At 36.1% G+C, this 115339-nt stretch overlaps 5 protein-coding genes across 9 annotated transcripts; 1 reads left to right on the top strand and 4 right to left on the bottom strand.

The window, feature by feature from the left end:
* Positions 1–5302: 5302 nt before the first annotated feature.
* Positions 5303–7047, bottom strand: LOC135075841 (ubiquitin-like FUBI-ribosomal protein eS30 fusion protein). Of its 2 annotated transcripts, none has more exons than XM_063970303.1 (5): positions 6981–7047; positions 6692–6776; positions 6409–6574; positions 5789–5882; positions 5303–5409 (listed from the first exon to the last, which is right to left on the bottom strand). In XM_063970303.1, the coding sequence occupies exons 1-5, from the start codon at positions 6983–6985 to the stop codon at positions 5352–5354; spliced, it is 408 nt and encodes a 135-aa protein (XP_063826373.1). In that variant the 5' UTR covers positions 6986–7047; the 3' UTR covers positions 5303–5351. The 2 variants fall into 2 exon arrangements, with proteins under 2 accessions (XP_063826373.1, XP_063826374.1); XM_063970304.1 differs by having other exon boundaries at positions 6928–7010.
* A 1981-nt stretch (positions 7048–9028) lies between these two features.
* LOC135076086 (arginine/serine-rich protein PNISR) lies at positions 9029–23285 on the bottom strand. Of its 2 annotated transcripts, XM_063970540.1 has the most exons (12): positions 22802–23285; positions 22294–22402; positions 21870–22031; positions 21273–21394; positions 18945–19111; positions 17576–17704; positions 16523–16628; positions 16214–16279; positions 15357–15433; positions 12754–12889; positions 10019–10844; positions 9029–9129 (listed from the first exon to the last, which is right to left on the bottom strand). In XM_063970540.1, exons 1-11 carry the CDS (start codon positions 23109–23111, stop codon positions 10042–10044), a joined length of 2187 nt encoding a protein of 728 aa, XP_063826610.1. In that variant the 5' UTR covers positions 23112–23285; the 3' UTR covers positions 9029–9129; positions 10019–10041. The 2 variants fall into 2 exon arrangements, with proteins under 2 accessions (XP_063826610.1, XP_063826609.1); XM_063970539.1 differs by having other exon boundaries at positions 9029–10844.
* A 677-nt stretch (positions 23286–23962) lies between these two features.
* LOC135076117 (uncharacterized) lies at positions 23963–25831 on the top strand. The gene is made up of 3 exons (XM_063970581.1): positions 23963–24343; positions 24558–24763; positions 24891–25831. Exons 1-3 carry the CDS (start codon positions 24012–24014, stop codon positions 25793–25795), a joined length of 1443 nt encoding a protein of 480 aa, XP_063826651.1. The 5' UTR covers positions 23963–24011; the 3' UTR covers positions 25796–25831.
* A 4142-nt stretch (positions 25832–29973) lies between these two features.
* On the bottom strand, positions 29974–84116 carry LOC135076132 (uncharacterized). The gene is made up of 2 exons (XM_063970601.1): positions 83893–84116; positions 29974–31086 (listed from the first exon to the last, which is right to left on the bottom strand). The coding sequence occupies exons 1-2, from the start codon at positions 83984–83986 to the stop codon at positions 30218–30220; spliced, it is 963 nt and encodes a 320-aa protein (XP_063826671.1). The 5' UTR covers positions 83987–84116; the 3' UTR covers positions 29974–30217.
* A 3530-nt stretch (positions 84117–87646) lies between these two features.
* Positions 87647–101152, bottom strand: LOC135075840 (uncharacterized). 3 transcript variants are annotated; one of them, XM_063970299.1, is made up of 3 exons: positions 100905–101152; positions 93421–93875; positions 87647–88902 (listed from the first exon to the last, which is right to left on the bottom strand). In XM_063970299.1, the coding sequence occupies exons 1-3, from the start codon at positions 100972–100974 to the stop codon at positions 88423–88425; spliced, it is 1005 nt and encodes a 334-aa protein (XP_063826369.1). In that variant the 5' UTR covers positions 100975–101152; the 3' UTR covers positions 87647–88422. The 3 variants fall into 3 exon arrangements, with proteins under 3 accessions (XP_063826369.1, XP_063826371.1, XP_063826372.1); XM_063970301.1 differs by lacking the exon at positions 100905–101152 and adding an exon at positions 96635–96929; XM_063970302.1 differs by lacking the exon at positions 100905–101152 and adding an exon at positions 96732–96929.
* Between the last annotated feature and the right edge of the window lie 14187 nt (positions 101153–115339).

Genomic DNA, 115339 nt, shown 5'->3' with positions numbered 1-115339 from the left:
TGTAAAATATTTGCAAAAAACAGTGCTCATAACCTATTAAATTATACTATAATTACATTCCACATTGTTATTTACCATTTACTCGAACGCCAAATGGAGGGAAGCACAGCAAAGAGCGAGGTTAAGCGCTGTCATCAACCTTATCACACAGACAAGGTTGAGCAACGGTTTCTGCGACATGAAATTGATGGTGTTACATAGTCATCGTTACATAGTATAAAACAAAGTCGCTTTCCGCTGTCTATCCCTATGTATGCTTATATCTTCAAAACTACGCATCGGATCTTGATGCGGTTTTTTTTATTAGTTATTAGATAAAGATATTCAAGAGGAAGGTTTTTATGTAAGTAAGTATAACATATTGCACTTGTGCGAAACACGGGCGGATCGTTAGTTAATTATTAAGACATTAATAAACAGAGGAAAGAATACCTTTTTACGGTATTTCGTTATTGATAATTTGAATTTTTATTTGTTTTTTGAAGTGTTCCTTACTTCCAATGAAAGGGTCTGCTGCACAAAATATTTTATTGTAAAGATTGAGAATCCTGTTCACTATAGAGTGATTTGCGTACGTAGTAGAAAAAATAGATGTATGAAAGAGACTGGTGTGTCTTGTGCGTCGGATTGGGGTACAGAACAACACCTCCCCCAACAATGGCGGGCAGTCCAGACGTCCGCAGACTACATCGTACAGTAGACCCATATCTAATATCTGTCGACGCTCTTCCAAGGTAAACATGCCGTAGGTCCGACAAAGATCTCTATAGGCCACCTTATGATCCGCTTTTTTACATTTGTAATTTAGGTGTTTTATGAACTTTCTTTGTATGCGTTCAATGTTGTTGATATGCACCTTAAAATATGGAGACCAGACAGGACTGGCGTACTCTAAGATACTGCGGACAAAAGCAGAATAAACGACCTTTAGAGGATCGGCACTTTTAAAGGGTTGGCATGTACGAAGCACGAAGCCGAGACCGCGATAGGCCTTATTGACTATCGTGTTGATATGATGATTCATGGACATTTTGCTGTCAAAAAATATTCCTAAATCTCTAACCGTGTCATTTCGCTCGATCACAACCCCATTAAAATTATATGGGAATAGTATAGGTTTCTTTTTTCGTGTGAAACTTATGCTAACGCATTTGCCGATGCTTACCGCAATGTCATTGAGGGAGTAGTAACTGTACAGATTATTTAGGTCCTCCTGAAGACGACGGCAGTCGTCAATGCTCCTAATTCGTGTATAAACTTTTTTATCGTCAGCGTAAAGAATGTAGTTAGAGTTTTTTATATGTGAATGTATATCGTAAATGTAAACGTTAAATAATAGAGGGCCTAAGTGCGAACCCTGGGGTACGCCCGAGGGTATTGAGATGTAGTTTGACTTGTAACCTCCTAAAACAACTGCCTGGGAACGATTATTAAGGTAAGACTCAACCCATCGAAGTAGATCTCCGTGAATGCCGATGGACTCAAGCTTCAGGAGGAGGATGCGATGGTCCACGCGATCAAAACATTTCTCAAAATCTGTGTAAACAACGTCCACCTGCCCACCCCTGTCCATTTCTGTAAGAATATAGTTAGAGAAGATAGCAAGATTAGATGTTGTTGAACGACCCTTAACAAATCCGTGTTGATTGTGAGGTATGGCATTGCTTACAAGAGGGTAGATATGATTGTACACTAGCTTTTCAAATACCTTACTTATTGTGTTTAGAATGGAAATTGGGCGGTAGTTTTGAATAGCTGTCTTAGGACCTTTCTTGTGCACCGGTATAATGTGGGCCCGTTTCCATAATAAAGGGAAAATGCATTCATCAAGAGATTTTTGAAAGAGTATGGAAACAGGTATGGACATACCATCAGCACAAGAAGCGTAAAATATTGGTGGAATGCCATCAGCGCCAGCCCCTTTGTTTTTATCCAGTGACCGCAGCAAAGTTTTAACATATATTGGACCAACAGATATACGTGAGGTATTATCGCATGATGTGAAAGGATTAAGTAGCTGTCGAGAAAAATTAAGGTTACGATCTTTTTTGAAGACACTTTCAAAATAATTATTGAAAGCTGAACAGATGTCATTTCCATCAGTAAATGTAGTATTATTTAAAATGAAAGATTTAGGATAACAAGAAGAACCTCTTTTATTTTTTACGTATGTCCAAAAGTATTTGGGTGCATGTTTAATGATTTCTTCGGCGTTTTTAGTAAAATCTAAGAAACATTTAGACTGTATTCGCTTCTGCCTAGATCTAAGTAAAGAAAATTCATCGTAGTCTCTAGGGTTATTTGTTTTTTTCCATCTCTTATGAACTTTCTTTTTCTCGTGTATAATTTTTATAAGTGCTGTGCTGTACCAATTAGGAAAAGTTGTTTGGTTGACTGAGCGTGTAGACAAAGGGACAAACTGATTAAAACATTCATTTAATTTTTCATAGAAAATATCCACGGCGTCGTCAACCGACTTATCAGACAAGAGATCCACCCAGTGTATGGACTTTAAATAGCTATTAATTTTGGTAAAGTCACATTTCCTAAAGTTTAAGCGGGGTACACGTTTTTCAATTAAAGGTTCAATGTACAAGTCCACTAAAGACACTTCTAAACAAGGATGATAACAATCTTCTTTTACCATTGGGTTTTGGCAATGAGTAACTGATGAAATTATATTGTTACTAAAGCACAAATCTAAAATATTATTCTTATTATTGCTTATAAGGTTATATTGAATTAAATTAAGAAAGCTCATTTCGTCCAAAAAGTTAACCGCAGCTTCATTTAAATTGTGGGGGCATGAGCTTAGTATTTTATAACCATCATATTTTAAACTCCACGTAACGCCTGGTAAGTTAAAGTCACCAATTAAAATAAAATTGTCTAAAGGGAATTTATCAACTAAGTAAACCATATTAGTCTTTATTTGCATTAACCGTGAGCATATTTCAGTCTGATCCGGAGGAACATACGCGACGGCGATGTGTAAATAAGACGTGTGTGAGTTAGACGATGAAGTATCGTGAGTAGGTATAGATATACAGATAGATTCAAGCATGTCCGTGCGCTGCCACTCGTGATTAAGTTCGGCTTGTAGTTTGCGTTTAACCAAAATCATTACACCACCGCCAGTCTTTTTATTGGTTGCATTGAGGTTGCGGTCGCAGCGAAATATGTCATACCGACTGTCGCACAGTTCCGAGTCAAGAATGTCGCTCTGCAACCAAGTCTCAGTAAATAATAGAACATCGTAATCGGTATTTAAAACGTTATTGTGGAATGATGTGCATTTCGTGCGTAAGCCGCGTACATTCTGATAAAATATGTTAAGTTTACTACCAATATATGAAACTCTGTTAGCCATCTTTAGGTAAACTAGACATTTTCAACGTTACAAACACACACCAGTACGTTAATTTACTACTCTTAATTATTGTGTAATCATTACTATTGTATGAATAAAAATGGATGTTGTGCAACAAACCCCCGTAATACAATAAAGGATTATAGCATCGGTTTGATACATAATATATTAATTTTATGTAGGTTTCTTCCTCAGATAAATAAAAGACTAAATAGAAATTAAATATATAAGAGAATATGATAACTATGCATTGTGCATCGACGTTCGAGCATTTTATAGTAGGCTGAACACTATCATTATAATAGGTATAGCTATGAACACAATATAAACAAAGGATACAAGTACATGGAGGTCTCCTCAATACATTTGGTTTCACTTCAGTTTTTCCAAATCTTTTTGGGTTTTTATGAAAAACGAGGGCGATGTGTCGTTCCGGCGAACGTAGATTTTGCAGTTACGAATCCAAACAAACTGGAACGAAGATTTGGACGCCAGCTCACGGGTCTTCCTGTATAGTGCTTTATAATATGGTGTGAGGTGTTCATTCACGTAGATGCGACGGTCCTCTCCTCCCATCCCTATTTCCTTTGTAGTGAGTGCCTTTTTCTTGCGTATAGCAGATATTATCGAATCCTTTATCAGTTGTGATTTAAACTTGACTATGATAAGCTTCGGATTATTTGATACTCGGGTAGGTACTCTGTGAATGTGAATTATGTCGTCAGCGCACAGTACTAGGCCAAGAACTTGACATATTTGATGCAAATGTTGAGAGAGATTTTCATTGTGTGATTCTGGGATGCCCGAGATTTCCAAATTATTCAGTCGTTCACGTTGCTGTTGAATTTGATACTCCTCAGTTAACTCGCCAAGTTGTTTTTTACATTCAGCCAATTCGTTTTCAGTTGTTTTTAATAAAGTCAAATCCTCTTTCATTAAGTCAACGCAGGATTTAAGATCATTCTGCTCCTTTGACTGGTATTCAATAGAATCCACAATACTGCTTAATTCTTTTTTGAAGTTGGAGTGTTCTTCCTTCATTTTATGCATATCTGTTCTCAATGAGCAGATATCATTTTTTATTTCATTAAGATCAGAGCGCATATCTTTCACATCCTGGTCATGAGCCGTCCGGAAATCTTTTAGGAAAGACATACTTTCCGTCCTAAATTCGGTCATCTCATTTCTCAGATCGTCATCTAATGCATGTTGTTTACGTTTACGCTGCGTGACTTGCGCATCCGAGGATCCCTTCTTGTTCGGCGAATGTACCAAACTCATCCTTATGTTCTGATTCGGACGGGTCAGTATGGGTGAGAACAGTCCACGATGCGTAGTTGAGTGAGATGGAGTTATCTGTACCGCTCGCACAATTTCACAACAGGAGCGCAACGATTTAACAGCCACTGGTAGTGAGTACAACTTAGGACCGTATGTGTACCGCAACAAGCCACAATTCACTTTGCACACAAATTAATATTTTTGACAGAATTTAGAGCGATGATGCACACGTCCGCTACAAGCGAGCCGTCGCGGCGTTATGTACTAATTTTAAACAATAGGTTTTCAAAGAGGCCTCCAGCAGACATCACATTCCGTCTACGTATATGTAAAATGTTGGCAAGCCACATTCTCGCTGTTCTTATTGACAACACTTATTAGTCTAAAAATTATGTTCTAATTTATAGACTTAGATAGTTTAAGTAGTACATGAAGATTGTGTGCGTCATGTGCATTTTCGAAGAATACTAACTTTCCAAAAACATTACATTGTGTACAAAAATATTGACAAACATCTTGCCACAATCTGTGATAGGCACTATACTAGAATAGTATTTTTTCTTTTGGATAAATTTGGATAGATTTGGATAAATGATAATTTAAGTAGTATTGAAAAAAAAAACTGGTAATAATTAAAAATGAAATAGCAGGTTTGGGCAAATAAGATGTTATATTTGCATATTATTTACAAATAATAAACCTACGAGTTGGAGTTGGGTCCACGGCGACGGCCGAAGGTCTGCACAACATTGACGAATCTGAAAATAATAACGAAAACATAAGTAAGCTCTCATGTGATTAATTTATGCTGAGGATGTTGGGCTGATAAAAATTGGAAGTATACAGTCATTATATTCAAAAACGATAAAGTGCGAACTTCCTATAAAATAAATAACCAACAGATCACAAAGGTTTCCTATGCCCTGCCAATTATGATTCTTCCAATAAATTAGGTATGAAATATTTGATTATTTACAGCAAATTTTTTGAAGAAAGATAAGAGGTAGTCCAAATTGTGTCCTAAATGGCAAAGCAACATCTGAATAATGATTTACAATTACATCATTACAGTGTTAGTCTGTATCATTGGTGTACCCTTTGACACAAAATCAATTAATTTATGTAAAAAACAATTACCTTCTGTTGTACTGGATCCTACGCTTGGCACGGCCAGTCTTCTTCTTCTTCTTTTGCTGTTTCTCCACTTTGGGGGTCTGACCTTTGACCTTACCTGAAAAAAGTATTATTTATTTATAACACATAATTTTTTAGTACAATGAAACCAAAATATCAGCCAACAATGTGTCACCAAATGTGTTTGTAAGGCCCAAATATGAGAATGGCTGGAGCCCAAACCACCCAGAAAAGAAACAGATCATCCCATCACTATGTGATTTTTTAATACCACAATATGGGATTTTTAACACCACTCTTGTGGTGGAGTTTTGGGCTGACTCTGTGTAGGTTTATTGTCGACACGACAAGAACAAGAATACCACAATGACATGTCTATCTACCTAAAGTTATCAGTGTAGTCAAAAAGTTATAAGCCATTCACATTGTTTGTAGGTAACTCCATAAATGCCCAAGTTTCCAATTTACTCTCAGGTACAGCCATATCAAATATGGAAACATGAACAGTAATGATACGTTGTTGATTGGCATAGTACCACGCACAGACATAGAGTATCTATAAAATAAAACTAACAATTTGGCAATTGCGCCAAAACACAAATATAGATATAACAGAAACTTACCGGCACGAGCCAAGGAACCGTGCACTTTACCACCAAGCAGTGGAACGGTCAGGTCCAATTCTGAGGACGAAAGTTCTGATACCAAGCACGAGTCCTCAAGGGGAGCACCGCAGAGGGAGAGGGTCAGGTCCTCATCCTCAACTCCGGCGAGAGCACGGAGACGGTCCTACAACACAATCAAACAGGTTAAATACACCACGAAGGGACATAAAAAGAGATTTTGAAGTCGTGGTCTTTTATAACCTTTCGCGACCAATGTTTTATAGTAATTATTTAACTCTACCTTGATCTGAGCAATGGACTCTTCTCCATTGACGTCCAAGACGTGCGTCGACTGTCCTCTGATGTGCAACTGCATTTTGGGATTTCTGAAAATAAAACACGCAATATTGCAGCGGCGTGGTCTCAAGAGGGGAAGTCACTGTAATCTATTTCAAAAGACAATGCAACAAATCTGCACGGTAACTGTAAACTGATGCCACACACGTTATTTTTTGGATAGAATCAAACTGTTCTTACATTTGGAATGGCTCAAAATACAGTAAAATGTGGTATTTTACGAAACTACTAACCTCATCAACCAAATTTGACAAGTAAAAGAAACAAAGATGGCCGCAGCTCTAGACAGGAAATGGCATGTACGACATCACAGATAAAAAAAAAAAATAATGCAATGGTTATAGTTACGACATGGTTGAGCTCATTTTGAATTGGCAAAAGACAGAAATCCGAGGAAAAAAGCTGTCAATTACAATAAAAAAAAGTTTTTTTTTGTTGGCAAGGTGGCAAAATTGATTTCTACCCTTGAGCTCGTGATTGGTTGGCCGGAAAAAGCGGCTGACTTGGGCTGACTCGCCGACGATCCGTGTGATTAATTTCTTGTTTAAAATGCTAAATAAACACAGTTTTCGTCGTTTATAACGCGACTTATTTTATCTTCGAATATGCTGTCGCGACTGCTTCGGCAGTTTTTATTTACTCTTACGCATTGGGTTGTAAATGTACTTGTTGCTGTTCAAAATGTTTATTGCCGATTTTGGACAAAAAAGGGCGACTTTCCCAGTGATCAAGGGACAGAGAAGGATATCAAGGTGATATTGAAGCATTTGCCAGACATAAAGAAAAAGCCAAAGCATTTAGTAGTTCTAGCAGACACAAGTGAACATTCATTGCAAAGCCTCGCTCTGGTGGTGATTTGGAGTCTCGTGGCTGGAGTTCCTTACGTCAGTTTTCATGACATCACAGGTAAATATTTATTTTACTAGTTTTAATAATGAAATTACCTATCTATGAACATCTAACGACATGCCTGATAGAGGGAAATTCAATCTTTCATAAACTTATAAAAAAAAAAAATCATTGGAATGTTTGGTTTAAAAAGGGATTAGGTGGCTTAAATTAATGATACATTCAACTTACATGAGCCTTTTTTTATAATAATTACTGATATGAACAAGAAACTTACCTCATTTGTATTCTAACATTAGAAAAGCAATGAGACACACTTCTTCTCGTGCCTATTTCTTAGAATAATTTTAACACAAGTCCTATGCATTCTATCCTGTAAATCTTATTTTTAGAGTAATCATTAAGGAAACGTTAATTTCTTTTCAGGTGAACTCAAAAGCAATGAGGAGAAACTATTTTTGGAAGTAGAAAAATGTAAGAAAGGGATACCTGGTTGCATTAAGTGGTCCAAATTGCCAAATCTAAATGGTTACACTAATGGAACGCAAGCACACACTGTAACAGTCAATATTTTTACTAGTAGTGATGGTAGACCAAAAATTGCACAATGTATAAGTGATATTGCTAATAATAAAGTTGTTTGTAGACGCGAGTCGGAGGAATATACAGCACAAGAGTTAGGGGAAGCTCTCGCTGTAATGTACCCTGCCATTCCTGATCCAGAATTAATTCTTTATTCTGGATCGTTATGTAGTTCCCATGGGTTTTTACCATGGCAAGTAAGACTCACAGAGTTTGTGCAAGTGTCTATAGACCATTGTATAAACGTTAACAGCTATTTAGGGGCTTTGTATAAATATAATAAATGTGATCAAAGGTTTGGTAAATAAATGTTAAATGTTGAGTAGCAAATGGTAGGCCTAAGTGAAAAGAAATGAGAGTTATTTATTTTATGCTGTCCTTGTTTTAATGGTGTTTACCTGATTGTGCAGAGATCGAAATTTTATATAACTTCTGTTTCCTAGTTTTACATTAAGTAAGGACTATTTGTAATTGATCAAATTATTATTTCCTATGGCAAACTTTACATGAAGTGCAGAATGTAAAGTTAACTGTAAGCTAAAATGGGGTATTGAAACTATCTTCCATAAATATAGATTCAATACGTAGAGTATTGAATTAAGAATACTAGTTAAAATTGTTTCCTTAACATCAAACTGGAATGGTGCTTGTACACAATTTAAAAAATGCAATAAATAGTAAACAACTACTTCATTTTGAAAATATTATAGGTAGTTACATACTAGCTGTATATAGTAAGTACAATAATAAATTCTTACAAATGAAACTTGTGTCTTTTTAAAAATGTTTTGTACCTACCTATCTATTAAAATTTCCATAATTACAAGGTTGAAAAAATAAAAGACAAGAATCTTATTAGTATTATTATTGGAATAATTCATGAATGCTGAAGCACACTAAAATACTATACACAAACGATAGAATATGTACACCTGAAGCGAATGCCCCAACCTGCAAGAGAAAAAATAAAACAATATATCACAGACTTTGACTTACGCATGAGGTCATCCTCTTGATAATAAAACCTTGGTTATATACAATATCGATAAGTACAATTCAAGATAAGAAAGATAAAGGTTTTATGTAAACTCTTATAAACTCTAAGTTTATAAATAACTAACAAAAAAGTAAAATTTCATCCCATTGAAAATAACATTGAATATCTATCTGGGTAAAGTTCAGGTTGATATGTAAATTTTCGATGTAAATATAAGAATCACTGTCAGTAACATTAAACAATTTTTACTCAATATTTTAACAGAGAATACAGAACCCGCAAATAAACTATAGGCCATTTATTATTTCCCTAACTCACTAACCATGTGAAATATCACAGCTAATAACCCTTGATTGGGTTTAGAGTAAAAAATAACACTACTTCAACAATATCTACAGCTCAAGTTCATAAGAAATTTGTATCATGATGGCTGAACCATGAATGGATTGTTGGATCTTATTTGCCTGGCCTGGCGAACATTGAAATATTCGTATTTAAATTACCTGTAAATTAAGATTTTAGTTTGCATTATAATTGAAAAAAGTAGGTAGTTCGAGTTGACAAAATAGTGACGTCACTATACAAGCAGTATTGCCATACAAAATCTATGGGAGAGTCGTTTTGACAGTTTTAAAAAGTACGTCAACATTATGAACTAAATCTGCCGTCCCTTATTTGCTGCCCTAGGCTTCAGCCTACTCAGCCTGCTGGTAAATCCGCCACTGGTACGCAAACTATTCTAAATCATTCATGGTCCAACCATACTGACACAGAAATTCGTTCGGAACTGACAACGATTGGACAAAATTTTGGGGGCAAATTAGTAATGAATTAAAATACAACCTTTTGCATTTGTAACCTGGTGTTCACCGGCGGTGGCGCGCGTGGCTGCCGCTGCGAGAGCGCCTCCGGTCGTGCTCCCTAGACCGCTCATACCTATCATACTTGTCGTAGTCGCGGCCCGACCTCTCGTGGGAGCGGTCGCGCTTGGAGCTGTCCCTATCGTAAGAGCGCCTGTCCCTCCGGCGCGAGCGCGACGAGTCCCGCGACGCGCGCCGGCGTCCCGACCGAGACTCGTAACTCGTCGACCGCGAACGCTTTGAACGCTTCCTCGGACGATCATCGTCCGAGTCATCCCTATATTTGTCTTTGACTGACTTGTCGTAATCTTTACTCCTGGATGACTTATGCCTGTCGGAATCGTCCTTTTTCCTCGATCTTGATTTTTCCGATTTCTCGTAACTGTCGTATTTCGATTTTGAGTATTTGTCTTCTGATTTACGAGACTTCTCCTTTTTTAGTTTCTTTGATTTCTTTTGGGATTCACTAGAACTTGAGCTTCGTCGTTTGCGTTTTTTGGCTTGTTTCGATTCGACTTTTTGTTCAATTTCACTCTCCGAGGAGGTGCCATCTGTGCCGGAGGATGAGTCTTGTTCCGAGTCGCTTGAAGTTGAACTTCCTTTGTTTGTTTTGTTACTCTTCTGTGGACTAGGAGTGTGTTCCTTTTTGCTGGATTTCTTTGGTTTCTCCTCGGGGATGACTTCTAGTTTTCTGACGCCGTCTACACGGTCGCTCGACTTGTGGTTGCTCTTTTTGTCTCTGGACGGACGACGTTCCGGCAGTTTCTCTGGCGTCTCGCTATCCGGTGGAGGGGGTGTTGCTGAATTTGCTGTAACAAAAAGAACAAATATTATACATAGATGTTAAAAAGTATTTTCAGTTTTTAAACATTTAGGATTCTATTTTATGCAGAATTCCAAATTTTTTGTAACGTCATAGCCTAACATGAAAAATAAATTAATATTCAGCACAAGGTTACACAAAGGTGACAATGACAATAGAGTAAGTAACACTTAACGAAAGTCTTAATATGTAATGACTAATGAAACAAAAATAATAAATTGAACCAATGGGGGCATTCTCTATGGCCATTTTGATCAGTGAAGGTATCGGTCTTGAGTAAATTTTTGCCAAATCATGAATGCGAGAGCAACACGAGTAAACCATTACCCGTTAACTTACGTAATACCAATACTTCATGTCACGTTTGTCGTACCGTACGCGATTATGTAGGTCTCTATTGTATACGACTATTGATATTTGTCGTTCACCTTGGACCTAGGACAGGGTTGTGGCGTCACACTGGGTGTTAGTTAACCTTAAGGGATCTTTCAAATTAAAGCTTTAGACGTACATCAGTCAGACAGTGCGTTTGCAAGACCGCAGACTCTATTGGTAACTGGTTGTCATTTTTATTTCTACGCGCGCAGTTGTCATACAATTTATCGTGTGCAAACGGACGACAATCGTCCGACTCAAACCGTTTAATTTCAAAGAGCTCTAAAATTCATTCAGAGGGTTTAATGTGAGTTTACACCAAACGTAATCACTAGCGAGCGCGTTAAAAAAATATATGAAGATTTTAGTTCTTGAAAGTTTCCGCTAGGGGCGCTGTACAATCCGTCATACATTTAATGACACTTTTTACGCAGTCGACATCGTTGCGAATGTCAATGCGTTTGACGTAAACTCACACTACGCCCCCTGTACTTACGTTACCTGGGCCGCTCCGGCATGGCGTCGTCGCCGCCTTCCTTCGTCCGCTCGAACTCCTGCCGCTTGCGCTTGGTTGTGTCCTGAGATGATGATGATGATACTCACGCTGCCTGGGCCGCTCCGGTGTGGTTGCCCGAGGTGTGGAGTCTCCGCCGCCTTCCTTCGTCCGCTCGAACTCCTGCCGCTTGCGCTTGGTTATGTCCTGAGATGATGATGATGATGATACTCACGCTGCCTGGGCCGCTCCGGCGTGGTTGCCCGAGGTGTGGAGTCTCCGCCGCCTTCCTTCGTCCGCTCGAACTCCTGCCGCTTGCGCTTGGTTATGTCCTGGGATGATGATACTCACGCTGCCTGGGCCGCTCCGGCGTGGTTGCCCGAGGTGTGGAGTCTTCGCCGCCTTCCTTCGTCCGCTCGAACTCCTGCCGCTTGCGCTTGGTTATGTCCTGAGATGATGATGATGATACTCACGCTGCCTGGGCCGCTCCGGTGTGGTTGCCCGAGGTGTGGAGTCTCCGCCGCCTTCCTTCGTCCGCTCGAACTCCTGCCGCTTGCGCTGGTTATGTCCTGAGATGATGATACTCACGCTGCCTGGGCCGCTCCGGTGTGGTTGCCCGAGGTGTGGTCTCCGCCGCCTTCCTTCGTCCGCTCGAACTCCTGCCGCTTGCGCTTGGTTGTGTCCTGAGATGATGATACTCACGCTGCCTGGGCCGCTCCGGCGTGGTTGCCCGAGGTGTGGTCTTCGCCGCCTTCCTTCGTCCGCTCGAACTCCTGCCGCTTGCGCTTGGTTGTGTCCTGAGATGATGATTCTCACGCTGCCTGGGCCGCTCCGGTGTGGAGTCTACGTCGCCTTCCTTCGTCCGCTCGAACTCCTACCGCTTGCGCTTGGTTATGTCCTGAGATGATGATGATGATGATACTCACGCTGCCTGGGCCGCTCCGGCGTGGCGTCGTCGCCGCCTTCCTTTGTCCGCTCGAACTCCTGCCGCTTGCGCTTGGTTATGTCCTGAGACGATGATACTCACGCTGCCTGGGCCGCTCCGGTGTGGTAGCCCGAGGTGTGGAGTCTCCGCCGCCTTCCTTTAGCTCCGCGCGGCGCACCTCCGCTTCTATCTCGCGCGACGTCCGCTCGAACTCCTGCCGCTTGCGCTTGATTATGTCCTGGGAAGATGATGTTGGTATTATAGGTGGCCAAAACAGCAGTAAGGTTGAAATTGTTAAAAATACGTTACATGTAAATCCTACAGTGTGAGTCACGTTAAAGTGTACATATGAAAATAGATGAAACTAAAAACTAAAAAATCAAATAAATTTTGACCTCTTTTTTGTCGATAAAAATAGGTCTATTTTTATCGACAAAAAAGAGGCCAAATTTTTTTTGATTTTTTTTAAATTTTTTATCGATTTTTTTTGTTTCAATTACTTATTGTAAAGAAAACGTAATAACTTTTAAACTAAGCGGTATATCCTGATAAAATAAAAACAGTAATAATGCTAAATAATAGGCGATACTAAAAAAATACATAAAATACACAAAAAAGGCCAACAAATAATAAAAAAATATACTTTTTGAAAAAAATCTGCTTAAAAATTCGTGTTTTTTTGGTTATTTGATAAATTTCTCCAAAAAATGCCCTTATAACCGGGGGTTTTTATTACTTTGTATTATTCTCTTTCGTATTATCTTCGTAAAACCAAAAATCGCATGTCTCTATCCCTATCACAACGTTTGCAATGATCGTTTGAACTAAGCCTCTCCGGGCGCGCCATTCAACGCTTCGTTAACAACGAAACTGAAAACGGCTCTAGATTTGTAATTTTGATAAAGACAAGTTAGATTTCAAATAAAAACAAAAGATTTCGAAGTAAAATAAGCATTTTATAGCCTGACCAGGAACATAAAAACCCTGGCATAGAGGCGCGTCAATTGCATTTGATAGTGCAACACTGAGTACAGTCGTACATGTGTTAAATTAATAGGCTAACTTTATGTATCAGGATTCAGGATTACGGGCTAATTTGATATTTTCATGAATTAACGATAAAATATTATTATAGGTATCCTGGTTTAAATAAATTAAATGAAAACATCAATCGAGCTAGTAGGATTTATTTTATTATTCATCAATAATCAAATTCAGAACTTGAATATTCAACTGCAATGTCTGCTCATGAACGCTTTAAACTCGGTACTTCTTTCCCAATTCCATAAAATTCAACACTTAGAAAGTGACAAAAAACTTTAAAATAGGTAGTTGAAACAAACCACAGCTAATTTTCATAGTGGACTGTACTATACGATAAACATGTCAGTCAATTTGACACCCTTGTCGGAAAAATTATTCAATGAAAATATTGTCCGAACCCTTAGTATTTCTCTTCGACAAATACTTTAACACATTGTGAACCACTTTTCTTTCACGACTATAAAAAGATTTCAGCAATTTAATTCACAAAATCAATTGCGCACATTTAAAATAAAGTTTGTTTACACTTTGACAGCAATAGACTGACATGCAAGGTGACATGTCAATGAAGTTTTCAGTTACTGTTGCCATTAAAAGAAATTAGTACCATTAGTTTTCCGCAACATGGCGAGGGTTTTTATGTTCCTGGTCAGGCTATAGTTACAATTAAAATTGTCTCTACCTGTAGCGGAGAATAATGTTGTGGCACGCCTTTGTTCAAACGATCATAGCAAATGTTGTGATAGGGATAGAGACATGCGATTTTTGGTTTTAAAAAGATAATACGATAGAGAATAATACAAAGTAATAAAAACCACCTGTTATAGGGACATTTTTTTGAGAAATTTATCAAATAACCAAAAAAATACGAATTTTTAAGCAGATTTTTTTCAAAAAGTATCATTTTTTATTATTTGTTGGCATTTTCTGGGTATTTTATGTATTTTTTCAGTATCGTCTTTTATTTAGCATTATTACTGTTTTTATTTTATCAGGATATACAGCTTAGTTTAAAAGTTATTACGTTTTTTTTACAATAAGTAATTGGAAGAAAAAAATTTCTATAAAAAATTAAAAAAAAATCTCAAAAATTTTTTGGCCTCTTTTTTGTCGATAAAAATAGGTCTAATTTCATCTATTTTCATATGTACACTTTAACGTGTCTCACACTGTATTACAAGATAAATAGTAATAGTCTATTGACAAGCGCTATTGCAAAAAAAAGGAACAAGACAGATGTCTTTCTGCCGTATTGATGACGAATACTAAGCCGAGTATTCTTTAAAAAGCTTTAGTAAAGTAGCTTCACTAATGGAAATGCGGTTCTATAAACATAGTGGTATGAAAATATACTCCTTTTTGATGGACCATCATACTCAAGAAGGTAGCTGGCAGGCAGAATATGGGATGGTGTTCATTAGCGCTCCTTGGAGAGTTTCCCATCTAACAGTAGGCTGCGATTGGCTGATATTATTCGGTTCAAAAAGTTATTCACCATTCAGTGTAGAAATGAAAAGACGAAAATGTAAGGAGCAAGTTGAAATAAAAATTGATGTACAGACGGTCTTATGAACAAAGTGCCACCAGTGATCAAAATTGAATATTATTGATTTTGAAGAATTGAAGTTTGATGTAGGACACAAATAATATGCCATACTGACCTGCAGCTGCTGGTCAGACACGTCGGGCTGGTCTTCGTCGCCGCTGTCGTCGCTGCTGCTCTCGTACGCGCCCAGCCCTGCGCACGCGCACACGTCACACAACGCTCGCACATAAGTCAGCGCACGCACTAATGCACCTTTCTCACGAACATTTGAATCTTATTCGTTTGTGTTAAGGTCCAAAAACAATTAATTTAAACGTACTATGCCCGTTATAAGACTTGCATTGATGTTGTTGTGAAATGTAAACGGAGATGTGAGATGTTCCCGAATGTTCGTGAAAAGGATATACGATTTAACACGTTTTATCACCCTGCTGAAGATCAGCGCCCTGATCCATTGTCACGAGTAATATTGAGCTTTTTGCCACACTGAACAAAACAATAAAGATGTTTCGAGATTTTTTTATCTGAACTTTTAGAAAACGTGTTAAATCGAATGCACAATAAGAAAAATAATTGAGACACAAAAATGCCAAAATTATAGGACATCTATAGAAAATTCTGTATATTTTCTTACCAATTATTCCCAATAAACATTGCGGATAAACTGAGTATCACCAATGTCAATACTTTTTTATTTTAACTCAAATTTAGTCGCACCACCGCTGAAATGAAAGGGTTTCAGGTACACATAGATGGTGGTTTAGATATTGACCAATATTATTTTTTTCTCTTAAAAGAAAACCACCATTTACGTGAACAGGAACTATCTCGCAAAACAGTTTTATGTTTCAACTTTCACGCAACAAATTATCAATAGAAACATTGAGGATGATAAATATAATATTTAGAGTATTGATATAGGTAACATTTGCGAGTTATTTCCACAAGCAGATCTTTAGGAAGTGAACTCACCGAGCCCGGTGGCGATAGCGGCGAGTGCCTTGGACTTGCTCGCCTTCATAGCGTTGAGTCGCGACGCTTTTACCATATAAATAAAACCAACATTAATCACACACCACATGTATTAATTTCTCAACAGGCAACATCTGAAATAAGACTTTATTAGCGATAAATAAAACACATTTCACAACACGTTTCTTGTTTGAGGTGGATTTTATCACAGTGTAGTATCACAGTTTTAGAGTCAGTACGCGAGTGTTTCTCGTGGTATAGAGTAAGGTCTTCGGGCCGTTTTGGCTAAGCCTATATGAGCGGAAATACCTTGTGCGGCGGTATATCGGGCCAACTCTTCCTGGCTCACCATTTGGATCTCCTGATCGGTCACCTCTAGGAGGATCTCGGTCAACGAGCGGCGGACCGCTAACATCTGTTGAAAGTAAAGATAATTTAGTGATCCAGTTAAATTGTGTGAATCAATATTGAACTCTTAGGCCCAGAACAGACGGTGAAACGCAACTGCAACTTTGTGATGATTCTGATGAATGAAACTGAAACTAACGGACGCTATGGCAGAAACTTAGATGCAACTCAAAAGTAACTAGCAGTTGCAGTTTCGTTGCAGTTACGTTTCACCGTCTGTTCGTCTTAAATATAGATTTTACTGCAAGTAATAAATCTAATTTTAGTATGCAATGCAATGCTACTTAAAGCCAGTTAATAAATAAAATAACAATTCTAGGCGGCCCTTATTGCATAAATAAATGAAATTCATTGTTGAAACCAAATTTAAAAACTGAAACTGAATCTATGAAGAAGGCCTACACTTCTTCATAGATTTATTTCCACGACCGGATCTGCGTTGCCCGCATCCCGGACCTTCGTTGATTATAAGTTATAACATATTATCCATGGTTTTGGTATCAGAGGAAACATAACACAGTTAGCGTCAAATAGTTCGTGACACCCAAAGTTGACAATACGAGTAACACGAGTTAGCGCACCAGTTAGCGCCACTGTAGAGTAAGGTCCTGTCACTTGCTAGTAGCGAAGACAGTGGCGCCAACTTGTGAGCGCTAAAGTGGTAGGAGGACTATCGCATTTGCACTCATCAAGATGGCGCTACTGTAGAGTAAGGTCCTGTCACTTGCTAGTAGCGAAGACAGTGGCGCCAACTTGTGAGCGCTAAAGTGGTAGGAGGACTATCGCATTTGCACTCATCAAGATGGCGCCACTGTAGAGTAAGGTCCTGTCAATCGCCAGGGGTGCCAACTGTTAAGTATAAAAACGATAGCCCTCATTGTAACAAAGGCGTGTTGCGAACTTTCTGGCTACTTTGAGTGTCTCGAACAATTTGACTGCACTTTCAAGACTGACCACTTCTTGCATGATCTCCTCCTTCGTCCGGCGCACGAGCGGCGGCGGCGGCGGCGGCGGCGCGGGCGCGGCGGGCTCCGGCGCCGCCTCTTCCTTCTCAGACTCCTCCTCGCCTTCCGACTCCGACTCCTGGGGGATAAGCATCAAGTTTAGGAGACGACTAAAGCCTGGTCCGTGAGCACGTAGAATCCCGTCCAATGACCCCAAGCTACCCATCCTTATCGCTCGCGCGTAATTATATTGCTGTCGCGACTGTGCGACGCGCGCCCGCAGTGAGTGTGCGAGCGCGACAGCAACATAATTACGTGCGAGCGACAAGGATGGGCAGCTTGGGGTCATTGGACGGGATTCTACGTGCTCACGGACCAGGCTTTAGGTCCAGCGCTTTAATCAGTGCCGGAGGTATGGGAGCGGCATGGGAGGGTGTTTAATTTATGGGATGTCAAACGTCAGCAAGACTTAAATGTGCTTCAGATTTGTAGTCACCCCTCCTGTGCCGTTTCCATACCTCACTAGTCAAGCCCTATCGCATCGGTACAGTACCGATCACTGACGTATGAAGTACTATGTAAGATTTTCTTCGCAAAGGTATTTAAAAAAATGTATGCTCAATGTCGTTAAGAATATGGTGTAATTTAGCTTGTCTCAAGAGTCGAGCACCATTTTGTTGACAAACGTTAGTGATAGGTACTGCGCCGAAGCCATAGGGCTGACTTCGGTAAAATGATGTGTGACGGTGAAGTGCCAAACTGCGGAAAATTGCGGAGGAAATACATGAATAAGCATGAATTACTTATATTTTGTGTTTCTATTATATTATTCAGGCAGTTAAAAATACTGCACAGTATTAATTACACCACCGTTTTTACATATAGTTTATTGTCTTTACAATGCAAATGGGTAAAGAATACACGTGGTAGTGCGTGTGTCAATACTCGCTCGTGATTGTCCTGTCGATTAGGTATCTCAGGAGGGGTAGTCGCGCGTGTTTTGTTTTCGATGCAAGCTCGCTGAGATGAACAGGCCTGGTAGTACTTAATATTATTCTGTCTGTGATCATATATAGTTCCAGGGCTACTATAAAGTCGATGATTATTTAAAAGATAAAAATGTTTGGGATGCGTAACTGCCTAGCTCGCATAAATATTTATAACTATGTATTTTGAAAACCTGTAAACCTTTGAAAAAGAGGCTGACAATAGTGTCTGAGTTTCTTGCGCTGCTTCTTCTCAGCACTGGCCCATTTATTGTCCTGAAGTAGTGGTAGGGTTAATACTGGGACGTGTAAAAGTGCTTTTTTAAAGCCTACTTACAGAAATAAATGAGTTTTACTGAGTTTTTTACTGAGTTTACATTGTGCTAGACTTACGAATTTGCTCTTGGGAGGCGGCACGGGCTCGCCGCCCGCCTCGGCCTTCATGCGCGCCATCTCTTCCTCTTCTAATTTCTTCTTTTCCTTCTCCGCTTCCTCCCGCGCCTTCAGCTCTTGCTCACGTTCTATAGCCCGCTGTTTCTCGCGCTCCATTTTTTCCAGACCTTAAGAATAAATGAGAGAGTATTACGCTAGTATTCACAAACGATGCTTGCTTAAATGAAGCAGTAAATCGAACGCACAATGATGAATAGAGCTCTGCGATTGGTTCGTGTGTCACCCTGTGTAATGTTTGTGAATACGGAAGATAGAGTAGCAACTACGTAAGTAAGTCATGATAAATTTATATTGAGTGAGACACAGTGAAATTACGCAAGTTTTTCAGACTCTCAGATAACTTTATGCACAGATTTGATGGCAAGATTGACTGTAAATGGAGTCGCTGAATAAATACTTTGTGTATTACCCTTTCACGCATATGGGACACATTTGTCCCGGCATAGTTTTTACGTTGACAGTAATACTAGTTAAGTTAAACCCTTTGTAGTTTAATATTCTTAAATTTTATGACTATGCGCTATAAATAAATAAAAACGCGATTCCTTGTGTAAAAAAATACTGGCACAAAATGTGAAAAAAAAATTCGTTAGACGTCAAAATTAAAAAATATTTTAATATTACTTAGCGGCTGTTTGGCCATTATTTTTCTTCCGATTTACATTCACTAATAAGTATAATTATCGTTTTATTACATATTTTCGATTTTCTTCGTATGTATAATGAATATTATGTAAAAATCTTTATTGGGACACGGGTGTCCCTATGTGCGTCAAAGGCAACTTGGTTCTTACTAAGGATATTGTTTGCCTCGTTATAATTTGTATGTTTATATTGATGTTTTATTTATAATTCATACATATTTTTTGTAAATCATTTGTCTTCAAATCGACTTGAAGAAATTTCGCTCAGGAAAGACGAAATTTAGAAGTCATGATGACTGAAAATAGTGACAACGAGGATGGTTTCCTCCCTGATGAAAAGGTGTCTACTGCTGGACAGAGGCTTCCCTGAGGATTTTCACAACAATCGTTCCTGTGCTGCTCGTATACATGAATGTACATGAGCAGCACAGGAACATGAGGCCTGCCACACTGCGTCTTCCTATCCGTGGGCGCCACTCGAGAAATTTTCTGCCCAAACGGCTACCACTTCTGCGAGCTATGTTCCCTGCCCATTGCCGAGAAAGTTTGGTAATTATGCGGGCTATTTCTGTTACTTTGAGTCTCCTGCGGACTTCCTCATCACCCTTTGGTGACTTTGAGCCTTCTCATAAGGCCCATAGTGAAGGAACACGTCTCCGTTCCGTGCGTCATCGCCGCCAAGCCAACACACATTGGTCAAAGACTTTCAGTCAAAGGTCTTGAGACACTGCGGTATTTTGGATAAAAGGATGTCGCGAAGCCTCTCGGATGTTGTCCCCCCAAGTAAGATTCAACGATTGTAGTCACGGCACGGCTGAGACCTTGGAAGACCTAGAATCAATGCTCTATGGCCTCAGTACAGGCTTTCAATAAATGGGATTCAAAATAAACATGGACAACACGAAAAAATTATGTCAAATATCCGTGTTACACGCACTCGTCTGCACGCTGGAGACTCTACACTCAAAGTTGTTCTTGAAACAAACAGTTTAGTTAGGTAGGTCTAACTTCAAGAAAAAGGTCTATGATGAGATGAGGATCAAATAAAAAAATACGTAAGATATGATGCTATCTATTTTAAATTTCTTATTATAAATATTAAAAATAAGCTTATTGATTTGTGCATTTTTAGTGTGATTTGTATTTATTTTCCAATAAAAGCGTCGAAGTACTTTATTTTCAATATATGAGGGAATGTATACCTTAACGCATATAGGGACATATGTGTCCCCGACTGAAAAACACTGAAATACATAGCAATTATATTTTCTGTACTACTTTTATGTTAAATTAGACTAAAATAAATAGATATAACTAAAGAAAAAAGAATTTCATGGTTTGGAATAGTTATAAGCGTGTAAGGGTTAATAGTAACTTCTTAATTAATTTTATTTAATCAATTAATTCATTTTAATCATTTTAAGTACAGGATTTCTTGCTGAGCATAAGCCTCTAAAAATGATTTCCAGATTGATTGGTTAGTGGCAGCCTGCATCCAGAACTTCTGCTATAAATTATGAGTGTTAGGATGTCCACCATGTAGGAGGACATCCCAACCCAACACTGTATTTTAGATGATTTAACTGAACTTTTGACTGAATCAAATAAATTAGTTTGTATCTACCTTCCCTAATCCATGCAGGTAATTGACGTCGCTTTGCCGCGTCGATGGTCGCTGCCGACGGCATCGCAGTCGGTGCGACAATCGGCTCGATAACGGGCGGTATTACTGGTGCTTTGTTTTCCCTGAAAATATTTCATTAAAATTGAATCGGCAGCCATTATATCATGCTGGTTGCAGCTCATTAAAGAAGCTCTGGGATTGCTGGCATTATTAATGGATGGAAGTTTTTATTGTGAAGTTATTTGAAGAAATTGACAGATTTTATTTTGCAATATTTTGGTCTAGCTTTTTAGTTTATCTTTCTTCCTTATACCATGAAGACTCAATGGAGTCTATCATCTGCTAAAGTCAAAGTCAATATTTCTTTATTTGTTTAGACTAATAAATAGTTCTTACAAATCGTCATTTTGCTCTTAAGGAGCCTCTACATGTCTCATAATCTTTTTACCCTACCAGCGCTTCGAGACCAACATTTGGCAAGTGCTGAGAAGCGCCGCAACAAACTCACTGCTTACTTAGTCTCATTTGTATGAGATCTGTCTTTGTATGCCAGTAAAGATATTTAGTCTTATCATTCATTGCTTGACTCATAATTACCTAGTCGATCTCGAACTTCTACTAGATTTATGATCTCTATTTCTACTCTTTGAACGACGATCTCTGCTGCGACTACTGCTACGACTGGTGGTACTCTCTGCTTGTGGTGCCGTCCAGTAGCCGTGCTGAAACGTTGGTGCAGGAACCGTACCTGTTGTATAGCTGTAAATAAACTAATATGTAAATACACAGTTGGAAAAATACATCTATGAGTGCTTATTGAAAAATACAGAAGATCAATTATAACTATTATGGAAGCAATAAACTTACTGAGTTTTGAGAATTAGAATTACGACAGTCTGCTTGTTTGCGCAGCAGTGCCTTTCTTATTATTAATATTAGCATAAGTATTTATCAACATAAATATATCTTGAGTGTTTCTTTCTGAGAAAAAGCAGTCATAAAACATATTTGATATACCTACCCAGGCATAGCTGCTGCATTATTGGCATCCACGGGATATCCATCTATCATAGGGCCCATGCCCATCGCAGCACCTCCTGCCATCTTATTGTCTCCGGACCACCCCCATCCTAATGATAAATTATTATTTTAAATAACAATTTCACAAATTGAGTTTTATTATAAGTAGGTTGTATCTAGGCTAATTTATTAGCTATACTTCAAGGAATTGAATAAAAAGGGTCACTACATTAATTTGTTCATTGAAATAAAAGCTGTATTGTTATGTGTTTCTTTAGTGTATTCCAATTTACATAATCAATTTGGTATGCCGGAGGCTAATAAACAATCCAAATAAGCAATGGAATGTTTCATTCTAACCTTGAAGCTATTAATGCTTTCAATTGATTTGCATATGGCTGGAAGCTCTAATAATTGTTAGTTAAGTTAATCGGAAACTTAAACACAGTGCAGATTAAAGAAATATCGTAGTATTTTGATACAGCTTTCAGGTTATCTTTGTTCCTTACCCCACTGATTCCATCCGCTGCCCCAAGAGTTTGTATTGGAGTTCCATTCCGCTCCTGAAGGCACTGGGCCGTCTGTGTTCTCAGGATTTTCCACCTCCATGGGGGCTTCGCCCTCTTCCGCGTCAGCCTTGGAAGCGGACTGCTGCGTTGCCGATACGGCGACAATCGCAGCAGCCTCTTTCATAGCGATCCATTGTTGCGCCAAAGCAGCCCAATCCACTTGGCTAGAGTCTACATTCTGATAAGCATTAGGATTTAGAGCCCACTGCGTGGGATATAAAGGATTTGCGGCATCCTTGCCCGAGAACATGATTGCCACCAATTGTTTATTTACACAAGTCTAACATAAACTTTTAGATTTACACGACATAATCTTTAATTTAATGTCAATAGGAACTTTCTGCACAATCTTTAGCATTTGTTATTTACAGAAAATGCGAAAAATTTCACAGCCGTCTCACTCAGCTCTTTCTTTTTTTTTTCAAGAAAGATTATTGTATTGTCTATGATTAGACGAGCGAGGACACTTTGACAGTTTTCGTTACAATTAACGTCAGGGAAAAACATCCCAACTAATACAGTAGAATCCCGATTATCCGGATCAATTAAAACCAGGGTTGTTCCGGATAATCGAAAATCCGGATAATCGATTTCAAAGTAAAATCAAACAATAATCAACTTTTTACAATAGAAAGGGGTTTCAATACATCATTTTGAAGTCTAAAAATCTAAATTTTAGACCATTGGTCATCCATTTCTTTTAACAATCAACTAAAAAGACGTCAGTACCATGTTACGGTGGCGACGCCTTCGGTTTTTATGGGTCCAGATCCTGAATTGGTAATTAGAATCCGTGAAGAAAGAGTCCGGATAATCGGATATCCGGATAATCGAAGTCCGGATAATCGAGATTCTACTGTATTATAAATGCGAAAGTAACTCTGTCTGTCTGTCTGTCTGTCTGTCTGTCTGTTACGCTTTCCCGCTTAAACCTCGCAACCGATTTTGATGAAATTTGGCATAGAGATAGTTTGAGTCCCGGGAAAGAACATAGGATAGTTTTTATCCCGGTTTTTGAAACAGGGACGCGCGCGATAAAGTTTTTCTGTGACAGACAAAATTCCACGCGGGCGAAGCCGCGGGCGGAAAGCTAGTAAATAATAAATACAAATAAGATTTACGTGGCATTTTGCTGTTTAAGACAATAATTATGTTGTCAATAGTCGATGTAATTAATGCGTCTGCAGGATACACAAAACCAATGCGTTCTGGTGAAGAATTATTACGGAGTGGAATGGTGATTTCGGTTGGAAAAAAAGAGAAAAATAATAACGTAATTCATGTACAAGCACTGGTACTACGAACGTCGGGATTAAATTCCAAACATCCAGCCATTATAAAACTGTGGATAGATGTATCTCAAGAATATGGAAATAGATTAGTTGGTGATAATGAACAAGAAGTCACAAAGGTCTGCGATTGTCCTGCTGGAGCTTCAGAGAAATGTAAACACATATTAGCTGTTATGCTTTATCTCTCAAGGTTTGTAAATTGGTCAATTACTTTTATATCCATTTGTCCATCCTCATCCATATGCACTATGAATTCTATAAAATAATGTTAAAGTAGGTACCTAATTTACTCTGACTGTCTGTCTGTAACAATTTTACAGTCAGGTAATAGATAATGTAAAGTACTTACCTATATAAGTACTAGACCATAATTGTAAATGATTAGCTATTTTTATCTTTTTCAGAACTGAGGAGGCAGATCTGGAGGACCTGAGTTGTACGGACATTGAGAAACAATGGGGTACACTTAAAACTACAGCATTGAAGGAATATGAAGCAAAATCTTTGTCTGAAATGTGCCATGTGAAAGGACAGAGGGACATCTATGTGAAAACAATGCCAGAAGTCACTGAAGAGATGGAAAGTCGTTGGAGAATGAAGTTAATACAGAGTAAATACTTGTAAAGCATAATATGGCACCTACCTGGAAAACATCAATTTCATAAAATTATATTTTCAGATTGAATGGACAGTTACAAACAAAAATGAAGTTTCTAAAATTATGCTGTTTATTTCAGGCGCACCAAACAGTGAATATTCTTTATTTACAAGTCTAATGCGAAGAGGTGATGGAGTTGTTGATAATGGTGAAAGGGTAATTAGTAGAAGTGTAGACAAGACAAAATTTCCTGAAAAACTATTGACTTTTAATTCGTGGCGGGTAATAAATATATTAAGAAAACTGACTGAAGAAAAGTTGAAGACATGTAAAGTAAATGAATTTGAATTTTACAACAGATATGTAGCTGTATCATTAGACCAAAGTACAGAAATAATCAATGCTGAGCAGGGTACTCCTTTTTGGCATAAAGCTAGAAAAGTAAGACTAACAGCCTCCAAAGCGAGAGCCCAGTTTACTTATTATTCTAATAAAAATGCTGATTGGGATAAAAGATATCAAGAGGTTTTTCACAGTAATTTTCTTGGGAATGAAGATACTATCAGAGGCCTTCGCTGTGAAGCAGTCGCAAGAGATTTATATGCAGAGCGTTATAGCTGCATGATTTTAGAGTCTGGATTGCTGGTTCGACCAGAATTACCATGGCTTTCTGCAAGTCTAGACGGTACTGCCATGGATAAAGATGGAAATTTTCTTACAAATATTGAGATTAAGACATTAAAGGAAGGAACTCGTTTAACTGCAGATGAACTGATAGAAATGAATGCAATTCCTATATTAGATAAAAATCAAAATTTGAAAAAAAATACTCAGCATTATACTCAAATGCAAGTAGGCATGTTATTGTCAGGTATTACAAATTGTGATTATTTAGTTTACTCTGAAATAGGAAAAGATTTAGCTGTAAGAAGAGTTTCATTTGATGAAAATCATATTTTGGAAATTTGTGTATGTCTTGTTAATGTTTATTTTGAGAAATTTCTTCCTAGAATAGTTAACGACTATGGATCAAATTATGACTGAATTTGAATAAAAATAAATACAACTCTGTGTACTAAATTATTTATTCACTGTAAAAATTTATTGCCACTCTTACAAAATTCCCTTCCGATTATATAATAACTACATAAATTTATCAATGTGAATAATTGGTGGACCCAAATTTGTAAGACCACCAACAATAATTAATATATCATCAAAATAAGACGCCAGTGACCATGGTAATGGTCCACATAGAAGTTTATATTGTCGTAATCTCTGTATCACTCTCTCAACATGCACTCTTGCCCGTGCAATCTCTGCAGTGCGGATTGCATCTTCTTTGGTCATCTGCTTTTTCTGACTCAAGAAAGGAGGCCTGACAAGCTGAAGCAGACGCTGTAACAAGAACATTAATATGTAAATACATTGCATAATTAATCAAATGTCATTTGTACTAACTATTCAATTAATATCTTTAACTAACTTCATTACACTCAGATTCAATCCTGTATCCTTTATCCACCATCACTCCATCATTAAACTCGCATTTATTTAAGATTCCTGATTTATTTACAATATGTTTATCTGATGCTCGACCACCATAAGATGCACTTATTTCAGTTATAAGTCCAGAAGGAGTTATTCCAATATTAAACTTGGCTGTATTGTTTTTTTTATATTGAGAGTATGTCAATATTCTACATTTTAAACATTTACATTTTTCAATCACAGTTTCAGCACAGTCGAATATTATTCTTGTATTTTTATATTTTTGGAATGATTTAGGTAGGTTGCTACGGATCATTTCGATATCAGGCCAAGGAATAATAACTTTGAGTACTCTACTCAGCATGGGGCACATATTATTAAAATAATTAGAACATGTCTGCCTGTTTATACCAAACAAAACACCAATGGCTCTAAATGACATATTTTGTTTAATTTTTACCATTGTCAAAATAACTCTGTCTCTTACAGATAACATTTTCTTATTTGTTGGAGCATCTAAGGCCAATTCACTAACACAAGTCACCAATGTTTCTTAAAGTTCTATTGAATGAATACCCGTAAAAGTAAATAAATACATATCACTACTAAGTAAATCTGAGAGGGTTAATTGCTTTAAAGCTGATCTATCCTCTTCCCACATAGGAAGAAAATTTATTTGAGTGCACTTTTCCAAAGGTTCTTTGTCACAAAGAATGTCAGCTAAACTCCAATCTTCTCGGGGACGATAATTTCTGTAATCCACTAAATTGACTTGTGTCGATGAAGTCTTGACATGATGATGACTGTTGTTATCAGTTATATTATTATCCTCAAATTTAGTTTTTTCATTCTCCATAGCAAGTCCAACCTCTTTATTTGATTCCACTATTTTCCTGTGTCTAATAACAGCCCTATTTTCTCGAGCAATTGTTTTTTTTATTTGCACTAATGGTACTTCTTTATCAGAGCTTATTTTAGGAATATTCTGAGACGGTACGGCATAAGGAAACAACTTCTGCCTTTTAGAATCTGGAACAATAAAATAATCTCGTTATCTGACGAGAAACTCGCCTTGGCGTAAACTAAATGAATAACTTATAAATATAATTTATGTAAAATGAAATAAAGAAAACATAAATATACTTACTGCCCGGAAAAAAGTTTGAAGTTTGAAAATGATGAGAACAAACTCTCATTGATGGTGAAATTGGCTTGCCTATTCTTAAAGCAGTCTTCCATTTTTTCTTCATTATTTTGTCTTTTGGGAATAAATGAAAACTTATTCCCGTATCTCCGTAAGTACTACATTGAGGAACGCAACAATATTTCGTATTTCTGCTTTTATTAGCAACAGGTTTCTTTAAATAATCGTGATCCATCTGAATAATCTAACATAACCTCAACAAATAAACAAACAAAGTGTCGTTCTTAGAGAGTTTCTAAATTTCGCCGCCAGAGGCGTGCGGATAATCTTTGCTTCGCCAAAATTGTACCATTTCTACGTAATTTTCTAATCTGTCCTACGACTTTTTCAAAATCCGAGTTGGCAACACTGGAGCGAGACTTTCAAAGACAACAGAAAAAAAAAAAAAAAGTTTATGTTTTTATTTAACGTTACGTAAAAATTAATTAATGTTTTTATTTTGAATGTCGGTAAAAATAATTAAATTTATCTATAATAATTACATTACATTTCAATTGTTTCGTATTAGTTAAAATAAAAGAGAATTAATAAAATCAAATGAACAGCTTTATTGTGACATCTATTGGTGAGTAGTTGTACTAGAATGAAAGCAGGGTTTCTTGTCAACTAATTTGTGTACTCAACGCTAGATGGCGTTAGTAGGCATACAAACGTTTTACTTTAGTATAAATAGATGGCGCTGTGTCAGTTTTCAAATCACTTGTTCCCAATGAATGCAATCTTTTATTCATCATCACACAATGCAGGCAGTAGTAAGATACAATCGAAAGAAATAGGCAACTTTAGGTAGATATAGGAACAAAAATTAATTCAAACATCTCTACAATACGAAAAGTACCCCTGCATTAGGTAATTTAATTTTATTACTAAAAGCAGACTAAGTGCCATATGACATAATTCTGCCAGTGAACCTCGTCTCACTCCTATGTCAAAGTAGGTACAAAGAATAACTTGAATGTTGATAGATAATATTATGGTTGATGCATGGATTTATTGACTAACTAGCGGCCGCCCGCAACTTCGTACGCGTGGATCGTGGATCCCGTTTTACCCCCTTCATCTTAGATTAATAAAACCTAGATGGATAGTCTTCATACAAACGCTTCGTCAAGAGTGAGGCAAAAATCTTATGTCATTAGTGTCAATTTTGTTGGGGAGTGTAGACAGTGAAGGCGATTTTCCCGAAAGTAGGGAAATTTTTAATACGTTTTTAATTATTTTATAATTAACAAAAACAAAACGCATCATGTACTTACTTATTTATTGAATTCAAAGTACCTACCGAATAACAATAAGATAAATCGACTTAAAAAAGTCTCGATTTCATAAAAAAGGAAGTGTATTTGTACGGCGAACAATTGGGAAATAAATTTTCTTGTTACTGGTATCATTCCCGTATTTAATTTTTGAAAGCCAAATTCAAGCAAAATACGCGTCGAATCGTAGTACTTACTTATGAAATGTAACACTGGTCACTTTCTTTTGTTTTTCTGATGTATTTTAGACACCCTTTCACAGCATAAACCGTTTTAATAATTAAAATTCGTCGGACGTGTTTACCAATTTTTCACTTTGACAGTTCATGTGACGTTTACGGGTAAGCCGTGCCGGCTTCCTAAAAACTGCCTCACCTTTCGTGCACTGACTATCTATCTAGGTTTTATTAATCTAAGCCCTTCATCTATCTTACGCGGTTTAGATTTTTTCATACAAATGTTTTTTCCCGCTAACTCCCGTTCCCGTGGGAATTTCACAATATCCTGTTGTAACTAAGCTTTAAGTTTACTAAGGTACCTGCATGCCTAATTTCAAGCGTCTAACTTAAGCGGTTTAGATATTTTTTTCATACAAAAGGATTTTCCCGCTAATTCCCGTTCCCGTGGGAATTCCTAAGTATACTATAACCTGCCCAGGAGTATGAAGAATAATTGTACCAAGTTTCGTTAAAATCCGACGAGTACTTAGTTTTTGTTTCTATAAGGAACATACAGACAGACAGACAGACAAAAATGTTACTGATTGCATTTTTGGCATCAGTATCGATCACTAATCACCCCCTGATAGTTATTTTGAAAATATATTTCATGTACAGAATTGACCTCTCTACAGATTTATTATAAGTATAGATTATAATTGACATTAAATTTAATTATTTGCTCACTCTGTAACCATTCTTTATAATTTGCACTAGCTTTCCGCCCGCGGCTTTACCCGCGTGTAATTTTGTCTGTCACAGAAAAACTTTATCGCGCGCGTCCCTGTTTCAAAAACCGGGATAAAACTATCTTATGTCCTTTCCCGGGACTTAAACTATATCTAGGTATGCCTAATTTCATCAAAATCGGTTCAGTGGTTTAGGTGTGAAAGCAAGACAGACAGACAGAGTTTCTTTCGCATTTATAAATAATATTAATAGATGTCATAGGCTATGACTAAATAGGTCTTAAGTAAAATTATATCAAACAAGAACTACTCTGTAACGGCAACGTCATTACGACGAGAAGAGGTATCGAAATAAAAATCTTGCTTAATTCTTAATACTTTAATTTATTATTTCAATTTCCATACAAAAAGCTCACTCATTCATCATCCATATAATGCATTCGCACAATTAACATAACCTTACACATGCAACACTTATAAAATTAAGTTTAGACAGAGAACTTTTCGTCACGCCTCGACATCGGGCGGCACACGACGTCACACTGCACACTGTTTCCTACTGGTATAAATCACTTACGTAACGCAAGTCTATTTAAATTACACTAACTTTAACTTAACGCTAATAAAGGCTCCTCGGGATCATGTTTTAGGCTGTGGAATTTTGAGTTCTTCTTTTTCCACTGCTCTTTTTTGTTCACCATCTTTTGTTTTGTGGCTTGCAACTTGGCCTTTGTTTTTGATATTTTCGGCGGAGACGGCGTTTTGTCGAGACGTTCTAGCGTCTCAATAATGTTTTTGGGCTCAGACAGTACTTTTCGGGTTTCCTCACTTATTTCGTCAACAGTCGCGTTTTTGTTTGCGTACACGACCACGAAGTGCGAGTAGGCGGAGTTGGAGGGCGCATTGATGTCGGCGAAGTCTCTGAAGTTAGCGAATTGATCCTGGTTGTAGTTGGGCCGAGGGTTGGCGATGTACCCGACTCCGACAGATGGCCGGCCGTGTCCGTTGTTGTAGAAATTGAAGCCATCGCTGTAGTCGTCTTCGTCGTTTTGCGCGAAGAAAGTGCCTCCTTTGATGATGCCGAAGTTTCCTGATCCGAGGACACTGGAGCTGGCGTCGATGAGAGGCGCTGCGGCGGGCGTGCTCTGTTTCCCGAAGCCCTCAAAATTATTTCTGTAGTTTCCAAAGAGAGGGTAGTTTAGTAGAGAGCGGTAGGAGTTTGGTCTTTGGCTGTAGGCGCCCTCGTCTCCGAAGCCGCCAAATCTGAAGTTGTTCTGTTGCCGAGGCTCGAAGAGGTTGGCAAAGGTGGGGAAGAAGGTTTGGGAGCCGCCCACCAGCTCGATGGAGTGGTCGGCCTGGTCCTGGCCGGCCGTCGCGGCGGCCTCGGGCTCCTGGACGCCTGCTCGGAGTGACGAAGGTGCCGCCACTGCTTCTGATATGATTTCTGACGATTCTGCATTGAGATCTCCCGAGTCATCTGAAACAAGGAGAAAAACCAATCAGAACAGATAAATATCTATAAATTGATAGAAGTGTTTTGTTAGATTCGTTTCGTGTATTCGTAGACGGTTACATCAGTCATGTCGACCTAAAATTTACTGAGGTATTAAGTCATAAAAATTTTGCAAGGCAATATGATACCCAAATATGTATTTTGGAAGGGTACCTAACTACCTAACCTTAAACACGGTTTGTAATTTCATCCGCAGAACAATGCCACCACTTGCTACCGCATTATGCATTATATTCATGGAATCCAGCTCTTTCTAGCGATTGGGCGTTGCCTTCTGACGTTAGACATAAGAATGGTTTTTGAAATAAAGGCGAACACACAGAAGCTTTGTTATGGCAGATGATGACGTAAGTAAGGCGTCCTTAGAAAGCTCACTACCGTGCGTAGTGTGCTACATATTTCCTGGTTGAATTAATAACAGAATATTTACTAACAACAGTGGTTACAGGCTTTATTAGTACATACAGCCTAGTACTTTATTTTCGATGTTTTGAGATTGTATTGTGTTAAATCCTCATCCAATGTATTTCCTTGGCATTGATCCCTTACCTACTTCAAAGTAGCATAGTAGCCAAACCAGTATAAGAAGCTAGATTATCTAGTGTTCTATTAATAGTATCGACAAGTAATAATTAAGTAATGCTTTTGTTAGTAATACCTATTTCAATTTCTGAAACATCTCTTGCATTTTAGAAATCTACGACATCGTTAGTGTTGTAACACTCTGTTGTTCTAAATACGATGACGTTAGATTAAGAAACGCAATAAGATCTAGGATATAAAATAAAATGCGCCAACATTAAGTGTAATGTAAACAAGGCGGATTACATTTATTAAGTCACTTTGCGGTTGACCGAGACTCGTAATACGATTGCAAGTAGGAAACTGGATACATTCCACGATAGATTTCCTCTACAAATTATAAAACTAGCACTGCTTGCTTCTGCTGTCTCGAATCGAAAAAATGTGTCTGATATTTTTGTAGTTGTTGCGTAAATTCTGGGCGAAATCAATATCTTTTCATCTTTTGCCACAAAGCGTAATAAGAAAATACAAAAATAAAGACACGAACATTTTTCACAGCACTTTGTTTTTTTTAACAAAAATTTAATTGCCTGTCAATCGGAGTGAAATAGGTTGTTTTCATCTAGGCAGTAGCGGCGTAAGGGGGGGGCGGTGGGGGCGGTCCGCCCCGGGTGCCAAGCATTAGGGGGTGACACAAGTCGCGCAGATAAGTACTCACTGGCACATCTACATGGTAAATCTGCGGTCTATGTCACGATAAAGAGGGGGCGATTGTCTTTCAATCTTCGAATCGGTAGGTAACCCCAAAATCCTGGGGGGTACCAGGGGGTGCCTTAGGACTTGTGACCGGGGGGGGTGATCGCCCCGAGTGCCAACCCATGCTACGCCGCCACTGCATCTAGGTATATTTATAAAAGCGAAAGGTCACTGATTTACTGACTGACTGATTCACTCACTCATCACGAAATCTCAGAAACTACAAGTGCTAGGAGTCTCAAATTTTGCATGGGGTTCCTTTTAGAACATAGGTGTTCACTAAGAACGGATTTTACGAAACTTTACGAAGTCGCGGGCGGCCGCTAGTAATTTATAAATCCTTTACTAATGGAATGGCGAAGACGTAGTTCAGGTAAGTAAGAGGTACTTACGTAGGTACTTATCCTTACGATGTCAAAGTTATTAAATAATTTTCTAGTTATGCTATGTAGTAACGCATTAGTGCTATTTCTCATTAGCGTTGGTTCTGAAGTGATTACGTATGAGAAAAGGCGGTAGTTATCTCCGAGGTAGGTACGCTACGCTCACAAGTCGTTCAAACCCCGCGTTTTCCGCACTACCAGTCCGACTGGACCATAGAGAAACGCATTATTATGTCATACGAGCACTGGCCACTTGCCCATTTGTGGTTTGTGGTCTCTATGCATTTGTTTTTAAAAGGACACAGATATGTAGGTATATCGAATTTCGAATTGCTTTTTGAGACGAATTACGCAATTAAAGCTGTTTGCGGTCCTACCTAGTTCCAATTTCGAATTCGAATGTACGAGTACGAGGATGGTTTAAATATTTTTTTTCTTACATTAATAACGACAGCAGTTAGACAAGTTTCCATTTCAAAATTATTTCCCAACGATATTTTGCATTGAGTCAATACTGTGGTGTCAAATTAGGAGCATCGATGATTAAATGTTGCATGTTCGAGTTTAATAGCAATAATAACCATAATAGTAATTTGCTAGTAACCTCTAACCTCCGACCTCAAATCGGGTTTAAATTTACATTTTTCATCGGAAAACCGTTGTGTTTCAAAACTGACCGACTAAGGCTGGGGTCAGGAGAAAGTTGGGGTTAGGCTGGTTGCACACAAACGACAGTAGTATCGCATTTGATCATGTAATGATGCGCAATGACTAAGGCTCATGATTACACCCGAAACTTCCTTGTCTCGACGAAGGTAATGCACGATTGGAGTCAAGGGGTATTGTTGAGTAATCACGTCCAATTAAATGTGAGAGGCGATTTATGAAGGGTCAGACGTTTGTTGCCTTCTCTGGGTTATGTTTATGCCAAAAAGCCTGCTGCTTGTGTTACCTCACATTAGCCATGAAAGATTAAGCGAAAGCTAGATTTCACCAAACAAGTCTCCTTTATTTGGTAATATGATTAGGTACTTACCTACTGGTATTGTCAACAAGATTTTATCTAGTTATTATTTTAATACTCCGTATAAGACAATGGCTACGGTAAGTCATATTGTGTTGTTACAACTCTTTGTTTAAAAAACTTGTAATTTTATTGTTTGAAAATTGAGCAGAAAGCGTTGAATATTAACTTTATTCATTTAGTTTAAACAGTTTCGTGTTAATTTTAATTAAAATATCTCTGTTATGTTACAGAATCATTACAATTAGCAATTAGGTAGAAGTTAACTATGTAATCGTTTGAGAATTGCTTTTTTGCGTAGCACAAAACTTAAAGTTTTAACAAAAGCCGTGCCACGTATTTTGACTACGATGAAGAGTTTATTTTCTTTTTGTAGAGTTAGAGCGGGTAGAGTTAGAGCTATAAGCTCTACATGAGATCTATAACTTTTCACTTCGAGCCATTACGAAACAAATTAATAATGTTTATTTCACATCGAGGAAGCCTCTCGCCAGACAAGAAGCTTAAAAACTTGACAGCTATGATGGCACATATTAACTTTTTTGTCAGGACTAGAAACAAATGAATCTACACAATGTGCATAACATTCGGCGAGTTTGGTAACCCACTATCTGTCACCGTCAGCACCAGCGTCTATCTGGGCCGGAACTATTACCCGTCGAAGGCTGACATAACCCACTGTGGTTTATGAGTAAAAAGCGAAACGCACTTCGACAATGGTAATCAGTATAATCTCTTACGATATTACCTATGGTTTATTCATTATCGTGAGTAATTTAAGGCTATAGACGAAATTACAGAAAGGTGATTCAAAATCCAGGATTTGGCATTGTTATTCGGGCACGTTTTAAAAGGCATCGTGAAATATTTTTAATGTTAAAGAAAAAAGAAGAAACGCGTAAACATCATGAGAGCGTGTGTAAAGGATATAGAGTCTTTGTCACTCTATTAAATTATTTAATTTGGTTTGATTATTTGGTGAACTCTATTTATCTTTACATTGCCTGATCGAGATAGCTACATGCATAGGTACTGCTATATTTGCATGCATTACCTAATGAACACCATTTACTCAGACCAGAAACGTTAGTGGTAAAGCAATTAGCATTATTAAAGCAATCTAAGTGAATATTATATTATAATATGGGATCCTTTGACCTCTCGATAGTAATCAGTAATCGTAATATAAATAACAACAAGGAACTCGACTTACTATATTATAATTAGCACAAATATGATATTCATAGCTTAAAGGATTTATTTATGTAGTATCTGGACAATTTTAGCATCCAATATAATAAAATTATTTAGGATCTACCTTTGCCATTTCATAGATCAAGTACATTTTCACCTGGTCGTCCCCAATAGCTAATTTAAAAATGAAGAAACTTAAATCTGAATCAACAAATAAGCCCACCCTAATGTAGAGTCACAGTAACGTTTAATCGGATCGAAAAAAAGTTATCAATCTACAATTTCTTGCTAGAAAAACACAAGTTAGGCTGAGTTGCACCACCTAACTTTGACCGTAACTTCAACGATAACCGGTGTTTTTTGTACGGGGTTTGACAGATTTTTGACGTTTGTCAAAGTTAAAGTAAGATGGTGCAACCCAGCCTTAGTATCAGCTGAAACTGTTCTCAGGTCAAGAATATTGTAGCAATAGATAAGTATTATGACTATTAGTATTATGTCGGCCGTTTGGTGTAGTGGTTCAGAACGGACTACTATGCCGAGAGGTCCCGGGTTCGATTCCCGGCCGGGCAGAAATTGAAATGATGAATTTTAATTTGTGTGACGGGTCTGGGTGTGACTATGTATAATATTTATGTATTTAAACAAAAAAAAAGTATATAAGTAGTATATCAGTTAAGCTAGCACCCATAACACAAGCATTAAGTTGCTTACTTTGGGGCTAGCTGGCGCTGTGTGAAATTGTCCAAAAAAAAAAAAAAAAAAGAAAGATTATGATGGGTAGAGAGAAAGAAGTTGCTTCGGTTACACTCCACTAACGTATTCATATGCATTACAAACTACTTTAGCATTTTATAATAAATGCATAAGGTACTATAATTTGCATACCGCACTAGACTTCCGTGAATGGTGTTATTAATGCGACAATATTATAATATATCGTCCTCATACTGCCGTGTTAGGGCATGTATAATTTCATACTAAATACTTCCCTTCGCGAACAATACTTAGACGTCTTCCTGACAGCCTAAGGCAAGTTTTAAATTATTATTTATTATTTATCTTGCAAAGATAATGATATCTAATGGTTTGACGTTGTGTCATGTCGTTGACATGGGAAATACTGTATAGAAATTTTCATTAAATGACAGAGGTAAATGTTATTGTTTACATTAAGTTGCACTTAGATTGCAACTATCAATCTCATCAAGGTTTTTGAGTGCAAGTATTTTTATACGATTAGTTAGGATAGTAGGAATAAACCTTAAGTAGATTTTCATTTCAGGGGAAAAACTGACGAAACCTACTTAATTGGGACGGTGCAGCGTTGGTCTTATGGGTTAAGGATACATAGATGCATAACATAAAGTGATTTTTATTATCTTTTAAACTCTACATTTATTTCACGCTTATTGCATTTAAAATATACCCCAAAGCGCTGATAATTTCACGTGATAAAGTGATTAAATATCCATCATGCGCACGCGCTCAATGTTTAAGAAATAAAAGCGACTCTCGCGTCGTTAGGTTTCCCAATACTGCGTACATCTCATCTTCGCCAGTGACGAAATGTGGAGCGTGACATCGATTCGCTTAAATGTATTCTAGCGACCGTTTGTGTTACTAAGTTGTTGACATAATACGCTTGTGGATTGGGAACCAACTAGGAAAGATGCACAGCTTAACTTTTTTATAGGTAGTCTCTAAGCTAAGTAAACAAAGTGTATATTTTAATTTTATTTATGAATTCGGTGAATATTCGGTGAACAATAAACACAAAAGTCTCAAAAACGTTGAAAGTTATAAACGTTTAATCATTAGGAATTTCCGTTGTATATTCCTTTAGTATTATTTATGAAAAAGTGTGGTTAATGTTACTAACACTGATAGTAATATAACAAAGACAGATTAACATGTAAATACATTCATGACTCACACGCCTTTTATCTCTGATTTTATAAATAAATTAAAGTTATAAGACACCGCACCGTATAAGTAAATGCTTAATAAGACAAAACGAACTCATAACTGGCCACGGATAAAAGACAGTATTCATCACAAGGCACATCAAGTTTAACACTGGTAGTAACTTAAGCCGTTGTATTATTGGTGTTTTAACAACAATATATAGACTTTTCTAGCGTTAAAAGTCACATCACAAACTAAATTTACAATCTTCAACAGCCCTTTACAGCCCACTGCTGGACTATGAGCCTACTCCACTTTCGTGAAGGTTTTTGCCATAATCTCCACGCTTGGCAGACGGGTTGGAGATCGCAGTTTAAAAGATTAATGTTTATCAGAGAGCACTGCTACCCGTTCTGTTGAATGTGTAGTCCCTAAGTCGCCTCGTACGACACCCGTGGAAAGATTAGGGGTTGGTGACAAATGTATTCTACTCTGCCGTCACCACACGGCCAAAATTTTCAATAACTTGAAGTATTTGAATTGCCTAAGGTGGGAATCGAAGCTATGATCTTTCGCTTATACTATTGTCTGTACAATACGGTTGCTCTAGTTTGCCCCTTCACCTACATTAACCAAAAAGCATTGAGTTATCTCACACATTGCTCAATGACTTTCAATGACGCACAAAAACTAAGCAGACCCGGAAAGCGAGTGTAGGGGAAGCCCGGGCAAGAAGCATAATATGGGTAAGAAGAATAATCGATTTTACTAAAAACCTACAACACATGGCGCTACTGGACATTTGCGGGTCTGTAAAACAGCAACACAGCCACGCCATGATAGTTCCACCAAAACAATACGTGCGTGAACTTTTTGTCAATTCGAAATCAAAACTTTTTGGCTGTTTTCTTACGATTTTTGGCAAGGTATGTGTGTTGATTTCTTGTATTACGTATTAAATGTTGAATTTTAGACTCTGTTTAGTTGATTGCATGTTAAATTAAGTTTAATTTGTGTGTGTTGCTTTTTTTCACCGGTGGAAATTTAACGGGTGGGAATACAACTTTTAAATATTGGTGCGTTGGGCAAGACGGATATGGGCAGAACGGATAGGTAAAGACAGCCATAACTGAATAGCAGGCCCTAACAAAACCACACATCTGAAAACAAGAACTTCCAAACAAGACTTGTCAAGAGGAAAAATGACCAAAAACAAAAATCAGATGGAGAAAACAAAATATTTTTGTTGTTTTGTCAGAAGAATACAATGAACCACCTACCGAGGATTGGATAGAGTGCAATCAATGCAAGAAGTGGGCACACGAGGATTGTACCTTATATTCAGGCATAGGCAGTTATTATTGTGATGATTGCAATGATTAAAGCAGTTATTACTGTACATATCCGTCTTGCCCAGGGGGGTCGGGCAAAATGGATAATTGGAACTTTTTTTTTAATGAAATTTTTATTGTAGAATTTGTTTAAGTTTCTAAGTTTATTCTTTATAATTCCAAAGATGATTACCTAAGATACAAATTATTAAATAATAGACTGTTGTTAATTGCATATTTATGTGGTTTTTTTGCCACTTTTCTTAAGTTATTCGTGCTGCCCGGGCTTCCCCTATGTAGATCACTTACATGTAAGGACGGCAGCACATCTAACTAAACACTGTGACGTCTTAAGCCGTTGTAATAGATAATACTTTTCAATAAAAATGTAGAGATTGATGTGCTGTCAACTGTACAAAAAAGCTTTGTCAGATCATTTATCAGGTTCTTCTTGGATTTAATAAAAACGTGTCACGTATACTAAGCCTACGTATAATCTGTTCCAATATCAGTATTGTACCAACATGGAAAAGCATCAGTCGATTGTAACATTGTTACACCGACTGTAATGTTGTAACATTGTTAAATTACAATTTGTAGTTACTGATATTCTTTTTTAATAAAAATTGTGTGATTCAGACTTTCTTGGACAGATCAAAATCCACGGGATTGCCGTGGCTGGAATTTGGCTGTAAATTAAAATATTACACTTACTTATTTATCGTCATAACAACCCCAGCCCTAGACATGTTTTATGCGTGTACAAAGTTACAAAGACACATTTTTGTAAAGCGTGAAAATATTTATATGATGCTTTTAAATGCAATTTTAATTTAATATGTACCAATTAACAATTATGTATTAGAAACTGGCCAGCAATTTGTTCTTGATTGTTGTTAATTGACTAAAAATTGTTTAATTCTTACATTTTGAAGTAATTGTGAGAAATATTTTAACATGACAAATGAAATGTTATGTTATGTGTAATATAAACACTAACCACAATAGTATATGTATAATTTGTAGTACGTAACATCATCACAAAAAATGTTGGTAGTTTACCTAACTTGGTGAAATAAACACTTGTTTATCGTAACTAAATGTTGCACACGAACATCTCAATATAGTAAGACAAGTAGTAATAGTATGGTAGACAAGGTAGATAACAATATTTCAAGTGGAGTAGCGTCTGCGTGACAGTGATGACCCCTGATTATGTTTTTACAGTTTACGCGGTGCATAACATCTACGAATAAAATCTGTGTGTTGTGTTGTATTTGATTTTTACCAATAGTATGTATTGAATTAGATATTACATGTTACGGATATGAAGAAGTTAGTAGAGTGAGGAACAAGAACTAACAAGGACAACGGAAAAAAAACAATAGGAGAGACGCTTTCAGATTAAATAATAACCTTTATTTGCAAGTGTGTGATACAATAATCTCGTAGTCAATTGTTTTGTCTGTCTCAATCAGGAGCGTTCAAAATTAGAATGTGTTTGATGGGCTTTGTTTTTGTTTGTTTTTAAATTGCAACGCACGGCATAGTTTTATTTATTGCCAGCATGTTTCGCAAAAGTTTGCATCCGGCGCGACATAATCATTTGCAATATGAATCCATTATCAAGATTTCAGCAATAGTTTCCCAAGTAATAATCGAGATCAGCGCTCTATTTTACTGAATTAACTTTTGTAGAGCTCATTAATTATGTATATTTTTTAAACATTTCAATTATTTCCCGGACATAAATTCTGCTGTGCCTACAAACATTCTAAGTAGCATACCGCCAAAATACTTCGCTCAATGCGGAATATTAAAAATGTAGTGTTAATGAGTGCTCATACGATACGCGTTAAAGTGCTACCGGTCATAATTATGAGTTAATCGTTCAGTTAAAGAAACGTGAGTAGCGGTGATTTATAGGCGTTTAACAATATCGCTAACGATGCCTGGTGAGGCGGTGCATATCATTACTTAGCCATCAATGGCATTAGAACGGCTCAAGGTTCGCATCCATATCGAATTTATATTGTTGCCAGCAATATTAAAGCGGTTTATAGGATGAACAATAACACAGGAACGCAAGGAATGCCTTAATTTAATACCCACGCTATGAAGTGTTAGAGAAACATAGCGTAAGACCGATAAATATTGAAACAGCTTTAGACATTATCATTCGAAGCAAATTAAAGTATTCTGCTTATCGGACGATTATATCCATTCAAGCTACCAGTATCAATACCAAATTTGAGAAGAGAGCTTTAGTTCATAACTTTAGTTTAAAGAGAGAGAGTTAAGAGAATCCTATTTATTTTTCTAACGACTGAAACAAAGAGATCTATAAACAACCTTCTACTAACTAATACAAATCAATGTTGCAGAACGATTTCAATCGCAATCAAGTCAATACTCGTTATTAGATCAATCTTGTGGTTTGAGATTGAGACCAATTTCAAGTTACTTTCTATGATTGGCATATTCATAGATACCACGTCAAATTATCTTTTACCTAGCAATTGGTTCGAATGATTTGCGTTTTGTTATAGGCATTGATCTAATCAAATTAAATGATACGTATCTTACACAAATAACCCTTAAAGTCAGTATTGCTCGTGGACCTTAATAACGATGACTATTGTAGAAGATCAGACTAAGGCTGGGTTGCACCATCTTACTTTAACTTTAACAAATGTCAAAAATCTGTCAAACTCCATACAAAAAAAGTTAGGTGTAAAGTTAGGTGGTGCAACGCGGGCTAAGTTTCATATTACCTGTGAATTACATAATCATTCGAAGCAGCGTTGCATTGGTTAAATGACGGCACTTGTCAAATAGTAAAGCTGCGCATGCGCTCTCTTTAATGACGGGTAATGAGATTGATGGCGCGCGCGCATTAAAGCTGCGTAACGATCGATCAGCTGTGCAGTTGGGTAAAGCTGTGTTTTTTTGTGTTGAGCGGCTATTATAGTTCTTTAAAATCCTAGTATCATTGCGACCAGTATCGATCTATTGTGATTTGCCTGCGTCTATTAGATAGTGCAGTATCTTTTGTGGGGGCGATAATAATATGTTAGATCATGTAGAGTCGCTAGCAGACTATTTTATTTATATTATAAAATAGCACCTATGACAACTGCATGAGAAGATTCTATATTGTATATTTGCCGCTGTCCTTTTCACATATGACTCATATAGGCTGACCTGTAGAAAACAAGCGTTAAAAACTTCGACCTTGTTTTTAAGCGACTTTAGTTCAACGTAATATTTGGAATAGATAATGAACTGTCAGGTGATCCACTTAAAAAACCGTCAGAGAGATGTAAAAGATCTAAATTCCTGTCCATATTTTGTAACATCCTGTTTTTCAGGATGTAGCTAGCAGAACTCTACATCAAAATGCTGCTGACAGAAATACCCAATGTCCCATTTTCATCAATATAGCGGTAAACTATGTGACATCATTAACAGGTATAGTAAACTAAGTATAATATACCTACTTTGCAACTACCGCCTGATGATGGACCTAGCTAAAACATAAACCTTTCAGCAAAACTAATAGGACCAATATAAAAGCTTGAAAGAGAAGATCAACAACAAATTATACTATCCCACGTGAAGTTGAAAGGCCACATTAAATTTATTGCTGTATTACCGCCCCATTCAAGTGCATGCATTATCAAACAATGGGAATAAGTGTCATTCATAATAGAAAGTGATCACAGCCCAAGTTACGGTCATTAAGTGCATTATCTGTGTGTCAGTATAGCTCTACTTGTAAGTGCTCGTTTTGTAACGCGACTCTCTCTTCGTGACTTATGATTTGTAAAGATTTTGTCACAATCGAATATTAGTCAGATTTTCAACGCTAATGTTCGTTCGTTTCAGCCAAATGACGTCCACTGCTGGACAAAGGCCTCCCCCAAGGATTTCCATAAGGACCGGTCCTGCGCTGCCCGCATCCAGGCTCTTCCCGCGACCTTCACCAGATCGCCAACGCCAATGATGTTCGTACAAATATGTAAAGAAAGGTAGTGGACAAATGAACAATCAAAAGCAATAAAGTTAGTTTAACATAGCTCGTAAGAAAGACTTAAATGATTTCAATATTAGATTGATCAATCTCTCAATCTTTGCACAACGCCCTTTTGGATCGGCGAAATCACAGAATCACAATTTCGTACAGTTAAAACGTGAGAATTTTCTCAATTCGAATTGGTTCCGGGGCCATCTGAAATTGATGTATTGGTACAGAAATTACATAGCTCGAGGTACACAGTACACACTGACTTATTAACCTAACCCTTATGGAGGTTACGAGCTTTTCCACGTGTTTCGCCGGATTAGGCGTGTCAAAGCGATCGTCAATTGTCGATTACATAAACAATACTGGCATTTTGTTTGTTATATAACACTATAGTAACTGGCCATACGTAAACACAATTTTAATTGAAAAGATGTAAGAAAGCCCAAGGCGCTATGGCATTCGTGGTTGTGTATTCGTAGATTTACTCAATTTTGTTTATGTGAATAACGTGTTGAAGATATTTGATTACATAATGAACGTTTATGTACATACACATGAACCATTAAAGAGATTTGAGATAATTTAGGAAAGATAATAAATACCTAAGTAAATTGCAAACTAAATGATACGTATACTAAAGTAGATAGATACCATTAACTCATTATTTAATGGAATAAATGTTAATTTCATACTTATTTATATACAAGGTCAAAAATGTTTGTAAACATAGTTACTTGCTCATCAAACTATGTAATTGCAAAGTGTAGCAGACCGTGCAATAAGGTTGTGCACTTTTGTTTTTTTCTATAGTCTATACTAAAGGAAATACCGATCTTCAGACCGCGTTTTAATTAAAATATTATGATTGTTATTCGTCTTCATTTATATTGATTTCCCATCTCTTTTTCCCTCTCTCTCTTCTCTTTTATTTAACTCCGAAATGCATGTGCATGTTTCTCATTGTAACATTCCCGCAATGTTGCCATAGACAATTCGATCACACAGGCCACAAAAAAAAAAGATATTTTGTTTTCGTTGTATTTGCATCCACTCATAATGGTGCCAGAAGAGATTTTTTTTTTAAATTAAGTTTTTTTGGCGCTGCGCGGATTGCACTTGGCCAGTTATTAAGTAAAAAAGTTTACATAACTTTCACTGCAACCACCATTTTATTGTCAAGGCCAACGAAAATAACACATTCTAATCAACCTTAACAATACACTAAGAGCATTGTGAAAGATCAATTTATTTGAGGCTTTAGTCATACGAAACAGTTAAAGAAGTAATGGTAGCTGTTGTGACACTATTGGGCTATAATTAGATTCAAGGTAATTTATTTTTATAACTCATTTCACTAAAAAGCGATTTAATTCAGCTTAGTAAAGCGGGTTTTCCACCGCGAGCGGAGCGAACACATTAATCCGTTTACCTATATACCTGCAATACAAAAATGCATACATCCTGTTTCCACCAACAAAGAGTTGAGCGAAAATGACAAAGACGGTAAAAGGAGTAAAAATGAGCTCGCTCATCAAATCAAATACTTTCGAACTCTTTCTCGGTGGAAAAGCAAACCTATTTTATGTACACGAAGATCGTTCCTATTGTATTTAAACTAGTAACTACCATGATAGGTAGTCATCACACCATTATTACGTATATTATGTTTCCGTTACTTTTATCAATGTAAGATTTCAATCACTCCGTAAATGTTTTCATTGTATCGTTATTTTTTCCTATCTCGCGTCGAATAGCCAATTACCGAATGATGGATAGAGATTGAGTGTTACTTTAATATTTCAAAGGCTGTTAGTATTATCCATTACTAGGGTAATCGAACAGTTAACTGTTACAATAAAGCCCAGTTTAATATGTTCTTGTCTTAGAAATCGAAAAGATTACATAATTAATAGAATCAGGGTTATTACCTCCGCAGATAGTTGTCTCACGGCTCGCGGAAGTTCGCGTAGGAAGCTGTGTATCCCACGTTTTTCCGTTTAGCCAATAACGGATGGGTGAGGAAGAGAAATTATACGATATAAATCTAAATTTACAATTATTATCCTACTTCACACGTCATAATATGCTTTTTCTTTGTTTTGCTGGTTTGTCTAAAAATAACTTGTTCGACGCATTTATTATACGGATCTCACCGAATCTGTAAGTAAGTAGGATATGAAATGAATGACCTGTTTGTAGTTAAATATTAATTATTTGATAATATATTGCAATACATTACTCAATGAGGAATACGCACTTGTTACTCATAGGTAAATGTTGTAATAAAAAGCAATCCTATTAACATAAAAATAATGATCAATATAGATAAGTAAATGCAACGATAAGATAATTAACCCGCGTTACGAGTAGGTCATCATCTTGAAACACATGATGCAGATTGCTGTCTAAATCGATTATGTGACATAACAAAGAAGTGTGAATTTCAAAAATGTGTGCCAATGGTCACCGCAGGTCACGGGAGATTAACGGCTGTCAACGTCAAAATTATAGCTACTAAAGGTGTATACCAGAGTTATATCACATCCTGTGCCACCACAATAATGCAATCGTTGTCTAGCGGGCATTTATGAAAGGGGTAAGGGACAGCATAGCAAAAACGTAAACAGTAAGGCAGCACCTAACTTTGACCGTAACTATAACGATAACCGGTGCTTTTGAATGGAGTTTGACAGATTTTTGACGTTTGTCAAAGTTAAAGTAACAGGGTGCAATCCAGACTAAGGCTGGGTTGCACTACCTTACTTTGACTTTAACCAACGTCAAAAATCTATCAAACTCCTTACAAAATACACAGTTATTGTTAAAATTACGGTTAAAGTTAGGTGGTGCAATTCAGCCTAAGACATTCTTTTTTGAAAATTGTAAATTATAATTTTCAAATTAGTTTAAGATGCGACTCTTAACGCTAAAATAGTAGAGTTTTCCCTTGCTTACGGATACCTAAATTGAATAGTGTATTAATTAAATATGAACGATTTTGATCTAAAATAGTTAATAAGGGCCGGATGAATTAAAGACTCATGGCTACAACACAAGTGAATGGGAAATTGCACCAACATTCACAAGTAACAAATCAAATTAAGAAATTCAGCATTCATTTTGAGAATAAAAACTGTTATCAAGTTTGGGTCGTGATCTAAATTAACTTTCTAAAGCTGCATAATAATTTATTATAGCTACTTAACCTTTTGAAATGAGTCTATCTGACATAATACAACAATATTAAAAGTAATAGTATTACCAATTTGGAGAACGGCATATAAATAGTACTCAGATACAGTCAGGATGTAGCTTGATCACCACAAAAAGCCGAAAAGTACCTAAAGTACGTACTTACTATGTATGGTTGGATTTCGAAGTTTATTATGGGCGTAATAAAAGAAACTGAAGATCACTATCCTCTAATATACGAAAAGTACTTATAATGGCAATTTTAATAATTTGTTGCAAAATTTGATATATCTTTAAGACACCACAGCTTTATTAAAAATTCAAGAATTCCGTACTTTTGGCAATATATCCGTGTGACGTAAGATAACAGAATAACATATGTACATACATAATAATTGCGTGGGTGGTCTTTCTGAGTCATCCTACTTTATGGTGTTAACAAAAACTTTCTATCCAATCTCACTTGCAATCAATGATCATCTAAAGGTCACACTCGTAAGGGCCTATTGTTACGAGATGCGAGCGATTTGGGGATAGCTCTATCACCGGACTTGGACACCCGGTGTCTTGTGACATTTTGTTTAACATTTCAAGACTGATTCATGCGAGAAAGTCAGCCCTAGGCTAAAATGCTAATTGAACATCGGGGCATGAACCAACCTTCCGCAAGAATTAATTTAAAATACTAAGAGTAGGCGCACACCGTTGATTTTTCGTCGGCCGATAGTTTAGTCGGGCAGTTGATCAGTATAGGCATGTATGGGAGTGCGCACACTACGCCGATTCGATTTGGCCGATTCTTCATACAATTTAAAATCGGGCACAACTATCGGCCAACTAAAAATCAACGGTGTGCGCCTACTCTAAGTATTCAGTAACTTTTTATATTTTTTCAGCGCCTTTTTTTATGAGGTCTTCATTCGTAGTGGACGTCCCGTCCCACGCTGCGTTTTCCGGTACGTTGGCCTCCACTCCAAACTAGATGCAGGGCACTACCAACTAGGCGATGTGGAAATTATTGGGCGAGACCTATGTTCGGCAGTGAACGTCCTGTAACTGAAATGATGATGATTCGTCAGTGATTTTTAAATCTAATTAGGTACTTTCATTTATAAATAAAATGTCTTGTGATAGGAGTGGGATAACCGCAATACTTTTGCGGTAATAAGTACTTATTGTATTGTGTTAGCGGTACTAAGATGTATGTAATTTCGACATGACACATTTCAAAGGAATTAGTTGCTCATTAATATAATGACTACCTGTCTAAGAATTATGTAGTTTTTTGTCGATAAATTATTATTGTGGGGAAATAATACCCATGTCTTTGCTAATAACAATATTGCCTTAAACTCATTAGCTCCAGGTCAAATTAAATCTTATAGAAGGTTCACAAACTTCTCTACCATTGCAATATTATTTATATTTTTATTTATATCGTTATCTACATTACAATGAATAGAGACAGAAATTGCAATTTAGTGGGGCCCTTTTAATTGCTTGGTAATTTTTCTCTGCTGCCAGTAATTTCAATCGTTTTTATGCAAAACCTATTGAATAAATGAATAAAATAACAATTATGCTCTCTTTTCCTTGACATGCCACCTTAACAGAAGTATTTTTATTTCTATTTACATCTGCAAATGAACATTGCGAATGGACTAGAAAATCAGTGGCCCTTATTTCCTTCTTGAAACTGGCGCCGATGTAATTACTGTATGTATAATAATTCTGAGTCATAGTAGTTCAAAAGGTTTAATAAAATGTCATGCATGAATTGTGCAGGTAAGCAGGTGTACGTTCAAGTTTAAACGCATAAATTAACCCGGTCATAATGTTTTCGCAAAATCTATGTAGGTACCTACTACTTACAGCTGACTATATTCGAAAAAGAAAGATTTTCGAGAAACCAAATAAAAAGGTATAACAATAAGTAGGTATAAGTCGCCTTATGTTATGTAGGTTCTCAGAGAATCTATTTATTCAACTGAGATTCTTAGTTTGCATATAACAGGCTGTATGAACTTCTACGAGCTTCATCAAAATAATATAGGAAGGATTCAGAATGTATTATCAACTTTGGACATTGTTACAGGGTAGTTGGTATTAACCTGGAAAGAAAATGTTACATTCGTGACAGATTCAATTTTACAATTTATGAAGCGAAGCAGTTATGTCTAAAAAAAGTATTAGCGATGCGATTTATATTAATGACAAGACAAGTGTCACTATAAAATATAATTAGTCGGCGGACGGTACACCCTGGTGACACAAACTACACAACACCAAATTGCAAAGCATCATCATAAGGCTGTGACCTCAGGCGAATCGTGTTTGCCCTTTATCTCTGAGTCTTATTATCTTAAGTTATTATGATCTTCAGACAAACGTGACCATATTATTTCTATTGCAATTACATTTTATGAGTAAATTGATTAGACTATTTTCCATTGAATTACAGCTATTTTCTATGAAATTCATATTGGATCTAATCAATCGTCGGGATGAAATCTGTTATTTTCATAGTTTTTCGTTTTTACTATGCGATTAACTTACAGCTATGTTTATACATATACACTTTTAACTACCTACAAGGATTTGAAGTTAAGTAATAAGTACCTACATATACGAGTAATAATAAGTATTACCTACATTTCTATAAGTTACCCATTGTTCATTTGTCTTACCTAAATGTGAATAGGTCAAAGGGCGGAGTGGGAACGTATAACCTTATTTTAGTTCCTTCAAAGATATCCATTACTTCATGAGAAATATTGTTACCTTAACCTTTCTCTTACACATAAAACATGCGTTCTTGTTGCAACTAAATTATTTATATCCGAATCTACGATTTATTGTTTCACCCAAGAAACTTTGACGTTACGGAGTTAGAGCTTTCGAAATGTAATATTTTGCTCAAAATTGCGGTAGAGCATTTTCGTAAGAGCGTTCTTTGTGGACAGTCTCAATGTGCCGCGAAATAAGTAGGCATTGTGCGGCCGAACAGATGGCGTGACTCAATAATTTTGGAATCTATTGTTTTGACATGGTCTGGATAACTCTTATCATGTTTATTCAAAAGACTGTAAAAATCTTCTATTTTTGTTTTATGAAAAATATAAGTTGAAGTACCACAACTGTCTAACAAGTTAATTCATCAACAATGAATAGAATGATGCTCTATCTCATCAAGAGCTGAACTAATTGGAGTCTTTGGGAACCAAGTAGATAAGTACGTACGTCGTACATACATAGTTTACAGCATGTGAAGAAACAAACTTATTTTCTACGCAATTTTAACTACGTGTCTGTAATATGCCATGGAGTGAATGACAGGTGCATCGACGTTGATGTGGGTGGGACAATAAACGAATAAGCGTAGGTATTTAATAGCTCTTCAATGATGACGGTTTTTATTAAGTTCTTAAATATTGACACAGTTAAATCTCGACCTTTATGTCATCAAGTCAAGGCGGCTGCGCTTAGCGTAGCGCCTGAACTACTTGTCGTGAACTTCCGAAACATACGGTCATGGTATTCAGTCAACATTCCAAAAACATCTCTACGTGAACAAATATTTGTGTCAAGACTCATTTGCATTACATTACGTTGCACAACGTTTGTTAACTATTTTGAACGCCGTTTAAGTATTCATTCAGTTTTTTTGCAGCGCTTCTAATATACGTTACTTAGCTATGGCCTAGTGGGACGATTGTGTTTGAAATGAGCTGTTATTTTCTTGCTTAAAAACTTATTTATCGCAAAAAATAACATGGTTACTTCACGTAAATGATTCAGCAATCAAATATTAGGCACCTTAAGCTGACACTGTTTGGCCGCAAATACGACACAGTTGTTTAAGTTTTGATTGTTTAACTTTGTTTACTTTTATTGGACAATCGTTGCGTCGGTGTGTCCCGGCACTTCAAATATGCGCTCTGCAAGGATTGGTGGCGGTTCTATTGTTAACATAGTGATGCTACAAAACACCAAGGTTGTACCCTAGCAATGGTTTTCGACACAGTAGGTCGTAGTTTACAACACTAGCGTTCTGCTTTGATGGATTGACATGCGATGCGCGATAACCGTTAGTAAACACTAACTAGATTATAAAATGGCATGTTGGAATTTTTCACGGTAATGCCGTAGAGATAAAATTCCATGCCGAATGGGAACAAAGCACGAAGGTGAATCGATTTGATCGTATAGTTGCGGATGGAGCTTTCGAATAACTTTTAGTGTTATGATAACGTTGTAGAACATTATCATGCCATTAAATTATACGATTTTATTGATTAGTTTTTAGTTTTTAAGCCCACCATTAAAATTATTGTAATGCTCGTTTCAATTACGTAAAGTTTTCTAAGAACTACATTTTGTATGTGTAGAGCGCTGTCAATTTTCAAATGTTGGTGATCGAATAAATAAAATAAAATTTGTTTATTTTGGTTGGTACACATACCAAATGCCAATTATAAAAAAAAAAATATATATTTTTCAGCGGATCCTTACCTACATAAGTCAACAACTTACCCTTCTTTCCTACACTAGTGCTTTGAGACAGTCATTTGGCAAGTGTTATAACGAATTCTACGCATCAATTGGTGATAGTACACCTACTACTACGACAGTTATTAAGTAAAAAAAATTGTTGAAAAGTTTATGAGTTTTTCAAAGTTATTTTTCTTTTGTTTTAATTTATTACCATGATTTTACAATTTGGGCGTTCTCTACCAGCTTGCTCAATGCTACAGTTGTAGTAAAATTAGTGTTTTTAATTTATTCACCCGCACGGTTGACTAACTAGACGTAGTTTGGACAAGGTTAACGTAAGAAATAGAACGTAAAAGTACAATTTAAAATATTAAACGTTGTAGTTAAGGCACTATGGTCCGTTTGGTTGGAGCTTGGTGGGTTATTGCTTAAAAAAGTGTAATTATTATAAGTGGTTCATATTTTTCCCGTTGGTGTAGCTACTAATATTTCTTTCTAGGCATCCAATTCCAATTCCAAATCCATGTACAACATCCAAATCCTTTTTTTTAAGGGAGGGGACCTTACAATAGTAACTTAAGGATTGAAAATGCTTTTATTGACAAAAAATCTGTATTACATTATTCCCTATGGTGGTAAACTTATTAATAATGTAGTTTTTATGCTACTCCTCCCAAAAATATGTACGATTCCGGATTATTAGTAAAAGTTGGAATGAAAACTCCGCAGAGATTCTATCACAAATGCATAATACGGGCAATAAATGGTTTGTTTCATGATTACACGTAAGAGTATAAACAGGAATTATTATAATAATAACATTTAAGCCATTACAACCACGTGCATGGTAAGCCCACGTAAATTTCAAAAGACCCTGAGAATCAATCCACTGTGAATTACTGTGATCTTGCAAGAGTTTTACAATCCCTGTGAACGATTGTTTAGCATAATCTTAATTTTAATAATAATAACAATGGCTTGCATCCCTGGGAATGTTTTTAACGCGGTTCAAGGTCCCTTTGCAACATCTTAATTAAGTTATTGCGAAGATTAGCTTGTTTTAAATGGTATCGCATAATTCCGAGATTCGCAATTTTGTGATTACTTGCCGTACAGGATATACTAGAAAACAGAACAGACCTTGAAGAAACTTCGTAATCAATAACAACTTTTACTGTGTGAGGAACAGTGAAGGCGCGTAAATGATTTGCTGATTTACAAATAAAAGATCTCTACATAGACATTCTTAGATGGAGATCTTGGTTAGGTTTTTTTCACCTAAAAGTGCCGATTTACACATTCAGTAAGCTTAACTGTTAGTTATTTGAATCTTCAGGACTGAAATTGCTATTATACCTACCCTATAGTACCCTAAAGTATACCAAAGCACATGATCATGATGGTATCATGCAAATGATCTGATTTTAAATGATTTAGAGCTATGTCATTGAATAACTAACATAATTGAAAATCACATACGATTAAAGTTTATGCAAGAACTGTAGGGTTAACTTGAGATCAGGGTGAGTTTTCAGGCTAAATTAAGAGCAGATTAAAAATTGAAAACTCAGTTTAACAACTACTTATGCTACGGTCATTCCCCTCATCATAATTATTTATAATAAGCAAGCGGTTGGAGTGATATTAAAATAATTCAATAAGTGATTTATTTATTGCACAACTTATTGAATATTAATGTGGTTTTAAAATACGATCATTTCAATGACCCACGTTGTATGAATGAAAAACGGTAGTTTGGTTAATGCAATTCAATTAACTATTTCGAAGATCATAATAATAATAGTTTCATGCCCGTTTTCACCATCAATCCTTAATTTTTAAGTGACCCCTATGGTGACACATAACATGAGTTTTGTTTTCATATGGGTCACTTAAACATTAAGGATTGATGGTGAAAATGGGCATCAAACTCCTATTGTTAGGAAGCTATTATGATGTTGCCATAGGTCAGGCAAAATACGTGTAAGAAGTCCTACGGATATTCCGTTGATGCCATCGAACTATTCCGAAGGTCATAGCCGCTAAATGTAATCATCAGGCTAACTTATGAAAGTACAATAGTGTTGTCACAGGCTTGCACGTGCACGTGCCTAATGTCGTAACATGTATTATGAAATGTACCTTACGCGTTTTAATGGTTCAGTAATGCATGGGAATTCCGATAATGATTAAAACTTCGTAGTCTCGTAGCAGATAGAGCATAAGGGCCACTTCTCTATTAATGGGGTTGCGTAGTTAGTACCTTCACAAACTTGCTTCTGAAATATTTGAACCTCTACTGATATTTTATTTATTTTTAAACAGTGGTGACTGAGTTGCTTGCAGCGCTTTTAGCAGCTGTCAAATATTCTTAAGCGCCCTGCTAAAGAAAAAACAAAATCATACCTGCAAAAGCTCTTATAGGAGCATATCTTACATTTTATGATTTGACGATTGTAAGTACTAATTAATGAAATAAAGCAAAATTTTTTTGTCATTGATATCAATTTTGGAGCTATTCTTCCGAAGGTCGCAGCTCCCAAATGTAATCGCCGGGCTAACCCATAAACGTACAATGGTGTTGCCATAGGTCAGGCTCGCGAATGCCGAGCGGCTCACGCGCCACACGGCAACGCAATTACGTGCAAAGGGGGTTCGGTGAGACAATCATGTCACTAGCATTGATAAGCCAAGATATCGTTGACATTAATTTATCGTAAAAATTTCAATATAAAATACTTTGTAAAGAAATTGAACTAAAATACCGTACCTGTACACATAATTATAGTGGTATGGTCATGTGTAGAGTTACCAGTCGTACGAGTAGGTATGTGGTGTTTATACGTTAGTAATATGAAGTATTGGACGCAGGCCGCTACCAGCCGGGCAATATGGAAAGCATTGGGGGAGGCCTATGTTCAGCAGTGGACGTCCTATGGCTGAGATGATGATGATGATGATGATGAATATGTAGTACCTACCTATGTGAGAAAGTGTGTAAATGATATCAGGAGATTTTAAAACTTAATAGCACTTGTAAAGTTAGACATATAATTATAATAATATTAAAAAGACAGATAGAGCTTATTGTTGGGTATAATTTAATCCAAAATAATGATTTGATGATGCTTATTACCTCTGTGCACGACACGGATCATATTTATTCACTTACTTATCAATCCGTTATTTTTTCTTACAAAGGTAATTAATTGTCTCTTTTGAAGCACCCTGTATAAAATCGTACATTGTTATTACATGTTTTATCAGTAGTTTCACTGAATCTAAATTCAATTAACCTCTTTGCTTCAAATGCTAGAGTTGGGCCAAAATAATAATAAAATTACATCCTTCGATTAGGTATGTTGATTCACCAACATTAATCAGATGTTGGAATTCGAGGCTATTATCAAACCCACTCATTAACAAGTATAATAATTAACAATTATTAATTTTACGTAGAGAAAACACACCGAAAAAATTATATACTGTGATGTGTGTGAGAGTGAATAGGCACTTAAGGTTAGACCAGACCAACGCGTGCAGCCGGCGTGCACGATGACGATGGCGATGGCGACCAGACAGCGTGTATGAATTTGTAGCGATGAGTTCACATCAACGCGTCCTGTCATTGGTCGCGGCGATCTATGCAGCGTCTGCACGCAGTGATCAGCGATCATCGCGACATTTGACACTGTGACGTTTCTGTTTTTTAAAATCGATGTAATAAATAGTAAGTAGGATCTGTTAAAAAGTTTTTACACAATTAAAAATGAATTATTCATAACATACCACTAGTCTGACCTACTTGAATAATAAAAAAGGTTTTAGAATAAAGTATCAATATCAGAATTTATTTTTATGTAATAAACAAATTATTCTAGTTTTCTCACGAACCTGCTTCTTCAACTTCATAAATAAAATTGGGATATTATCTGCAGAACAAAATAATTGAGAATGTACATGTCTGCAGCTTTCTGAAAGGCCCTAGAGCAATTCTAAGTATGCCATAAATAAAAAATTTAATTAAAGTCATCAAACGTCTCAGTCATTAATTTAGTGCCACTAGAAACACCTAGTTGATCAAAACTGTGGGTCTAGACAAAGTGCAAATCATAATCGCAAACCAGTCGAAAAGTGGTCGAAAAGCCCCTTTTTTGTATGGAGTTTTGACGGATTCGATTTTCGATTCGATCAAAAAGTGCGTTTTGTCTAGGGGCGCTGATGTCTTTTTGTATTTTTGGGTTCTTATTAAAGACAAAAAAGATATTTGGACTATTATGTACTCTGTGGTTTGGGTGCATAATGTAATTTCCTTTGCCTTAAAAAAAGTAAATGTCAAGATGACTGTTGCACCAAAAATGAAAATAAAAATTGATTTTGATAGATGTTGGGTTGAGTTCTGTGTAGTTTTGTGCGATTTAACGATAAGAACGACAATGGTAAAAGGTAATGGGGGCAAATTTTTTCCCTCAAGGAAAAAGATGAATTGGATAAAATCCTAGGATACTGAACGAGCACGTCAGCATCGACCGCGACCTACAACATGCTAGCCGACTGGCCCATGAACCCTGAACGAACGTGCACCGTAGGCACTCTACACCGACGGCACATTGGACTGGACACATTGAATTGTGTACATTATGTAAATCTTGTATATAGCAATAGCATAACAGTAATAAACCAGATATCAACCGTCCGCGTTGTGTTTCATTTCCCCCACTGAGGCCAAGAAAGCCTTAGTGCAGTCCTCCTTCCTATCAAACCTTTCTTTAAATCTAATTAAAAGGTATTGTTAGGGAACTAGGGACTACAAACGAAGCCAGAAATATAGCTTGGTTATGAGTAACCAATACCTACTACCTATACCGCATGTAATCCTGTCTCATTCAATAATATAATATGGCCGCCTGAATAAACTTGAGTGAAAAAGTGTTTCCACTGTCTCAATTGCATCAAAAGCTCCAAACAAATCATTTAATTCAGTTTCCATTTTGCCGAATAGGCGTGATTGACAATATGCGTGACAATTGTGGTGACAGTGACAACCTGCACGCGCAGTGCTCGCCATCGCGGTCGCGGCAGTGTGAAACAACTTTTGCACGCGCAGTGGTCGCCATCGCTATCGCCATCGCTGCACGCGTTGGTTTGTCCGAACCTTTACAGGGCAGATATGTACCATCCTAGACTGCATCCCACTTAACATCCGGTGCAATTGTGGTCAAATACCTGCCTTGTTATGCATAAAAAAATATTACTAAATTAGTAGGTAAATAAGAAATCTTCCGACCTGAAATCTAGCTACGCAACTTTCAATTTAATATAAGGTAGGTATGTCTTGCTGAAAGTTGATGTAAAAAGCACGTATAATTTTTTCTTTCATATTAGTAGAAATTTTGTGTAAATAATAAGTTACATGAATAAGCATTCTAGGCAATCTAAATAGCACTTTTAGTAGGTCACGGTATTCTAACTAATTTAATTGACAACTAATAAATAACTCGACGAATTTTACTGATCTTCTAACTGACGTTAATTACAGAGGAATAATGTTAACGCGTGAATGGGACACTCGGATTTATCTGGTCTTTGTGTCGGATCCTTGAACTATGGATGAAATGTGGTAGCCGTGAGTCAGAAATCACTAAACAGACTGTTTATCGCGATCGCAATTGATTTACATTGATTAACTGCATCGAAGCCGCCTAATTGAAAATTGCAAAATAGTTTTAAATTAACAAATTGTCGACAAGTTTCAGGTTTCCGCTGAAAAAATAATTAGATACCTATACCTAGGCTATTAATTAATTAACAATAAATCGTATAAAAGTAAAATTTTCATCGCGTTTCCAAGTGCTCAATCACGTGCGCGCCGGCCATAACATTTTAAAAAGTTTATTGACATTGACCCTTACATTTCGCCAGTTCACTGCAACGAGTCACGGCAATTTCCTAATGGAATTTACATATTCCAATAAAAACCGCTGCAGGCGTCGGTATGCCACGAAAATAATGTCCGAAAATGAGTTTTTCGTGATTCAAACGCGATTCAGAATCGTTCCGGCGGGGTTTTTATGCGACAGTGGTATTGTTATTTCAGTATTGTATCGATGTTGCGGAATGTCGCGTGCGGCAAATCAGTCACGCCATGTTTTTTCTGCAACTTTTTTATCGCTAGACCTTGAACCAATTAGTCGAGCTAAACTAAGTACTTTCTAGTTAAGAGCTAGACGTAATGTCTAGACGGATGTTGGTTTCAGTGATCGATTATCGACACCCATTTGATGCGATTAGCATTAACAAATTAAAGTTTCATTATTTTACCCTAATTAATAATTTTTAGCTAATGAAAATTACACAAAGGTTCACGCTGGATATTTTTTAAAACCATTTATAGGTAGTTCTTAATTCAAGGATAGATTTCAAATAAAACCAGTAAAAAATCTCAATGCTGTAGAAAGAGAAATCGTGTTTTTTTTTAAAATAATTATTGAAAAAGAAATAGTAACTAACTAGTCTCTTGTTAAAATATTCTTCAGGTAGGTATTCGTGTATTCCGCATGATAAAATACGAATACTTAGTAGCTATAGCTGTTGCATCTCTATCAAATAAATCTCTATAATTTCTTTATTATGTATCTTGAATAGCATGGAATCATCTTTAAGGATCCACATTAACGGTCTGCAACCATCAGTACTTCTAAGCTATTTGGGTTATCGCTTTGTGGCCTCCTGTGCACTAACTACGTTTTTACGAATAGTAGGTAAATTATACACTGTAGAAAAACTTTAATTTGACGTTTGAAGCGAATTTAATCAAAGTCACCCGTTAACTCTACTAGATTTAGGAGGAATCAATATAACCAAACCTTTGCTATGATGGAGGATTTAAATACGTGGAGAAAAACAAATAACTGTCCATGTTCTTAATTTAAAATTAATATTCCCTTTCTTCTTTTTATAATGGCCATGATGTCGAACACGTTCTGAACATTCCATTTTTAAACCACGAAAACAAATGAAAAAAGTTATCCGAACAATGACGTGTCCCGTGAAAAACAAATGAAAAAAGTCATCGGCACCGCCCTAAGTAAAAGCGCGTGGCCTTGACCGCGAGAACAATAGTGGCGTGCAAGATGCACGCTGTGGGAACTTTGTCTTGGTTGATGGTTATTTGGGACAACATGTGTGGCGGCGATTGTTTATGGTGTTTCATTTGTTTTTTATACGTGTATGCTAAGTTAGAACTAACATGTCTGTCTATTATGCCAAATGCACAAATGCACGGTGTTATGCAGGAACAAACACCAAATACTTAGTATCATTGCAAAAATAAAATGATTAGGTTCTTTACTTATAATCATCATCATCATAATAATATGGTGTGCCTTACGTAGGACCTCCCTAAGATCCAGGAAGGCTCTCAAGTGTTATAGGGGTTATTTAATTAATTTTTTTAGCAATTAAACACTAGGGTCTTTTACACGTCAAAAATGTAATCAAAGAATAAAGATACTCGTAGTACAAGAAAACACAAAAGAGTAAAATAATAGAAAAAAGGATGTGCGTTCTGCATATATGGGTCAACCCGTTTAAAATCATATCCTTCGTAGGCTGAATTAGAAATGCTCTCGTTCCCAATTGCAAAACAAAAACCTATCAATTAAAAATTATGTCAGTGCATTACGCTAATTAGTACGACAGCGCAAACTCCCTGATTACACCGTCTACGTAAATAACGTATCTACATCTACAATGACTAGCAGAGGCACAGTGTACCTATCATTAAAATTACGTAAGGACGAGATAAGCCGTATTGCACGTAGCTTTCATTTATCTTTCCTTATTCAATGTCCAGTATAACCAAACTTTCTACATTTTTACATTCTTGGTGGTGCTCGGACGATTACACAATTTGGCATTGTCTGAATACCAATGTGTTATATTGTCCAACTTTGGTAATATTTAAGGACAAAGAAAATCAGTTCACTTGTTTTTTTTACTAAAATAACTTTAATGTTCAGGGATTTCACAATGGAAATACTTTCTGGAAAACTTATAGTGAAGTGTAGAAAAAGACAGATTTCCACCAGAATATTATGATTTCAGTCAAAATTTAACGTTAACGCTGAAAATAACGATGGTTGGAAGGAAACTACATTGTTCAGTGATCGATCATACACGCGTAATTATGCTCAATACATTAAATATCACATATCATTGTTGATGATGTGATTAACGTCCACAAATTCATTCATCTATCATTACTTATACAGACTACAAATAAAATCCTCAATTGTTTCATTCAAGGAATTGATAAATAGACATGAATGTTTGACAAGCTTCGAACAACAAATCGCCGTTATACCTTAATTGAATGGACGTTCCAAATCCTGAGATAAATGATATATCGAATGAATGGTACATTCAATAACGCAGTCTAGGAATTGTGTCAAATAGAAGTACTATACGTCTGTGGTACAATCAATTTGCATTGAAGTAGTAATCAAACATTAAGCCGTGTTTTTCACACAACTCGCATTACATCTCGGTTAGTATTCCAATAACAGTATCCCGACATTTGTTTGAATAATTTGTTGGCATATTTATTCACAAGTGGGTATTGGATTGTTCAAACCACTCGAGTCTAAAGGAAAGAAGTAGCGGATATAAACTAGGTCAAAACGGCTTTAAATTTCCATAAATAATCCTGAATTTAAGCCAATACCTGCATGATTAAGCCGTTTTTCAGGTGGTGGTACAAACGAATCCGGTTTTTCTTTGTAACTTACGACGCAAGGAAAACTAGTCTAAAAATAACATCTAGGAAAAGTTTAACATATCAAGATTTATGTTTAATAAAATAGAATTTCATAGTGACAGTAGAGCAACGAATTCATGCATAAATTGAAATGTCATCGCTTGTACTTGCATTAATGTTAATTGACTCATAGTACATTTATCAAAGATCTCGATAAGGAACTGATTTACCTGTCATCGCGGCATGTTGTGGCATACTTTTGATACCTTTATACATGGCGCGGATGGTGATGACAGGTTAAATAACATTGAGGCTTGATTCAGTAATCGTAATGTATTACGTGACACATAAATAAGATTAATCTTGGTGATTCCTTGGACCACACTGTCGTCAGACTTTGTTTGAGGTTTAACGGTTTGCCGAACAGTTATGTACTTACTTGATACAAGCAATATTTATGCAATATTTCTTATACAGATGGTGAGTCACAATCACAACTATCATTCGCTGCTAGTTCATTGACTTGGCTAGCTTGTACACACTTTACGCTATTAATATCGTGCAAAAATAGCGGGGTTCTAACCTAGTGACCTTTTATATGTTTTTTTTTTTGTGTGAGACCTTATTAAATTGGTATCTTTCCTCAAAGTGTATTTAATAAATTACTTATATTTTTTGTAGCATAAGAGCATTTATGACAACTATACAGGGTGGAAACGTTAAGTGATCTCACTCGATTATTTCTAAACTATACAAGATATCGAAAAACTGATTACTGATTCTGAAAGTGCTTCACAAGCTCTTTTAAACGGTACCAATAAAATAGGTTACAGAATAAACTGGATCTATCCGAAAATTAAATTTTTCCAGCTTCCATACATTTAGTAAAACCACATAATATTAAAAACTATACAAGATATTCATAAACTGGTTACTGATCCTGAAAGTGCTTCACGAGCTCTATCCAACGGTACCAATAATAGGTTACAAAATAAACTGGATCCATTCGAAAATTCAATGTTTCCAGCTTCCATTAGTACAGCCACAGTCATGGCACTCATGTCTTGTTAATATTATAGCAAGTAAAGCCTAAAACCAATGTTTTCCAAGAATAATTTTAAATAAGAATGCAATTTACGAGTTCATTTTAAATGTTTATTATTTAATTAAAAAAAAATCTACTTCTATTATTGTTTGGCTGGCATACATTTAGTATGGAGGCTGAAAACATTAAATTTTCGGATAGATCCAGTTAATTCTGTAACCTAATATTGGTACCGTTGGTTAGAGCTCGTGAAGCACTTTCAGGATCAGTAACCTGTTTTTCGATATCTTGTATAGTTAAGAAATAATCGAATGAGATCACTTATCGTTTCCACCCTGTATGAGATGCTGCAGTGTTAAGTCAAATAATCAACGGGACGCATGAAATGACGTACCTATGTAGGTATGCTCTACATTTTAACCATTTTCTTCATTTATTTTTTTTTCCTTTTTCTTTTTATTCAAAACTGGTATTTCTTCACATTATGTTTGTCATATACGTATGCCTTAATATACCTACCTACTTTCATAGACATGTTGTTTCGAGAAGATTTGTTTTGAGCTGTCTGAAACGAAAGGTTAGGAACGGCTAATGACCGCTGCACATTGTGTGTGGCAGTGGACATTGAACTGACCAATAAAACACATATTTTCCTTGTTGTTTCAAACAAATTGTACGTATTTCTTGTTTTGCTAACATCAAATTCGTACGGTTGTAAATACTAAATACGTTTGAGAATATTGCTATTGATCCGCGGCAATGGCGGCATGTTTCCATAAGATCAATGTTGTGATAATACTTACGTTACTGGAAATCGCATAGACAACTCTTACCTGTAAACAAACAATGAAAAAACAAATTAATTAATCGTTCTACACCAACAAAGCACATTTTAACAGTAGGTATTAGGCTGCGTTTCCACCAGAGAAGTGCGAGGATGTGTATAAGGTATCTCGCCTCGGTAAATGAAGCGATTCTATTGGTTCTTTACAAACCCATCCCTCGCTACGCATCCTCGCACATCTCTGGTGGAAACGTAGTCTTTGACCCCTATGTTACGTAGCAATACTGTGCAAACTCGCATATTCTGAAGGTGTACATGAAGAGTGGTCGTACATGAAGTGAACGCTAAGCAACCATAAACAGTTCTTTAATAGAACATGTTCTATCCGTTTGCCTGCAGATACAATTCCGCTTCCTTATAAAAGCCAGTCAGTTAACTTTTCATTTAGATTCGAGTACGAGTTCATTTAAAAGACAGTTAATTGCAAAATATTAATGGTTTTGAGAAAAGAACTGTTAACGACGAAATTGACCACAATCTGGTTGTGAACTCTGACCTTATGCAGGAGATTGTAACCATTTCTAACCAAAGAGTGTAATTTTTGAAGGAGGTTCTATTAATGATAATTGTTTGTGGTCACATTAATTTGGCTTCGTCTTTCTAGGAAGTTATGTGTTAGAGTATAAATATGATTTACTGAATAGAATTTGAAAACATTGAGTTATTGATCTTTCAATTGGGATACGTAAACGGATGATGTAACATTAAAATGTGTAATAATAACTAAGAATGTGAACTCCATTCGGTATCATTGCAATTATTTTCGTATTAGCAAAGTTTCAATAACAGATTTAGAAATCCCTTTCCAATTGTCCCAAATTGCAGTCATCTACAATTTTGCATTAGAACTTTAAGTATCTTACCCGGAAACGGTGTAGAGTCGACCTCCATTGATTTATTTGTACCAATTCTCAACCTTATTTCATTGTGCTAAAACCAAAAAGACGATCTTACTGATGACCGTAGTAACATAAACAGTATTAATGCGTAGCCAGTCACCAAAGTGCTTGAACCATTACGTAGACTTACGTACTTCCGAAATTTTCTCACGGAAAGTTAGATAACTGCTCTTCATGACAACGGCAGTTAAATCGCATGGTGGGTTAACTGAATGGGTGTCGATCTAGGCAAATATTTGCTCTTGTTTTACATAAGTTTTCGCATGTGTAGTATGCGGAAGGCTTCCCTGTATGTCATATTGCTTGTTACAAAATTATGTAAGTGGGAAAGTAGTAGTGAAGCTTTCCAATCCAATCATCTTATCATGGTAAGACGTTTAAGGTGTGTCGAGTCTAGCTTCATGTACTAAGTAGGGTTCCTATACCCCTTATTAGTTTTGTTTACTTAGTAATGTCAACCGATAAATATTTTTCTTATACGAATATCACACTCCTAAACATGGCCTAAATGTTTATACAAACGAAGACTTTGTTATTTCAACCGTTATTTTGTCTACCGTTATAACATTAAAAGTTAAATTACAGAATATTAACAATCTATACAATACGCTACCAACGAATTTTTAGTTAGTCTATATGATCCTTTTATTGCGATTTCGTTTGCTTTGTATTTAATTTGCAACAATGACGGAGACTCGAAAAACCAGAAAAGTTCAAACACTCCATAGGCTATGAAATAGAAACTAAGCACGTTAGCAACAATAAAGTTATTTAATTACAACACAAAGAGAAGAAAGTAGGAACTATCGAGCTTTATTTTTATGGGCTCCGTCGGCGAAGCCTCGCAGAACATTTTCTAAATGTTACACAAACTGCGCACGAGCATCGAATAACCGATGCGTCTATTTTGCTGCGTGCTAACACAATTATTTATGGTCTCATAAGCATTTATGAAATTTAGCACGTACTGAACTATGAGAATGCATTGATCTACTTACATGCAACGAATAAGCGAGCGGATTATAATGCAATGCGCTCGGTTAATTCATTAATGTTTGTTTGTTATTTACTGATCATGGTTGGTGGATGCACGAATAATTAATTGTAAAACTATCAGACGGGCAATTGAATTACAAAATGACATCCGCATATAAAATCGTTCAGAATATATAATACACTCGGCATCAAATAAATCGCACCTCCCGCGACAAGCACTTATCAAACGTATGCATTCCCACTTCCCACCAACATTGGTACCATTTGAAAGCCTAGTTCTAAACATCATTTCATTAAAGGAAAGGTTTTTACCCCAAAAATGTGTCTCTACAAGGATCCAGAGTCACTTCTTCAAAAAATAGGTAGTTACGCTATAGCCATTTTTTATGACTATAAAACTGTTAAGTTGGGATTAATCGCTATCCATCTGTTAAAGAGGACACGTGAGATCTTTATTTGGTTTTATAACCATAAAAATTGGTCTAATTGATCCCAGAGGTGAGGCCAAAGTAAGGTCTATTTTCAAGTCACATTTATGGTTTAAGTTAATCATTTATTTAGAAATGAAATGTATTTTTCTAAGGATATTTATTGGGCTTTCAAATAACACCAATATTGTTGGGGTACCATAATTGTGTGTAGTTCGATGGACCGACGAACTCAAAAAACTGGCTGTGGCTCTATGAAGAAAACAGAAAATTCGTGTCAATATTAAAGGCAAACGAAGACATTGATTGATTCAAAATGTAGAACAAGGCAAACATTTTACATTAAAAAGTCTGATCATGTTTTTCTGAATTCAGCACAGAAACAAATTTTATTTTCCAGACCAAACAAAATGCATTATTCTGCAAGTGAGTTAAACAACAGACGGTACAAACTTTTCGCTACATTAACTATTGCGAGAGCGTTTAAAAAATTGCCATTACAATCAGATAAGCGCAGTGTACTTTGCGACACTGCAATTTTAATTAGTTAGGCAAGGATTTGCAACTGTTGTCACGATGCGCCGACCGCGGCACCCTGCCGACATTAAAAAACAGACGAAGGCCCTTTCATGACTGGTTTTCTTTAAATTTAGAAGGTAAAGACTATGATTGCTATGATGGACTGGATAAGCCTTGTTCTATTTCTACAACATTGTCATTGTTATTAGAATTAGATTAGGTAGTTGGGAAAGATCTAAAACTATTTTGAAGAGAGACTACGTTAACCAAAGTTCTTGAAATGGATAGGAGTAATTTTAAAACATATATTTGTTAATTTTATTTTAAAGTATTATGACTTTGTGGGCGTTCAACTAATGAACTGCATTGAGTAAATTCTTGCTCAAAAATATTTGCAAATCTGTGGTTAATTCGAGGAACAAATTGAAAAACACAGGAGTTTTGCTGCGCTTTCACGACATCACCAGTCACCTCAAATATTATCGAAAGAGTTAATTGTCCAATAAATAAGTAATAAGTTGTTAGGACAAAGCTTTTGATTATGATATACCTATGCGTGGACAATGGACACACCTACTCGTACTTACACAACTTACGTATTTCGTGCTTGTTCATGAATGTGAGGGAATTATCACGGCAGACTTAATTAAAAACGTCTTGCCATTAAAAGGTCCAAGTATTTAAACCAGTAGGTGTAGTAGGAAGTAAGAGTAATGAGACATATCCACATGATATTCCGGTTTTATAAAAATACGCAACTCTCGAGTGCGCAAGCAGTTTCATGAGAAATCATCGTTTAAGTATGTGTTCCAAAATGTTAATATGTGTCATCAAAATGTTATCAAATTATGAAGTCAGATTGACGTTTTAAGCCTGCTTGTCCTCTAGCCATACAGAGTACTACTACTAATACAATCAATATTTGAAAATACATAATAGGTATCCCAGCTGGGAATTTATTCAGATCCTCCCAGTCGCGAGAGTTTCATGCTCTATTATTGGACCAAACACATGATTTTCCACAATAGTGCACCGTTTAACAGGTAAGTATAGCCTAGGCTCTCATGGCACATACCAAAAGCTTCATTAAAGCTACGCATGGTTAAGCCTCATGATAGTACCATGAGTGCATGTGGGGCATGGTGTCAGGTGCTTTATTACGCTACTATTGTTGACTTGACATGTTGTTGACACGCTGTTAGTAGGAATCTCGAGGCGACTGTTTGATCGAGGCAAGATGAGAAGCAAATGACACAACAGTGACCATCCATGTATTTATGCAGAGTCAGCATATTACGCACAATGTAGTTTTTAAAGCACAGATGACGCTAAACAATTGTGTTTCTTACGTGGTTAATAATAGATGCGTTTTTGCATAGTCTGATGTGCAGTTGACTGTACTTGTATCATAACATAATACTTTATTCAGTGCTTACTACAAGACGCTCAAGTAAAAATGGATTGTCATTCATTAAGTTTCATTGCATAAGATCGTTTGGTGTTAACAGCGTTACAATTTAAGTTTACGAGCTACTATAAGTAAAAATTACTAATAAAACTTAGTAACGAGTGATACACTCGTTTCTTTTTACGTAAAAACCGTTTTAGTCTGCTAGTTGCTCCATTTGGTTAATCTCTAATTAATCTCAAAGATATGCTCAACAAATGAATAAGGAAGTTATGTATTTACGATATAGATTGTGCTGTACTTGCTCAACTTCAACGTTCTTTGTTCAACCGATATAGGCTCATAAGTAATCTAGATTATCTAACACTAGTCATATTTCACCTCATGTTTCGCACTTTTATGTGCGTTGATTAGGTGTAGTTATTAAGGAAATGTATATTTCTGTTTACGCAAATCTTAGTATAATAAGTACACTTTTTATGAAGGCTTGGGAAACTTTCAGTTTTCCTACGATTAAAATCAAGCCTTATTAGTCTTGGAAACATTTTTTTATAGGACAGGAAGTAAACGAGCCGTTGGATCGCCCGAGGGTAAGTGCGCCCGCAGCCCCGGGGGAGTTACAGGTGCGTTGCCGGCCTATAAAGTATAAGTGCGCTGTTTTCTTGAAAGATTGTAGGCTATATTAGGTACCTACCAAGTTTGCGAGAAAATATTGCAAACTATTCCTCTAACAATTACTTTATTCAATGAAGCAATACAGCCACGATGCCTCACGGACATGTTTAGAATTATGAAAGGTTTAAGTTATCAGTCAGTATTTATAATACACTATTTATTGTTACAATTACTTGTTGCTCATAATCACTCTATCCTGCCCTTGCATTTCTGTTCATTAATGTTGAAATCGGTAAATTAACTTAATTAAACCTTTGTTTAAATTTAGAAGAGGTTAAAAATAATTGTTGCTTCGAGTCTATTTACGTATACAATAATAACTTGATGCAGAATGGCCACGAACTCTTATTGGAATGTGCAGCGAATGAAGTTGAATTAATAGCATCGTGATTTGTGAGCCACTAACACCATTTGTTATGTATGACAAGTCGGGAATAAAGCTCACTCAGAACAAACATAACGATTATTAAAATGGCAAAACAAACATAAAAAATCGGATCCTATTTTGAGAAATTATTGGTCCTCACACCAGTAGTTGTGGTTGGTTAGTAATGTCTATTTAGAATTCATGTGATTATTATTTATTATGTTAACCAAAATTAATGAAAATTAGCTCAATGGTTTCGTCGTTAAAATGTTACAAACATAGGTACTAATTACTTGGAGGCAGATAATTAGAGTAGGTAGCAGTCTCATTTATCATATTATTAGTCTATACTAATTCAAACGCATCTATATGCGTTTGAATTACAAAAAATGAGTTACAAAATTCTACCTACCCAGATGTGGATAATGTCATATTAATCTGTGAATCTGTATAAATGAAAATGTGCAAGTAAGTCACGCTTTGTGGCTACAATGCATTACAAGCTCTTGTTCGTAACGAGCCTGTCAACGAGTTGTCTGTTTGTTTTATTTGGACTGTGGCGATAAACTGGCTCATCTAATGGACTCCTTAATTGGCGAACAGGCAATTAAACAGTGCAAAGGCTTAATTAAATTTAACAATTAATTCGTATATTTGCTCCAAACAAGGGCATAGTTGAATGCCGAGCGAATAGCGCTATAACTACTGCCTAAGTGGAACGGATGAAATTATAAATCTTAATTTTATTTTAAAATTGAATAATGTAATCAACAGTAATTAAAAACATAAAATAAAGATTGATTTTCCTACTTTAAAATAGTGTTGAAGGCTTAGAATTGATGTTCTATTAAATAATACCTGTCGTGTAATAATTTAACCTTTTCTAGCTACATGCAATAACTAATTATGTTGCACAAGTTTATGTATAAGTTTTCTTCGATACCATTTGTGTTAGCCAAACCAAAACGAAAAGTACCTTTTAGGCACTTAGCATTTACTACGGCCGCTCTATGCAAAGTTCATAAAAACAAAAGACGAACGGCGAAAATCGCAGACACATTCAAATTGGTTGTGCAATCTGCCCCAAAATCGAGAAGAAAAAGTCCATAGAAAAAGTCATGAATCGAAAACAAAAGAGCGTCGAATCGAATCGCGAATTTCGAGCGGAAGAACGGACAAAGCGAGGCGTTACACGCGAGAGGCAGGAAGAAAGAACGTCGCTTACGCGTGTGAAAATGCCGTTAGTGAAATTATGTAAGTCTGGATATAAGCTAGGGCTGGGTTACCAGAATTATTTATTAGTTAGATAATACAACGTAGGTAATGTCTATGTCATCTGTGTTTGCTGATACACCAATTGTTTTTAGGAATATAATGCTTTGGTACTGCTACATATTTCCTCCTACACCGTAAAAGTACATTACACATGGACTTCTAAAATTAGATTTTCAATATTGTAGAGTGGACAGCACATCATTCCAACTGCATAATATGCAGCGGTGTTCTAAAGGCTCTACATTAGGTACTTAATACAGAAAACTGCAGTAAATATAAACTTGATACTAGACGCAAAACTTTCATGTTACATTATTCCCTTATCTATCTGATATCCCCTGTAGTTAATATTTACTACAAAATCATATAAGAGCACCTGATTGCCAACCCTGTACCCACTGATGTTATCGTGCTCAGTAAAGACACCTTCCTTCTTACGAAAAAGTCTGGTATCGTTTTTATTAGCCTTTCCAATTGTGTTCAAGATCGATATTGATCTTAATTTGTTGAGGTGATAAAAGAATTAACGTTTTGTTACTTTATTAAAGCACCCAGATTTCATAAAGTATTTGGATTTGAAACTTATCGTGATGTTATTTAACTACAACAAGAGACAGATTTGTGTTAATTTTTTTGCTGAAACAGGAGATTGTTTGATAACATACCTTCTCTCTAGTCAAGCTATTAATATTGTTCACACTTCCTTGTTTTTTCATAGAAAACGATCTAAACGAGGTTACTTGAGCGACTATTTGACAACAATTAAAGGCGAAGATAATTGACGGCTGCATGATAAATTGAGACGTTTGAAGGCAAACATGTATGAATTGGACACAAAAAGGTTTAAAGAAAAACCGTATCTCGGCCACTGAATACAAATATCTGTATTGCAGAACGAGGTTGCAACTGTGGAATGCAGATGTGAAATTTCTCAATGCACAAAGTAAATATTCTGTTAGCATCTCGTGGAGATGAGCAAGCAAGCGAAGTAATCGGGTTAGTCGTCTATGCTCGATTTCCTGCAATGGCGATTTTTATCGAGTAATCGAGTGTATCTCACATCGATGTGTGTTATGTAACTCGCGACATGGCGTCCGAGTTTCACTTTCGCGTGAGTTACAGTTTCGACGTGTTTAGGGTTGTCACTTTGAAATGTGAAGTTGGTGTCGAACTGTCGATAAAGTACGTCGGCACACGCCCACTTGGGAAACAGGTCGAGTCGGTAGAGACAGCTGATAGCAGATTGCCGTAGGCTGTAAGCTGCGTGTGATTATAGTTACTCGTATTTAAACACGCTAACGCAAATGCTGCAAGTTACGTATCGCCCTAAAATTAAGACAATTACCTACATTATGTCAATATTCTTATTCTTCAGAGCGAAAAATTGCTTCCTTTCCGGGCTTGTGTGTTGATTGACCTGATTGGGATTGTGTTGTTTAGAAAAATTAATGCACGAACGTAGCGTGCCTAAATCTTAAAGTATGCTTATACATTTTGGAAAAATGCGTTGTCACTTTCTGTCCTAATTTTGATTTGGATGAGATAAAAGCCGACAAACGACGATTACTTCATTTAAACAGGTTTTAAAACTCGTGTTGGTTTATCCTTTAAAACCATTAAATTCAGTGCATGCATCTCGTAGTTACTTACGAGTACTTCAAAATAAAAGCGAAACCTTGTCCAAAACAGCCGTAGGTACAATTTAGTGTGTTTAAAGTTTAAGTAAACCCGTTTAAACAATGAGTGATAAACACTGGATGGGCGTGGCAGTTCATTGCATTGCAATACATAGTGGTGTTAACTCGGTGATAAAGAGGCTATTGTGCAGAACCTTGCATTTGGCACACAGAAATTAAGCATTACGCTAAAAATATTCAAATAAGATTAATTATTTTGTGCTATAATTGCTTAACTATGGACGTCGGGTCTCAGAGGCCCACCCCCCTTTCCGATTTCTCGGTTTAAACACCTTCCCGCCACGTGATGCTCTCGACCATCTCAGTAGCTTCAGTTTTAACTGTGTTTGGACCAAGGAGGCATAAAATCGCGTCTTCCGGACCTTATTACGTGAGTAATAACCATCCAAAATTTTGTCCGGGCCTGGGAGACCCGATGACTATAATTTCCATACAAACTTACTTGTATGGATTTGACTTGTCAACTATATTTTTATATTATATTAATATAATCTTAAGTAAATTGCTCTAGTTAAAGAATACTTAATGGCAGAAAGTATTTGAGTACATCAGCTATATTATTAGCCCAACTATCTAGAGAACATTTCAGGAGTAAGGTATTACTTGTAGACGATTCTTCTTTTGAGTTTAGATGTCCTAAAATTCACCATTGCTGCAGATTCCGATTCGGAATGGTGTACATTTTGTCTATCAAAGCTCTCAAAGAAAGATAACACATGCCTGTAGAGATAATTTGTTTTTAGTGTTCTAGGCCACTGTGTATAATTTTAGTAACTTTTTAATTTATGTCCTTCAGAAATTTGGTTCATGTTTTTATGTTACATGGTTATTAATTAGCAAGGAAAAAAATATTACTTTCATTTATTAATAACCGACTGTAATCAAGGAGCCTATATGTGATGGCAAGTCAATTAACACTGAAAAATGTCTAAGTTTTTTAAATTTGCAAAAAATAATTAAATGATGGTTAAAATTTGATTACATTTACCAGTAAATCCTTTATTAATAGTTATTAGATATATATCAACTCTTTAATAAATTCAAATTAATTTAGATATGAAAATAAGAAGAATTTTAGACAGGGGTCTGTGAGACCCGACGTCCATGGGAGTGTGATTATTTTTTCACGTCCATAGTTAAAGGTTAACACAACACCTCGACGATAGAACATTTTTATTAAAATGAAGAATCTTTTGAAGGGATTTAGAATCGATAACCCTAGGTCTTAAAGAAAAACACTGACATCGGGGCTACCGGACACCGCGACGTCTAACCGAGGACTCGTAATCGATTTGATTGATTTAATCGGTCACAAGGCAATCGGTTCTCGACTTTTTTCAAGTTTTGTCTGTCAAAGGTCGTTGGTGGTGCGTTTACGGTTTACGCTCGTTTACGAAATGACCAATTACTTAAGTAATGAGCATGACGATCGTGCTATTTAGACAACAATCAAACACCTACGATGCGTTCTTTATGTAGTCTATAACACACGATGAACTTGTGTGAAAATGATGAAATTATTTCCAATACAGCTTGTATTTGCATAACATTAAACAATATAAATATTCATTAAGTTTTACCATTGTTTATAAACTAAAAAAATAAACAGATGCTGTAAGATCCTTCAACGGTGTTTTGAAAACCTTTAAAAATAAGTTCAAGGCGTTTTAATCATGTTCAGACAAATACTGAGGCTTGAGATGGTAATTTGTAATTTTTGCTATGAAATATTTAATTGCTATTTAGTACTTACCTAGTGCTATAGTTTCTTTATTTGTTGAACTGTATCTTCTTAGTAATTATTTGGCGTTAGGTAGAGATAGGTACCAAATATTTCAGTAAAAAGTATGAAGATTAAGTAGCTAATATGCATTGATTTATAAAAAAAAGCTCTCTTTATAGCCAGCCCAACCGAAGTATGAATGATTAGAGTACATCAACACCTATTGTCTTTTGTAACCTTGACCAATATTTGGTGTAAATGCCAAATGTTTGATCCAGACCCAGCCCGAGGATTGGCGAAAGTCGTCAGAGAGTGATTGACACGAAGTCAATCTAAATGTCATCAGTCCAAGGTTGACTATTGTGAATAACTTAAACATAATTACAAGATGTCATTGCTTTATTGAAGCACGACTTTGCATTACGTGCTTTTGCTTATTATTGCGATCAATTTACTTTATAATTAACTTCGTGTGGTAAATAGATTCTATCGCCTTGTTAATAGAGCGTAAAACAATAATAGTAAGCTGTAATAGTTATACTTATGTATTTTCCTTGATAATAGCATTCGATAGTCTACCTGTGAAATCCATAAATCAGTCAACGTTTTGATATAAACATTTATTCATTACATTTGCAAGCACATTTGTGTCTTCTCTTGTTTTTACTTATATGGCAGTTGTCTTCGCTTCCTGCAGGTTTCTCTGTCAACTCATTCATCATTATCATCAGAGTATTGTCAGTTACCTTTGACGTTTGAGACACGTATCGCTCAAAGCGTTGGAGCTTTCTATTCCTTGTTGCGACATGATAGAAGTCACAATAAGTAATACAAGTGGTACTTATCAAAATTTAATTAAAGGATTAATATTGGAAGACGGTATTTTGGAAAGTTTATGCCCGATAAAGATGCCGCGACGATTTTGCATTTAAATTCGTTTTCGACGTAACGTGGTTACTCGTTGTGGCCATATATTGTCTGATGCCTTTATTGGTGCATATGGTGGTTATGTAAGTTGAAAAAACTGTATGTAGAGCGATGACGCGTTCATCTTCGGGGCGTTTACAATTTACATGCGGTGACTTTTAGCTGTTGTGACCGTGTCAATATGGTATTTGTGAAAGCTATTGTGTTTTAAGTGTAAACAAAATATCAATAGCACTTTGAAATACTAAGAACGTATGCTGTATGAAGCCATAGATACGTTGCAGTTTGACATTTAAAGAGGATGTAGCGGAAGTAACTACTTATGTATACAGTTTTACTGCAAAAGAGGCTGTAAAAGTCACAATTTTATTACTAACGCCAGAAATATTTGCAATTATAAAGTGTAGTGTATGTAGTAGGGTGGTCCTTATTTTTCGACTTTTGAATTATCCCCGGGGCACTTTCTCATTCGATTATATACCTCTAAATATGAAATTAGCTATTTTTGTTTTCTTTTTGGTTAAGATTTAGAGGTCGCTACCAGCTGTCAAAATATTTACAAAAGCTTTGAAGATCTTAAATCATGGTTTCATAAATGTTTTATTTAAGTGTTTATATCACATTTTACGTGCAAATGAACATCGCATAGATAGAATAGACAATCGCTTCTTGTCCCCTTCTCCCCTCAACCCCTCTTCTGTACCGACCATGGTACCGACGCGTCGAGATACTAACAAGTAAACTCTTATATCTTAAAAATAATTGATTCAAATATGTACATTGTACATAATATCTTAGTTCATAGCAACAACAATAATTTTGTAATATTTTTATTTGGCTTTGCTTTAAAAATAAATGAATCTAACAAATACAGATTTTGTGTTTTTACTTAAAATTCAAACCTTGGTAGCGACCCCTAAATGTCTTTTAAAAATTAAAAAAAAAATAATGAAAGACTTTCATATGGTATATATTCAAATTACGTGGTGCCCCGCAAAATATAAGAAAAAAATTTTTTTTCGTAGGAATAAGGACCACCCTAGTATGTAGTCAAGTATTTATGAGTATTAAAGTTCAATAGGAAATGTAACTTATAGTACCGCAATAAAATGTCTCCGGCGTGGAGAATACCTCTCTTTACAAAATTACATTAAGATCGATTACACACACAGTAGGAGAACAAGCGCACTAATAGCGTTGCTCTTTGCTTGAGTGATCAATCAGTTAGGTAATAAATGTTTCTCCCATCATGTAATCAGATTAATATCTCTCATTGCGATGTGACTGATGTGAGTGTTTAGTGTATGTTAATTGAGATAAAGTTGTTGTAAACAAATAGCTTAAAGCTATAAGAAAGTGGTTATATGCTCCAGTTGGTTTGACAGTTGACAGCTGTCAATCGGTCGTGCGTGTGAGCATCACATCTCACTAACTGTGATCGAGTTTGAGATAGCTTAAACTAAATTGACAGCGACGGCAATTTTGATGTTACATTCTCTTTTTAATCCCCGGTGAAAAAAGAAACGTGGTAATTTGTATAAACTTAACGTGTGTATTTGCATTTATTCTATCTGTTGCATTAATAAAAATATTAGGTCAAGTACGTAAGTATTTAAAAAAATATAAAAGGATAGTGTATCAATAATACCAATATCTATCTTAATAAAGTAGTGTGTTGTCACACTTCAGGCGATTTTGCTATACTCAGCAGCTTTCTTTGATTTATTACGAGTTCTTTGTTGAATTACTTTTAAACAACGATTGAATGATTGATTAATGCACATAACTGGAACAAAACACGCAATTTGTTATAATAGAGAAGTATAACGCCCAATTAGTTCAAATTAATTACAACTAGGGGTGATTTAGTGTTATTAAATGCAAATATAGTTTTTGGGTTCAACCTGAATACATATTTAGTTAATACACAAATGCATGCATTTGTTGGTGTTGTGGTAGTTTATTGAAGTTCTAATGACATAATAATGAGTAAGTTGTTTTATGTTGAGTTACGTGTATATTACGCCGCGACTCGGGTGAAGGTTGGTTCAAATGTTAGTTATTCAGGGTTGACTTTAATAAAATAATGCACTTTTGCATTGTTATTCTTATCTTTCGGTAAAATATTGCAAAAAATAAACAATGTTTTCAAAATATGCATTCGATTTTACACTGACTTTACGGTTTCGGAGAAAAGCTAAAGCCTAGAGCTATCACATGTAGAGCTTTCGTTTTCGCCTCTCCTATAAGCTCCATATTTTTTTAAAATTAATAAGTAAAACCGAGTCAGTGCCATTTCATAAATGTTATTTGAATTAATTTACGAGGATAATCATGTTTTTAAATATAACTTTTATTCTGGTCACCGTTTCATCAACATGCAAATCCTTGTTGCCCCAAAAACTCGTTGGGACTTGGGTCCAATAAAAAGTTGATTACTCGGCATTTGAATTCCAGTTTAAATAAATATGTTGAAATTACGTACCAATACTAAATTGGGTACTTTATTTTGTAAACAACAGTTTAATTATTGAGGAAAATTATTTTAAACTTTTGAATGGGCGGACCTAAAAAACAGCTAATGATATTTTTAAGACTTGAAAGATGCGCCTTTTTAATCCGATTTAAGTTTTATTTATGTACATTGAAGTTGTAAAAAGTTGTTGTGGTGTTGTTTAGAGTTAATTATGTTTACAGTTAGGTATTTTCTTTAGACTATCAACATAATGTAGGTAGTCACACATCTTATAACTAGTTTTTTAATATTTGCTTTGAGCTCTAAAAGTGTCTGACTCAATTTACGTAAGTAGTACATTGAGAATGCAATTTGCAACCTACATTTAGCATATTTTAGCCACTTTTAAGGTCATGCTATGTTTTGAGTAAATCAGCATCAGACATTTTCAAAGTGTATTTTGCCTCAGGGCTCTTCTGAGACTCTACCGGAAAATATCAGTTTTCAGAGCATTTGAATGTAAAAATTATACGGTTTTGCTATCAGTCATGTCCACTTAAACAGTCCCGTTTTGAATCAACATTTTATACAAAGTGATAAAGATTTTACCAGCTACAATGATGTCAATGTTTTTAATGTTTACTAACAAAACAGTAGCTGTTTACATATCGTTTCATTAAAAATCTGCTGCTTTACATAACCTACCAGCCACCCGACTAAGATGTTAGGAACTTGAACCGAACACGAGGTTAAAGAGTTTGAACATCGCATCGGTTCTGACATTCATGAACTTTCACTGCTGCAGTGAACGTAACATACAAAATGCATAAATCGCATTCATTGCGATACTTAGTCATTGCGCTACCTACAGGGGCGTTGCCGTCGACACTCGCGTTATTGTCTGCGGATTCGTTGCACAATAATGTACAGTATTTACGACTAAATACGTCCTATAGCTATTTCCTTGAAAGTATGAAACGGTGATTTATAGCAACACAGTAATGAGCTGGGCTTTTTGTTGTTCATATTTATAATATTTTAATAAATCTACATACCTTGTCTTTGCTTCCTACTTCATGATGTTTTAATTACATGTTAGTGTTATAGGTGTTTTATTAGCGGCTGCTTTATAGTCACATACAATTTTAGTCACTGTTCCTAGTTTGTTAAAAAAAGTGGATCAAATGCAATTGCCAAAATAAGAATCCCAAGCTAACATAAATACTTACAACTATTAAAGTAAGACACGTTTCGTCATGACCGGCAAAACTAGTCCAGTTCGGGTGTGTAGGTATTGCTAATTTGCGTACCACGAACAAAGACGTTATTTCGACGTGGCAACACTCGCGAAACTGCAGAACCTTATCAAGGCTGCAGCAGAGAATGTAATTTACTAAATGAGTATTGATGCCAAAGTAACAGCTTTGCATCTTATACGAGTACAATGATGATATGAATTATATTATTTGGTAATATAGAAATGTGATTTTATTGGTTGTGAACTCGTGGCACAAAAGAAAAACCTGATAAAAGCCATTATTGCAAACTAACGACCCAACTCTACATTTCCAGTTAACTTTATTTGGTCACGTAGATTGCCATAACCCGGCCCTAATGCAACTCGCCAAAAAGTTTGATAATGATACCGCTGCAGTTACCAAAGTCCATTATCATAAGGTTTCAACACCTGACTTTACAATTTTGTCGATGAAAAGTCGTGATCGTAGGGACGAGCGCAATCGCAAACACAGTTATTTGCCGAATGCTCATTATTCCGCGAGCGGTAATCTAAAATGGCAATTATTTTGGCCATTCAATTGTCCTGACGACTGCCAAGAGCAAAGCGGCCTTCAGCAGTTTAATTCATTTCAGATGCAGTTATGGCTTTATTTCAGGCGTTTTGACCCTCACATCAAGATCATCAAATGAGTTACTAAAAATATTTAAAGCCGGTGTTTTTCATTGATAAGCTTCACGCCTTCTGTTATGCATCTGGGTTATTAAAAGATCCAACGACTGTATCCAAATAATGGAGACCTTTTCAAATAATACAACATGCAAGGACACATTTAGGACAAAGTAGGTAAATGATTTGTAACTAGAAGTTATTTGAAGTATTGTAAAATATCCTTTTGATTGATTCTTTTGTCGTAACTATTGATAATCTTCAGTGCATTGTTGCATTCCAGCTGTATGACATTCGCCAAATTGACGTCGGCGATTCTAATAAGAAGTAAGTCTCGTGTGCAGCTTGCAACACTGCATTGTCGTTTTGCAACGCATCCCGCTCTCCGGCTTCAATGGCTGGTGATGACATTTCAAAAATTCAGCAAGAATTGTCTTGTTGTGCAGGTAGAGCCAATTAGGCGGCGATCATATCTATAAATTAAACAATCTAGATACTAGCTATCAGTGTAACTTGGGTAATGTTTCAGAATGAGGGAATTTAGGCAACCAAAGACGCGGATAAGATTCAGGCAGGGTTCACTGACCTGAATAGAATAACCCTCACTGAATAAGCACTTCAACCAGAACCAAAACCTAAATAAAGAATAGGAAGCCTCTCTACAAACTTCTACAACTGGTATGGCAAATAAATAAATAGTAGTATACGTATTACGTACGTAACGTATTTAGAATTAGTCAATCGATGCACACTTACACACGTGTCACTTAGATCGATTACATGGCATTCGATCTGAATTGAAAAATAACAATCTGAAATGTCCATTACCAACTTTACATGACATGATATATTTGTTGTAAAATAAGTCGCAATTCAACTAGATTAGATGCTGCCAATATGCATGCCGTCGTGTGTAAAACATGAAAATAAATACCGCTGTAAGAGACAACTGTAGAGTTTGTAGTTAGATTATTTTAAGGTCTTTATCATCAATTCATCAAGACAGTGTTGGCAATTTGAAAGCAAGGTAAAAGTTGATACAAAAACCCAAGTGCTATTCTTAAAGAAATGTCACTCAGTTTTGTTATTCCGAGTATTGCACTTTCGATTTCATTCATTTATAGGTACTTTCACTTACCTTTGACTGTTGGTGTTGGGTGGTTGAACTCTGTTTTCTTCCATGTAGGAAACCCTTGGATTATTACATGACGTTATGCATGTAAATATTACATAACTTATTATTACTCGATACGTAGAATGAGCTAAGTCTTGGTCTAGCCAGTGTGAAGTAAAATAAGCTTGCGCTGCTTCTTTTCAGCACTGGCCCATTTATTGTCCCAGTATTAACCCTACCACTGCTGTAGGGTTAATACTGGGACTTGTAAAAGTGTCTAGGCCTACTTGCAAAAATAAAATGAGTTTTAATGTTTTATTTAGGCGGAATTTACTTGGGTGCTTACAGTTTTATCGTAAAAAGGACCCTTTTAATTGACTCTTAAGAGTGGAACTTGTTTTTTAATTATACATAATTACAGATTCTACCTACAGATACGAGAAAGATGGAGAGCAGATTGATATGTGCGGTTGTAGGAAATTGATTAAGCCTTGTGTTGCCATACCTTAGCAACTGTGCGGCATTAGTAATAGCAAAGATTATCTGAATCTTTAATTATTGCAAGGCGACAGGATCGTAAATAATATGACTGCTATAAATTTATAATATGTGAACTCGGAGCACGCAGCAATAAATCTAGTTCCTTGTATCTGACTTAGTTTATATGTATAATGTGTGTGTAATGATTTGTAACACAAGCATTCGCGTAAGCGGGTCGGATACCTTATGATCTTATAATAAAATGGCTAGTGGGTAAAAAGTTTGTTGGGCCCAAACTAATAATTTTACCACAATTCTTTGAAATTCCTACAGCACAAAACTTTTGATATCTCTACTCTAGTAATTTTTCTTACAACTTTGACTAAGTTAAAAAGATTTTATTGTAGTTGAAGCTTGATTATTAATTTATAATCCTGACGATGGATTACGACTCGTATGTTTTGTGTATTAAATAAACGATTTATCCATCAAAAACGCTAAACGCTTGCGCTTGTAATTCATCAAACTGGAAACTGGTTTGTGACTCAGTTCATCGACACATCATTATGGGAATTATAATTGTCAAAATAATGACGCTATTAGTAGAGTTTTTCACCTTTCTTTTTTTATAGAGATATTAATCTCTTTAGATTAGCGAAATGGTCACAGAAGAGATTTACGTTTTATTTTTGGTTATTTTACCTTAACATTATGTAATACAGATAAATCGTTTCTTGACAATAAAAGTATACTCAGTGTTAAAAAGTCGATTAAATGTGTTTTAAAACTCTCTTCCTCGAAAAGAAACATCAGTCTATGGTTTTTTATTTTTTAGTTCCAACAATAGACTGTTCTATTCTTGGGACTCTATTCTTTCTCAGTCATTCCATGGGTAGGAAGTAGGTAATGAAATACTGAAGACGAACTATCACGATCTTTCAACTTGCGGGAAATTAGATTCTACATAGTTAAAATAAATACTTAAACATGCCCGCAAAGTAGAGTAACAGGTGTAAGTGGCATTGCGCAGAGTTTGTAAAACGTCTCGTTTCAAAATATTAATGTTGTACAAAAGTTGATCCGAGCTTCGCGGGTTTAGGGTGTTACAACGCGGCGCTTGCGCCACCTTTGTCGGGTTTTGCATTCTCGATTCATTCTCAGCGAATCTGTAACTATAGCTCGTTCCTATTTATAGCAATTTTGATAGTTTACGGGTAACTGTTGTAAATAGCAATGATGGGTCCGTGTTTAATTCAATTGTGCTCACTGGTGTGTTATACACATAAAGTCCATAGCTTGGTCACAATAAGTCATTGTCTTTGAGATTTTCAAATATGGTTCCTTGAAATTCAAAAATCTTTGCTCCAGAGGTAATTGGGGTACCTTAATAAATACATAGAAAACATAAATTTTATCGGAAAAGTTACTGACACAAATACGTTCATGATAATCACGTAATAGAAGACACAGATAAAATATTGACACATTTGAATCGTTACGAATTATAAATTCCAATATGACATAACATGGAGATATCAAATCAATTTGACAACAACGCACATTCTTGTAACACATTACAGGAATCAAATGAATATAGTATGAATAATATATTACACATTAATTGCATATTATACCGATGGATTGTTGGGATTGCAAGATAAGAGCCATGTCGTGGCGAACGTGATGTATCGCGATTGCATCTAGGTTACAACATTGTAAACAAACACCTGTCACATAAATATGTTGTGTTTTGTTTTGCTAAGCCGGTATTTTTTACGCTTGTCGCTTGTTTTTAGCTGGTTTCAGCTACCTTCTAGCTATTCGCGCGCGAAGAGAAAGGGTTAAAAAAAGTTTCTCAAAATAATGTAAATAGTCCAGTCAATGAATGCTTTAACGACGGTGTAGAGAGAAATCCGTGGAACACAATTTCTGACTTCGGGACTTTATTTAGACTAGTTAGGAGGTGAACATAGCAAAAGTCCCCGCCCTTAGCCCTTGACTTGAGCCGGCGGGGAGAGGGGGGTTTAAAGGTGCCACTTTTCGGTTTTTCGCTTAATCCTTGGAAACTATGCGTCCTAGTGACATGACTACTTTGAACCAAAAAAAGCTTATTCAATTTGCTACAGGTGAGATATTGAAGTTTTTCTATATCTTGTATAGTTTTCGCGGCAGCTGCTCTATAAGGTCTGTAATACTGGAAATTTTATTTTTGTCTTACATGTTCCCATCAGGAGAAAATCGACTAAATCAACATTGAGCAAACATTCTAGACATGCGGGAACATGTTAAGCCTAGTTCCAGGGAGGGGACTGCACCGTGCGTATATTTAGACAAATAAATTGGAGCCACTTTTGACTCCTCATCACTCAAAAACTACTGTGCATTAACACTTTTGGCTCATGTGTTGAGACTTGCAAGATAAACATCAGCTTTAAATTTCATAAATATACCTCAAACGGTTATTTAGGTATTGACGTTCAATATTAATGCTTTATTGACTAGAATAGAGCTCTGTGATTGGTTCGTGTGTCACCCTGTGCGACCACGCGCACTGTGAGACGTCATAGTAATGTTTGTGAATACGGGCATCAGTATATTAGCCAAAGCTGTGTGTACCTGTTATTGGCATGCATACACACTAAACTTCTATATGTAAGATTTTCATGTAATAACTTTGTATGTAATGTTGTTGGTATACCGTAATAAATTAAATAAAATAAATTGACTGGACTAAAATTAAGTAGGTACGTCAAAATAGAAAATCTGCGCTCATTTAAGACTTGAAGGACAAGTTACATTCTTGAGAGTTAACAAGATATATTTATGTCTAAGTAAATAAACAACGTGATGCATAACGAAAATAATGATTCCTTTTAAAGCAAAGATATTTTAAAATCCGTAATGGAATTCCAATAAAACAATAATGGGTTCTTGCATTTGGAAGGTTCTAAAGCCAGGGTGCTTTGTAATAAAATCGTTAAAATTGATGCGTTTGGGGCACGCGCATTTGAATGTAGAGCATTTTAGTGATGTGGACCACGATCAGTTTTGTTAGTTTAGTATAGGTATGAATAGCCAATATTTGGAAAAGTTTTTAAAAATTCATATTATGTCGCTATATTAACTTTCCGGGACAAACTTGACCTTCATTGGTTGGGTTTTATGGCGGTCAAGCTGTAGATCCTGGCTATATACACAGGAGTTGCAGTGGTGGGCACGAGAGGTGGGAATAGTCCCGTATATTAACTAATAGAGTAAATATTTGAAGTTCAATGTATTCGAACAATGGTAAAATGAAACTTGAGTGCTTAAATTACCTATTCCTAAAATATTTTTTTTATACATTCAAGAATATAGGGTTTCTAAGCAGCGGTTCAAAAATCGAAGACCATTTCTCTCGATTCAAATTCGCAAGATCGAGTATCGATTCTGGTGACGACGCATCACAACCTTCGTTGGTATAAGATCGTAAAAGCCGGCACATTGTCAATATTGCACGTCAGTGGAGGGTATTGAACTGGCGATGCATACCAACACCCAGGTAGGGGAGAACTCGACGTTTCAAATGCACGCGGAAAATGCCGTTTGTGTTTGAAAGTAAGGGTCAACTCTCTTGGATGTTTGAACAAAGAAATGCGCCAGCGCACGGTTTAAGCCAATAAAACTAAATTTACTCGGTTTGTTTTACCTGTTTATTTGAACCAAGTTTGATCAATGTTTGTTCAAATAATATTGGACCTTGGAGAGGGAAATATGTTATCTTTTATCGAACAAGCGCCGAAATTCAAGAAGACAAAACCACGGATCGAAGCTAGTAGTAAAGGTTTCCATTTTTTGTTTTTAAGGTTCCGTTTTGAGCAAATTTGTCAGTTGTCATAGGCAGTAAAATGAAAAGGTCCGTTTAAACGGATATTAATCAACCATAACAAACCTTCTAACTTCCACTATTCACTAATTACAGCCAAGTTTAGCAATGATAAATGAACGATTTCGACCGTTTAAAAAGTTAAATTGATTTATAAATGGATGACAGCTATATCAATGGTTTGACTGACCTCCAATTTATGTTCACTTGCACAACGGTGCTTGAGTTATTAAAGCGCATTGTGTAGGTATATTAGACGAAGACATTAACAGTTGAAGATAGGTGTGTGTGTACTGTGTAACAGTGGCTTCAGAAAGCAATGTTCCTCGGAAGTGAACGGTTCCGCTCTTTACGACAATGGTGTAAACTATCTGGAATGAGCATTAGGCATCAAGAGCCTTGCCGAGTTTCTATTGTTGCCTTCCTGAGTTAGAGGTTGAAACAATTAGGCAATGCTGGAACCTTGGCTGTTGAAAATCGGCACTAAGCGCGATTTGATGAGCGCACTTTGTTTGCCAGCTGAACCATTGTGCCTTGCAGCCCCTTTATTATTCAATCTCAAAGGAAACGTGATTGATGACATTTTGATTCATTCAAGAATGGGATTTATCCCACACTCACACATCATTAGAAATTAATAAGACTGCGTAACCACTGAATCATTCATACTCTATTCGCACACTAATTATAAAATCTTTTACTTTAATTGCGACGTTATTTCTCCCAATTATAAAAATACTATTCACAAGTCGTAATAATACTCTTGAGAATTTCAGTCGAGACAGTTAACTAAATAATTCTAAACTCCGCTAAGATCAGCCGCTGACTTGGTCATGCATTTGAGACAATATAAAGTGAGTGTAACAAAAGACTCGCAAAAAGCTTGTTATACTAACGCAATCTATTCATTCCGCCAGATTGGGATACAAGAAAGACAAAGCAAAGTGAGACTTCGGCGCTAAAACTCCGTTGGTTTTGGTCCAATTGGTCGCGGCCGTCGAATTTCACGGTGCTGTCGAATATTAATTTCTGTACAACGAATCTGGGTCGAAATGCTTACAGTAAATGTAATTATTAGTAAGCAATGTTATGCTTATGAAGGCAATAATTGGTCGGCATTACAATTGCAAATGTATCGACGAAATAAATTGTACCGATGTTTGCAGAACTCGGCAGCTGCACGTGTTGCCCATTTAAATGCATTTTCCCTAGCCTTCGAATGGCTGGCCAGTTGAAAGTCCTGCAGTTTATATCGGAAAATTCTCTATTGAGTTTAGCTCGTCTCGTCTTAACCTAGGTAGGTACTCGTTATTTCTGTAAATGTACGAATTTATTGTCACGTTAACTAATTTTATAGAGCAGAAGCTTGGCTTCCCTGTACAGACGATGAGCACTGGATCGCCACGGACCTAGCAGTGCCTGATCCCAAAAGGTTAAAACTGCTAGATTTAACCTAGACTTAACCTTAACTAGATTTAAGTTAAACTAACACTACTTACCCTCTTTATGTCATAATTTTCAATTCATTCTGTGCACACATGTTTAGAGTTGCGGTTTCGATTAATCTATGGAATATTATCTGTGCCTGAATATGACTGTAACTTGTTTTGTGAGCCTTAAATAAATAAATTTGAAAAAAAACCTTGAAAAATGGTACAACTTTTATCATGTGTGTTTCAACGTCAACTAGTTAGACATTGAATGATGTTTTTCAATCTGGTTTTAACTAATCAATCGATTTTGCACCAAATTAATGCATTTTAGGCGTAACGTCTTTTTGCATTGAGTAGGTCATTGTCAAGCAAAACGTGCAACCGATTTTATTTGCTGTGAAATTGCCCGTAAAAGTTATTTGATTGTTTTGCAACTAAGCCAATAGTTCTTGAATCGCCTTGCATAAGTTTTTTTTTCGTTTTGCAACGAAACCAACTTAAGTTTTCTTCGAGTCTTGCATCTCTTTATTCTAAGTTTAATGTTCTAACCCTACGTTAAGTAATTTATATTACTTTTTACAAGTAATTATCTAAAAATTTATGCAATTTCTTGAATGTGGGTTTAAGTTAGGTATTTATTAGTTGTTGAATGTTAATGTGAGATCGTGTTGGATATTCGTTATTGTTACAGTTATTTTATGCAAGTACCATTATTCCTGCCTGCGGTAATTTACAATCAATGGCGGCATACCCACGATGATTGCTATGATACCCAATTAATTGCTTTATGATAATTAAAGGTTTATGATTTATTTTCCTTTCACACCTATTAGGACCTTGTTGAACCATAATAAATAGGCTGCATAAATAAATACTTTTAGGCATCAAAGATCCTTCAAATTATTTCAAGTTTATCCCTATAAATTCCCTGCTGCTGCTGCGTGCTAAGTATGCTAATAGATAGCGCGTCAAATAGATAATGTAATGTTAGACCCTCGCGGGATTTGAACCCACGCCTATTGTTTTGGAACGCAAACCACATGACCAGAGAGTTTCCTAGTTTACTGCTCATGTATTATAAATTATTCATTAATTAATTAAGTCATGAAATTTTCATCTCACCGTATTTTTGAGTTCTCCTCACATCCCCTGCAGGGCCAGCTGTTGCGGCAGAAATCATTAGAAACATGAGGGCAATCCTTGCACTCGCACCCATTTTGATAAAGTCACCGTGTTTTGTTTATAAAAAGTTTTAATTGTGATTTTTTAATTCACGAATAATAGACGCAACTATTTCCCGCGTAGTCCGGTAACATTTGCGCCGCGTGCGTCCGCGCCCGCGAGCTGTGAGCGACTGAGCCCGCCGCTTGCACTTTCTATGGGCTTTATGCGCGCGCGCAGCGTACCGTCTGCTGCACCCGCACTGCGCACGCACGCCGTGACCTATTGTAATCGTGATTTTCGAAAACTTAAGTTTGGGTCGGTGTTAGATTGGAGGTTTCCATGGTTTTAGGATAAGCTTGAGATCTTCGGGACGTGATAGGCGTTCTTTCATTCAGCACTGCTGGCGCCAGTGACAATTTCAAATATTATTAGGTACTAGATTAATGACAAAAATAAAAATTATTTAAGTACTAGAAGAAAGGTCATATTATTTAACATCACATTTTCAGCCCGTTAACTGCAGTTGAAGTAGAAAAATAAAGCGGTTGCGTAGGATTTTAGAAATCTTTTCCCCCTTTTACAGGCACTGAACAGTCATTGTTTGCAGTTCAGCCTGAACTACGGCCGCCGCTTGCACTTTTTATGGGCTTTAAGCGCGCACGCAGCGTACCGTCTGCTGCACCCGCACTGCGCACGCACACGCTGCGCCGTGACCTATTATAATTGTGATTTTCGTGTTAGAGATTTTAGCTGTTTTAGGATAAGCTGTACACTGTGTAGGTTTGTTGTCGACACGAAAAGAAAGAAGAAGGATAAGCTTGAGATAATTTTTGGGCCACCATCCTCATTAACCCGTTCTTTCAGTGCCAACAGCCACTTTATGGAAATAACGGATACTATCTGAATCAATTCAAACATTCGCATTAAGATTATTTTCCGTGCCTAAAAGACAAATAATGCAAAAAAGCTATTTTCAGTCACATGCCGCTATCCGTTCACTGAACTGCTGAAGATATAAAACTGTAATAATTTTAAAATTATTATTTTATATTTTATATTAGTGGTGGTTAAAAGAAATTTATTTCAATTAACATGAGCATAGCACATTTCAAAATTTTCGTAGTAACCAAACTACGAGATAAGCATTGTTATGGGGGTCCGGCTTTCATTTGATTTTTTCAGTCGGAAAATCATTGATACATCTTATTGAATGCAATGCAACTCATACTGATATTCACGTAGCAACAATAATTTATTAAAACTAATCCCTTGAATGGAATAGTAAAGGGCTTCACATCACGTGCCTGACCCACACGGGTCGCTTGCAGTCGGCGATGCTACGATTATAAGTACACGAAACCTACTGAAGCAAATATATTTTACAGGTACGTTTTATTGCATAAATTGATTATATGTACTTAGGCAGCAAACTATGAATAACTGAACTATAAATATGAATTAATCATTAATAAATTTCATTCAATATTATTAACTAATAATAGGTAATAAAGTTATTTTTATTTCTAACGTTTAATGAAAACTCGCGCGCGAAAAGCGGACCTTACAACACTACACTGTCGTCGGAAACAGCTTACCGGAGCGTGAAGTATGAAGGCCGGACCATCAGACCGCTATCATTGTTCCGAATGCTAATGCTGTGTGGATCATGCCGACAATATTTACTCACGTTCTCAAACAATAACCACATTGTACAAAATTAATAATGGCTTCAACTTTTTCGGGTCTTTGAAAGGTCCCTTGGCCCGTAAGTAGAGTGATCAAAACAGTATTGGAGGCGTAGGTCTTAGAATTGCCGCACACTGAAAAATAAAATTGGTCTGTTATGTAGAGTTTCTAACTTAATTATTACTGGCTACGGTCGGTACTGGATTTAAATAACTGAAATTAATGTCTCATTTAAACAATGCACTATTAAGTAACTAACATCTGTTATACTCTAACACTGAAAACGCCCATGTAGCGAAAAAACAGCTCGAAATGTGTTGTCCTGATAGCAAAATTCCTGTTGCAATCGCCACGATGTGTTTTGAAATGAATACACTTTAACATCAATAATAATCAGTATTCGTCGGCGGGGCTTGACTGTGATTCAATTTCATTAGAGATATGGTAGCACTCTCTCTACTCTACTGGGACACGCAGACTTCTTGATAATTTGATGAAATGTTGTATCATAGTACATTTTTATGCCTAACAAAACCACGGTACAAAACTTTCAATAGAAAAACAAAACTGCAGCACTGAACATGACGCATCCCTTTCCCGCCAAGACAATGTGGACTTTTCAAGCTGTCACAACAAAAAGTTTTAAGACGTCTAGGTGCTGCCATCTAGGTTTACCATTAGTAATTATTAATTATACTTCTTATCACTAGATGGCGTTATATCCAGAGCCATCTAGTGGTGAGTAGAAAATCTAAATACTATTATCATACCTGTTAGTTTTTAATACTACTAACAGATGTCGTTAAATCCAATAAAAATTATATTACTTGACTTGAATTATAGAGGGCGCCAGTATCAAGAAGTAGCAAAAAGGTGCCATCTAGTAGTGAGTAGAAAAACTAAATACTAAATAGCATGCATGTTGCTTTTTAATACTAATAACAGATGTCGTTAAACGATTTAAAAAATATATTACTTGACTTGAATATAGAGGGCGCTAGTATCAAGAAGTAGCAGGAAATATTTTAATGCCATCTACTAGCGAGTAGAAAATTATTATAATCACATAATATAGCATTCAAACACGCTGTTTTTATTTTTTATGACAGGGGGCGCCACTATAAATAAAAGCATTGTTTTTATAACGAAGTCGGTCAAAAAGTAATAGCAGGTAGGTAATTATAAGCTTACATACTGCTTTATGTATAATTGAACAAATGTCTTGTATCGTGTCTCAAATAAATGATTTCTATTCTATTCTAAAAAGTATTAATATATTCATAACTCTTTAATGAGTAAATTTTTATTGCAAATTATTTTTATCAAGATACTTTAAAAAGAAGAATAGGCTATGTAATTAAAACTACTGAACTGATATTGATAAAAATAATTGTTTAACCTTTACTTGTATGAAATGTAGATGAAGAAAATATCTACTTATAAAACAACATTTTCAAGTCTACTTAAATTTATTTTAAAAAAATCGGTAAAAACTCAATAATAAAATAGACTAAGTACGCTAATAATATCTAATATTAAGGGATCGGTCTCATCCCTGAACCAAACAATTTAAGGCTAAGTTAAAGTCGTTAAAATTGATATTTTTAAGGTCGTTTTTTTTAAAGTAAATAAACTGAAATCTAAGTAGGTAGGTAACTATTTTTGTTACTAATCCTGTTTTAACTTCGTACGCGATTAGCACCAACCTGCGATTTTACTTATCGGATCTTAATTCGGAATTAAATATCATATTGGATAGTAAATATCAATTAAGGGGCATAATCTAAACTATCTGATTGACGTTAATTAAAGAATAATTAAAATATTTTGCATTTTGATTTTATTGATAAGGCCTAGATTATGAATACTTATCTTCCTATGGTAAATAGACGTTTGGTGTGTATTATTGTTTCTTTTATATCATTTGATTAGTAATTCTCTTAATTATAATATTTATTTAGTGCTAGGGCCCATAAACTAAATAAGTTTATGATAGAGATCGAGTGATTGAAACAAAACAAATGCATTATAAATAATCCAATCATTTATTTCATGTTTACATAATGTAATACGTTATCTGTCCAATGTTAAATGAAAACTCTGCATTCAATTATGCATTATATTTACACAGTAAAGGTAATATTCACATGGTATCAGTTCATTGTTTACAACCTAATAAACTATCTAACGGAAATATTTTACAGTACATAGTTGATTTAAAATTACATCAAAATTATATCATCAATTGTCAAATATTTTTTATCTTCATAGTTGTAACTTCAAACCAACTCTGCATAATTTAAGTTAAATATAGATCATAAATTAATAATGCAACTTAAATTAATTTAAAAGTCTTTCGTGGCGAAAATGGCAAAACAATTTGCCTCACAATAACACTATACGAGATATACATTAGTAGGAGATTGAATAGAAATAACAGTTTCTATGCTTTGCATAAAAGTATTATTCATGATTTACAACAATCTGAAATGGAAAATAAATAAGAGATTACAAAATCAAGCGACAAGACGAGAAAGAGCATCGCGCATAAGTACAGTTGGACTTACATCGACTTAAATGCTAATCAATAAATTAATAATTAACGACTACACAATACTAAATATCACAGAGAAAGTACCCAATACTTAATCAACAAATCGTATCGTCAAACATTCAAATTATGCCTAACATCTCATGTAAGAGAGCATAATTTTAAATAAATAAGTACTGAAGCGGCAACAATGAGTTCAATAAATACAAGTTAAGTTGCAGAATCTATATTCCGCGTTAAAGCAAGTTAACTTATGGGCTGCTCGGCTGCTTCTTGCGTTTATTTCTTTTGCGCTTGTTTCTTTTTTCTCTAAGGTTGTTCTCGTACTGCACACATTTGTGCAGCGCTACTTTCCTGTTCTTGCCCGTTTTCCTGAATTTGGAGCAGTTGAACTCTAGATGCCAGTTATCTAATAGGTTTCCATACGCTCTGAGGAGGATGTCGTCATTTTTTAGGTATCTGGCTGCGTCTACTTTAGGTTTTATTGTGTCTAGCTTCATTTTGGCCAGGTTGATTTTGGGGGCAGGCATTTTTACGCTGATCATGGCGTCCTTGATGTCTTCTATCGCGCTGTAGAGGTCGTCCGTCGTCTTGGTGAAGATGACCTGCCTCTTGACGTTGTAGCTGGTGATTTGTGTGTCGGGGGATACGACTTCCACGACTTTGAAGCGCTTGAACAGCTCGTGGTACTCCAGCAGAGATTTGTAGAGCTTTCTGATCAGAAAGACGAACTGTAACAAAAGAAAAAGGAGATAAGTTATTGCTGATCGTGTAATGAGAGGAAATACACTGATATTTTTTCAAATTGCTAATGCGTTATAGGTGAATAATGTTAACTACGCTTTAGTGCTATACCTAGGTGTAACTTGTAACTTTAGTGCAACAAAAGACAATGTTAAGTCATTTCCACACATAACAGCTTTGTGAATGGCGACAATAACATAAATTTGCTAAAGCAGGCTCATGAAGGAATTAAGTTTCGGTGGCTTGCGACAGAGCGCGTATGAATTAAGTGCGGCGTATATTGTGAATACTTTAGTGTGCGTATTTGTGTCGAGGCTGCGTATTCTATAAACATTATTAGGTAGTATCTATAGTTGGAATCGCTCTTAGCCGGATCAATGCGAGCTTCTGTCGCAGGCTTTCGTGTCACTAAGACGAATTGTCAGGACTTAAGGGCATTTGAATTTAGACATTATTGTGTAGGCCAAACATTTATGGCTCCGTTAAGTTCTCGTAACTGCATTCGTTGACGAATTCTCCAATAATGTCAAGTCAAATGCTGGTGCATGTAAAGCCTTAATAACGTAAGTATAAAGGTCATATTGTCTTAAAACATAAATAATACTTGGTCGTGTTTGTTTGCAAAGGTTACATTGTTAATACATAACGTAATCAAACGTACCTATTAATATTACATTCGCGTTGTAATGACAATAAACATAGTTTTGTAATTGAAACTCATTTGTCTGGAAGATATTACGGAAACAATTATTTTAATTGTAAATTATTGACTATCAAAATTATCAGCATTAGAGCTTTGATCATGAGTTTCTATTTACATATATTATCGCGCAGGTTTAAGCGCCGCTATTATGCAAAAGATTGTCTCATAACTTGCTAATTAATAAATAGCAATTTTCAGTTAATGCTTACGTATTTTCGCACCTCACCGCGAGTCTAGTTATTTACATGAGTAGTAATAAATCTGTGTTGTTTATTTGTGATTTAAAACGACTTTATGTAAGTTTGTGTATAGTTTGTGACATGTGTTACTATTTCCTGAGTTTCGAGTAGTTTTCCATCGAATTATTTCAGCAATAACAGTAAATTAAGAATTATAAATGACAAATAGACGTAAAGAAAGACGTCCTAGGACAATACAAATAGTCGATCAACAATGACAGACCTGACGGGCCGGTATGCAGGCGGCCGGTTTGCCTCGATCCGAGTAACCGATCGCGCATTATTCTTCTAAAAATGCGCGAGCGCTTATGCAAGCGAAGTAAGGAAAATTTACAATTTGTTCACGTGTTACTTGACTACTGTGGTACTGAGTTCAATCTAAGAACAGTAGCATCTTATGTCGTAGGTAAGAGATGTTATTTGACATCAAAATCTCTAATGTGCTCTTGACTAAACGTAGTTTTGGTTGAATTATACCCATAAAAGGGGTTAAAGTACAAAAAAAGCTATGTTTGTTTTGGACTTATGATCACTACACCGAAATGAAATAACGTCATGAGTTCGCGGTTTGAATGTGCTTTATTTTGACGGCTGTTGCGGTCGCAGGTTCGTATCCCACTGGGGGCAAATTTTTGTGTGATGAGGAATTAATGCTGTGTAATACTTATTATTGGATCTATTGTGCTAAGTTTAATGTGATTTAGAGAAAAAATAGTGTTCTAAATTGTCAGATCCTTCTGTTTTGTAGAGTCATAACAAGTAGGTATTACATTTATCTCCGTTAGCATACAATGCATTCACTGTCAATATTGTTTACAAACTGACAGTGGAAAATAAAATATTTGAAAGTCAATTTATCACTGACCGACCTGATTTCTGAAAACAAGCCGTTTGTCTAAGACTTGACTGATATCTAAAACATGAAAATGATCTGGAAAATGTTGTTCTTCCGATTGTTTTTCTAAACACGAATGGTTTTGCGCAAATACAATAACTAGAATTGATCTTTGAATCACTTCTGCAAATAAGTTGGCGCTTCGAAGTGATATTGATTAATAAACTATGGTGTTAAGTGCGTCTTTAGTATTGTTGTTGCTAATGATAGTGTTTATAGGTAGTTTCCTAATAATAAAGATATAAATTTATGTGACTAAGCGACACTCTTAATTTTTATTTTATTTTAGAGTTGTTTGTATATTGGTATAATTGGTTTCATTCATACACAATATGTTTTAAGTCGTCCGATTTTCTTTTGTTTTCTTTTCGCATTTCAATTGACATGTCCGATTGTCTTTTGTCTTTTGCACGAATTTAAATTATTAAAGAAAGTTAAATTAAAAACTGCTTGGTTGGTAACCTCAACCTCTGACTAAACATTTCAGCTGCTAACCGTTCAGCCGAATGAACTCATCTCATTAAGTGGCCCACTCACCGTTCCGGGAACGCGGAGCCAGCGATCAAGTACTAGGTATTTGTTTACGGAGTCGCATGACACGATCGGCGTCCCGTGGACTTCCTCTATAGACTTCATTAATTAACGAAATGATTCATAACAATGCCGCAGACGGAATTAAATGTTTAGGTTTGAATGACATCCGCTATTATGATAACTAGAGCTAAGTTTAAAATTTTTCGTTGTTCATTCAACAATATTATCAACTGTAAAATATTTAAATAATGAAGCTTTTAGAAGAAAAATTTCAAAATTATCAGAATAATTTACATTAGCCCAAAAATGCATTCAAAATCTAAGTCCATAAATCGATAAATAATCTAATAATGATCTCAAACATTTCACGGCTCATAAACCGATTAACGCGTCGCTTTTCCGCGGCATTGTGCGCGCGCGCAACCAATAAAGCGGCGGGCAAATATGGCGGACTAAGCTGAAAACGCAGCCACAATGCGCCTCGCAGGCTTAACCCGCGAAACGTGTCGCGGACAAACGGCCCAAGATCGTAAGTTCACATTCGTCTCACTCGGACAAATAATGTGTTTTTAACATTTCGTGCTGTTTTGTTAAATCGTAAATACTGAACAAACACTAGCGCGAGCGCTCGCCGTGAAAGCACTGCGTGGTGGAATGTCCCCGCCCTTTATTTGTGCTGAAATATTATTAAACGTGGCCGGCTAAGGGTTTTAGAATTCTCTCTAAGGTCTTAGAAAATTGCTTTTAAGTTTACATTATGAAACAAAGCTTAAAAGAAAAACTAATTCAGCGCCACAGTTCACACTTCAAACCTTTTGTCGAACCCTATTTTCATCTCATTAGAGCATTGTTTAGTTTTTAAATCGTTCTCGTCAAATAAAGCTTAAGATCACTTGAATTCTCTAACGCTTTCCTTTGCCCAATGTCAAATATTTGAATTTCTTAAGTGGCCGTGCATTGACGAACTGTGGAGCCGTACTGAGTGTTCAATATTCATAGTTTGGAATACTGGTCGACTCTACACTGTTGTGTTAGAAAATAATTTTGTCAATGGTTCGCCGCGCGTCTGGACACCGGACACTGGCACACACTTATTGTCTCGCATTAAGTTTTGTGTACTAATTAGTGGGTGTCCGATATGAATACATAATAGAAAGTCTTAACCGCGGTCCAGATGTGTGTTCGGTAAATACCGAGCCTCGGTCCGTTAAGTGCTTTAAATATTTTTATGAGCCGAGGTGAGAAACAATCAAATAATCAAGTCTGATTGTTATTACTGGTTGCCGATAATGCGTTTGTCTATCATTTGCTAATTGGTGGCTGTGCGATCGCGTGCGCGGGCGCCGAAATCGGACGATGTCAATCTATGCAAATACTTGAGCGTTTAATTGGTTGGCTGGCCAGCGGCCGGTTAACGCCGTTATTAATGGACTGTCTGCTGGGGCTTTATGGTATTTTGTGCTTTGTTTTACAATCGACGATAGGGAATTAACGACAGTATTGACATTTAAATTAAATTTACAATTTCAGTAAATTAAACATTGGAGCCGACAATTTAAGCGACACGTTTTTGTAAAGACTTGACATTTATCAAAAAGGCAATAAAATCGCTACAAGTACCGCAATGGAGTGACTCAAACTGTGCATTGAGGGATCGAAGCTGAGTTAATCTGTGCCAATTTTTAAAGGCAACGGCTTTAAAATTGAAGGGCCTGTGCCTAGTTATTGCCCTTAAGTACAATGTGAAGTAAATAAACGCGGTACAAAGGCGGCTCGGGTGTAATTTGGCCCGACGAAGCTCATTTAAGCCGCGGCCTGCTAATGCACGCATCCTTTGTCTCGGATAAAGTTGAGAATAAAAATTAAAAATGCGCGAATATTGAACGGGAAGAGTTGATGTGCCCCGCCCCCGAGTGATGGAGCACGGCAATTATGCCGTCAGATTTGTACACCGAACGCTTACGCCTCATTGTAATCGCATTGCATCACTATAATCAGTGACAAGAATTTTTTATCAAATGATGTCATATTACCAGCACTGTATCTACAAACTTGCTGGTGGTTATTAGCACTAAAGTTACAAGAATTGCCTGCTTCTAATTTTGTTTGTGATATTTAAAAAATAAATACTTACAATGCGTTTCGATTTCGCCGCCTCATTTTTGTGTGAGATTCTGTAGTTGTGGAAGTGGATATCCACAAAGTTAGTCTTGGGCAGCCACGTCGGCATCCCGGAGCCATAATCTCCAGATTCCTTCAGCTCCTTCCGCCTCTCGTCAAAGTTGTCTTTCGTGTACGACACTTTATTCTCTATCTTTATTCGCGCTCTCTCGTACGGGTCCGTCTGTCTTCTTAAACTCCCGAGGGTATCTTTGGTTGTGTGGGTCCCGTTCTTCTGGCCTTGATGCCGCCTCTTGTGGTCCTTCAGCAGAGCCTCTGTCCGCGACACGCTCGAGTCTTTGGTTGGTTTCATGTTGTCGTGCGGGCCTCTATGTCTCTTGTGCTCTATGGAAGCTGCCTCCGCTGGCCTCAGGCACATCGCTACGATTATCACTACCGTTACAGCTACCAATAGCTTTTTGGGAAAATCTGGAACAAGAAAACGTATTGTTAGCACTCTGAATGAAAGTGAACTGATTGTTTTATCATTAATGCGATACGGTTAATCCCTTATCGATTTGTATTTAGTATCAATAAAATTAAATAATTACTCATATCGTATATCAAGTGTCTGTGTCATTACGTATCTATTTCAGATTTGCAGGCTATTGTGATATAAGGTGTAAGCGGAATGTTACTATAAAGATATAGGAGTAATGAAAGTCGTATTACCCTAATATTGCATGATAATACAGCAGTGTTTCATAATGATTAGAGTTACTTATTTAAAAATTTTGCACAGTTAAGTAATAATTTATCTTCTCTCTAAGTACATGCCGACAAACGAAAACTATTCATTAAGCCTAGTTAAGCTCGCGAGGATGGGGGCCCGTGATCTTATGAGTAGTATAAACTTGATTGCACAATAATTGCACGTTTGGATGGTATACTTGATCATATTTAATATTTCATTGACTATTAGCGATAAGCGAGTCTTGCGTACCTTGCGTAGGGCCCACAAATCTCGGCAGTGCTATTAAATTAAAATAATGAAAATCTCGTTACGAGACCAGTGTTGGCTCAAAAACGTGCATTCCTATTAAGCGGGCGGGAGTAGCGAGGAGTCACATAAAAAATAATAAGCTCCATGATTATCGTAAACGCGGCGCTTCGTACTTATGCGCATGAGTTCTTGCGCGATCTCCATCTCGGGGGCTTTCTCGGCGCCCATTAGCCTTCGCTGGGACGCACGTGATTTTTTTAATCAATTTCGGTCAGAGCACTCTCATGGGACAACGTTTGGTACCGCAATCGATACTAAACGCCACCGCATAAATAATGTTCGATTCATAAAGGGCGTTCTCGGTGGAGACTTCTCGATAAATTGATTCGAGCTCGTGTCGGAGTCGTTTTGTTGTAAAGTAATTTGATGTCAGCGCCGTCAGTCAGCGGCGCATGCGCGTCGAGCCGGCGTAAAAAGCCTAGCGACGACGTCATTATGCACATTTTCTAGTAGACTATTACAGGTAGCCCGAGTGATTTAATGACAGCGACTAGTTTCTATAGTTTGTTCTCCGAAAGGCAGTTTCATATGTGCGCTGCGTGACGCGCAGAGCACCGTTTGCGCAAAAATCGCATGTCTCCTCATTCGATTTAACGTTTCTCTGTTATTGAAGGTTTTGATGTTTTGCGCCGCCGTCATAAAACATATTTTATGTGCCAAACGGAGACTTGCAATTCTGCAGCGACGTTTTCAAACTTTAAAAGGAGGAGAAACAGCGCCAACTTTGAAACGCCTTTTGTCCGCCTCAAGTGCTAAAACGTAGAAAGTTACCCTTTTCATGCCGTATTTACAATTTTTATGTGTCAATAGTCGCCAATGGTAGGCTATAAAGTTTTAATAGAGTTCAATATTGAGCAAGTTGCGGCCTCAAACGTGCGCCAATAAAGCCTCACTTTGGTATCAGTTTTGGAGGAACTCAAACACTTAACCCGTGGCAATATCTTAAGTTATTCGCTATTTCTCGGTACTTCTTGGCATTTGTGTGTTTACTGGTGTTATAAGCGAGTGGTATTTCGATGAACTGTTTGTAACGCGTGTTATCGTTTGAACTTATAGTGAAAATTTAGCACGTCCGTATGTTACGTCAGACGAGGATAAACCGAGGTAAATGGTCAGTGAATCATTAGGTCAATCAGAGTCGTTGACAATATAACGTATGCTAAATAGATGCGATGCTGTGACGTCCAAACATATGAGCGAGGCTCGCCTACTGCGGATCAGCCGTGGTTTTTGTGGGAACTTTTTTAGGCTGTGCCGGCTATAAGCGTTTTGCAGATTAAAGTATCAACGGATCGAGATCAAACAATGCTAACGCGTGTAATTGTTACCGCGAAAAATGACGGGCATGAAGTGATTTACCGTCATGGGGTTTTCCCAAAGATTTATCGCATAGTGGAAAGCTTATAGGACTGTAACGACTGTTTTTAAAATCATTATATACTCATACAAAATATTTTCGCATTAGCCACTCAAAAGTACCTAAATCAGGTAGAATCAGTTTTTCCTAACTGTTTATATTATATTCAATAAATACTAAGTATAGCTAATATCATTCTCAAATTTTCTCAATATTTGATTAAATATGTAAATCTATACCGCAGCAAAATTTTCGAGATTGAATTAAATTATGTCCAAAATTAGTAGCGCGCATCGCTTGCCTCAAAAAAGTTAAAGTTAGTGAGTATCGCATGACATCGGGCGGGTTCCAGCGAAATATGCTTTGATCGATTGCCGACACTCGAATGTTGTTCATTCCCACACGATTCGCTGTCTAGGCGGTACGAGCTTTCTCGTTTGGTGCCTCCAAAAATGATCATCAATCGAATTAGGACTCGGCTTGCAGAATTACAATGACTGATGCGGTTTCATGTGTAACTTACTACGGAGAAAGGGAAGCACTTAAGTCCCGATGCTATCAAGATTTCTCTGTTTATGGGTCTCGCGTTATGCATTGCAATGAGACGTATTTTATATTTTCATGAGGCCTTACGGTCATGTGCAAACGTCACGTTTTACGATTTTAATTTAATTTAATTAGAATTTAATACCAAGCCTCTCAAGTTTGCCCACCGGCGAGTGAAATAAGCAATGATTAAGTTTCGCATGGAATATTCAAAATGATTGCAAAATTTTCTAATCATGAAAAGTATTTAAAAAATATTATGTAAAAAACACGAATACCCACCGTTGGTCAACTGTTTAATGTCAACGCGTATTCCTGAACGAAAGCGGTCTCTCATTTGTCTACGAAGCAACAAAAAACATAAACAAACATCACACACCAGTTAAAAAGACATCCATGAACAACGCATTGATGTTCCTTCGGGCAAGTCCATGTTCCGAACGCGGTTTTTTTGTTCACTGAAAACTGGCCACTCGCACTTTTGGAGGATTAAAAAATTTTTTGTAATTGGAATCACTGTTAATGTTTACGTTCGTTCGTGTGTCACCGGTGCGCGTGCGAGGCCGGCGCGCGGGCTGGCTCCGATCGTTGAATGGGCGCCGAAATGCTGCACGGTACATGAAATAGCCGGTCAAACACTATGCGAAAACCCTTACCCGCGCCACGCAGCGAACTCCGGCCCTCTCGGAGACTCCCCAAGCGTTTGTTTTTTGGTACTGATGCGTTGATGTTTAATGTACTGCACTAGTACGTTTTTACTTTTGACCAAAAAAGTTGTTGCTAAAAATGCTCGCCTACTTAGGAACATTTTCAAGCGATTTTAATTTTACGAATCAAGGACATTCGGTTTTAATAATGATCTGACTATTTAAATTTGGTATTATTCATATTGTCTTTAATAAATTAAAATGACTACTGACCGAGTCATATTTTGTAAAATAATAAAAACTTTTTATTATGTTACATGTTAAATATATAGTTACTAAGATTTTAGTTATTTAAATAAACTTATGTACAAACAACCTTAATTATTGTATGTATGTAAAATGTATATGATGTACGTGTATGATGAGATGTATTACGTTTCGATTGAGTAATGTATTTCCTGACTAATAATAAAATACTTTACAGGAATGTCGCAATTGAGATGAATGAGGACAAAATTAAACTGATGTAAAATTATATTAATAAATATGATTGAATAGGAATGTACGTTTTGCGTATGTTAAAAGTGACACCTTATTTAGGTGTGGACTGGTAGCCTACCTGCTTATTACTATTACAGATCTATTTTTGCTTCGGAAATTTACATCAGCTGTTCCATAACACTAAATTTCCACACTACATAATTCAATTCTGGCGCGCCTGTAAAGTTGTAAGAAAACATCACTTAAATGCAAATTTATTTAAAGAATATTCGTCTCTACACTCGTCGCTGTTCTCGTGCAAGTGTACATTTATTCGGTTAGACCTGCGGTGATTCATCGATGAGTCTATCCTAAACTTTTATCGGCGTATCGAGTCGCAGACGCGTGTTCGATACGGCGCGCCGATTCGCGATCGAGTTTGTAACAAGTTGAGACTAAATCGCAACCTGATTACGATTACGATTGACGTATTTACAAATTATTATGTTAAACGTAGCCAAATATTACAGCTGATGTGTTAGAGCTAATAATTTCGCAATATTGTGAAAAATAACATAATAGTTGATGACATTATCAATATTTATCATTTAAATAGTTACAAATCTCTGTGAAATTCTTTACTTGGTAACAAAAGGCAGGAATTTTATTTAAAATTGTAGAGTTAATTTAGTAAAAGAAAACTTTTTTGCTCCCCATTTATAAGAGAAAGTCATTCAACAAACATAACTAATCAATAGGTACTAATCATTATTAACGATGTAGTATCAAAAAGCGAAACGCACGCGCGAATTAATTTGTGTAAACAAAAAAGTGTCACCGAAGTAGGTAATTGGTTACTTTCAATTTCTCTCGCCGTCGGCGCACGAACTTCAAATACATCGCGAAAAATGGAAGAACTCAACACGTGCGAATTGGAAGGAAAGCCTTAGCGAGGCCTGGGAAAAATACATGACATGTCGCATTTAATGGGTCATTCATACTGAACTTGAATTTATTTCTACAAAATAACAAAGATTTAGGAAAATAACGACGTGAAACTAAGGCTTTATAAAAGGAAATCAATGCCTCTGTAATATTAGGTAGCAAAGCCAAAATAGTAACCTTAATTGTACCAAAATTCGAGACATAGTGTCACGTAATAACGACATAAAACGTAACCGCTTATCTGATCGGTGTGGATGCACCTTAAGCTCGCAGGCCACACCAAAAAGCCGAGAATCACACACGTTACTTTGTCCACTGAAAGGAACGGGTTTCGTGCCAGATTTATCTCGTATGTCGTTTACTAAACATTTGGACTAGCAACTCGAGTATTTACATTGACACGTTTTTTGTCGGCTAACAAGCCGGCCCATTGTGTTCGGATGTTTATTGATACTGTCAATAGAGGATTATTACGTCTATGATTAATACTTCCCGAATATCGGAGCTTTGTTTTGTCTATGGTAAATGCCTCGGAAATGAGAACGTAGGAGGTCCGTACGATTAATACACTTACTTACATTTTTTACTCGATAATGTCAATGCGAATCCGTTTATCTTGTGATTATGGTTTTTTATCTTATATTTGGCACAATTTTGAAAATGATGAATCAATACGATATCATATTAGCAATGTTTTCAAACATAAGTGTGTTTTATTGTTCTTTGTGTCAGTCACGCGATAAGTATACTTGCTTTCAGGGTTCCCTAATACAGACTGAAAATTTATAGTAAATTGAAAACTGTAATTTGTATAAGACTAGTATCATTAGGGCAGTTTAAATATCGCTATTTGCTTTTCTTACCCTTTTTAGCTACAAAGGAAGAGCATTTCAAAATTTAAATTTAGCTAATATTTTCTTTACAACCATTACCAATTTGGCAAATTAGTGTAATAATGTGTCATGCGGTCACAAGTAATTAGGTTACTAAATTAAATAACTTAGTAAGGCACATACGGACGCTAGTAGTCGCGACCAACTCGCTCTTTGCGCATCGTTTCTGCAAACAATATAATTAACGGCTATGCAGAACTCGGAACGAGCAATTAAAATACTTTTTTCATCCGAGGAGATTCCCATTGTGAATAGAATGTGATATAATAGCATAGCTTTCATCAATGTTTTTGTGCGAAATTTTTCTAATGGTTTCCATAATAGGAGGCTTTTCCGCGGGTTGTCTCACCGGTGAGTCACGGATTTTCCCGAATTTTCCCGAGTGGGCGAAATGAAAACCTACAAAAGCGGTGTCAGATCACTCACTCGGCCATTATTACTCACGCTCGTAGAAAGTAAAGTAGATCCGGCGATTCGTCATTCAGAGGCGATGTGATTTGGAAGATCTTTGGTGTTAAATCCTGGTTATGGCGGTCAGTGATTTGTGTTTGTTTTTTAATGTTACCTAATGACCTGCTTATGTAATAGAAGTTCCACACGAGGCAACCAATTTTTCCAAATGGAAAATCACGTAAGTGTATAAATGAAGTTGCTCTACAAATCGCATAATTTTCTTGTGTTCTGGAGAAAAGTGCTACTCATTTATTTTAAAATCGCCTTATTTTTCACATTACGTTTTAATTTTTTTTAGATATCACAGCAAACTTTTACTGTGTAACATGTTAGCCCTTACAAGTCAGGTGTTGAAATTCCTCAACATAATTTCAGCGGCTAATTTAACTTTACCGTAAGCGAAGGCTTCCGCGACACTGCGGTGCGCTAGCGCCGAACGGCATTGTTCTGGAGCCGCAATGTAAATCAACGTGTACAGAGGCTTTTACTCATCACGGTAACCCCTTTAAAAGCTATAGAACCTCATTGTGCCATATGTAATGACCCACAGAACTTAGTGTTACGAGCTTATCTGTGGCGACTTAGATATTTATTTATTTAGGAGCACGCGGCGATCCGCTGTCGTCACCCACCGGCGCGAATTTCAAATTAAGCACCTATTGTCTATTGTTTTTTTTAACTTCAAATACTTAATTCAACTTTTTTTAAAAGTGAAGCTTGACATTCTGAGTGTTATTTCCCGCCAAAGAAGAGAAAACTTTTCTTTTTCAGGTATATTTTTCTGTTATTTTGTGAACTGGTATGGTTTAATATTTATTTGTCAGAATCCTCGCATTATTTTTATAAACATAAATAAAATTAATTTTAATTGTGAAATTGATTGAATGAAAATTAATTTTAACTTTGAAACTGAAATGTTGGAAAATGTTTATTTACAGTAATTTCTTGTATGTAAATTAAAAGTTATGGTAATTGTAATCATTAGTGCATATCATTAAATGCTAATCAATGACACCTTATCGTAATTTCATTACTGAAAAATTTATACTTCAGGTGAAAATTATTATAATAAATAAAATATTCGATATTTTCTCTAACTATGTATTAATTAATATAAATAAAATAAATACTTACAGTGTAATCTGAGAGATTCAAATCCTTGTTTTGAGGAACATTGTTTACTGCAGGTGCACGTGTCAATCATTTTGTTTTTATTATCACAGAGTAAATATCTTTGGTATAAAAAAATGTCACACGATTTCACAGTTCAGTCACTGGCACATCACAATTTTCTTTGAAAAGGAATAAATTAAAAATTTTAAAACAGAACAGAAGTCGGCCGCGATAAAAAAAATATGCTACGCGGTGGCGACTTCAGGCGATCGGTTGTTACGATCTCAGGCCGGTTCGTTCGGTTCGCCGCTTATATGCCGTTGCCGGCGCTCCCGTATAAAGGGTGCAAAAAACTGATTGTTTGCATTAGAGGGCCCGCCATTACGTCACGGATGCGACGTCGCGCGCGCTAGTACGTAAACGCGCGCCTTCTTACGCAATCGCTTGTCCAAACAAATACATGTGTTCCAGTACCGGATCCTGAAGGTGTGTGAAAATCGCTCAGGACGCGCGTCGCGGTATCGCTGTTTGGTTTTATGTAAACTGACCTTTTTCAGTATCAGCAATAAGTTCACATTTAACTGCGGATATGGAACTAATTCATCAATATTGATTTTGACGGTATTTTTTCAGAAATATCTGAAATGCAGTGTGTTTTCAACTCAAATGTATTAGTTAATTTATCCATAATGACTTGACGATAAAATATTATTTTAAAAACTTACAGTTAGCATCACCAGAAGTTGTAGATGGCAGAATTCCTCTTCTTCTTCGGATATTTAAATTTTGATTATTTCAACTGGTATCTGTAAGAAAAAAATATTTTCAGTTTGATTGTAAGTTCATGGCTCTTTATAATCCAAGATCCTTAGTCCTAAAAGCATTTTTAGAGAAAAGTTTGTCAAACTGGTCATTATGGAAATCATTGGGGGAGGCCTATGTTCAGCAGTGGCTGAAATGATGATAATTATGTAGAAACGAAAAAGTTCATAGTATTTTTCTATGACTTAAATTATGGGGTCATGATCAAAAACAATTTAAGTAAAAAAAATTGACTTTGGTCTAGTATCGTAGATACATATGTACTACGTGCTACGCGTTTTGTAGACGTAGTCGTAGCTACTGTATATACACAAATACTAGTAGTGATTAATTGGAAGAATATTACAAGTTCGAAGATCCAAATAAGTTTAAAAAACTTTCATGCGTGAAGTTATCTAAGTTACTCATTTAATATTTTCCAAAATATTTAAGTTAAGTGAAGCGATAAGGGTTTGACTGGTTAATGTATTCAGAGATTACTTAAATCCGCAGAACCATTCCATTCAATTATTATGGAAGCGTTAATTAATATGAGTCATTGGTAACACTTTTAATTACTTGGCCGAGCTACAAAAGAGGCGCCAGCGAGAGGCGACTCGTTTTGAAGCTAGTTGGTCATTAATCAGAAAGGAAGAGGCTCTTCTTTCAAAGTAACTTTAGCATCACTCGTAACGTGATTCAAATAAAGTAAAAGGTTTTTTAAAATGAGCTTTTGGTTTGTAAGGTTAGGCAATTTTCATAATTTTCTTCTTCTATCTTGTGATTGTACCAACGGAGGTCACTGTGCTAGTATAAGCCATTATAAATATAGGTTTCACAGCTGAATCAAACCGATAGTTCCCTTCGAAGAGCCTGTCGAAGCATGGACCTCAATATTTATTCAGCTACCTGAAAACCTACATTAATTCCAGCCAACAAACTAGGAGCAAAATATACAAAATCATTAAACTTCGGAAAGTGGGTCAAATTCAGCCTGTATTTCGGAAAGTGGGTCTTTAGCCTGTATTTTTTATTGGAGTAGTATACAGATGCTGGGACTGGCAAAGCTAAAGAAAAGCTCGTAACAAACCAGGAAGAGCCAAATTGTTTGAAGAACTAGACCTTCAAGACTGAAAAAGTGAGTCAGATGTTTGAAAGGATTTTAAATTTATTGTATTAGCACCGCTTCCTGGTTTCTGGATTTACATTTCTCATCAATCTCTGGTTTGCGTCAATCAATGCTCGATTGGCGCTATGATGGCAGGAGTTGGCTATAATGAAGGAATGGGAGGAGTTGGTGTCAGCATCCCGCCTCTTGCCACCTCCAGCGGTGCTCCCGGAATGCTCCCGCCCTATTGGTTGGGCTCCCTTCGCCTATAACGGGCATACTTTAAACTAACTAGAGCGAATGCTTAGTACACATGTCGACACGGCCCGCCGGCTATTGGCGATTGTATTTAGCTTGGCGGACCCACTCGGAGAGTTGTGTACATTTTTATGGGCTTTTTTAAAAGTTGTTTAGAAATTCAATGCTTATTTTCATAGCTTCGGTAAATGACTGCCAAAAAAAAAAAAAATAAGGTAAATTAATGAATATATTTTAAAAAAATGTATTATTAAAAAAATATATTTACCTTTTATTCGATAGAAGAATATAACAGGAATCGGTTAAAATCGATCCTTGTAGCAGGCTTACCTTCGGCAGTAAACTGCCATTGTCCGAAATGATGAATAAATGATGAAAACTATCAACTACTACTAGATTTTATTTCAAGAAACGAGTTGTAATTTACTCGTGTAATGGTATCACGACTATAATTATCAACTTTAAAAAAATTAAAGGGAAAAAAATCTGAAATATATTTTTTTTTAATTGTTCGTATACATTATTCAGCAATATTTAGGTAACTAATCAGACAATTTAAAATATTAGGCAATTTGATTATTTTGAGACATGCTATCACTATTAAATCATCGATGTGAGTTCATCGATTTAACTTTTCAGTGATGATGACATACAATGAAATTCATATCTAGTACCTACTTACTGAATTTATAGTGAAAATTACTAATAAACTTTATCACAAAAATCAAATAATTAAGAATTTAAGGAAAAGGATAGCCCATCCTAATAATTATTTTCGCCTATGTAAACTACATAGATATTGCTATAAATATGTAACATGTAGATACCTCCGTTTATTAACCCCGTTGGTAATTTGTATCATTAGGTCTATTCTTGATGACGCTTCTATTACAAACTGAAATAGAAAAAGCACACTTATGAATAATAAAAAATCTCTTTAGATGCTAGAACTCTTTCACACTTTTAACCGTTCAAAGTAGCAAAGAAACATTAGAAAAAATTCAAAAAATAAAATTGAGCAACGAAACCAAAGAGACAAGAATGCAAAGATCGATAAACGCTGAATATCCGAGTAACTATTCTTTTGTATCGATAATCGCGATCGGCTTGACGACCGCGGTATGTCAACGCTACGATATCGTGATGCGCTCGCATTGTGAACGCATAATTACTACGTAAATGCACTCTTGAACAAAAGACACAATTACGTATGGAAGTTCACATCACACCGTAGCCTTTACCTTGTAACCTATTGTTCGACTGGTGACATTGCGACTTGTAATCGATTGGTGACAGGTTCTGTTGAGGAATGCGCGTTATGTCATTTCTAGAAACAGTTGCTAGGGGAAACTGGTAACAGGGCTTTCAGAAACGGTAAATACTCGCACAGTAACATAAAATATACGAGTAGTTTGTTATGAAAGTTATAATAAAACTTTTTAATTTTTGTAAATTATTTTTGGTTTGCAGGTTTAACTACGTCCAACTTTGACCTCACATCATTAACAATTAAATCGTTATTCGTTAGTTTATAATAATTATATCTAGCCAAAATGTTGCACTTGCATGTAACTACATTCGATTACAACAATGTTACATGTTAATGTACAAAAATAATAAAAATCAATTAAACTTTTTTCAGGAAATCCGGTGTCTACGCTCGCGTCGGTGTGACTGTCACCCACAGTGAGGTCATTAACGCACAAAAAGCGTGCCTTTCTCAGGGAAATCTGAATTGGTTCGGTTCATATTAAGTGGTTTCAAAACGTGGGGTTATTTACACATCCTGATACTGAGATTACAGAGAATTCAGTTACGTTTGACCTGTGGAAACCCCGTACTCATTGTCTATGCAAATCCTAGATTCTACAAATGTCCAACGCAAATGGCAATCGGAAATGAGAATGCACGACTGCGTAGGATCCCATCTACGTAAGTATTTTTTGTGCAGGTATTACTTGTTATGACTAATCTTTTCAATATAGTACAATTGAAAATTTGACATTTGGATTATAGATTATCTATTTCTATAAAGCAGTAAATAAGGTTTCCTTACGTTTGAAAAGTTGTGATAAGATAAGAATTTGTAACAAATAATTAAGTACATATTTCTTCTGTTTAGTTTCAGGATCAACGGTCTTCCAAACCTGAAAAAGGACATAATACACTTCAAGAATCATTCATTTATACAAATGGTGTAAAAACATGGAAATTGGAAAAGCCATCATAGAGAGATAACAAACGATGAGCCAGTTTTATATGGGTCTAAAGGTACAACATTTATGAATACATTAGATTATAATCAGAAAAATCTGTTACGTTAGCAATTGTATTGTTAGTCAGATTTTTATTGTTCTAGCTCAGGGCACAGGCCTTCCCCTAGTACACAGATGGACTCTAAAATGATGTGATTTCATGAAGTTAGAAGTACTAGGCACTTGTGCCAAGTATGGTTAAGAGCAATATTAAAATCCGAAAACGGTACGTAGGTTTGAGAGGTAATTTCCGAAAGATAGGAAAAGAGTATTTTAATTTAAGATGTTTTATTCTTAAAGTAGGTTACTTGTATCTTTGTAAATCGACGTTCTAAGCACTGGGAAATAGGGATGTACCGCTTCATTTGGGCTTAAAATGTTTTGAAATATTGTTTACTTGTAATAACTTATGGAGTTAAAATAAACCTTCACCAGCTAAATAGCGTGAAGTAATTTCGACTTATAAGGTGGTCTAATGAAGGTTAGATTTGAATTGGTGTTTAGTCATATCCCAATAAACTTTATGAAGGTACTACGAGCATAATAAAATCGAGACACCCTCCTACAACAAATCGATAGTGTGTTTGCATCAATTTAGTTCTTGCGGCTAAGTATGGTATTAAATTTGATATTGTAGATTCGTTGTAGTCAATTATTGAAACTTATGTTCAGCAGGGGACGACGTGGGACGTCCTGTAGCTGAAATGATGATGATGATGAAAATTAATACTAGTGACAGTTTGCATTTTCATAATGTTTAAAAATATGTGTAGATTACGATGGATAAATTAACTACACATGTAAAGTGCATTTAATTAAAAGCTTTCACTTTTACCCCTGGCCGGATTCAAACCCGCTATCGCAACCGTCTTTGTAGCCACGCTTTTCATAATGGAAATGTTGAAAATTATTTGAGTACGGAAGACAAGAGGAATTGAGGATATAAATCATTTGTAAGTTACGACTACGTAACTACATAAAACTATTGAGTCACTAAGATACTGTAAGCCTTTTTATTCATTGAAGGTCTTTCATTCACGAATTCCTTTCGGTTGATGGTATGCCGAAAGTTCTGCGTGACTAATATGACGTTAGAAGGATTCTGGGAACATCTCAGGTAGAATTTGAGGAAATGCCATTCAATTTTATAGTGTTAGAGGTGTTAGATTATCTTTTAATTATAGGTAAGTAGTCTGTAAGTCTGTAACGCAGACAGCTTTCATTGATGGATAATAAAGGTAATTAATCCATACTTAGGTATGTTTAGTAGAATAAATTCCAATTTATTTTTTGCGTTACATTAATTTATTGGGTTTTTCTATGGAGAGAGTTGATAGGCACTTACAGGAGAAATCAGCTGAATTGCGGTCAAATACTTTCCTTGTTCTGCTTATAAACATTATTTTTGTTATTTATTGATAAAGATCGAAAAGGGTAGGTATTTTTCACCCATTGTGTTCACATGTAAACAATAATGCAATATTCCCATCCCTGATTAGCCTAAACTGGACACTCGTCATCTTACGACGAAACATGGCAGTTAACAATAATTTACGTATGGACAAAGACTCATTTGAATATAAAAGTGCGATCGTGTGACCAATTATTATAATCTAGTTCCTACGGAATCGCTGCAACCTGCTATGAGAATCGCAGTAACACTTATACTACCGGAAAAACTGGAAAGTTCTACCATAAAATGGTTTTTTGTGCGATTTGAATACGGCGCGGTCCCACGCTGGTGGCCATCCTTGAGCCTTTTTACCACATCTAATTAATTGATGTAATTAGCATCGTGGTTATCACTGGAAATTGTCTTGGAAGAATATGTTTAATATCAGTAATATAACCACAAATCGATCAATAGAAATTTATTTGTCGGTCGTTTGGTGTAGTGGTTCGAAACGGACTACTATTCCGGAGGTAGCGGGTTCGATTCCCGCACAGTACAAACATTTGTGTGCATGAACATATTTGTTTGTATTGGACTGGGTGTTTTCTATGTATAATAAGTATGTATTTACAAAAAAAAAAGTATTTAAGTATGTTTATATCCGTTGTCTAGTACCCATAGTACAAGCTTTGCTTAGTTTGGGACTAGAAGCGCAGTGTAAAATGTCTAAGGATATTTATTTATTATTATTTATTATTATTATTTTATTTGGTCGCAATTCAAGCGAATACGGCAGATTTTTTTACACCATTAATAAACTTGAGTATGGATAATAATAGTACGCAATCATTATTGAAACGAAGCAACTAATTAACTATGAGTAAGTATTAAGATGAAATTAAAAAGATGGTTCCTTGATTAAATAGCACTCCAAAGTCTTATTAGTGTAAGTAAATGAGAAATTAACCCAATCACGTCAAATCATTACTTAGCTGGTACATCAGCATTATTAGAACATTCGGCCTACCCAACCCACCTGGCCAGCATGGGAGTATGGGTCATATCCACCATTTCTCCTACACAACCTTCTTTAATTAACAGGAGGCAGGAGGATTTACTACAGGAGCTTTGACTTTGAGTTCCTTGACTTAAGGTCCTATGTCCCCTAGAGGGGGCAGAGGGCGTCCACAAAGTACACCATCGCGTTCGGTCTTGAGCTTCGCGTTTGATCTCGCTCCAAGTCTTGCCGATTTTCTTCACCTCGTCTGCTACAGTGCGCCGCCAAGTTTGCTTGGGGACCACTACCTACAGCTTTATAGAGACTAATTACCGGATGATGACGATAATGATGATTACCTAGCATTTAATTACTAAACTGCTTACCTTAATTTTATCGCCTTACCTAGGAAAGTTAATCATGATAAATTAGGTCGTATCGCTAGCCACAAACGGAGGTAGGTATAACAGCGCGTGGCAACTTTAGCGAGTGACCGCAAGCGTGCGGTTTGGCGTGGTATGGCTAATAAAAGCCGTGAGTACATGATATGACATGACCGTCTGGGGGTAGCAGGTTATTATGAGATCATTTATAGTAAACATGATCCTTGAGGAGACGGGTATATTTTTTTGTCAGGTGCATAATTATTTCATTCATCAATCATTACTTTAGATACTCGTAGCTCCATGGCAATTAGAGGACCTCTAGTAAAATATTCCTTAAACAATGTGCTATTAGACTCTAGAAATGCTCGTAAATCGTAATCTAGTCAAATTAAATTAATATGTGTAGTATTGTCAATAACTGCCCTAGCCTAATAGTTAAAAATCGACATTTAGAACACATAAATCTATCTATTACCTGTGAAATGTTAAAAGGACAATGTTCGTTCTCCATACATTGTTCGCCGTTAGATCAACAGTGCCGAAATAATACTTTCTAGGTTCTAAATGACACAAATCTTTATGTAAGAACAATTATTCCTGGCGGACCAATTCTATAAACTTATTGATAGCAATATTGTTATCATAACCTCTTACTTACTAGTATTGTATTATATTATTTTATACACATCAATTTGGGAGATGTTCTGTATTGTAGTTGTCGCAGCCAAATTGTATTATAATATTGGACGGGTTTTGGAAATAGCTCGGCGTTCCACTTTTATGATTTACTTACTTACATTTTGCACGTAAATAAATAACATGAATCCTATGTTTACTTTTCACTCTTGACATTTAACACGTGACTTACCAAACTAACTATCTCCATGGTTACCGTCTTAGTCTATGCATGACTAAGGATTGAACAACTTTTAATTGAATATTATTAACAATTCTCGATAATTATTATCGATTGAAAAATATTCGGTATTTGAATCGAAAGATATATTCAATTTTATCAATATCAAAATATTCAATTTTAATAATAAAATAAATATTATTTACTACCACCTATGAAATGTTCTAAAAATTGCCTGGAGCGCTCCCCCAATCCTGGGTTTTCCCTTTCCAAGCTGAGAGGATATCATTTTGGTTCTATCGATACATTATAAAGGTACTTAATATTTGAAATGTATTACCAATTTATTGTTATAAGCATTTTGAGCGAATAAAACTTTCAATTCTATTAGAACTTTAGACATTTCTCTCACTTTAAGCGGCATTGGATTTTTCATCGGATTTGAAACTGTAACAGATATATTAAAGATGATCCCATATTGTTGTCATTGTCTATATCAGTGTTATGATCACAATTCTTTTTATTTTATTCATGACCTTCGACCAGTTGGACACATTAGATAGCTTCTTGTAGTATCGTGCAATATATTTTTAACTTTTAATTAAAATCTAGTCATACTGTAGCAATTTGGACGATTTATTTTATTTACAAGATCGGTATCTTATTGTCTATGATGACCGCAGTCAACATCACTATTACATGGATTCCTAACAATGAAGTTCGGCATTGCCTTGTGCCGATTTTACATAGATTTTATCGACACAAATTATGGAACTTTATAGGATATGGAGCAGGCCACGCCCTAAAATGTCCGGATGTCGTCATAGTATTATGGAATACATATAAAATACTTTTATTATTTCATTTTCTAATCCTCAAGTGTCCGTTACAATCTAATTAATATTTAAGTATTCAAAAAGTAAGAGATTAATTTTGATACTTTACTGCTGTGCCCAGGAATCTAAGGCGGTTTCTGACAATGTCCTTTACTGGTTTTTTATTTCGTCCTTTGTATTTACACATATACCTATCTGGATGCCAAATTTGAACCTTCAAGGTCATCTGGAAGTGGTTAGAATTTGGTCTATAGGTCAGACATGTAGATTTTTGGACGTCAATACCTAAAGAACCGTTTGAGGTATATTTATGAAATTTAAAGCCGATGTTTATCTCGTAAGTCTCAATACATGAGCCAAATTTGAAGTGTTAATGCACAGTACTTTTTGAGTGATGGGGGGTCAAAAGTGGCTGCAAGTGGTTCATCTAAATATACGCACGGTGCAGTCCCCTCCCTGGAACTAGGCTTAACATTAAGGCTTAACAACGCATATCTAGGATGTTTGCTCAATGTTGATTTAGTCGATTTTCTCTTGATGGGAACATGTAAGACAAAAATAAAATTTCCAATATTACAGACCTTCTAGAGCAGATTCCGCGAAAACTATACAAGATATAGAAAAACTTGACTATCTCACCTGTAGCAAATTGAATAAGCTTTTTTTGGTTCATAGTAGTGATGCCACTAGGACGCATAGTTTCCGAGGATTAAGCGAAAAACCGAAAAGTGGTACCTTCCAACCCCCCTCTTCCCGGCGGCTCAAGGGCTAAGGGCGGGGACTTTTGCTATGTTCACCTCCTAACTAGTCTAAATAAAGTCCCGAAGTCAGAAATTGTGTTCCACGGATTTCCATCTATAATGCTTTATTGACTGGACTATATATAATAGGTGGCAAAATGCACTTAACTAACGTCAATACTAACTACAAGCCATATTTTGTGACGTCCTTTGAATTTCATGTTTATATAGCTTCAATCAGTCATAATTATGTGACTAGAAACTATCTCTAATATCTATTAGAGTAGTGTGATAGCTTTGGCGTATCAGAACCATTAAGAGATCTCATTTCACTGTTACATAAAACACGTGATGCGCCCGCGCCGGAGAAAAAACGGCTGATTCCGCACGACAAGTCGACTAATGGCGACTGCAGTTAAGGTGCACGTCCACTGCGGATACAGTGCAACTGTCCCGCTCTACTTAAATCTTTTGGAAATATAAAGGGTCAAATAAACTTTATTTTTCATTTTCTTTCCTTTTTCAATAATAAAAAGGATTCCAATTCCATAAGTTCTGTAAATTATTCTTACTAACTCTTGTTACCTTACCAAACATAATTTCAATCGTTTTTGATAATATTTATTAACAAAATTTTTTTCACATTGAAAAGATTTATTTGCCCTGATTGTTGTTTGGAATGAGTTTAACCGAACACCGTTTTGGGTAGTGAAATCAGTAGCAAACGCTTGCTACGAGTTTCATACATTAGGCGTAGCACTGTAACGTTCTTCTACGAGTTTATCATTGTAGCTGGTAGAGTTTACGTAGAATCTTTGACGTGACGTGACCTCACTAGTCTCAACAACTTATTGAGTGGTCTGAAATGTTAACGCCCGTCTTCACAAACATTACTATGAGGTCTCAAAGTCCGTGTGGACGCACAGCGTGACACACGCACCAATCACAGTGCTCTACTCAACGCTGTGCGTTCGATTTGCTGCTTCATCTAAATGAATGGTGTGTTAGAACCCTTACACTTCACTCGCCCGGCCTGTATTTCCTGTTTCCCTCCGGTTACGCAAAACTGCCACACGATTCAAATTCCATCATTTTGCCTCGTCTTGACCATTGTAATCGCTTCTTAGACATTTGCTTTGTCTCCGATATGAGTGTTACGTAATTTATGCATATCAACTGGTGCTGACAGCTTTTTAATGTTTGCATTGTGTTAACGCTATAATTAGCCTCTTTGCCTACAAGGAAATTATTGTTTTGTTTATTAAATAAAATTAATTGAGTTTTCTTCTACAAAAAACCTTTGTTCTAATATAAGTTAATAACGAATTTTTTTCATTGTTGTGTCTATTTTGATCCCATGATACCTGTTACTATGAATGGTAACATAACTGTGGGTTTGTTTAATCATTGAATGAAATCTATAAATCAAGCTTAGTTTACCACAAGAGCAAGTTGATGGTTGTGGTATGTATGAAATCTGGTTATTTAAACTTGTCATCGCCTTATAATTGCTGCCGTCATATTGATCTAGACATACCTGTTGTAAAGGGATATGTTGACTTATATCATCTAAGAATAGATCGCGTATAAATCATTTGCTATTTTTAAAACAACAATATACGTGGAAAGCTGACGTCTGAATGCGGTGTAATGAGTAATTAATATTAATACACCGTGCAGATTTATTACTGTAATTTATTTAATTAAAGTAGTCTTTGTCATGGACTCACGTGTGTTGTTTTGTTACTTCACATAGGTACAATTGGTAACCACAAATTTATACTGGGAATGAAAATAAGTTAGTATTATTTAGAATGACAACGGGAAAAAGCTGTTTAAGTCCCAGATTGAAGTTGGAATTTAAAACACGGAGGAAAGTTTATCGAATTTATTGAGTTGACAGATGATTATTTTAAAATAAGAACAAAATTATGTACGAACCACCTTCGAAACAAGTGAAGCACGATTAAAACGTTAACATAAATTGGCGACAAACCATCGCAGCCACAAAAGAACAGCTCAACATTATGTCTTTTGTTTTGGGTCCGAAACTAAACGTGCATCGATAGGGTGTTCCAATGCAAATGACCCGACTCGCAATTGTCTGGGCTTCTGCCCACACCATTAATATACAAGTATGTATATTATACAATGAATATACACTGAGCTTATGCAATGCATCTTTGGCAAACATCCCTGCGGCTCTTACTACATATTTAAGCATTTTGTCATCCATTTCCTTTGATAGATATACGAGTTACACAATGATGAAGAACTTAAATTATTTGCGTTGAACAAAGCAAGGTATGTTTGTAGACGAATATGATTGCCACCTTCGGTGTCCATTGCATCGTTGCGATACTTAAACAGAAAGAGTTCAATTTTATTAAAAGTAACTGACTCTAGGAAAGTTTATAAGTGATTTGGAAATAATGCTCTCATTTTCTCTCTATTTGTCGAATAAAAAGCCTTCAGATTTCAGCTTGACTTACAGATACAGATGTATTAGGTACAGAGAAGTGTATGCTATAATGAATGTATGGATTTTTATTATATCCTGTGCGTATTAATAAGTTGTTTAGAATTGAAGCACTGTGATTCCCCTGAGCAGATTGCGCGAAGCGATTACGTATTAAATTTGACCCAGGAATGTCAAACATCCACAGAGGTTTATAATAAAAACGTAGTCCCCACTGTATACCTGGTAATGATAAAAATCTAGTGAATTGATGAAAAACTAAAACAGCTATTTCAGCGCTTTTCACATTATTTCACTTAATTGGGAATGCAAGTAAACGTACCTATTACCTGTAGTAAGTATTCATTCTACATTTAGTTCTTTTCACCACATCCCTTATTAAATTGGGTTAGCTCTATAATATTTGGCGCCGATACAATCTTTACTGGGTTGCCGGGTCACACGAGCAACAATCACAAAAAGATTTCAGATTCTTTAAACGTTAAACAAAAAACAATCTATAACTTTCACTTATAGTAGCAGATTAATCGATGTAGCTTTATATTCATTAGGGTTGTCACCACAAACTAGTGTTTTCACACTGCTATTTTAAGTGACTAAAGTGAAACTTCGTATTAATAATGTTTCTAAATTGCTGTTATTAGTTATGCCATTTTTATTAGCTATAATGTGGTGGTTTGACATATCGTTGCCTACGTGCGTGTGTGGGTGCGATCGTAAAGTCGATTGTTGGCGCACTATTTCGTATTACAGACAGACTTAGTACGGATATAAATTCGTATTTGGTGTTCAGGTTACATCTTAAACAGTAATAACTTTAATGGCAAAATATTATAAAGTACGATACAGTCGGCCGGCAGTGATCAGAGTTGAATATTTTCTTGTAAAATCGCATCCGTTACAACTTCTTAAGATTTTAAAGCTAAAAGCTTCGAATCAGTGTTTTTTATTTAATAAAAAAGTTAACAAGTATTACAGGTAACCCCTGTTATACTGTATGAGTTGTGGTATACTGTATGAGTTTGAAGAATTTATTTTTCAAATTTTATTGCATAATTAGTCAGTGTTACTTACCTTTGGTTTCTAGCTAGCTAGCTTCTAGTATTAGCTTCATAAGCTTCACATAAGCCTAATTTTTAACTCTAATTAACGGACGGGTATAATTTTCATTAGGAATTAAAATAACCGTGTCACTCAGCAATTAAACGTGTCCTCTCAAAAATAATCTCGTTAGATTATTAGCGACTTCTCTTATGAAACTGCACCATTTATTTATTTTTGCGTTGGCGAAGCGAAGCAAAACAAGTAAGCTACATTAATTTTATGACCACTAAAGGGATGTTTGCTAAGATATAAAGCTAATGCTATTACTGTGTCATAAAATTAGTTTACGTAAACCTAATTGGACTTATTTCAGTAATATTACGTTATTAATATAACTGTGTCACAGTTTGAAGTAGGTAGGTACTTCCCTTTATGAAATACGGGAAACGTACGTATTACGAATGCTACATATACCTACCTATGGAAATATTTGTTGTATGAATCACAACTCATTACGGTAAAAAGCTTTAGACCACTAACCATAGGCCATAATAATTATGTGACTAAACTTAGGCCACTGAAAACCAATGGCATATTTACCTACTTAAATTGTCGCTACTAATGCTGAGCCAGGGAGCTTTTTAGCACAATTCGCACATAATTCAATTTTAATTGTTTTGAGTTTTTTTCTTTGTTTTTCTTTTTATTGTGTGAAAAATAAACGTTTTCTTTCTTTATTTCTAGAGTCTGTGAGGTTTAGTCTGCGCTGGACTGTAGATTTTGTGAAGCGTCATCGTCGGCTTAGGGCCAAAGCCTTTGTATCCAAGTACCAAGTTAAAAGTTAGTTTCAATGAAAGAAAAGATAAACTAGCCGTCATAAATAAGGATAAAAGACTACAAAAAGTTACAATTCATACATCCGCCGCTCGTCTTATTTACATCAGCGGGATTGTCCTTTCTGCAAAGATTAACTTCCTTCCTATACTAAATTGGAGATTTATTTTACCGTAATTTGGTCTATCTTATATTGTGAGACTTGATCCTTCTCAAAACTCTCTAGTTTTAAGTTTTGTTTATCAAAGAAATACAAAATAAGATTCTAATTTAAAAATGAGATTGGATAAAAGTAATTGGACGAATCACAAGCAGTTGGTAAGTAGAGCGTTTCGTAAGTAGTGCCTTTTGTAATAAGGACCTTAATCCATTTTTTAACACTATTTTCATGGCCTTAAGGTCGTCGTCGACCTCCAAAGTGGTACGGCGAGAAACCTGAGAGAACTCACGTACTAATCCGGTTAATTTT

This window comes from Ostrinia nubilalis, chromosome 11 (assembly GCF_963855985.1).
Source record: "Ostrinia nubilalis chromosome 11, ilOstNubi1.1, whole genome shotgun sequence".
NCBI lineage: Eukaryota > Metazoa > Arthropoda > Insecta > Lepidoptera > Crambidae > Ostrinia > Ostrinia nubilalis.
This window is presented reverse-complemented; position numbering and strand designations above follow the sequence as displayed.

What these genes read in the sequence shown, in the direction of transcription:
- LOC135075841 (XM_063970303.1), bottom strand. An exon ending in AGTCCATTGCTCAGATCAAG is followed by an intron (nt 6,575 to 6,691) that starts GTAGAGTTAAAT and finishes ATTGTGTTGTAG; the next exon opens with GACCGTCTCCGTGCTCTCGC. An exon ending in AGGATCCAGTACAACAGAAG is followed by an intron (nt 5,410 to 5,788) that starts GTAATTGTTTTT and finishes TATTATTTTCAG; the next exon opens with ATTCGTCAATGTTGTGCAGA.
- LOC135076086 (XM_063970539.1), bottom strand. Translation starts at nt 23,111, where the DNA reads ATGTTCTCGGGCAAGGATGCCGCAAATCCTTTATATCCCACGCAGTGG. An exon ending in CAGCGGATGGAATCAGTGGG is followed by an intron (nt 22,403 to 22,801) that starts GTAAGGAACAAA and finishes ATTTATCATTAG; the next exon opens with GATGGGGGTGGTCCGGAGAC. An exon ending in AGGAGATCATGCAAGAAGTG is followed by an intron (nt 16,629 to 17,575) that starts GTCAGTCTTGAA and finishes TACTTTCAACAG; the next exon opens with ATGTTAGCGGTCCGCCGCTC.
- LOC135076117 (XM_063970581.1), top strand. Translation starts at nt 24,012, where the DNA reads ATGTTGTCAATAGTCGATGTAATTAATGCGTCTGCAGGATACACAAAA. An exon ending in GTTATGCTTTATCTCTCAAG is followed by an intron (nt 24,344 to 24,557) that starts GTTTGTAAATTG and finishes TATCTTTTTCAG; the next exon opens with AACTGAGGAGGCAGATCTGG. An exon ending in GAGAATGAAGTTAATACAGA is followed by an intron (nt 24,764 to 24,890) that starts GTAAATACTTGT and finishes TGTTTATTTCAG; the next exon opens with GCGCACCAAACAGTGAATAT.
- LOC135076132 (XM_063970601.1), bottom strand. Translation starts at nt 83,986, where the DNA reads ATGGGTGCGAGTGCAAGGATTGCCCTCATGTTTCTAATGATTTCTGCC. An exon ending in GAGGAGAACTCAAAAATACG is followed by an intron (nt 31,087 to 83,892) that starts GTGAGATGAAAA and finishes TCCTTGTTTCAG; the next exon opens with ATGACTCGGGAGATCTCAAT.
- LOC135075840 (XM_063970299.1), bottom strand. Translation starts at nt 100,974, where the DNA reads ATGATTGACACGTGCACCTGCAGTAAACAATGTTCCTCAAAACAAGGA. An exon ending in TGAATCTCTCAGATTACACT is followed by an intron (nt 93,876 to 100,904) that starts GTAAGTATTTAT and finishes TTCTTGTTCCAG; the next exon opens with ATTTTCCCAAAAAGCTATTG. An exon ending in CGGCGAAATCGAAACGCATT is followed by an intron (nt 88,903 to 93,420) that starts GTAAGTATTTAT and finishes CTTTTGTTACAG; the next exon opens with TTCGTCTTTCTGATCAGAAA.